This window comes from Zalophus californianus, chromosome 16 (assembly GCF_009762305.2).
Source record: "Zalophus californianus isolate mZalCal1 chromosome 16, mZalCal1.pri.v2, whole genome shotgun sequence".
In the NCBI taxonomy this organism is placed as follows: Eukaryota; Metazoa; Chordata; class Mammalia; order Carnivora; family Otariidae; genus Zalophus; species Zalophus californianus.
This window is the reverse complement of record NC_045610.1, coordinates 43,435,547-43,571,142: the sequence shown is the minus strand read 5'-3', so window position 1 is coordinate 43,571,142 and position 135,596 is coordinate 43,435,547. Positions and strand designations below refer to the sequence as shown.

Here is a 135,596-nt window from a genome sequence, read left to right as displayed (position 1 = left end):
AGGGGCATTCATGGAAGACCTGATGAATACCAGGCATTGGGCCTGTGGGAGGGTCTCCTCTACTTTGATCGTCATGGTAACACACTGTGGTTGGTGTTATTAGACGCTTTTTTTTTTTTTTTTTAACAGAGGGGGAGACCCGGGCTCAGAGAGTGACTCATCCAAGGTCAAGAAAATGTCAGAGCAGAGAAAGGAACCCCACGTCTGGGGGCCTAGCTCCCCTGGCCGTTTTCCCTGTAGCAGAGACAGCTAGCTCTCGAAGACCCCCCTCCTGGCCAGCCAGCTGACCCACCGGCCACTGTAATGAAAGCCAAGACCTTGGGCAAGCTGCGAAATCTCTTTACTCATTATCCAATGATGATTTATGGTGGGCCAACAGTGTACCAGGCACCAGAATTGGTAGAATAGAATTCTCTAATTCGATTACATTGGAATTAGAGCCAGGCCTGCCTGGGAAGAGCTGACAGCCTACAGTGGGTGGCGTGAGGGGAGGTTCTGTGTGCCAGAGGGTTAGTTAGTGAAGAAACTAACCTTAAACCCACTTCTGAGGGGCGTCTGGGTGGCTCAGTCGGTTAAGCATCCAACTCTTGATTTCCGCTCCATTCATGATCTCAGGGTCATGATCTCAAGGTCGTGGGATGGAGGCCCCCCTCCTTAAGGCCCACAAGTCCCGCATCAGGCTCCCTGCTCAGGCGGGAGTATGCTTCTCCCTCTCACTCTGCCCCTCCCACCCCCCCCATGCACACGCTTTCTCTCTCTAAAATAAATAAATAAATCTTTTTTTTTTTTTTTTTAAAGATTGGGCGCCTGGGTGGCTCAGTTGGTTAAGCGACTGCCTTCGGCTCAGGTCATGATCCTGGAGTCCCGGAATCGAGTCCCACGTCGGGCTCCCTGCTCAGCGGGGAGTCTGCTTCTCCCTCTGACCCTCCCCTCTCTCATGTGCTCTCTCTCTCATTCTCTCTCTCAAATAAATAAATAAAATCTTTAAAAAAATAAAAAATAAAGATTTATTTACTCATTTATGTGAAAGAGAGAGAGCACGAGCAGGGAGAGGAGCAGTGGGGAAGGAGAAGCAGACTCCCTGCTCAGCAGGGAGCCCAATGCGGGGCTCTATCCCAGGACCCTAAGATCATGACCTGAGCTGAAGGCAGACACTTAATGAACTGGGCCACCCAGGTGCCCCAATAAATAAATAAATCTTAAAAAACAAACAAACAAAAAAAAAACCCACTCCTGAAATTTGTGGGTCAAGGGCCAGAAATCAACTAGAGCCCACTTACAATTCATCTAAATTTTTTTTAATTTTTATTGTTATGTTAATCACCATACATGACATCATTAGTTCTTGATGTAGTGTTCCATGATTCATTGTTTGTGCATAACACCCAGTGCTCCACGCAGAACGTGCCCTCCTTAATACCCATCACCGGGCTAACCCATCCCCCCACCCCCCTCCCCTCTAGAAACCTCAGTTTGTTTTTCAGAGTCCATCATCTCTCATGGTTCGTCTCCCCCTCCGACTTACTCCCCTTCATTCTTCCCCTCCTGCTATCTTCTTCTTTTTCTTTTTTCTTAACATATGTTGCATTATTTGTTTCAGAAGTACAGATCTGTGATTCAACAGTCTTGCACAATTCACAGCGCTCACCATAGCACATACCCTCCCCAATGTCTATCACCCAGCCACCCCATCCCTCCCACCCCCCACCACTCAGCAACACTCAGTTTGTTTCCTGAGATTAAGAATTCCTCATATCAGTGAGGTCATATGATACATGTCTTTCTCTGATTGACTTATTTCACTCAGCATAACACCCTCCAGTTCCATCCACGTCGTTGCAAATGGCAAGATCTCATTCCTTTTGATGGCTGCATAATATTCCATTGTGTGTATATATACCACTTCTTCTTTATCCATTCATCTGTCGATGGACATCTTGGCTCTTTCCACAGTTTGGCTCTTGTGGACATTGCTGCTATGAACGTTGGGGTGCACGTACCCCTTCGGATCCCTACATTTGTATCTTTGGGGTAAATACCCAGTAGTGCAATTGCTGGATCGTATGGTAGCTCTATTTTCAACTGTTTGAGGAACCTCCATACTGTTTTCCAGAGTGGCTGCACCAGCTTGCATTCCCACCAACAGTGTAGGAGGGTTCCCCTTTCTCCACATCCCCACCAACATCTGTCGTTTCCTGACTTGTTCATTTTAGCCATTCTGACGGGTGTGAGGTGGTATCTCATGGAGGTTTTGATTTGGATTTCCCTGATGCCGAGCGATGTTGAGCACTTTTTCATGTGTCTGTTGGCCATTTGGATGTCTTCTTTGGAAAAATGTCTGTTCATGTCTTCTGCCCATTTCTTGATTGGATTATTTGTTCTTTGGGTGTTGAGTTTGATAAGTTCTTTATAGGTTTTGGATACTAGCCCTTTATCTGATATGTCATTTGCAAATATTTTCTCCCATTCCGTCGGTTGTCTTTTGGTTTTGTGGACTGTTTCTTTTGCTGTGCAAAAGCTTTTTATCTTGATGAAATCCCAATAGTTCATTTTTGCCCTGGCTTCCTGTGCCTTTGGTGATGTTTCTAGGAAGAAGTTGCTGCGGCTGAGGTCGAAGAGGTTGCTACCTGTGTTCTCCTTTAGGATTTGGATGGACTCCTGTCTCACGTTTAGGTCTTTCAACCATTTGGAGTCTATTTTTGTGTGTGGTGTAAGGAAATGGTCCAGTTTCATTCTTCTGCATGTGGCTGTCCAATTTTCCCAACACCATTTGTTGAAGAGACTTTCTTTTTTCCACTGGACATTCTTTCCTGCTTTGTCAAAGATAAGTTGACCATAGAGTTCAGGGTCCATTTCTGGGCTCTCAATTCTGTTCCATTGATCTATGTGTCTGTTTTTGTGCCAGTACCATACTGTCTTGATGATGACAGCTTTGTAATAGAGCTGGAAGTCCGGAATTGTGATGCCGCCAGCTTTGCTTTTCTTTTTCAATATTCCTCTGGCTATTCGGGGTCTCTTCTGGTTCCATACAAATTTTAGGATGATTTGTTCCATTTCTTTGAAAAAAGTGGATGGTATTTTGATGGGGATTGCATTGAATGTGTAGATTGCTCTAGGTAGCATTGACATCTTCACAATGTTGGTTCTTCCAATCCATGAGCATGGAACGTTTTTCCATTTCTTTGTGTCTTCTTCAATTTCTTTCATGAGTATTTTATAGTTTTCTGAGTACAGATCCTTTGCCTCTTTGGTTAAATTTATTCCTAGGTATCTTATGGTTTTGGGTGCAATTGTAAATGGGATCGACTCCTTAATTTCTCTCTCTTCTGTCTTGTTGTTGGTGTATAGGAATGCCACTGATTTCTGTGCATTGATTTTATATCCTGCTACTTGACTGAATTCCTGTATGAGTTCTAGCAGCTTTGGGGTGGAGTCTTTTGGGTTTTCCACATAAAGTATCATATCATCTGCAAAGAGTGAGAGTTTGACTTCCTCTTTGCCGATTTGGATGCCTTTGATTTCTTTTTGTTGTCTGATTGCTGTGGCTAGGACTTCTTTTTTTTTTTTTTTTAAGATTTTATTTATTTATTCATGAGAGACAGAGAGAGGCAGAGGGAGAAGCAGGCTCCCAAGCAGCAGGGAGCCCAATGTGGGACTCGATCCCAGGATTCTGGGATCATGACCTGAGCCGAAGGTAGACGCTTAACCATCTGAGCCACCCAGGCGCCCTTGGCTAGGACTTCTAATACCATGTTGAATAGCAGTGGTGATAGTGGACATCCCTGCCGTGTTCCTGACCTTAGGGGAAAAGCTCTCAGTTTTTCCCCATTGAGAATGATATTGGCTGTAGGTTTTTCATAGATGGCTTTTATGATATTGAGGTATGTACCCTCTGTCCCTATACTCTGAAGAGTTTTGATCAAGAAAGGATGCTGTACTTTGTCAAATGCTTTTTCTGCATCTATTGAGAGGATCATATGATTCTTGCTCTTTCTTTTGTTAACGTATTGTATCATGTTGATTGATTTGCGGATGTTGAACCAGCTTTGCAGCCCAGGGATAAATCCCACTTGGTCATGGTGAATAATCCTTTTAATGTACTGTTGGACCCTATTGGCTAGTATTTTGGTGAGAATTTTTCATCCATGTTCATCAAGGATATTCGTCTGTAGTTCTCCTTTTTGATGGGGTCTTTGTCTGGTTTTGGGATCAAGGTAATAGTGGCCTCATAAAATGAGTTTGGAAGTTTTCCTTCCATTTCTATTTTTTGGAACAGTTTCAGGAGAATGGGTATTAATTCTTCTTTAAATGTCTGATAGAATTCCCCCGGGAAGCCATCTGGCCCTGGGGTTTTGTTTGTTGGAAGATTTTTGATGACTGCTTCAATTTCCTTAGTGGTTATAGGTCTGTTCAGGTTTTCTATTTCTTCCCGGTTCAATTTTGGTAGTTGATACATCTCTAGGAATGCACCCATTTCTTCCAGGTTATCTAATTCATCTAAATATTTAAAAGTTATAAACCAAGCCAACACAACAAATAAATAAATCTTATCTTCTTTTTTTTTTTTAAGATTTTATTTATTTATTTATTTATTTATTTTGACAGAGAGAGAGACACAGCGAGAGAGGGAACACAAGCAGGGGGAGTGGGAGAGGGGGAAGCAGGCTTCCTGTGGAGCAGGGAGTCAGATGCGGGCCTCGATCCCAGGACCTTGGGACCATGTCCTGAGCCGAAGGCAGATGCGTAACGACTGAGCCACCCAGGTGCCCCAATAAATCTTATCTTCTTACTCTAGTAAGAAGAATATACCCGAGGACCTGAAAACCCAGGTTCAAATAAAAAATTCTAGGACTGGGGCTCCTGGCTGGCTCAGTCAGTGGAGCATGCGACTCTTGATCTAGGGGTCACGAGTTCGAGTCCTGTGTTGGGGATGGGGCCTACTTTAAAAAAAAAAAACATTCTAGGACTATGCACTGGAACGTGACAGTTCAGGGAGAGTGCCCCCTTCCCTTCCCACCCCAGGCTCTGTCCTGCATGAAGAAGAGCTAGTCACGCGCGCGCGCACGCACCCACAGGGCCACATATCAAGCCCCACCCACACCCCCTTAAACAGAGCCCTTACCCACCTATACACACCAACTGTATGGTCTGCCCTTAGAAGAATAAACCTGGGACATAGCCTGTGCAAGCCCTGCAAACAGGGCTTGGGGCACTCTGGGCAGGGAACCCCAAGACCCCAGGTACATAAGGCATGGTCAAGTTCTGTGCTCTCTCAAAATGGTAGCCTCTAGCCACATACAACTACTTAAATTTTTATTTAAATTATTTAAAATTAAATAAAATTTTAGGGGCGCCTGGGTGGCTCAGTTGTTAAGTGTCTGCCTTCAGCTCAGGTCATGATCCCGGGGTCCTGGGATCGAGCCCCACACTGGCCCCTCTGCTCAGCGGGAAGCCTGCTTCTCCCTCTCCCACTCCCCCTGCTTGTGTTCCCTCTCTCGCTGTGTCTCTCTCCGTCAAATAAAGAAATAAAATCTTTAAAAAAAATAAATAAAATTTTAAAAGTCAGTTCCGGGACGCCTGGGTGGCTCAGTCAGTTGGGTGTCTGCCTTCGGCTCAGGTCATGATACCCAGGGTCCTGGGATCGAGTCCCACATCGGGCTCCCTGCTCAGCGGGGCGCCTGCTTCTCCCTCTGCCTGCCACTCCCCCTGCTTGTGCTCTCCCTCTCTCTCTGACAAATAAATAAATAATTTTTTAAAGATTTTATTTATTTATTTGACAGAGAGAGACACAGCAAGAGAGGGAACACAAGCAGGGGGAGTGGGAGAGGGAGAAGCAGGCTTCCCCGCGGAGCAGGGAGCCCGACGTGAGGCTCGATCCCAGGACCCTGGGATCAGGACCTGAGCCGAAGGCAGACACTTAATGACTGAGCCACCCAGGCGCCCCATAAATAAATAATCTTAAAAAAAGATAAAAAGTCAGTTCCTAAGTAACAGTGAGCCACATTCCAAGTGCTCAATAGCCACATGTGGCTAGTGGCTACCATATTGGACAGTGCAGACAGAGAACATTTCCATTATCACAGAAAATGCCACTGGACAGCGCTGGTCTAGAAGGTGAAGCAATGCTTCCAGTGGGCTCCTCACCTTCTGGGGAGGGATACAGCTGGAGGAAGCCAGAGCTGGACCCCTCTTTCCCAGATGTAAAGGGAGAACTGCCAGAGGATGTCAGGAAGTCTTCACAGAGAGGGTGACATTAGAGCATTGGACCAAAGTAGTGGGAGGGGATAGAAAAAGGGTGGTGAATGGCCATCCAGAGAGAGAAAGCATGTGCAAAAGTCCAGTGGCAATGATCTGTTGGGAGAAACACAACAGATTGGGTATGACTGGAATGCAGGGCGTGGACCTGGAAGGGGGAGGATGGGAGTCTGGAAGGATCCACCGCCAAGCCTCTCAAGGTGCGGGGGCCAAGCTAATGTTATGAGACTCAAGCCTGGTAGTTGATGGGATCAGGTGGAGCCGGAGAGACAGGACCAGCTGGGCACATCAGAAAGAGATGGTAAAACTGAAGACCAGTTGCAGCCTTAAAAACAAAACAACAGACCAGGAGAGAGAAGCAGAGGAGAGGGAAGGGAGCTATCTTTTAGAGGAAAGATATGGCTTTGATGTAAGGGTGAAAAATAGCTCATGCTTGGAGCGCAGGTGACAGAGAGCAGGTGAGTCACAATAGGGCACAGGGACAATGTTATAGATTAGAAGAGAAGTAAACAGTTCCATTTGGGATTCTTAGAAGCTGAAAGGCATCCACAGGGCCAGTCCAGACAGGAGAGTGGAGATTCAGGGCTGCACTACTAAGTGGGTGAAGAAAAAAATGGATGTGGAAGCCACTAGAAGGCTGAGCTCTGGGGCACCTGGGTGGCTTAGTGGGTTAGGCGTCTGACTCTTGATCTCAGCTCAGGTCTTGATCTCAGGGTCGTGAGTTCAAGCCCCTCCACGCTGGGTGTGGAGTCTACTTTTAAAAAAAGAAGAAGAAGAAGGCTGAGCTCTCCCACGGAGGTAAACAAGTCTGGAGACCCATCTGTGGGTCACAACTGGGAGGGTGCCTCCCCTGAGGTTTCAGGAGGCCACAAGAAAAACCAGGACCTGCAGATTTCCCCAGATAAACTGCCTTCTGCAGAGCCGACTCCCAGAGCACCCAGCAGGCACCAGCTAGCATTCTGTCATTTGCTGGTAAGGGAGGCTGGGTGGAGACTGAGGAAGCTCAGCTCCGGGAGGTTTCAGGGAGGAAGGAGAGTGAGTCCCAGGCCCTGTGAGGCAGTCAAGAGGGTAAGGACAATAAGATGTTGGACAAGTAGGATGTTCCTAGTGGCCTTCAAAAAGAATAATGCTTTCAACAGGAGCTGCTGAATTTCAAAGGCGAAGTTTGGAGGCAGGAGGGAGAGAAGGGGAGAAAAAGAGGCAGAGCCTAAGCCTATCATCAACAGAAAGAAAACACACATATAATTAATAGTGTCATTCTTAACCTGTGTTGAGAATCTGATTGGAGTTTTTACAGATAACTCCAGGGGTTAGTCCTTAGAGATTCAGGAGTTCCATAAACCCCTTAAGGTGGAGACCCTCATCCCCAAGAACATAATATTGCTTATGTAGTATTTCCAACAAGGACATGTGGCCTGAATCTACACATAAGGAAACACCAGACAAACCCAAACTGAGGAGCACTCAATTAAAAGAAACGGGGCGGCGGGGGGGGGGGGAGCTCTACTCTGAAAAATTGTGAAAGATGGAAAAAAAATAAGGAATTTCTCCAGACTGAAGAAGTTTAAAGAAATGTAATATGTGATCCTAGTCTGGATCCTACACTAAATGCTCTAAGGGACCCTTATTGAATCAATTGATCACATTGGAATATGGACAGTAGATTAGTTACAAGTATATATCAATGTTAAATTTCCCAAAATTGAAAAGTCTACTGTGGTTGTGCAAGAGAATGCCCTTGTTCTTAGGAAATAGCGGCTGAAGTACTTATGAGCAAATGAGCATAATGGTGGCCACTCTCAGTTCAGGAGGGAAAAAAAATACACACACACACACACACACACAGTGACAGAGGAAGAAAATAGGACGAAATTTTAACAACTGGTGATGGTATATGGATATTTTGGTATATGGTATATTTTAGCAACTGGGTAAGTGGTATGTGGAGGATCTTTGTATAGTTCTTGCAACTCTCCTGTAAGCTTGAAATTTTTCCAAATAAAAAGTTAAACACACACACACACACACACACACACACACAAAACAAAAAAAAAACAAAAAGAAAACCTCTACCCAGACCAGGCGCTCTGAAGTTAGGGACATTTATCCTGCTCTTCCCCAGCGCTGGCCCTGGATTGGCCCAGGGCAGACCCTCGGTCGGGGTCCTGGGTCTACAGGGCAGAATTAGGGGCACAGGTGGTGACTGGAAGAGCCGAGGCCGCTGCTTGGGGACATTCCTCGCCCCCGACATTTTCTGACCTGACAGCTGAGGCAGCCGAGGCCCCAAGCCCGAGTGACTCACCCGCTGGGCTCCCGGGGCGGAGGGGGAGCCCCGCCCCGCGCGGAGGGCCCCGGCCAGCAGGTGCCGCTGTTGAGCCAGCTCCGGCAGACCCTGCAGAGGCTCAGCCGGGCCCCGGAGATGGTGAGCCCACGGGGTGTCTTCCAGAGCTCGGCCCACCGGGGTCTGTAAGCAGCCTCGCTCGTCCTTGCCGGGGGTCTAACTTCCCACTCCCAGGCTTCAGCTTCCCCGCACCCCCTCCGCCACCGTGGATGCCCCAAAACGACTCCCTAGGATGACGCCTGGTGGAGGAAGGGAGGGGCTAAGGAGGAAGAGGCTTCAGTCCTTGGCCCTAGAGTCTGAGTAGCAAATTCATCTTCCCTCTTCTCTGCCCCATCCTTTCTTCTTTCTACCCCTCCCCCACCCGTTCACTCCCTCCTCCTCCTCCTCCCCCTCCTCCCCCTCTTCCTCCTCCCCCTCCTCCCACTCTGGAGCAGCCCCAGGCTTTCAAAACAAACACACCCCTCCCTGACCCATCCCCAGCTTGCCTGGGCCTTTCTCAAGAAGTAGTTGCTGCTAGACTCCAGTTCCTTCTGCAGGTCGGGGAATCTGGATGGAGATAGCTAGGGAGGGGGTAACAGGGTGCTGAGGAGGGTAGGGAGAGGCCCTGTGGTGTTTTTTCTTCCTGGGTAGAAAGGAGTTGCTCTCCCGCTGCCTGGCTGGCTCAGTTGGAGGAGACTGTGACTCTTGATCTCAGGGTCTTAAGTTGGAGCCCCACATGGGATGTAGAGATTACTAAAATAAATTTTAAAACAAGGAAGAAAGAGTGGGAAGGAGGGAGGGAGGAAGGAAGGAAGGAAGGGAGGGAGGGAGGGAGGGACGGAGGGAGGGAGGGAGGGAGTTGCTCTCACACAGCCCCCCTACAGTAGAATGGGATGCGCTGGGGAGGTGGGGTTGGGGGGAGTCTTCCCTGCCTGGGATGGTGGAGCTGGCCCTTTACTCCAGTTCTCTCCTGGCCTTCCCAGACTCAGGATGAAAGGGGCCTACAGAGTCATTTTGTCCATCCCCCTGGTTCCAGGAAGGACCATAACTGTGTGAAACTCTCCCAATCCTCCATGTTCACTAACTTCTTCAACAACCCTCCACTGAACACCAGCTTTGTGCAAGGTACCAGGAGCTTTCCCTGATGCCACACCTTAAATCCTCACTAGGACCCCTGGAGATGGGCACTGTTCGTCTAAGCTGACTTGTCCAATGATCCAGTTCAATGCAGTGCTCCGCTGTGGCTCCTTCTGACTCACCCAGTGGGACCGACCTCCTTTAGCTCTGGGGCCACCACTGTACCTCGCACAGTGTAGTTATAGCATGTGCCTCACCAGCTTCCAGGGATGTGTTTTTGTGGGTCCCCCCCACCCCTACCAGACAGGACTCCAGACCACAGCGGCTGGAGACAGTGAAGCCTGGGGGCCCTGCTCTAGCCTTCGCTGGGCAGCCTTGAGGAAGTTTCTTAACTTCTTCAAGATCAGTTTTCTAATTTGTAAAACAGAGTTAATGGCAATACCTTCCTCATGGGTGGGATCTGATGGGAAAATAAGAAGAGATCTATAAAGTGCCTAGTAGAGGTTTAACTTTAAAAAGAGAAGCCCTGGGGCACATGGGTGGCCCATTCGGTTGAGCATCTGGCTCTTGATTTCAGCTCAGGTCATGATCTCAGGGTCATGGGATCGAGCCCAACATCAGGCTCTGTGCTCAGCAGGGAGTCTGCTTGAGATTCTCTCTCTCCCCCTCCCTCTGCCCCCCACTGCACTCTCTCTCTCCGTCAAATGATAAATAAATAAACCTTAAGAAAAAGAAAGAAAGAAAGAAAGAAAGAAAGAAAGAAAAAGGAAGGAAGGAAGGAAGGAAGAAAGAAAGAAAGAAAGAAAGAAAGAAAGAAAGAAAGAAAGAAAGAAAGAAGAAAGAAAGAAAGAAAGAAAGCCCATCCCCACCAGAATGGATGATGGATGTGGAGCAAAGGAACTCTCATAGGCAATTGGTAGAAAAGTTTAGCAGTTCCTGTTACAGCTGAATATATGCATTCAGTACCACCTGACAGTTTCACTCCTAGATATACGACCAAGAGGAACTTGTGCATGTGTACATCAAAAGACACGGAAAATAATTTTCATAGCAGCACTAATCATGATAACCCCAAACTGGAAACAACCCAAATGTCCAGTAGCAACAGCAGAATGAATTAATACACTTTAGTAAATTCATGCAATGGAATACTATACAGCGATGGAAAATAATGAGCTACTCCTACTCATAACAACACAGATATACCTCAGAGACACAATATTGAGGGAAAGAAATCAAGCAAAAGAGAGGTACACATAGCACCTTTATTTTCATACAAAGTGCCAACCAGCCAACTGATCTATGTTAGAAGTCGGGATAGAGGGTACTCTTGGTGATTAAAAATGAGGTTTAGGGAGTTCTGGAAGCTGATAGTGTTCTGGTTCTTTTTTTTTTTAATTTTTTTAATGATTTTATTTATTTGAGAGAGAGAGAGAGCACATGAGAGGGGGGAGGGTCAGAGGGAGAAGCAGACTCCCTGCTGAGCAGGGAGCCTGACACGGGACTCGATCCCGGGACCCCAGGATCATGACCTGAGCCGAAAGCAGTCGCTCAACCAACTGAGCCACCCAGGTGCCCTGATAGTGTTCTGGTTCTTTCTTGGGTGTGGTTACACAGATGTTTCGACTTTGTAAAAATTTATTAGGCTGTACACTTATGATTTATGCACTTGTATTAAATGTTATACTTCAATAAAAGGTTTACACTAATGTAAAAAAAGACAAATGAATTGAATGACTTGTATCACATAAATCTTAAAGTGTTTTTGACAAAAAGCAAGTGATTAAAATATTTGGGTTGTATGATTCATAGAAATTTTATTTATTTACTTTTTAAATGTTTTTAGGGGGGTGCCTGGGTGTCTCAATTGGTTAAGTGTCTCCTTCAGCTCAGGTCATGATCTTAGGGTCCTGGGATGGAGCCCTGAGCTGGGCTCCCTGCTCAGCAGGGGTCTGCTTCTCCCTCTCCCTCTGCCCCTTCCCCCCCCCAGTGCTCGTGCTCTCTCTCTCATTCTCTCTCTCTCTCAAATAAACAAATAAAACCTTTTTTAAAAAATAAACAAATGTTTTTAGGTTATCCTTATGCCCAACATGGGGTTCAAATTCACGACCCCAAGATCAAGAGTCATACACTCCACCGACTAAGCCAGCTAGGTGCCCCCACAGAAATTTTAAAAAGTGCCTACCACTACAGGGGTGCCTGGCTGACTCAGTCTGTACAGCATGCAACTCTTGATCTCAAGGTTGTGAGTTCGAGCCCCACATTGGGTGTAGAGGTTACTAAAAAAAAATAAATAAATAAACTTACCAAACAAAACTACTTAACCACTACATATTATTTAAGCATACATCCCTAGGGAGTACAAAGAGCAGACATACAGGGGGATGATAAATACCAAATGCAGAACAGAGGTACCATTTTAGTGGGAGAGAGGGGTTTGAAATAAGCACGAGGGACATCACATGTTTTTCTAGTTTTCTTAAACCAGGTGGTTCTTATCACAGCTATTCATTTTATTATTCTTATTACTTTATACTTTTCTGATTGCCTGACATATTTATAGTTAAAAATACTTCTCAGGGCACCTGGGTGGCTGAGTCAGTTTAGCATCCAACTCTTGATTTCAGCTCAGGTCACAACCTCAGGGTAATGACGCCGAGCCCCGCGTCGGGCTCCACGCTGAGCGTGGAACCTACTTAGGATTCTCTCCCTCTCTCTCTCTCTAAAAAATAAATAAAAAATAATAAAAAACAAAAATACTCCTCAGTGTTTAAAAAAAAAAAAAGCAGGAAAAGGAAGAAATTATGTCTGATTTATCTTTGTCTTTCCAGCGCCAGCCTTGGTGAGCCTTGGTGCTCAATAAATGTTTGGTGAAGGTCACTGGGCCTGTAAAAGCCTCAGAGCCAGGGTTCATGTCAAGTCTTCCCACACCAAATCCCAAGCCCAGGGCCCGCCCCGCCCCACCCCTCCCCACCCTGCCACAAGTTGGGGGGCACCTGTGGAGGGGCAGCAACAGAGGAGCCCCCAGCCTTACTCAGCACTCTGTGTATCTGAACTGAATTACAGGGAACAGAGAAGCAAGGCACAAAACGACTTCATTAATCAGCGCTGTGCAAATTCAGAATCCAGTAGCCTAAATTTCTATGAATCACCCTGCCAAAATCTGTTCATAACCTGCTCTTTACCTGAAACCTTTTAAGACGTATCTGTATGATTGCTTGATGCTTTCATCTTTTTTTATATTAGCACACTTGTCCTCTCCGTGGGACAGAAAAGGGGGCTTTGTAAGGTTTGGTTAAAACAGGATTGTGGAGCACATCTGGCTGGGGCAAGAGAATAAACAAACAGCCTTCAGCACATGAATTCTTTGCAAGCAAAGAGATGCTACTAATTGCAGAGGCAGTCTCTCTGTTTGTTAGGCCCTGTGTGGAATGCAGCCTCCAACAACAGCACTTCTCACCACTCAAAACCCACCCAAGCATGCCCAGCCCCGAGAGGGGCTTCTAGGAATGCAAAACGATGGGCTGCCAGGGTAGCAGTAAGCAGACTTAACAGCATAGCAAGCACACGGGCAGGGGCTTGAAGGCTTGGAGGGTTGTTTTTAAGGAAGAGAAATAGGTCCAATCCTACGGGAGGCTGATTATTCACTTCCCTCCAACCAGAGCGAATAGTTTAAAGGGTTTCAAATGACACTGATGTGGCTGAAGCTGCCAGAAGCCCATCCGGTCATCCGTGGCATCATCACACACCTGTCTACACAGGAGATCTTCACCTTTACTGATCGGCATTAAGAAGCGAGGTCTCTGCTTGCCAGCATGGATGAAGGCAGTGGCATCCTGCACTTTACGTAGGAAAATGATGATTCTCTTCAAAAACATTCCCATTCCGACTGTCTTCTTGCCACCCGCAGCTCCCCACCCCCACAAGGCAGGATGAAATCAATTCAACAGCTATTCATTCACTCATTTAACCAATTTAATACTTGATAAAAAAAAAATTTGTGCCAGCCATTGTGTCAGATGCTGGGGTGGCAAAGATGATTAATAGGGTCCCTACCCTTAGGATCTCAGAGTCATGCTAACAAATAATTAGGATTCCGTGTGATTAGGACAATGATAGAGGGAAATTCAAAACGGAGGTCCCCAAGGAGGGCAGGGATGGCTGCTTATCTACCTCCCCAAGCTCCCCAACCCTCCTCCCCAACTTGCCAGCCAGGCCCAACATCCACTTCCTGAACTCATTCCTCTGAGCCCCTGCCCTGCTGTTCTCTCTGCTACTGATGTCCTTTCCCACCCACAGCTGACTCTAGCCCCTGATTTCTACCCCAAGATTCAGCTCCAAGGGATAAGCTCCAAATTCAGGTGGGTGTTTCATTTGGAAGAATTCCATCAGGGAGGAAAACCCTAGGGATCATTTTTTTTTTTTTAAGATTTTATTTATTTTTCAACAGAGAGAGAGAGACAGCGAGAGAGGGAACACAAGCAGGGGGAGTGGGAGAGGGAGAAGCAGGCTTCCCTCTGAAGCGGGGAGCCCGATGCGGGACTCGATCCCAGGACCCCGGGATCATGACCCGAGCTGAAGGCAGACACTTAACGACTGAGCCACCCAGGCGCCCCCCTAGGGATCATTTTTAATGTTGCATTTCCTGAGCAGGGCAGGGGTTCCTTCTCTCATTCTATATGCCTTTCTGTGTCTGAATTATTTCGGCATAATTTACTTGCAAAAGAGACCCAGTTCAAGCTACACCTCCACCTTTAATCCCCACCTCCTGGTACGTTTCCTTGTCAAGAATCAAGCTCAGAAATTCCTTACTGTCAGTCAAAAGCAACTCTGTGTTTCTAAAGATGCATGGAAATGATTGTCACCAATCTATGATCCTGGGTGCACGCCCCCAGGGGGCAGAATGCAATTGAGGAGTGATAAGACGCTAGGGTTTCAACAGTAATAGTAATGTCGCTATTTCTTAAACCGGGTGGTGGGTACATGGGTGTTTGTTTTATGTCTAAAATATTGTAGGTAGGGGCGCCTGGGTGGCTCAGTTCGTTGAGTGTCTGCCTTCAGCTCAGGTCATGATCCCGGGATCCTGGGATCGAGCCCCGCATCGGGCTCCCTGTTCCTTGGGAAGCCTGCTTCTCCCTCTCCCACTCCCCCTGCTTGTGTTCCTGCTCTCGCTGTGTCTCTCTTGTCAAATGAATAAATACAATCTTCAAAAAAAAATAAATTCAATTAAATATTGTATGTAACAAATAAAACATTTGAAAAAGCAACTTTGTCCAGAGTGCGAGGGAACAGGAGGGAAGGGGAAGAGAGAAGGAACTTCACAGGAGTTAGATAATGAAGAGCAAAGAGGTGGCTCTCTGCTATAGGCGTGAAGGGCACACGAGCAATCGGGCTTGACTTGCTGGCAGAGAGCAGAGAGGCGCAAAAAAGGTATGAGGCCATGTCTCACTGTAGAGAACCATATGGTGGTGGCGGAGAGCATGGAAGCAGAAGCTGGACCATCTAGGTTCAAATCCCAGGACAATCTCTTATTAGCCTCACGGCATTGGCAACTTACTTCAATTCCCTCATCCTGAAAAATGTTTGTGGGGATCAAATGAGATGAAGTGTGTGAGGTCACACTGGTTGGTATCCAGCGAGGGCTGAATTTGATTGTTAACCTGTGTTATTACTTGTTAGTTGTGTGACCCTGAACAAGTCACCTCAGTTCTCCAAGACTTGGTCTTCCCATCCATGAAATGGGAATCTCATGATGTCGCCCAAATAAACTCATGTGAAAGGAAGTGGCTTGAACACTCCAGAGTGCTTTGTGAACAAGAGTTAGAATTAAGGGGCGCCTAGGTGACTCAGTCAGTTAAGGGTCCGACTCGATTTCTGCTCCAGTCATGATCTCAGGGTGGTGGGATCCAGCCCCGTGTGGGGCTCCATGCTCAGCTGGGAGTCTGCTGGAAATTCTCTCTCCCTCTGCCCCTCCCCCTGCTCTCTCTCTCTCTCTCTCTCTCAAATAAATAAATAAATAAATACATCTTTTTTTTTTTTTAAGAGTTAGAATTAAATAAGAAGCTATAGGTGGGGAGATCACCCAGCTGGCTCGGTGTAACGCACAGGACTTTTTTTTAGATTTTATTTATTTATTTGACACAGAGAGAGAGAGAGCTGGTGAGAGAGAGAGAAAGAGCGAGAACAAGCAGGGGGAACGGCAGGCAGAGGAAGAGGAAGAAGCAGGCTCCCTGCCCGATGCAGGACTCGATCCCAGGACCCTGGGATCATGACCCGAGCCAAAGGCAGATGCTTAACCGAATGAGCCACCCAGGCACACCCGCACAGGACTCTTGATCTCTGGGTTGTGAGTTCAAGCCCCACACTGGGTGTGGAGCCTACTTTAAAAAATAAGGGGGGGAGGGGCGCCTGGGTGGCTCAGATGGTTAAGCGTCTGCCTTTGGCTCAGGTCATGATCCCAGGGTCCTGGGATCGAGTCCCACATCGGGCTCCCTGCTCGGCGGGGAGCCTGCCTCTCCCTCTGCCTCTGCCTCTCTTTCTCTCTCTCTGACTCTCATGAATAAATAAAACATTAAAAAAAATTTAAAAATAAATAAATAAAAAGTAAGGGGGGAAGAAGATGCTATAGGTAAAACAAGAAAGGATAAGGTACATGAGGACGGAGATTATGTCTATCCAGCTTCCTGTGACATCCCCAGTTCCTGGCACAGTGCTGGGCACAGCATGGACACCCAGAGTTATGGACAGAATCGAGTCCCCCCACCCACAAAAAAGGTATATTGAAATCCTGATCTCCAATACCTTAGAATATAACCTTTTTTGGAACTAGGGTCTTTGCATAGGTAATCAGGTTGAAAGGAGGTAATTAGGGTGTCCTTATATTTTAGTTTATATGCTGCTGAAGCGAGCACTAAGGTGTCCTCATACAAAGGGGAAATTTGGACACAGACAGACACACAGAGATTGGAGTGATGCGGCTGCAAACCAAGACTACAGACTGCCATGCCAGCAAGCCACCAGAAGCTAAGGAGAGGCAAGGAAGGCTTCTTGCCCTGAAGGTTTCGGAGGGAGCACGGCCCTGCCCACACCACAATTCCAGTCTTCCAGCCTCCAGAACCATGAGAAAATACATTTCCGTTGTTCCAAATCAGTGCATGGTGCTCTGTTCCCAAGGCCCTAGAAGCCCAAACACGTGGTGAGTATCTGTCAGATGAACAAATAGTGCTGTTGGTGCTTCCAGGGAGACCCACCATCCCGTTGCCGGCAAAGAAGGGTGTGGTGTCCAGGCAGGCAATGGAGAAGGCACCTGTCCCTTCTGTGTGTGGCTGGGGAGCAGCTGTGGGCAGAATAAGGCAGGATTTGAACCCGGAGCAGAGTCTGTGCTCTTCATTTCCACCCCGGAGAAGCCCAGCTGACTCTAGAGAACCCTCCCAGCCCAAGCCTCCAAGTGGCCTCGTCCCACCCTCCCTCCACTCTGGGTGAGCAAGAAGAGATGGGGTGAGGGATAATCAAAAAGGCACTAAAAAGGGAAGCGAGGATAGCATTTGATTCTGAAACTCCCGGCAAACGCACAGGGCGCTGGTTCACAGATGGATGCCAGTAGCAGGAGGCCTGGGTGAACCCCCGGTCCGGAGGCCCCCCTGCCCAGATGGGACAGAAGTCATTATCATACACACACACTGTGGGTGGTTTTGCTGCTGCGGCCGTGAGGCAACAGATCTTTGCTAGGCAAGATTTCAAAATCTGACTGCTGGAGGGGCCCTCAGTATGTTTTCTGCTCTTACCTCATAAGCCCTGGCACATCCATGGAGGCCAGGAATCTCTGGAGAGATTGGTAGAAATGCATCCTTCCTCTTTTCTTTTTTCTTTTTTTTAAGACTATTTTTTTTTTTTTTGAGAGAGAGAGAGCACGTGTGGGAGGGACAACGAGAGGAAGAGACAATCTCAAGTGGACTCCGTGCTGAGCGTGGATCCTGACACGGGGCTCCATCTCACAACCTTGACCTTGAGATCACAACCCTGAGATCACGACCTGAGCCAAAACCAAGAGTTGGACGTTTAACCCACTGCACCACCCAGGCGCCCCATACCTCCTTCCTCTTTAATCTGAGCTCTGCCCACCCCCATGCCTTCCAAGTCTCCCCAAACACCCTGACTCCTTGTCTGGCATCTGTATACTGGAAGTCATGACATCTAGGAGTCCTCCTAGGGATGTGGGCAAATGAGAGGCACCCCACACATGGGACGTGTGGTCACAGACAGCTGGGCAGAGAGAACATTTGGAGTTCTTAGAACTGCAGTTCTCAGCCCTGGCTGCACAGAGAAGCCCCACTCCACCCCCGCCCCCGGAGAGCCTTAAAAACTCTGATGCCTGGACAGCATCCCCAGACGGATTATATCAGAATTCCTGGGGGCTGGCACCCAGACTTCGGAACTTTAAAATGTTTTCCCAGGTGATTCCGATAGGCAGTCAAGTTGAGGAGCAATACTTTGTTGGACAAAGGAGCTCTGCAAGGAGAGGGAAGCTGGACTCCAGCTGGATGGGAAGCAGCAGGGAAGCAATCATCTCAAAAGGCTTCTAGAAAAGAAGAATGGTGGTTGCCAGGGGCTGGGGGTGGTTGGGGTGGGTAGTTATTGTTGAGTGGATACAGAGTCGCGGTTTGGGCACATGAAAAGAAAAAAGTTCTGGAAATGGATGGTGGGTTATGGTTGCAAAACAACATTAATGTACTTAATGCCACTGAACTACACCCTTAAAATAGTTAAAGAATACAAGAGACAGAATCACAGATTTAGAAAGGTATTTAATCCAGCCTCAGGATCGGTGTTGATTAGGTGACATCTAGAAATCTCTTGAAGATACCTACATGTATGTCAATATCTGCACACATATCCGTATCTTTGCAGGTAGTTAGATGATAGGTAGATAGATAGAGACATACTTTGGGGGAAAAAAAGATATACTTTGGGGAGGGGATCTGGACAAGCTGCTTTTTTTTTTTTTTAAAGATTTCATTTATTTATTTGACAGAGAGAGACACAGCGAGAGAGGGAACACAAGCAGGGGGAGTGGGAGAGGGAGAAGCAGGCTTTCCACCGCCCAGTAGGGAGCCCTTTGCGGGGCTCAATCCCAGGACCCTGAGATCATGACCTGAGCTGAAGGCAGTCGCTTAACAGCTGAGCCACCCAGGCGCCCCCAGGACAAGCTGCTTTTAAAATGTACTCTAAAAAAAAAAAAAAAAAAAAAAAAAGTCTAAGGATATCCAGGGATCTTTAGTAAAAAGAGGGTAATGGGAGAGAACAGAGCTATCAGATATTAAAGCATATTACGCAGCATAATAATTTTTTTAAAGATTTCATCTGTTTATTTGAGAGAGAGAGAATGAGCAGTGGGGAGGGGCAGAGGGAGAGGGAGAAGCAGGCTCCCCACTGAGCAGGGAGCCCAATGGGACTCCATCCCAGCACGTGGAGATCATGACCTGAGCCGAAGGCAAACGCTTAACCGACTGAGCCACCCAGGTGCCCCACAGCATAATAATTTTTTAAGTGTGATTGGTTTATCAGTAAATGAGATGGAGGGGTGCATGGGTGACTCAGTGGGTCCAATGTCCGACTCTTGATTTCAGCTCAGGTCATGATCTCAGGGTCCTGAATCGAGCTTGAGCTGGGCTCCGAGCTCAGCAGAGAGTCAGTTTGGGATTCTCTCTCTCTCCCTCTCCCTCTGCCCCTCCCCTCCCAGCACCGGTGCATGCGTGCTCTCTCTCTCTCGCTCTCGCTCTCCAACAAATAAGTATTTTTTAAAAATGAGATGGAGAACTAGTAGAACAGAAAACTCACAAACGCACATGTGAAAGTAGTTTCCAATAAACGTGGAATTTCAAATGGTGGTGAAAAAAAATTTTCAAGGGTGTTAGGACCACACTTGTGTAGCCATTTGTGGGGGAAGGGAGAGGCCCCCAGCACCTGGAGCCCGGGGGAGGGGGGCAGGAGAGGCAGCTGAAGAGCACTGCCTGGGGAGGTCAGGAGGCTAGAGTTGTTCAGGGGGTGGATTCTGGGAGAGGGATGAGTCCCGGGAGACATCTGGGGAGATGCCTGTGCCTACAAATACAGCTGATGGGAATTACGAGTGAGGACAGTTGGGCCAGGGGCCCAGAGGAGAAAGATCCTCTTTTTCAAAGGCCCAAGGGGAGGGCGACTGGGTGGCTCAGTTGGTTAAGTGACTGCCTTTGGCTCAGGTCATGATCCTGGAGTCCCGGGATCGAGTCCCACATCGGGCTCCCTGCTCGGCAGGGAGTCTGCTTCTCCCTCTGACCCTCTTCCCTCTCGTGCTCTCTCTCTCTCATTCTCTCTCTCTCAAATAAATAAATAAATAAAATCTTTAAAAAAAAAAAAAAGGCCCAAGGGGGTGCACAACTGAGGCTGGATTGTGAAGCAAAGGGAGGGGGGCGTCCAGCCAGAAGGACAGTGGGGCCTGGGGACCCAGTGGGAAGAGAGGGAGCAGGCCAGGCCAGCAGCCACAGGGCTCAGTTCCAGGCATGGAGGTGCGGACCTGTGACCAGGTCCTCACACTGTGGTAAAGGAGTTTGAGTGGCTGACAGGGCATGTATGGGCCTAAGGAGAGCCCCAGGGAGGCGGGAGGAAGGTGAAAGGAGTAAAAGCCTGGGGAATTATGGGCCCCGTGGAGACCCTTCTCCCTTCCTTGTCTCTGGAATGACAGGCTGTGGCAGGGTGGGCTCTTGGATGCCCCATGTGGCTCATAATGACTCTCCCTCACAACTTAGCCTCCCCGGGAACTTCCTCTCAGAGCCCCTGCAGTTAAGGACAAAGCAGGACAGGGCACCCATCCTGGTCATCACGAGGCAGAAGGCAGCAGGTGCCTTGAGGGCTGATCTGGGCAGCCCAGCTTGGATGGGGTCCAGAGGGGATCTCTGGGGCAGGTGGGCTCTGGAACGTCCGCACCCACAGGCGGCCGGGACACCGCAGCCAACCGGGAACCAGCTGCTCACCCTGTCCCACGGCCAGGCAAGGCCTGTGCAGTCCCTCCCTTCCCTGGGTCCACAAAGGCCCTTCTGTCTGGGGGCAGGGGCAGACATTCAGCCGTGGAGACGCGGGTGAACTGAGTTCCAGGTTTAGGCAGCAATGATATCTTATCTGGGGGAGAGGAAGACATGCTTCCCACCCATACCTGCCCTAAGGGCTCAAGGTCCAGGCAGCCCCTTAACTTAGCCCCCACAAAACTGTCATCCTCGGGAGGCCAGTAGTGAAGGCAAGGAGGAAATGCTCTCCAAAAGATAAGGGAAGGGGGTGGCCAGAGGAACTCCCAAGAACCCCCTAGGAATGGAGTGCTTCGCTTCTTGATTGCGCAATACCCTGCAAGTAGTAAAATTTATGGCCGCTTCCATCTGAGAGCATTCCCACACCACTAGCACTTTGCTAAACCTTAACTTACTTTATCTCTTTGAAGACAGGAGAGCACAGTGGTCAACGGCTCAAACACAACCAGACAGAACTGGGCGCTAGCTTTTCAACCTCTCCGAGCCAAAGATGCCTCATCTCACGCATCTGAGCCCAAACCCCCCAGTATGAATCACACCGTCCCTGACACCCACCTGCACTGCCTGGACCCGGCAGGGAGGAGCCAAGAGGATCAAGGAGGTGTTCTGTTTTTCAGGCCAGGCAGCATATTCCCAGACACAGCCCCCTGGCCAGGGATAGGCCCTGGAGGGCCCGGGATCCTGGACTGGCCTGAGGCATCCCCCCAACCCCCATGCCATTGAACAAAGGAGAGGAGGCCCCTGAGTTAGAAGCAGAACTGGGATGGATCACAGGTCTCAAGCCTCCGGGCACAGGGCTCCCTCTACAACAGGCCCTCAGGTCCTCTCAGGTCATTTCAGATCCAGGCCCCAGGAGACCAGTCTTTCCCTCTTGGCTTTACCACCAGGATATCCAGAGTAAGTAAATCCATAGACAGAAGGCAGATTGGTGGTGCCTGGGCTAGAGACAGGTGGGAGTGGGGAGTAAGTAACTAACTGCTTCATGGGGACAGGGGTTTCCTTTTGGGGTGATAACGTCGGAACTAGATAGAGGTGGTGGTTGCACACGTCGTGAAGGTACTAAATGCCACTGAATTGTTCCCTTTAAAATGGTTAATTTTCTGTTATGTGAATTTCACCTCAATTACAAATAAGGGTAGCCAGGGACGCCTGGGTGGCTCAGTCGGTTAAGCATCTGCCTTCAGCTCAGGTGGTGATCCCAGGGTCCTGGGACTGAGTCCCACATCAGGCTCCCTGCTCAGTGGGGAGTCTGCTTCTCCCTCACACTCTCCCCCTGTGCTCTCGCCCTCTCTCTCTCAAATAAATAAATGAAATCTTTAAGAAAAAAAATAAAAAGAAAGAAGTGTACCTGGAGAGAGATTAAAGGAGGAAGAGGGCAAATGCCAAGGGGGGGCAGGAAGGTGAAGGAGGGCTGAGGTATGGGGGGGCATTGCAGAAACAGGGTGGCTTGAGGTGGGGGAACAATAAGAGGGAGGGTGGTCCAGAGGATACAGCCAGTTCAGGCAGCAGAGTTTGAGCCTTGGACTTGGGGAGCCAACTGCCTGTGGGGGAAGGGGGAGAACCAGGGAGGGAGACTTTGAGCTGTTTGCTTCCTCTGAGTTTAGACTGGAAGCTAAATCTGGGGGAGGGGGCAAGGACCTCATCTTTTTAGCTGTTTTTAATTTTCAGAGCAGAGCTTCATCACAGGTAGATGGTTCTTTTAAAAACCCTGGTGCCAATGGAATGATATCGAACATGTTAAGCAGCAGGAAGATTATCCACCGCCCACATCAGAGAAGTGAGGATGGCCCTGGGCTGAGTGTGTGTGTCACTCAGGGCAGCAGGGGGGCTGCCTGACTTCCTGGGGCCCAGAGGCCCTGCCCATCACCCCCTGCACGCCCAGCGTCCTGAGAGGCCAGCACCCACCGGGGTCTGGGGTGGGGGAAGGGATTGGGTGAGCACCATGGGCTCCTTTGTCAGACCCAGGAAGGAGAGTGGGGGCAGCTACAGGAAGTAGGAGGGTGAGGAGTTCCCTCCGGAATCTATCCCCCCACTTCCCTCCCCTGCGCTTGCACAGCTCCTGCACATGCTCAGTGTGCCCATGAATTGGGTTGGCTGGGGGAGGGCATCGACTGGCACCCCCACTTAAAGGGCCAGTGCCATCCTTGCTTACACCCAACAGGAGCAGTGGGAACTGGCCACCCTCTTCCCTCATACTGATCCCTTCACCTCAGACCCCCTTCTTCACTTCCTGCAGACTCCTCCTGTCCCCCCCCCCCCCCCCGACACAGGAGTTTCCACCTGGGGTGGAGGGAGTCCTTGATGGGGAAGAAAGGAGGATGTGGGTGGGCGAGGGTACACAGGCAGGGTTGGTAGGAAGCTTCACTCCTGTGAAATATCTGCCTCTGTGGGCCTCCCTCTCCTGGCCCAGGTGACCAAGAAGATCCTGGAGGGCGCCTGGGTGGCTCAGTTGGTTAAGCGACTGCCTTCAGCTCAGGTCATGATCCTGGAGTCCTGGGATCGAGTCCCGCATCAGGCTCCCTGCTCAGCGGGGAGTCTGCTTCTCCCTCCGACCCTCTTCCCTCTCATGCTCTCTATCTCTCATTCTCTCTCTCTCAAATAAATAAATAAAATCTTAGGAAGAAAAAAAAAAGAAGATCCTGGAAAGCCAATGGGCATGAGGAAAGGAAGACACTGAACATTTGCTCTAGAAAAGCCTGGAGGGGAAAGGGGAATGTGTCTAAGCCCAGCTTTCCCCAGCTGAGGGGGTGTGTATGGGGTGGGGGCTGAGCAGGGGGTTGCTGTAAAGTTGGAGCTCTGTCACTGTGGTGGGGCAGGGAGAAGCCCAGGCCTCGGGGCCCGGCAGCCAGAGAGGGGGAAAGGCGAGAGGCAGGAGGAATCCACAGCTGGCCACCACCTGGAGCCGAGCTGCCCCTCCCCAGTACTGCCAGAGACACTCCAGCTCAGCCCTGGGGCTCCTGGGCACTGAGGTCAGGAAACCAGATGGGGGGAGGAGGTGACAGACTCTTCTTCACCGGCCCCTCTCGGTGAGGACACTTTCCTCGCTCACACTGTTCTCCTTTTGTTTTCTTCTTGCCCCATCCTGTCTTCCACCAGCCTTGGGAAAATAAACCCACCTTGATGTGGCCCTGACCAAGAGCCTGTGAGTGAGGGAGTGAGTGTGTGTGTGTGTGTGTGTGTGTGTGTGTGTGTGTGTGTGTGTGTGTGTGTGTGTGTGTGTGTGTGTGTGTGTGTGTGTGTGTGTGTGTAGGGGGTGGGGAGGGCCAGCGGTCAGCTTTCCTCTCTCCAGGCTCCTCGGCTTATCCTCACCTGTCCCCTCCCCGGCCCCTCCCCCTGTATGTAGCTCTGGCCTACTCAGGGACGCGCTGGCCCAAGCCGCCTCCAGGACACACGCCCAGCACCTCTCCCTCACACCACACCCCTCCCCCAACACGCCAGCAACCCTCTCTGGAATCTTCTCTCCACTCCTAGTCACACACACACTGCCCCGGGTAAACAACCTTCTCCAACCAGGCCCAGCCCTCTCCCTCTGGGCTCCCTGGCTCCCTGGCTCCCTGCTGAGGAATGCAGCAGCTGGGAGGCTGACTGGGGCTGCCTGGGGCTGCCTGCGCCTTGCCCAGGGGTCTTTGGATCCCTGGCTGGCACCCCACAGGGGAAGGCAGGCGAGGAATTCTGGAAAGCCACTCTCTCTCTGAGCCTTGGATTTCCCATCTGTAAAGTGGGGACAATCATTCCTCTGGCCTTTCCTGAGCTGTTCGGGATCAAAGAGAAGGAGGCTAAAATCTTTGGCAGAACCCCGCCCCCACCCCCGTCCCCACCCCCACCCCCACCAGGGACAGGAGAGTCTGCTCTTTCTGAAAACCATCCCTTCCTAGAATCTGTTCTCGCCTTGCTTCCTCGTTGAAGGCACTGGCGAGGCCTGGGTGTGGCAGGGCAGAAATGAAAGTTGTCCGGGCAACACACAGGGCTCGTCAACGTTTCCATCCCAGCGGCTCAGAGGCCTGATCCCTTCTCTTGTCCAATGTGGCCTGTCAAGATGAGCCTTCCCGGAATGGAAGCTAGGCCAGGCCAGGCCTCCGCCCCTCCCTGTGCGCGGTGGCAGAGCAACCCGGGCTCATTGGTGAGGTGGCTAACTTCGCTCTCCAGCGCCCCCCTGAACTCAGCAACCAGCAAGGACTCTGGAAGGGCGACGGAAGTGAGACCAGGGTCTGGGGAAGGGTGGTTCTGAGGGAGGGTTTGCGGGAGCTCAGTTCAGAGCCCAATACTGGGGCGCCTGGGGGCGGGGTCCGCATCATCCCAGCTAACTCGGCCTCCAGTCTTCCAGACAGGTGAGGGCTCACCTTAGTGGGGACGGAGCACACAGGTGGTTCGGCGAAGGAGCAGGAGGTACAGATGCACAGTGGGCGCCAGGGAAGCCAGGCCATCAGCTCTGCTGAGGACTGATCTGCTGCCCACCCTCGCCTCTTGGGCTTTTTTTTCCATTAGGAGAAAACTTCCCTTGGGGCGCCTGGGTGGCTCAGCCGACTAAGTGTCCCACTTGTGATTTTGGCTCAGGTCAGGATCTCAGGGTTGTGGGAGCCAGCCCTGCATTCAGGTCCCCGCTCAGCGTGGAGTCTGCTTTTCCCTCTCCCTCTGCCCTGCCTACTCACGCGTGTGCGCGCACTCTCTCAAATAAATAAAACCTTAGAGAGAGAGAGAGAGAACTTCCCTTGAGTGCTTACTTGTAAGCGCCCTTCCAGGAGGTTAGGGGGCAAAAGTGATGACTAACCTCCGACCCAACCTTACTGGCTTCCAGGTACAGGGATGGGGGGGGAGGGGGAACTGTCAAGGACAAGGAGACACAAGCCGTCCAGACCTCATCCGGCACTATGGGGGGAGGACAGGGAGAATGCAGGGAGCCTGGGAACAAACCCTGAAGGAACCCCACCTGATATCATGCCCTGTCTCCTCCAGGGACACCCCCAGCCCCTCACAGCAATCTGGCATCTGAAGTCAAGTTCTGGCCGAACCCGGTGGTTCCTGAGCCCCACCCCACCCCCGCCTCTTCCTCTATAAAACTTTCAGGGCAGCCTGATTGTTCCCGGACACACAGAGCGGAATTCAGGCATCCTGGAGGCCTTGGTGGTTTTCCCAATAATGAGGTCTGCGGGCTTCCCAGGCTTGGGGCAGGGCAAGGGCTGGGACCCCAGTCCCAAACCTCTCTGGGACACATATGCTCTGATTCTCAGAGCAGCCCTAGTGAAATCAATCCTAGCCAGTCCCATTTGAGCTCATGAATATCATTTAATTTCTTTGTGAAAAATAAGACATCAAAGAACAAATTAGGGAAATGACGAGGTGGAAGGCTGAACCTACTTTCCCAGTTCTCAGGGGGCACAGGGGTGCTGGCAGTGGTTTTCATCTGTCACCTGCCTCCCCGAGCGGCAGCCGGCCTGAGCGCGTGATGAAATGGGACCTGGTCCTCGGGGCATCCTGGCTGAGGGGTCGGGTCCCCCTTAGGGGCCGCCGCCTCGGTTCCACAGGGCGTTCTCCTGCCGCAAGGCGCTGGTTCTCGGTCCGGAGCCTCTCGACCTCAGCGGTCAGCTCCTCCGCCCGGCGGCGGGGCTGCCGGCCGGCGCACCCCCGCAGCTGCTGCAGCCTCCGGGTCTCCTCCTCGGCCTGCGACAGCCGCCTCTCCAGGTCCAGGTAGTCCCGACCCAGCTCCCGCTTGCTGCGGCCCTGCAGGCTCTCCGTGTGGTAGCGCTCGTAGGCCTCGGAGAAATCCGTCTGCTGGAACTCGCCGTGAGCCCGGCAGCGCCCGTCGCCCTCCGGGCTGGAGCCCGGGGGGGGGGGGGGGTAGGCCCCGTGGGGCACCTCCAGGTTGGGCTCCTCAGGGGCGCGGCCGTTCATCAGAAACTGGGTGGTGTTGTAGGGCGCCACGGGCTGGCCTTTGACATCTCCTCGCGGACCCGGGAGGCCCTCCGGCCCTGCCTCTCATCCCGCCGCTGCTTCTCGGCCCAGCTCAGCTCCAGGTAGGGCCGCCGGTGGCGTTTGCGCTTGGAAGGCCTCCTGCGGGGCTTCCTCCGGCCCAATGGGGCTTCGGCAGAGCTGCCCCCTGGGCTCTGGGTCCGGGAGCCCCTACCAGCCCAGGCCACTGCCAGCCCCAGTCGGATCTTCTTCCTCTGAGGGGCACTCTCTCGGGGGTGTCAGGGGCAGGGAACTACCAGGGTCGGGAGACTGGGGGCTGTTTGGGGGCTCCCAGGAGCACCACGGGTCTAAACAGAGAGGACAAGTTAGAGTGAATCACAACCAGCCTGTCCCTGGTGCTGGAACCCTTCTGCAACCAGCGGGCCCGAGGCTGACCTTCCCACAGTTGACACAGGGTCCCTCTCTAGCCTCTCACCCTCTGCCACTATTTGTTGGTTTATGGGCTCCTGTCTGCCGCCCGCGCCCCCACCCCGCAACGCTTCCCAAGTAAACTCATGAAAACAGCAGGAATTCTGCCCATGTATTTCACTTCAGAATTTCAGTGCCTCCAACAGTCGCTGTCCTGTGCCTTGCAGAGCACGCATGCAATAAATACTGTTTGGATGAAGGCGGAGAAAAAGGAGACAGGATGGGAAGTGGCTCCTGCTGTGTTTGCTTAATCAGCCCTCTTCCTAGAAAGATTGTCTTTCCCACAGAGTTGCCTTCATGGGTAAGCAACCTCAGAGCCCCTCACCCCCACTCTGTTCGGAAAGGCCCCACGCTTTGCTTTATGCTCTGCTGTTCTTGTCTTGAACTTCTAAACAATTTTTGAATAAAGAACACTTTGCACCGAGGCCTACAAATTATGTTGCTGATCTTGCTTCCAGCTATTTGCATAGCTGACTCCTTAGGGCTTGGTGCCAATGTCACCTCTTCAGAGGCCCCCCCAACCCTTTCTAAAGATCCCCCCATCTCCCTGTCCCAGTGACACCATCACTGTGTGACCCATTTAACATCCCACAGAGCATCTACCACAATACCATTTACCATCTGTCTTCTTCCTATAAGAATGTGTCTGTCTGGTCCACCACTATGTCCCTCTGTATGGCCCAAGGTACGTGCTCAATAAGCAGGCTAAATGACATAAAGCCCATACGAGAGGGGGATTCAAAAGACACCGGGACCAAAAAAACCCAAACAGACAGACGTTGAGACATAAGACGCTCCTTTCTGTTGGTCTAGAGTCGAGAAGATGGAGTGTATTTATTCCAGGCAGAAGTTGGTATCCCTCTTTGACATGAGCAGCAGGAAAGAGGCCCTTGCTAGGGAGAGGAAGGGTGAACCTCCAGTCTGCAGCTGAGAGCATTCTAGAACTTATCTAAGAGGTGGAAAGGATTCTGTCAAGACAGTGTGTGTGCAGAGCATCTGTTTATCTCCGTCGTGGTAAGGGTGGGAGCACTCAGTGTGGGGGATGGGGAATGAATTGCTCTATGTCTGTGGTTTGGGGAATTCTAATAATAACCGCTACCATTGGCATGCTGCTTTACAAGGCACACCACGGTTCAGAGACACCCGGGCACATGTCCGTACACTGGCGGTGTATGCAGCCCTATGGGAGCTGGAGGCGTGTTGTGTGTGTTTTGGAGGCCCTGAGGTTCTCGTCTTCATCTGGGATGGGGTATGTCAGAGTGTGTACAGAGTATGTGTGTATGTTTGTTTGTTGTGTTGTACTGTTACTTCACCGGCAGGGAGATCGTCAATCGGGAACAGGCCTTGTCTCCACCAGTGTCTTGAGCCAACTGAGACAGAGCTTCTGCCCCACCCCAGAAGAGGCGAGGCCCCTGGCAGTGCCGAGACAAGGCGGCTTGTGTGTGCACAATCATTAACCTGCCCCCAGCCCTCAGCGCGTGTCCCCTCATGATCCTTCCCCTCACCCAAACCATCCCTGCCCCTCAGCCCCACATGCCGCCTCCCTCCTGAAGTCTTGTCCCTTTACCACCATTCCCACTACTGCAGATAAGCAGTGTGATCTGGGTGAGTCATCTGCCCTCTCTGAACTTCTAACCCTGACATGTCATGAACTCCAAATTAAACAACTCCAGAAAACACTGGAAGTGGCTAGGTAGGGTGGGTTAGAGGAGCTGGGTCCCCTCCTCACCTTCAGGGACTTGTCAACTCGGGGAGAATAGGCAATGTGGGTGCAGCAAGAGAGAGCATGGGCAGAGGAAGTCTGGGTTCCTGTTGCCAGATCAGAAGGTGACGTTTCCTGAGAGCCTGACACAATGTCTCTCCCTCTCTCCTGGATGCTATGTGAACCCCAACCCCCATCCTAAATTATGAACCAACTGCTCAAACTCTTTTCCCTGTGTCAGACTTGGTTCTCAGCCTTGACAAAATGCAAGGCAGGGTTCTGGTGTCAGAAGGCCCTAAGTTTAAACGGTGGATCTTTTGTTTGCTGACTGCATGAATCTAGAAAAGGCATTTCAGCTCTGATAACCTGAGCTTCTTTGAAAGGGAAACAGTAATTCATACCTTGAAGGGCTTCTAGGATTTCAGGAGATAGCACAGATTTGGCATCCTGGCATAGGGACTCGGTTAGACATACTGGTTTTCCAGATCTGCCAACACACCTGCGACAAGCGGCCAGGATCCCAGTTAGCAGGATCCATGTCTGGGCACTCAGGTGGTTGGGAAGGTGGGGCTTACCTTGGCCTCCTCCAGGGCTGCTGGTGACTCTGTATTACAGTTGGTCTGGTTCGGAGTAGCCACCTTCTTCTGCTCCAGATCTTTCAGCAGATGCTTCTAACTAATGACACCGGCCTTAAATAACAGAGAGCTAAGTCTTAAAGGGGAGTTTTCAGGAAGACTGGCTGCCCAGGAATTTTTCAGCAACAGCCATTTTGAGCATCAGACCTGCACATCGTCATTATCAAACGAAGGTGCTGAAGCCTCCACACCCTGGTTTTCATACCTCCAGCCAGCAAGGGGCCATCCTCCCAGTCCTGTCCCAGGTCAAGGCTTACATCCTAGGCTGTCCTTCTGGAAGTCACTGAGGCCCAGGCTGGCAGCTAGGAAGCTAGTCCTGAGCTTTGTTCCCCCAGCAACCAAAGGGGGAAAGGTCTTGGCCCAGGGGGGCGAAGATACAGCAGTGACCTAGAGAGGCTGGCGGTGGAGTGGGTCAGCAGCTGGAACAAGAAAACATGGAGCAGGCTTTCCAAGGGGTCCTTTCCTCGCTGCCTCCAGAGGCCCCAGTCGTGACAGCACCCCACCCCCACCCCCCTCAGGCTGGGCTCCCAAACTCAGCACCTCGAGAAACAGATGTGGCCAGGCTGAAGCCTTATCATCTCCTGGGCCTGGCCCGCCTCCCCCTCTCCTTCCTCTCAGGACGGGAAACAGAGGAAAGGGGAAGAAGTGTTCACACTACGTGCAGCTGAAAGGGTAGCCCAACTGGAATAAGGATGGATTCCTTGGAAGAGGGGAGGTGGTCCAAGAAAGGAGATTTTGCAAAGGTGGAACTGACCTCTTTGCTGTCAAGGACTATGCACACGACTATATCTGTGTGTCTTTCTGTGCGACCGACCGCCTGTCTGTGCAGTTCCCAAGGCCTCAGCCCTACCTCTTGCTGCAGTTACAGCAGCTCTGGTCAAGCCGCTCAGGCACTAAGGTCGGGGGTGGCGGGGGCGGGGGGGCGGGTTGGAAACAACCTGGCAGCGCGGCGCCTGCTGGGGATTGTAGTTCTTCTAGTTTGGAAAGCCGGGTGAAGATCCTGTCACGTCTACAGTCAGACCGAGAACTCCAAAACCCATCTGCCCTTGCGCGAGTGGCGGCCCGCGCTCACCGATGCCTTCTTTGACTGGTCAAACTGCCTGCCAATATTTTCACTTTCGTCAACGATTAGCTGTGCGGAAGCACAACAGAACCCGCCTTCCGAGATCAATTGAAGAGTTCATTGATGGCGTTAATCTTTACGGGTCAGAAAATAGATCCGGCCGAGGGGGGCGGGGCTGTGGGTGCGGAGGGATCCTCGGCCCTAGAGAAAGGCGACGAGAAGGATCGGTGGCCGCCGCCGCCATTTTGGGCTGGGAGGAGGCAGCGGAGGGACTCGCTGCGCAGTGAGAGCACCCCATGGGGGGTGGTCCGGGCGCGGGGAGAGGCCGGGCCGAGTGGGCTGCCTGAAGTGGTAGCGCCGGGAGACGGCGGGGAGTGGGACCGGGGGCCGGGGGGGTGAAGGTTGCAGTCTTCCCGGCCGGGCCCGGTCCTCAAACCGTCCCGGCAGCCCCGCAGCTTCGCCTCTCACAGAGGGCGGGGTTTTGGGCAATTACCGCGTGTTCCCCGAGACCCCAGTTGGGGAGAGACTGGGTGAAACGACTCCCTTCTGCCCTTTTCACGGGGGGCGCAGATCCTGAGGCCGAGCTTTGCCAACTTCTTTCCCCACCCCCATGCGGCCTGGGTATGGCGGCGGGGCCCAGCGTTGCGGGGCCCCAGCTTTGACGGGCGAGGTGGGGGCGACGCCAGATTCCAAAGACTGGCGCCGCGGGGGAGGGCGGAGGTCCCAGCTCTGGCCGCGCGTCCTTCTGGCGTGGCAGGCAGCTGGAGGCCCCGAGGGCGGAGAGCCGGGTGAACCCACCATCTTCCCCCATACAGCAAAGCCATCCCGCGGCCCGGGCTTCGAGAAGGAACAGCCTTCTTCCTACAGTAGCAACCACTAATTCCCCCGGAACTAGGTAGATAAGTGGCTCGTGGAAACCTTCACGAACCCAGTGCCTGGAAATCTCTGAGTGCTCTTGGCCTCAAGATTTCTTTCCAGCCCCGATTCTCGGAACGACCTGACCTTGCACGTCCCCAGCCAGTTTGGGAAACTCCAAAAACGTGCTGTTGCACTTCTCTTGAAAGTTTACACCAAAGAGGGGTTGAGTTTTTGCCCTTTACAGGGTTGGGGGACACAAAATAACCGAGTGGCCATGGCTCTGGGAATAAAGGTGGAGTGGCCCATTTCGGATGCTTCAGGAACATCTGCTTGCGTTTTGAAATCTGAGCCATGACTTTTACCAAAACTTTTGGAGAAATGGCTGCCCTCCTAGGGGGAAAAAAAAAGGAACTAATTCCAACGTAATCTTTGTAAGACCACAGATTCTTTCCAGTTTAAAGAACGTTTCTCCCACAAACTAAACAAAATGGGGAGTATTTTGCTACTGGTGCATTGTTACTAGGGAACCTCTATTTTGAATTCCCAAGCAATTGAAAAATCACTTCTGTGGATCCCAGATGCTACCAAGATAGAAATTGCAGTTTTGAGCTACTTCATATTTGTAGCGTTTGGGAGGGGTGGGGGAGACCTGCTTTCAAAAAAATAAACACTCAACCTTATATTACAGCTATAGCAGTTTAAGGATTGAAGTTTGATGTGAAATTATTTTCTTGAATTACAGATTAAGCCTCCTTGTTTTCTACCGCTCAAAATCAACTTCAGAGATTTACATACAGTTCAGGGATATCTTAATTATTTTGTTGCTAAAATGTCAGTTAAAATTATGCTTAGGTAGACTCTAAAGTATGAGAGTGACTGTGTAGTCAACTTTACCTTTGAGGGTACCTTGTGATGAATCTCATTGCCAGTCACACTTGGTCACATCATTCCTGCGCCTTTGGCTTTATTAGCAAGAACCTTGAAAGCTTTTTGAGAACCGAAGCCGCCCTCCTATTAATTTTTTTTTAAAGTTGTAAATGACAATTCCATAGCCTTATCTCTATTCTCCCCCTCCTCTCCAGATGTTCTCAGAAAAACTCTTTTTAACAACTGGATTGCGAAAATATGATCGCTTGACTCGATTTCTTAAGCCAAAATTTGAAACACTAAATGCAGTACACTTGATTCATACTGTAGGTTGACTTTTGGCTTAAGTCCTGTCAATTTTACACTGTTCTTCAGATCAAGAGAAGATGGGAGTTAGGAGAAGCTAACATTAACTTGGTAGGAGTTAAGTTAAATAGTCTTAGGAGCTGAAAGGGGCTTTAAAGGTTATCCTTGTGGTTCTTCTGTCAGTTTAATGGAGGAGGATCCCAGACTCTTGTGATTCATCCTCCATTGTGAAGTAATGTAGTTAAACCTTTGGGTGCTACTAGGTGGAGAATACTGTGCCAGATGCAGAAATGTGTTACTCATTTATAAAGATGAAAGGTTACCATCTTTAAGGTTGAACCACAAGCTTTTCCATTCCTTGATAAGGAAAGCTGGGAATAAACCCAGTTTATAAATGCTCTCTTGGTTATCTTCTGAGCAAAACACAGGACTGGAAGTTAGGAACTCCCAAGTTCTATTTCTTTGTGTGCTACCACTGACTTGATTGGCTTGGCCAGGGGCCAAATCCTGAAGATGAGTCCAAACTGGTCATTTTGTTGCTGAGTCTATTGTTCATCTAATGTTCAACCAGACCTTCAACTTCCTCCTCAGCTATCCCCTTTCAGATGAGTTCCTTCGGCGTTTATGACAAAGTCTACAAACCCTATATGCCTCAGTTTCCTGATTTGAAAATAATGCCATTGCTACCTCCCATATACCTTGAGGATTGACTACTCTTTAGTAAACATTTATTTACCAAAATACCAAAATTTTGTTATTTGGGAATCTAGAACTTCTGCTTCAGAGGTTATTTGGGGCATTTGAGAGGCCTGCCTTACTGAAATGTGGCCTTGGTTGCCCTTGGCAGCACAAAGGGTGGCCATCCAACTAGGCTGAACAAGGGTCAGTTTCTTAGGGTACCAAGCAGTTGTTGCTAGGAAGTCCTGGATATTTGACCCTGAGGGCCAACTCCTGGGGCCTGGTGGCTCTGTGAGAGCAGGATTCATCCACGGGTAGGATTGATTCTTTGCAGCAGTCCTCTTCAGGATGAAGATCCTTGCTTCTGATTTGATTTCCATAATAACCATTTTTTTAAATTGTGTTTATCTCTCACCATCTTTTTCTTTAATTTTCTCCTTTTAAATTGCTCACATGTTTGCCGTTTTAAGTACACTCTTAGGAGCAACTAGAGAGGAAGGTAGAACTAACCTCTTAGACATTCCTTTCCATCCTCCAGTTCGGTTTCCTGCCTTTGCCTAACAGTTGTGCTGGAGTTACCCAGGTCTGCAGAATGCTGTGTTTAAAACAGGCTTCAGACTTCAAATTAATCTCCTGACCCTCTGGAGGCTAGCGCAAGTTCTACTGAGTATCTCACAAGAGCAGTGATGCTATCATTTTCTCAACTATACTTGTGCATGGGGCACTCGAGTTCCCACATTTTCCTTCAGGAATAACCTTTTTGCTCACTGCAAACCCAGGGCTTTTTAACACTTCGCACAGTCAGTGGATGTGTGAAATGGAATATGAAGAATGAGAGTATGATTTCCTTCTGAATTTTTGCTCTTGAAAAAACTTTTAAGCCAAATGTAAGTGCTCTTGGTGCTTTGTTGAGAGATCACGCTAGCAATTTCAAGAAACTTACCAACAGTTTCCTATAGCAGCTCAACCATTTGAAAGAATTTTGTTGGTGTGCAGAGGTTTATTAGTAAACTACTAGGATTGTTCCTGCCCTTGACCTTGTTGATAACATCATTTGTCATAGTTGAACCACCTCTAAGTAAAACCCAAGAAAAAGTTTATTCAGGAGGATTTGTGAGAGCTCAAGTATTGATCTGTCTAAACTCAGCCTTTCTTTTTTTACAAGAAGGAGAATGAGGTGGTAAGCTTTCCAGTATTCAAAGACAACTGGGTCAAGATTGAAATCTTTGCCTCCTAGACTGTATATTCTGTCCCATTTGGAAAGTATGACTGTTACCTTTGGTCAGCAGATCCCACTGTGTTCAGGGCCTGAATTTGACATTTTCTTTACTTTAAAAAATTACTTTTCATTTTTAGCATCAACTATCCACACCTTATGTGAGAAATAATAGTAAAGTGGAATTTTATCCCAATGTTCTTGTCATATTTGAAAAATAATTTCAAAAAACAAACCTCACAAACTCAAGTGTACTTAGGTACAAGTACTGTCTCAGCTCTAACCAATTTTGCCATCACAGTGATGTGAATATTTGTTGCTAGCTGTTCTGGGTGTAAGTGGCCAGGGAGAATCCCGTGGTGCATTACCTGATGTTTAACTAAATGTAGCCAGCTCTTGATTTTCTGAAGGTAAACTGTTCAGTTGTGGTTTTGTTTTTTGGGTTTTTTCCCCCCTATGGATTCCCTCTTGAATTTTTTTTTTCTATAACTTTTGAAGTCATTAGGGTAAAATATATTTATTTACATTTTCCCAAGCAAAGGATTTTAATTTTACTCTGGATGAAGGGAAAATTAAAATACCAATCAAATGGGCAACTGCTTTGGTCTTAAAAAGAAACAGTAAAGGGGCTGGCTGAGTTGGTGGAGCTGGTGACTTGATCTCGGGGTTGTGGGTTTGAGCCCCACATTGGGCATGGAGATTACTGAAAAAAAAAAAAAAGAAGAAAAAACAATAATAGTTATATCAATGGTAGCTTACTTTTGTATAACACATTTTCATGCTATCTTGTTTAATGCTGATAGCCGTTTTGTAAAGTTGGCACAGCCCCATTTTGGTGATGAAGGATGAGGCTCAGTTGTTTCCAGAGTTACACTGCTAGTAGTATATGTTAAAGATAGGACTAGGACCCTGGTTTTTTGACTCCTAAACTAGGCTAATTTTTATGTTTTCTCTCTTTAGAGTTACCCAGTCCATTTATTTTATTTGACAGAGCACACAAGCAGGGGGAGTGGGAGGGAGAGGGAGAAGCAGGCTCCCCATGGAGCATCCCGGGACCCTGAGATCATGACCTGAGGCAGACACTTGACTGAGCCACCCAGGAGCCCCCACTGGTCTATTTTTCCTGAATTAAACCAATTTGGACCTCCCTGGTCTTCCCCCAAACTGAGATCTAAAGGTCCCTATCTCCCAGGGGCCACTTTATATTCTAGGCTAGCCCCCCAAAAGTTTTCCTTGCTCAGAGGAGGATTAAGCTTTCCAACCATCTGTCTCAAAGTTTAGGAAGCACTTTGCCCTGGCTGGATACCCAGGTGCCCTATGATGAGAAAGGGAACAAACAAATTGCCCATGTGTAAACATGGTCTTTTGAGCAGCTCAGTTAAAATGTCTGGCAGAGAGGACTTTAGTGAAAGGCTAGAGATCCTCAAGTGATTTGAAGATCATTTGTTATCACAGCCCACCCCCCATTAATGTAAGTAATTCAGTCTTTTTCTCTGTCCTGAGAGCGGTGTACTACTCAAGTGTTTTAATGTAGAAAGTATTGATAGAAAACTGAAATTTCACACAAACCTCATCATTCTAAGAACATAAATGCAATACATACTATAAAGTGCCTTTGGAAACAAAGTTCAGATAGTTGCATATCTCAAGGTAAATCAAAGTCATTTGTGAGTAAATTAACTATTTGTGTATTTTTAAAGACTAAACTGAATTTGTCTTCTAAGAGTAAAACATACTTTTTTTCTGATGATAAATGTACTTCTAGAGTGTTCCTAAGACTGATAGTGGGGGAAACAAGATCATTAACATAAATCCATCTTACTTAAGTTCTACAATCAGAGGTTATCACTGCTGCATCCTGTAGTGCAGTCAAAATGAGGTTTCTCTGCATATAAAGCCAGAGGGCAGTGTTGCTGCCATTCCACCAAGCAGCCCTGTTTCTGGGACTACTGCATGACGTCATAGCAGAAGGAGAATTAAAAACACGAAGAAAACTATTTCAAAATAGACATTTAATGTAATTTTTATTTTTTTTAATTTTTTATTTGACAGAGACAGAGAGGGAACACAAGCAGGGGGAGTGGGAGAAGGAGAAGCAGGCCTCCCACTGAGCAGGGAGGCCGGTGCGATGCGAGGCTTGATCCCAGGACCCTAGGATCATGACCTGAGCCGAAGGCAGACACTTAATGACTGAGCCACCCAGGCTCCCCTTAATGTAATTTTTAGGCCGAAAGAAAAACGGATCATACATTGTCTTCAGTGGACCATCTGCCAGAGTAGGACCAGTTTAGTACAGCTCTGAAGGCCCTGAGTCAGTTCTTGACCAGCATAATTCCCCTTGGTTCATTGATTTGTGAATGCTTATGCATCATAAGGTGCATTTCACTCTTGGGAGTTCCTGCCACCTCTGCTGTTCCATTTAGATACAAAAGCAAACTTTCCAATGGGAGTTTTGTGTGTCTCCCTCCCCCCGCCCCCCGCCTTTTCCTGCAGAGGTTTTTAACCTTCAAGGAGTTTGACAGTCTCATGGTTCTCTTGAACTGTGTTCCCAGAAAAATGTACATATAACACAAGTCTACTTCATGGGGTTCATGAATCCCAGGGCCCCCTCTGGATTCTAAGGCCCCAAGTTAAGGAACCCCTGTATTAATGATTTGAGCAGTGCATTTGCCCTAGGGAAACACTGACACAGGGCAGGTGGAGATGGGCTGGATTAACCATGATGTGGAAGGAATAATTTTTTTTTTTAAGGAGATATGTTTATTAAATACACCGCAAGGGAATGGCAGGCAGGACAGCAAAGAAGAGATTGTCTGCCAACAATCATCATTTCTTACTATTTGATTTGGGGGTGGAAATTAATTCCCAGGGTCTCCCTGCATTTTCAAGAACAGAACTATTCCAGAGCCTAAGCCCCTCTTAGGAGAGTGAGACTAGCGGCTGTACAGGGAATGACTGTACAGGGTTCCCACTCGGCCCATAAGGACTTAATTTAGCTCCTCTTCCAGAAGCTTTATATTTGATTTGCAGTAAGGGACCGGGGGGGATTTCTAATTTTGGTTTGACCCTCATGAAAAGGTGGAGAGCTCCTTTTTTTTTTTTTTTTTTTTTTTAGTATAGGGAGCACCTAAGTATTAGATAATTAGGGTAAGTCCTTGGAATGCCCCAAGCAACCATTTCCTCTATAAATCCAATATTCCCTACCTCTAAATGTCTTAATAAAGAACAGCCACAAAGTTTATCCAACCATTGCTTGCACTAAAAAAGCAGGGGGTTTACCAAGAGCCTTTTTCAGACATCCAGGAACTTCTTCCAGCCTTATTGGGGAAGTGGAGGAATCACTAAAAACCTATTTGTAGGAATGAAATGAGACTGTCAATTGTCTAACCTAACAAACTGCCAAATTAGGTTTACAGTTTTGTTAATAGACTTTCAAATGGCTGTTGAGAAGCAGAATTAAATTTTAAGCTTCTGATTGTAGCCACTTTCTGCTCCCCAAACACCCAACACTGGTTTCTTTCTCCAGCATCAAAAAAGAAAACCAAGGCACTAGAAAGCGAGCACACTTAGGTATTGAAGATAATTAAACTTTATATTTTGCCTGAACTGTATATTTAGCACACTAAAACCCATTCAAGGGAAAAATCAGCAAATTGAAAATTGTCCCATTAAAGATTGTTTTTTGCAAACTGACAATGATTTCTTTACCCCCCCAATGCAATAAATCAGCACTATTTTGAATTAGCTCTAGAAATCACACTGAAACTATGTTACATTTACAAATATTAAATTTATTATACCTAGAATGAATTTAATGGTTCTCAGATTTGGCCACCTTATAGCTCCGTTTAAGGAGGGGATTTTTTAACAGAAAAATGCATTATAACTTGGTCAAGTTACTTACACGTTAAAAAAAAAAAAACTTCTAAAAAGAAAACAAGAAAAGCAACCCTTCAGTTTCACATAATTAAAGAACAGGAGAAAAGCACGCAAGCTACATCATAGCTAAATTTACCAAACCAACCAAAGCCGGGGGGATTTTCTCTTCTGATTATTGTCATAAAAAGGTCCACTGTCTTATATACACATGTGTATAATGTTACATTCCATCACTGTAAAAAGTCCCCTTTGCCCCCTCCCCCCAAAAAGTTTCAGTCTAGTCTCCAAACTTGGACAGCGGCGCTCGCTCCTGCTGCCGGTGCAGTTCGTTCTCCGTCAGCAGCTGGAGGTTCTCGGCGCGCAGCCGGTCCAGCTCCAGCTCCAGCTCCCGCACACGCGCGTCGTCGCCGCCCAGCCGCTTGCTTTCCAGCCGCAGCCGGTTATTCTCGTCCTCCATGCGCGAGAGGCACTTCTCCAGCTCCAAGTACTCCTTGATGAGCTCCTGCTTGCTCATGTTCTGCAGACTCTCCGCGTGGTACCGCTCGTAGGTCTCCGAGAAGTCCCGCTGCAGAAACTCGCTGCCGTCTCCTCCCATCCCGTCGCTGCCCCCATCCTCCTCGCCCGCTTCTTCCATGAAGTCCTCATCGCTGGTGTCGTCGGATTTGGCAGCGGCCCGCTTGGGGTAGAGACCGGTTTTGAGATCCGGCTCCTCCTGGTCGTGATCATCCATGAGGAACTGCGTGGTGTTATAGGGTGCGACAGGCTGGCCCTTGGCGAACATCTCAGCTCGAATCCTTGAAGCTCGCAGGCTCTGTTTTTCGTCGAACTTTTTCTTCTCCTCCCAAGTCAGCTTGTAGTACGGTTTCCAATGCCGCTTCTTCTTGGAGGGGCGTCTCCTATGTTTTTTCTTGCCCAGCTGTCTCTGCTGCTGTCCCCACGCCTCCTCGCCCCCTGCAGCAGGAGCCCCCAACTTGTTGGCCTCGGAATCATGACATGGCTGTGCGAGAGGCTCGGCCTCGGGCCTCGGTTCCCCCCCAGCCCCCGGCGGGGGGGCTCCGCCAGCGGACAAGTCGTCCCCATTCTGGCCCTTCTTGCCTGCTTGCGGGCAGCTAGGTTCTGGACAGACGGGGTTCTGAAGGGGAGGCGGCTGCGGCTCCAAGCTCCCTTCCCCCTCCTGCCCCGGACGGCCACCCGACTGGGGGGACGCTCTCGATTGCCACCTACTGTCCTCCTCGGGCACCCGCTCCTCCGCGCCTGGGGGGCGATCGGGGTTCCGCTCATCATGAACAGCAACAGCACCTGTACAGTTGCTAGTTTGAGGCTGGTGCTGGTATTCTGACAAGAGTGGCTCGGCCATGGCTAATAGAGTCCTCTTCTCGAAGTTTGAAAAATTTTGGCTGTAAGTCCTTAATGAAAAAAGAGGTTTTTCTTTGCTTTTAAAAAATGTCCAGCAGAGTCCTCTTCGGTCTGTAATTCCTGCAGTGACGCCTTTAGCAGGTCCTTCTGTAAACAAACTCCAATTGCAACTTGGGAGAGCTCAAGTCAGTAAAGGGTTAAGTGCCCACAGCGCGGCCAGATAGCGGGTCCAAGGGGATGCAGCAGCAGTAACAGTACGTAATGTGCAAAGGAGGTGGACCTCAAGCCTCCCCGCAGAGCGCCCCCACGATCGAGGAGTTGGTGGGAAAAGGAGATGAGGTTAAAGTCCAACGGGTTAAACCCAGCCCCGAAGGGGTTAAAACTACCCGATGACGCTGCCTCCGAGGGGCCGAATCCACAAAGGGTTAAATCCCCTGCCGCAGAGCCCACAAGGGGTTAAAGTCCCAGAGCCACCTCCTCCCACTTCCACGGGTGTCGCTCCAACCCGAGCTCCCAGTTCCCTAGGCCCGGCCGGAGCCTCAGCCGAGGACAGACAAACTCATCTCCCCTTTGGCTCGATGCTCGGCTCAGCTCAGATCTCCACCGCCTCCTCCTCTTTTCCTCCCTCCCTCCTCCCCCTTCCGACAGCAACTCTTCCGCCTCCTCCCCCAACTTCCCCTCCCAACCTGCCTCTCCACCTGCCAACTTCCAACTGCTGCCTCCCAGCCCTCTGCGCCCCTTTTATATAGAAGTCTGTCCGCCCCGCCCATGCGCATGCGTAACGGAGTCCCCGTCTCAGGAAGCTGGGAGTCGTAGTTTCCATCCCTCAGGCCCGCCGTCCTCGCGCGCCGTGCGACGTAGCCAATCCCAGAACGCGTAGGGGGCGACTTCCAGGCCGCCTCCTTCCATTGCATAGCCCTCGCTGGAGAAACGTGAGTGACCATTGGCCAGGAGTCACACGTCTCGCCGAAGAAGGAAAGCCAATCGCAGAGAAGATGGGGCGGGCTTTGGACCATACCATTCTGCTTCAGGAATACGAGAAGATTCGATGGCCTCTGAGGGCCTACACAGAATATTTTTATTAAAAGGTGCGTTGTAAAGGGTATTATCGTCTTCTGTCCTCAGCGGAAGGGTTCCGAAGGTCATAAGCATTTGTTAGCTAAAGCAAAAATGGTTTATTCCTAAAAAGTAGTCCCTACAGTGTAAAAGAGGATTAAAGCCTATAAAGAGAGATGTTGGCCTATGGCTAATAACTCTCGATTCTTAAGATTACAGGAATGGCTGCAAGGTGTGTGTGGTTAATGCCTGGGACTGATATTTGCGGAAGGATATTGTGAACATATTTTGAAAAAACGAAAAGCGTATGAAGAAGTAAACAAATGAAAAATAAAAAGTGCCGCCTTAAAGGGACAGTGTGACTGCATTAGTGCAGCAACCCCGGACTAGGCCTTGGAGGATGAGAAGGCAGGTTCGAGTCCCGGGTGACTTCCACCCTCGGATTGGCCTTGGGACCGCTGGACGAAAGTGGCCGAGCCCCGGTCCAGGCCTAGTCTTTCAGGGCCGCGGCTGCCCCAGGACCAGTGCAAAACGGTGGGCCGGTGGGCCGTGACCGAGCCTCTCGCCCGGGCGGGGATCCGGGAAGCGCGGGGTGTGCACCTGGGGCTCCCGGGAGACCCGGGGTGGGAAGGCCTCGTCCCCGGGCCTCAGCTTCTGTCGAAGAAAATGGCCTCCTGGGGCCGACCGGGAGCCTTTCCTGAGCTGAGACAAGGCAGTCCGGGCCAACTGAGGGACCTCTTTGTGGGGAGGTGGGAGAGAAGGTTCAGAATTAATCCTGAGTTTAAATAATCAACCAATCTCTCCATCCATAGAAGCTCTGCTCATTAGTGGGCGCTGGGCAGCACTGGGAGGGAACGGAGCCAAAGAAAGAGGACGTCTTGCCCAGAAATGGGGGCAGGGGGATGCTGGCCCAGGACCTTGGGGGTAGACTCATGGGGGAGGGAAGGTGACACAGTCTCCTTGAGAAAATTCTCCAGATTCCAAGCTCCAGCCCAGAGGACAGGGCCGTGGAGTAGCCTAAACTCTCCGCTGTAATCATTTCTGCCTAAAATCTCAGTGTAATAACAGCCTCCCCCTCTGGCCACACATCCGTGACCCATTCTTACTATTTCTTTCTTAATAGCAACATTTTACATCCCGGCCTCTTTCTAACATACAACATTTTTTTACACACAATCATTTGACCCCACCACAGCCCGGTGAGTTAGACAGGGTAGGAATGATTGTCTCCATTTTAGAGATAAGAAATCTCTGAGACTCCGAGAAATGAAGTGACTTGTCCAAGGTCACATGACAACTAAGTGGCAATTCCTGCTAGAACGAAGGTCTTTTTGACTCTCGTGTCATTTTTCTTTCACAAAATTCTCTTTTGCTCAAGAACTTTGGATTTAGTTCCTTTCTATTTCCAACAGCCTCAGCCTAATTAAAGCCCTCGTTTCTTCATTTAGCGAACATTTGTTAGGAAGGAACAATGATGAATAAAATGTCATCCGTGCTGCACATGGACAGTGTGGAGAGGCCGTTAAACCACTGTGAGTCAAAACGACAAATGAAGAAAATCCTGGCTAGGGGCCTGTGAGCCAAGCTGCTCAGGAGTTAGGAATTAGGGACAGGATTCGTGGGGGACATGTCTCCTTGGCGCTCTCGGGAGGATGAAGGGTTTTGAGGCCCAGTAGCATGAAGAAGGACGTTCTTTAAAGAGCAAGCGTCATGTCCAAAGAAAGGACTTGTCTGGGAACTCAGGAATGGTTCCATGGGGAGGTGGTGATGGGCACGCCCCAAGGGAGAAGCAAGAGTGCCTCTGGGGCACATCCACCTGTTTTGAAATTGACCACTCCAGTCCCTGGGCTTCTGAGAAAAGCCTGCCCTTCTTTGTGCTCCTTCATCAGTCATGCAGGAGACTCCTCTGTGAGCAAGAGCTCCCCCTCACATGGACAGTTCCCTGAGGAAAAGAGGTTTTGCAGAGAACTTGAATGGGAGTCAGAGATCTCTTTATTGTTACCACATTTTCAGACTCCAGAGGACTCCTGGGTACCCTCATTCAGGGGGATTGAAAGGTAACAGCTGAGCCCAGCCACCCTTAGTTTGTTGGACAGGACTCATTTGTCATGTGTGGGGAGCGGAGGGCAGAGTGATAGGTTGTGGAATTCTAGAATTCTGTCAAACAAGAGGCCGGGCACCTTGATATTAGCTGAGTTTTAAGCCATTGCCAGGCATTTTACATGTCCTGGGCATTTAAAACCCAGGACTGGGAATGCCTGGGTGGCTCAGTTGGTTAAGCGTCTGCCTTCGACCCAGATCCCTCAGTCACGATCCCGGGGTCCTGGGATCGAGCCCCACATCGGGCTTCTGGCTCAGTGAGGAGCCTGCTTCTCCCTTTACCTCTACCTGCTGCTCCCCCTGCTTGTGCTCTCTCACAAATAAATAAAATCTTAAAAAACAAAACAAAACCAAAAAACCCACGACTGCCTTATGATGAGCTCTTCATCCTTATTTTACAAACAAGGCAGCCCAGGTTCAGAGCAGTTACGAAGCTTGCCCAAGTCCCACAGCTAGTTGTGTGCCCATCCCTGCATCCCCAGCATCGCTTGGGTCCCACTCCTGCTGGGGTCCAGCTTTAACACAAGGGTTTATTCAGTCTCTCTGCCTGCGCCCCTGGGCTGGATCAGAGAGCACCAGGGCCTGTGTGTCTGCCCTCCCCACCTCGAGAGAAGGACTGACGGAGTGACTTGAGGCTTCCAGTGGTTCGAATCATAGCCAGCCTCGGGTCAAGGCTCGGGGCGGATAGAGGGAACTCAAGAGGAGTTTAAGGGTCTCCAAGAAGGGGCCTTCAGAACTGCCTTTTCCTCACCGAGGGCAGGAAGGTCCTGGAGCCCAGGCGGTGGCAGCTGCAGGGGCTCAAGGCTGCTGTGGCCCTCGGCAGTTGGGGCTCCCGGCCAGTGGCCTCTCGCGCTAAAACTAGGGAGGCGCTCGGAGTGGCGAGTTCCCCACCGAATACGGGCCACTGCTGGAGCCAGAGGGGCCCGGGGCGAAGGGGTAGGAGGCGCGACAGGGCTGTCGCTGACCAGAGGGAGACCAAGGCCGCCAGGCGGTGGGAAAAAGAAGTTCGGAGTCCGAGCAGCCGGCGGCGCCCGCAGCTCTGTGCCCACGCGGGCGCTCTGCCCACCCCGACGGGGGCTCCCTGCGTCCGGCCCCGCCCCCACTCCTCAGGGCGGGGCGGGGACTAGGCTCCCGCTGGGTCTTGGCCTTCCAGAAAGTTCCCTGGGAAAGCCCGAACGCGGAGGTCACGCCAGCTGTGGAGGGGGAAGCGGGCGGTGGGCACTTCCGGGGCCGCGGGGGCCCCCGGGGCCCCATCCCTGCGGCCTGCGCTCGACACAACGAGCGGCCGCCTTTCTCTCCGGGGGGTGACCCGGCCTCCGCCCGTGCCCCGCGAGCTTCCTCTCCTCCCCGCGCCCCCCCCGCGCCGGCTCGCAGGGCCTCCCCTCCGACGGGGCGGGGGGTGGGGCCGAGGCGCGGCCCCACCCCCCGGCGACAGCGGAGGGCCCCCCGCGCCCCTCCCTCGGCCGCCCCCCCCGCCCCCGGCCCCGGGCCCCGGGCCCCTGTGCCCGCCGCTCCTGCTCTGGGAGGAGGGAAAACCGCCGGCCTCTCGGGACGGTCCTCGGGGGCGCTGGGGGAGGGGCAGGGAAGAGGCTTGTGCCTTGCGCGCCCGGACCCGGCTTCCCGCCTCACTCCGTGGGGACCCAAACGGCAGAAGATTAAGGTCTTATTTTATTTAGTGAAACATTCATTCGTAAGCGAATCTTCCGTGAAGACGTCCTGAGTGTGTGCGTGCAGGGGGAGGGAGGCCAGCAAAATGCAGCTCACTCCCCTCCCCCCAACTCGGCCGGGCCTCCGGGCCTCCCTCCCTCAGCCTCTCAGCCAATCATTCTTCCAGGCCCCAGCCCAAGTCCCAACTTGCCCAAGAGCTGGCCCTCCACCCGGAGAGGCTGGGGTGGGAGAAGAGTCAGGTGACCCAGAGGGAGGGGAGGGCAGAGGCTGAGACCCGGCAGCCCCGCCCCCGAGTCACGGCCAACCCAGAACCCGGGACGTGCACCACTCCTACACCCTCACCAGGCAGCCTCGATGTTTGGGTAGGAGGGGGAGAAGGCGTCCGAGTGAAGTCGCGGGGAAGGATGGGCTCTTAAACGCCCCCCCAATAAGGGAGCGGTGCAAAGACAAACACTGAGTCGTGGGGGGACGCAGTTAATGCTGTTCTTCTCCTAAACCCTGGGAAGGCTCAGGGCACAGCAGGACCAGGGGGCTCATAGCCACCTTAGTTGGCTGCAGAGACCCCTCCACTGAGCGTCACCTCTTCTGGGTCCGAAACTGTCGGAAGAGCCACTGGACGATGAAGGGCCACAGGAGGAAGAAGAGCACCGTGGGACCCGAGAGCCTGAGGGGCCATGGCCGGGCACTGGGCGGGGTCCTCTGCTGCCAAGAGGGAGGGAGTCAGGGGCCAGCCCAGGCTTCAGCACAGACTGGGCCCTCCTGAGGAACCTGCTTCCAGAAGTAAGCGGGAGCTTCGTCTGGGGGAGCTGCCTCCCTAAGAATGTAAGAACTGGGGCAGAGAAGGCCCTACATCCAAATCTGCACCACTAGAAGGGAAGGGACCCTGGGGTTCCCAGTGTGTCCCTAACAGCTGACCTCCAGTTCCCTCCCACATCCTCCTCCCAGGACAATCCCAGGTGCCAAGGGAGACTGGAGGGGCTGCCTGGTGGAGAGACTGGCTTCTAGGCTGTCTCTTCTTGGCCACAAATCAGTGGCCTGTTGGTGTGGCTTGAACACCCAATATTATAAAGGATGTGCCACATACTTCAAATGGTGCTCAGATTTTCGTTTCCAAATATCATTCTTTGCTAAAAGGAGCCCGGGCTCCTTGGAGAAGTGGCTAATTCCAGGTCTGGAGCAGGGAAGGTAGAGGTGAATGTGGGACATCTTGTACCAGAAAGCAAGGAAACTTTTAAAGATTAATGAGGTCATGTTATGAGAACATAGGACCCAGCTTGAAAGGGTCTCCATTGACCAAAATTGTGACAGTGTAAGCATCACAAAGAATTAATTTCAGTTGATTGAAATACTGAATTTTAAAATCCATTAGTCCATAATGATACTCAAACTTGGAAATTTGTCACTATTGAGGTAGCTGTTAAATCAACTCCTTACTTTAAAATAGGTAATTAAAGAGAAAGAATTAAGCCTTTATTCCGCCTTTCCATAAGGCACTGTACTTCAGGGAACTCCTAGATGACACGCTACAGAAAAGTGACACCTAATATATGGTAAAGGAATAATAGAAATTAAAAATCAACATTTTTTCCAAATAAATTATTGATCCAGGCAAGGATTATCCATCAATTGTCAAAAATCAGGTGGCCAGTGGGGTTAATGGGGGAGCTGGACACTCCCTGGCTCCAACAGTGATGGGATCCGACTGTCACCCCTTCATCTATGCTGGTGGTCCATGTAAGAATCATTTATGGTGGGACAGCCAGATGTGTCCCCTGATGTGAAGAACATCACATCTGACATAATCTGGTCATGTAAACTAGCCACGAGGATGTAATCAGAAAGACCCAAAAAGGAACATTCTACAGGACCACTGCACTGGCTCAGTCCTGGTGAGTAAGCAGCAAGGAAGAAGAGCTGGTCTGGATGAAAGGAGTCTTAAAGGACAGAGGACCCAAACGCAGCACGTTTTGACTGGACAAAGAAGCTGGCGAAGGCGATTTCAGGACAACTGGGGAGATTTCAGTTTGGATTGGGTGTTTGATAATATGAAGGACTTGTGGGTGCTAAAATGTTGTCGTTTGGGCTAGGTAGTAGAATGTTCTTATTTTTAGAGATGGAAAACCAGCTATTTCGGGGAGGAGTCTTTAAAATCTTCAGCATGTAAAATTAGCTAAAGGTCAAATAAATAAGTAAATAAAGCCTCGAAGGGGTGGGCGTTGAAAGGTGAATCTGAGGAAATCCCTGCCACCCACATTGTCAAGGGGGTCAGGGGCCACCCAAGCGATCCCCCATATCCAGCAATTCAGCCGTCTCCTGCCCCATCACCCCAGGCTTCTCAAGAACAGCCATTCAGAGTCAGTGGTGAGTCCCAGCTTCGGAGGGAGACAGACCTGGGGCCACTTCCAGCTCCATCACTGGATGGTGATAATAATAATAGTAACAATGGAGCCCATTGGAGAAGGCCTTCCTGGGGTGGGGGGGCATTATCTTATCTAATCCTCACAGCAGCTCTGTGAGGTTCCTCTGGGCTGAATTACCTAGCCTCAGAGAGCCTTGGTTTCCCCTTTGTAAAAGGGAAACGAAAAGCAAACCTAGTTCATCCGTTGTGTGGATTAAATGAGATCATGTAAATTCTGTGTTTGGCACTCAGCGGGAGCTCCGGGAAGGGTGGCTGTGAGCCATGCTGCAGGAGCTCAGGAGCCCAGGTGTAAGGGACAAGCAGATCTAGGAGAGGGGAGAGAGTAAGGGGTGCAAGGGCTGAATTGTTTGGGAGCAAACCCTAAATCTGGGAAGAGAAGTCCTCACGAAGGGGCAACAGGGACCCCCAGCCCCAGTGCAAAGAGCAGGCACATCCTGGCCTTTCCAGACTGTTGGACTTAGCCCTCACGCTCAGTTTCTCTTCCAGCAGAGGGGGGTAAGAGCAGGAAAGGAGGGCCCTTCCCACTCTCCCTTCAGTCCCCCCCGACTGTCGTGCCCGGGACATACACGAATCACACCATTCTCTGCAGAAATCAGAGATGTGGGCAGGTGGGGAGTTAGGACAAAAAGACGGAAGTGGCTCCATGAGGGGCCTGGAGTAGAGACCCATGGCGTTCTGCCTCAATCTCGCCCTGGGCCTTGGGGGCAGCTCACCTGCTTGGGGAGGCCGGGCATGCTCTCTAGGCTCCGCAGTCTCCCCTGGACATCCCGCATGCTCTCTTGCAGTGCCCGAACTGTCCCCACCAGCCACGTGTCCAATTCCTGGGGCCCCAGTGCGCTGCCCTCTGCTGAGCACAGACACAAGGGAGGGGGCTCAGGAGGCAACTCAGCTAGGGACAGGGTGGTGGCAGGCTGGGGCGGGTCTGGGGAAAAGTAATAGTAGAGTGCAATCCCTTGTAAAGTGTGCGCTTTATAAAGTCCATTCGAGTGGCTGAGTAACAGGCTGCCACGGGTTTGAATCCCAGCATTGCCACTTAGCTGTGTGACTTGGGGTAAGTGAGAAACTTCTTTGAGCCTCATTTTGTCATCTGAAAATTAGGGGAAGAGGTCACTGCCTTTACAGGGCTGCTCAATGACCTACTTACTCAGAGGAATAAAGGAGATAATATTTATGAAAGTGCCCCTTAAAGGACATGGCACGCTGGAAGTTCTAGAAGGAGACAGGACAGAAATCAGTGTCCTTTGACAGTCTCACATGGGAAGCCTACAGAGAGGGGGCCGGGCAGGGACTTTGCCCATCCAGGCTGGTGACTGGCTGTCTGGCAAGTGCCCAGTGCCAGACTTTGACCTCCGCCCCAAGAGGGCAGTCAGGGGAAAGCCTGGGGCACACCAGAACCAGAGGGAATGGCAGAAGCGGGTGAAGGGTCGGGCAAGGGCTCACCTTTCTCTGCAGGGAGCATGGAGCTGTTTCTGGTGTCAGGCTCTCCTCCAGGGGCTCCCTTCTGCTCTGTCCAAACCTGCTGAGATGAGGCACAGGTCCAAGGGTGGGGGTAGGGCAGCAAGGGCCCAGTGGAGTGGGGAACGCAGGGAATGAGGGGTAGTCTCACCAGCTCAGGTTCCAGTTGCTCCAGGGAATCACAGAAAACCTCGGAGTCCAGGTCCCTAGGTGGCTGGGACTCTAGGCAAGGGGAGAGGTAACATTAGTGACAGAGGGAGGCTATGGAAGAAGGAGAGGGGTGTGCAATGGGACAGAGGCACCTGCTCAGGGGGCACTGGAGACACTGCCACAGGAGGCAGAGACGGGTCCCAGGAGTGAGGTCCTAGGACTGGAATCCCAGAACCTGCCCCCCGGCCTTTGCAAGCACAGCAGGTCTCACTATCTGTGAGCATGAGGCGTGGCATCCAGCCTTCTCCCCTTACCCACCCCACCGGAAGCCGCCCACCCACCCCTGCTCTGGGTTTGGCTCTCTGCCCCTCCGGCCCAGGCACTGACCTGGACTTGGGGGTGCTGGTTCCCTGGGGAGGCAGGGAGGCTCTGGGGCAGCCCCAACATCTCCATTCAGTACCTGCTCTCTCCAACCTGCTGAGACATGGCACCCAGAGGTGGGGCTGAGAAGAGGCTGGTGCCTCCCAGTGAGATCAACCCCTGCTCCCCATCAGCTATGAGCTCTGCCTGAGACCCACGCCATCAGGGGCACTGGGTGGAGTCCCTTACAGGGACATCACCCGGAGCCCTCTGCCCCCAAATCCCCCCTCCAACTGAGCAGCCCCCTCTGCCTGGACCTAAGAAAATTCACTCAGCACTTGTGGAGCTCACAGCCTGGGGGCCTGACCTGTGACCCTTCTCAGGAAGGTTTCCGGGGGCCTCGGCATATCGGGGATCACCTGGTACAAGGGCTCGAAGTAAGCAAACATGTTCTCTGCCACCTCGCCCAGGGGCACTGTGTCGATCACCTGTGGGGGAGGGGCTCTGGTGGGTAGGGGCCTGCCCCTCCTACCACTGTCCCGCTGTCCCCCCTTGAACCAGGTCCCCTCCACCCTGTGCCCAGTCAGGGACCAGAGACAGGCAGGGCTGGGGAGAGAGCATGAAGGTGGTAATTCCTACAGGTGTGTCAGTGTGCAGGAAACGTAATGGGGGTCAGCCCTGGAAGGGCAGACGACAGGGCACCTAGCTGACACCTTGGGGACAGAAAGAAGCCTGCAGCCTCTCCCTACCTTCTGTGCCACCAGCTTCATCTCAGTGATGTAGGCAGACATGGCCTCCTCCCTGCTCATCTTGCCCAGGCTGTTCCAGGCATCCCTGGGGGGCAGAGAGCTGTGAGAGGCTGGTTGACGGCTGAGGCTTGTTTGCCCGGCCGGTAGGGAGCTCACCACTTGTATCGTCCGATTGGGTCCCAGAACCCAGGCCGGGGGACGAGGCAGGGTCCCATGGTAGCTTGCTTGTAGTAGCTGTAGAATCTCAGCATCTCTTCATAGGAGGGGCGGTAAGAGCCTGGGCAGAGGGGTGGGAGTGGAAGGCAGAGCATCATCCCCAGGGAGATGGGATGACCCACCCTTGTAATGGGTAGAGATGGAGAGGGCTCCGACCCAGCTGGACAGGGGCAGGAGGCAGACGAGATCCCCAGGGCAGCCCAGGCAGGGACTTATCTGCGTCAACTGCAGGGATCAGAGGCAGACCCCAATCTTCTTGACCCCCAAATGCAGGTCCCCGTGCCCTCACCATTCTTAGGCAGGTTCTGAATGACACTGACTGCGGCCTGGAACTGTTTCTGGCAGTCTGGTTCTGGGCTTTCATTCTCGGTACCCATACCCAGCGGCTCCGAGCCCTGGGGACCCACTTTTGAGCGACTCTGCAAGAACAAGCCTCCGTGTGAGTAGACTCTGCAAGAACAAGCCTCCGTGGACCTCCACGGTCCACCCCGACACACACCTCCGTAAACCACTGATCCACTTTCCAAGGAGCAAACTAAGCTCTATACCTGAGTGAGATACCCCGAGAGGTCAGAAGCTGCGGCTGAGAAGACTCCTTTTCCAACCCCAGGGGAGCGTGGGTGGGGCCCGGGTGGGCGGAGAGGACCCCGGTGGGTGGGTGGAGGCAGGTGCCAAGGGTCGCTGTCCCTCCCTCTCTAGATGCACATCTCCAACTCCTAAACAGGAGAATGGGCAAGCCAAGAGGAGTCAGGGCGGGGCCGATAGTCTCCCACCCTGGTCCCCCACCCTCTCTGCCCTGGGGTCCCCTACCCCAGCCGCTCGGCCATCAGGCACTCACCCTGCAGCGCCCACTACCCAGACTTAGGTGCTCTGTCGCCACTAGCCGGAGGCTTCCGACTGACCTCCGGGCCCAATCTGACCGGGATGTGGACGCCGGGGCGGGGGGGGGAATTTAAGCCAATGAGAGAGCCCGTTTCAGCTTCTTCTATACCTCAGCCACTCAGCGCGGTCCTTTCAAGATAATGCAAATAGTTTAGCAGTGCGTCTCCCAATCAGTCGAGGCGGATCCGCCGGCCGGCTCCCCGACCTTGTGGGGGCCAGAGGCGGGAGGAAGCGCCACCTGGTGGACATAGTGAAACGACGCGGAGTCCTCGCGCCCCCTGGTGGAAGCCCGCGTCTGGCAGCCGAACCCAGGTCCTGCAGAACCGAGCGACTCAACTCCGTTCCTCAGACCCTTCTAGGCGCTGGGGATAAAAAAAAAAAAAAGGGAGTCATGCCCTGGAGGAAGGGGGGGTTCTGGAGGGGTTCTGGAGGAGGGGCACTGGAGCTGAGTTTTGGAACACGTTAAGGGTAAGCCAGGAGAAGAATGAGGAAGGTCATTCCTGGAGGAAGGAGTTGCAGGATCAAAAATACAGAAAGAATATCCCGAGAGGGGTGAGGACCCAAACCAGTAGGTCGAACCTCTCGGTCGAGGATATTTGAAAGTGGGCTAGAGCACGTAGGTGGCAAATCTAGGTCCTCAGGAATTAAGCTTTCTCTTTGAGATGCCACGCTCTTGGCCGCCGGCGAGGGGCGATGTGCGCCCGGCTCTTCGCACCCAACCTAGGGCAGTTGCTAACCCTAACAGGGTTAGTGTCCTGCCATCCCACGCTTCAAGCACAGATAGTCTGATGGTTTCACATAGAGTAAGTGAACACATGAGACGGTCACCAGGACCCACACACGACGTCCACCCACAGGCTGATGTCCCGGACATCTACACAGGATGCGACGGCCTTCCCGGGGCAATCGAACGCCCGCTGGGGCGCCAACCCAGCCAAGCCTCGAACCCAGAACCGAGTTCAGCCGGGTACTCTAGACTTAGTGCCACCCCATCTTCCCCAGCTTTGAGACTTCTGCCACTGAAGGGCCTGCAACTGGCCTGGCTCGGAGAGGGTTAATCCTATGACGTCACAGCAAAGGCTTCCTACCCCCACCCATCCCTCCCCCCTCCCCCAACCCTCCACTTTGCGCTGCCCTCCCGCCTGGCTCAGCTCTCGGGGTTCTCTCGGCTTTCCAGGCCGGCCCGAGGACCCTTGGCCCAGCACGAGCCGCCCCGCAGACTCAGTCCCCTGTCTGGCTCCCTTCTGAGGCCTCACGCCAGGCCAGGGAAGGGAAAGATGGAGAGGGGTCCTGAGTCCGCCTCGAGTCAGGATCCAGAGAACGGAGTGTCTGTGGCAGAGGACAATCCTTGCCCCTCCGCCGGCCCCCCACCCCCCGAATAGAGGCTCGGGTCACCGGTGGGGCCGGGAGCCGAGGACCGCTTGGAGAACCGGGAGGCGGACTCGCGAGCGGCGGACGGACGCGGAGACTCGGGGGGGGGGGGGGACGCGAGCCGGCCCCCTTCCCTTCCCACACCTCGCGGAGGACACACCTCCCGGCCTGGGGTCCCCTCCGCCCCCCGCTCTCTGCCACCGCCTCGCACCTCCCCCGGCGCCGTCCTCGGCCCCGCCCCCCCGTCCCTCCTTCTCCCGACCTTGTCCCTCCCTCTCTCCCAGCTCCCGACACCACCTCTCCCCTACTCCCTCCCCGCGCCGCTAAGTTTCTCCGCTCGGGACCGCGCGCAGAGCCGGGGCCGGGCCGAAGCGGCGTCCCAGCTGCCTTGGCCCCGCGCGCAGACCCCCGGCCCGGCCCCGGCCCCCACCGAGCCATGCTGTGCGGCCGCTGGAGGAGCTGCCGCCGCCGGCCCGAGGAGCCCCCGGTGCCGGCCCAGGTCGCGACGCCGGTCGCTCTCGCGCCCCCGGACGGCGGCAGCAAGAGGCCCGGGCTGCGGGCGCTGAAGAAGATGGGTCAGTGACCGACGGGGGCGTGCGGGGTGGGCGCGGACTGCCCCGGGGGGCCGCCTGGGACGGCGGGGGTGTGCGGGCGAGCCGTCGTGGGCTTCCCGGGCTGCGAGGGTCGGAATGCCAGCACCGTACCGTCTTGGGGGGGTCGCAGCTTCGGTCACCCGACGTTCCGGGGCCGAGCGAGGCGCGCCGGTGGCCTTCGCTTCCCACCAGGAGGCGCCCGCCGGGCGTGCTGGAGTGGGAGTTTGGGCGCCGGGCGAGGATCGGGGTCCCGGAGTACCTGGTGCATAGAGTGGGGGAGACAGTCTGGGGGTGTCCCTCACCCGCCTCCCCAGCACCCTGTGCCTTCCAGGGTCCGCGGGCGCCCCCGGGGCATCCTGGGTTCTTGGCCGCCCTTAGCGGGGCAGGGGAACTGGGGAAGAGGCCGGCCTCTCAAGCCAGCCCTCCAGCCCTGCAGCCCCCACAGGGGTTGCAGCAGCCACGCGGCACTGGTAGGACTGGTCGAACTGGTGAGAATACTGTCCTTGGAGTCAGAAAGGCAGAGTCTCAGGTTTGGGGGAAGTGACTGCAGGGAAGGAATGTACAGTGTGGCTCATTAGGCATCTCCCAGAGTCCGGCTGCATTGGGTGGTTACAGAGGTGGCATCACCCAGTCTTCCTCACTCTCCTGAGAGGTACCTGGTATAATTCCCATTTCACAGATGAGGAAACTGACTCAGAGAAGTCGAAGAATTTGTCAGTGGCCACCCAGCTAGTTAAGGGCAAGGGCTGAAATGGAGGCTGTGCGCAGCCACACTGCCGAAGGGACCGCTCAGAGCCTGGGCAAAGTGTGGCCAACTGGGAGTGGGGAATGTGTGCGAGTGTTGTAGAAAACGCACAGTGAAACTGAAATGGTGTGTTCGAACTGCTGTTGGTAAATAGTTAATGATGGAGAGGTGGGTGTGGGGCTGGGGGAACAGGGCAGGGTTGCCCAGGAGACCAGTGTGGATCTTGGGGCAGAATTCAGGGGACCGATTGCCAGTCTTGCCTTCTCTTTGTCACTGCCCCCCACCTTGTTCTTACTTCTACCTCCTGTCACTCATGCGATCTGAATTGACTGAGCTCTACGTTCTGAGCACTGAACCTGGCACTCTCCTTAGAGAGACATAAGACACATGATCTCTGCCTTACCCTCCAATCATTCATGCATTCGGCAGACATCTATTGAGTGCCTATAGTATGCTCTGTCCTGGGATTCAGCAACAAATAAGACAGACACAGTTCTGGCCCTTTAGAGAGTGGAGGCATCAGCAAGGAGGTCAGACATTGAGGCAAAGAAACCACACTAGGAAGGGAGGGGACAAATTAGTTGCTGGGGAGCCGGCGAGGGCCCTGCCTGCACCCCAGAGCCAGAGGGAGACTGGAGCGAGGCGTGGGGGAGAGGCAGGTGGGGGCCAGATCCTCAAGGCCTCTCCTTATAGAGTTATGGATTTGCCCTGGGGGCAGCAGGAGCCCCAGAAGGTCTCAGGCAGGAGGAGGGAGGCAGGGCTCAGGCAGAGTAGAAGCACATTGGATGAAGGCAGGGGTGAATCAAAGAGAACCATGGGAGGGAGGCTGAGGACGAAGGCAGGGGTGAATCAAAGAGAACCATGGGAAGGAGACTGAGGAATCGGTTGGTCAAGCTATGGTGGGGCTCAGACTTGGGCTGGAGCAACCGAGTTGCATTCTAGAACCACCTGGGAGGTGGACTGGGCTGGACTCTGCAGTTGGTGGGATCTGAAAGGTGTCTCTGGTGGGTGGCAGTGTCATTCTCTGGGTCTTGGGGAGAGGGGGATGGCTGTGGGGAGTTGAGGTGCCACCGAGACATCCGGGGCTGGTCACCGAGACATCCAGGGCTGGTCACCGAGACATCCGGGGCTGGTGTGGGGCCAGAGAAGCAGAAGCAGAGGTGGCGGATGCTGTGGGAGGGCTGGGGTGCTGCCCCCCCATACCCACCTGCTTCTTCATTCCACACACGTTTGCTTAGCCCTGTCATGTGTCGTGGCACTGTGCCAAGGGCTAGGGCCACGGAGATGAATATCACAGTACTTTGCCCTCGGGGAGCACACAGTTTAGTAGCAGGAGATACTCGCAGACAGGTAATTACAGCTGAGCCCAGGACTCAGCCTCACGGCATGAGTAATGCTGCACGGGGGCATCCCATCCTAGTGACATTGTCAGGACCTGTGTGGGTGGCAGAATGTCACCCGGGCTGTCCTCCCTTCCCACCGCTGCCCTGTCCTGCTGAGTGACTGCCGAGAAAGGAATGTCCAGTTTCTGGGGAATACCCCTTCCCCAGGCCTCACTGACTCCAGGAACAGGGTGGAGACACAATCCAGGTGTCCTGGGGCCCTGCCTGTCAGGCCATCAAGGCCAGGCCCACCACCCAGGGAGCTCCCACCGCCACAGCAGCCGTGGCTCCTCCCCAGATGGCTCTCAGGGCTGCCCCCTGTCACGGTCATGGCCACACCCCTTAGGCTAACAGACAACAGATTTTATTTCAGGTCAAGAGACTAGAGCAGGGAGTGGCTTGGAGGTCAAAGGCTCAGAGGGGCCAAAGGGAAAGAAAGGGCTTTTTGTGTCATCTTGAGGGGGAACTGGGATGATGCAAAGGAGGGAGGAACACCACCTCCTACCCCCCCCCCCCCCCCCCCCCCGGGGTTGCAGGCTTAGCTGTCCCCAGGAAGCCAGGGAATAGCTGGAGAGAGCTGGAGCTCAGGGAGCACCTGTGGAGCCAGACGGAGTGCTGAGCTTGCTGAGCTTGCTGAGCTTGCGTCTGGCGGGAACCTACTTAATCCTCGGCACCCCGGAGGAGAAGGTGCTGCTGCAGGCCTCACAGGGCAGATCAGCTGGCGGGGGTGAAGTCTCCAGCCCGAGGCCCACATGGCTAAGGAGGCAGCCGCCAAAGCCTAGGTTTCAAGGTTGGCTCTTTATTGCCAGAATTAATGAATACTAATTAACACCTTTATAACACTGAGCGAGGGCTTTTCACCTATTAACTCCTTTAATGCTCACAATTGTATGAGCTATGTGGTACCATAAGCCTCATCTTACAAATGAGAAACTGAGATTCGGAGAAGTTCAACGCTGGGAAGGAGCTGAGAGAGGATTTGAACCCAGGCGTCTGGCCCCAGGTCCAAACTCCTATCACAATGAGGGAGTGAGTGATCTGTGCCTGGACATGGCCCGCTACTCCTCTCCCCAACAGAGGCCCTGCCAGCCCCCAGACGTGTCCTCATAGGCTTACCACATAAAATACAGGATGCCCCGTTAAACGTGAGTTTCAAATAAACAACAGATCATTTGGGACAAACTCATACTAAAACATTACTTGTTGTTTATCCGAAATGTGAATTTAACTGGGCATCCCGAATTTTATCTGACAGCCCTATCTCCCCAGAGCCCCTGTCTGTGCCCGCGCCCCTCATGCTCCGCCCTTGCCGCTAATCCTCCCAGTGAGCAGAGCTCTGAGTGGGCAGAATCCCGTTCCCTCTCTTTCCCGGCCCGCACGCATCCACCAAGTGCCACGGGGGCCAGAGGGCTCTCCCTATGGCCTGCCCAGGATGTCTCCTGGAGGGTGAGTGGGGCTGCCGTGTGTGGAGTTGGCAGGTGGGGGTCCTGGCAGGTGCCTGGCCTGGTGGGAGGGAGAGTTGGGCGGCCGTGCTGGCTAAGCCGGGGCATGCCAGGCAGGACTAGGGGGCTGGCCCCGTCATGCCGTGTGGCCTCCCTCCCCTCTCCTCCTTCTTCGGCTCTGGGGAAGCCCCCTCCTACGACCTCTGCCCCCCAGATCGGCTTTCATGCCTGTTCTGGCCCTGCCCGGAAGGGTGCCGCCACCGTCGGTGGCACTGTGTCTGGCCAGGGACAGGGGAGGCACCGCCTGCCTTTTCTGACTGTGTTGACTCTCCCAGGAATGTTATGGACTCTGGCGCTGAGCTCCACTGGTCCCTGGCGCTGGGTGTGGCAGCCAGTCCCGGCGGGGGGACAGCCTTTGTACCTGAAGAGCTGGGGCTGCCTGCTGGCCAGAGAATTAGGCTGGGAAGGGGTCTGGGACCCCTCACCATCGTGTGTTCCCTCCCAGAAGCATTAGGAAAAGCTTCTCTTCCTCTCCTCCCCCACTTGGCATGAAGCTGTATGCTGTTGCTATTCGCTGCATTCTCACATTCCTGCTGGAGCCCCGGGTGCCCTTCCTGAGTGTGCAGAGCACGCGCACACACCAGCGCACACACCCTATATGCACACACACCCCCCTACACACCCCCCTTGCTCGAGGCCTACCACTTTCACGCCCTGCTGCCTACGTATTACCCCTCTTGTCTACACTCGCTGTATCCCCATAGCACACCCTCACCCCCACCGATGGCCAGCTCTGGCCTCTGCCCACCACCGCACGGCCACGGCCCCTGCGTCCTTCCTGGGCTTGGGTGACCCACACTATTGTGGGCGCACACAGCTTGCCCTCTCATAATTCCAGTGGCCCGTCTACGAAAACGGGCCGGGGGTGGGGGGTGGGTGGGTTGAGGATCAGGGATGGACCTGGCCTCCCCATGGCCCTTCCGGGTCTGCCACTGAAAACAGCCTCCTGCCCCCGGCCTTGGCCACTGACACAGAACTGCTCAGGCCTCAGACCACACACAGACCAAACCGCCCAGGCTGAAGGTGATAGTCGGGAAACCGGGCTGTCCATTCCTCACCTCCCCCTGGCCCGTCTCTGGGGGCTGAGATAAGCAGTTGGCCCAGAGAAGGTGTCTGAGCCCCAGCTGACAACACTGAACTGGGCTGAAGAAGGGCGCAGCTGGAGACCATGAGACTGGGGAGGACAGATGTGCGGGAGTACCTGCGCCCCCTCCTCCCCCCTCCCCCGGCCCCTGCCTCACTTTATTATGATTTGGTGAGTGCCCACTGCGGGCGGGCCCTAAACTGAGCGCACCTGCGCGTTAGCTCATTCGAGGTTAAGGCACCCCCAACTCTCAATGCATTCTGGATCCACCACCTACAGACTCGGGACCCTGGGTACGTTAGCTGCTCTGTACCTCTTGAATAGCTTTACTGAGACATGAGTTCACATATCATACAGTTCACCCATTTAAAGCATACAGTGGTTTCTGGCCTATTACGTTACCAATTTTTTAAGTCGTGGTAAAAAATATATATATATCATAAAATTGACCATTTTCACCATTTAGAAGTGGCTAATTGAGTGGCATTAATTACACGCACAGTGTTAGGCATTCATATTGTTGTGCTAGTTCCAAAACTTTTCCATTACCCTAAACAAACAAAAACCCCTCTGTAGCCATTAACCAGTAATTTCCCCCTTCCTCCCTTCCCGTAGGCCCTGGTAACTTCTAATTATATTCTGTCCCTGAATTTTTTTTATTGAGGTGTATGGGACATATAATTGGTCCCGATGAATTTGACTATAGACACCGCATATAAATGGAATCATACAATTATCTATCCTTTTATGACTGGCTTATTTCACGTAGCATAATGCTGTCAAGGTTCATCCATGTAGACTAGACCAGATGTCCCTCCTCTTTACGGCTGAATAATATTCCACGGTATGTCTGTACCCGCTTTTGCTTCTCCATTCATCTGTTGATGGACATTTGGGTGGTTTCTATCTTTTGCCTATTGTTCATCATTTTTACTGCTGCTGTTTCATGATTGTTCCCCCTCTGTTCAGTCAAGGTGGCCATGGCACTGGCCCAGCCCAGCTCCACGTTCAAGGCTGGGATGTTTAGATAGATAACCCACTGGAAGCACAGGAGGCAGGAAACTTGTACACCTGCTCCAAGCAGGTAGGAATGAGGTTGAGGAAGCATCTGTGGGTTTGGGCCCTGGCAGGACCTATAAATGTTGACTGGGTGCCTGGGCAGAGAGCCAGGTGCCTCCCAGCACCACTGCCTAAGGCCTGGGCCCTCCTCCTGGCCTCACCCCCTTACCTCTGTTGATCCTGCCCTTCCTGTCTGGAGCCACAATCCCTTCGCTACCCCAGGGCTCAGAAGCTGAAGCAATGGGGAAATAGTGTCACCTGCCCAGGCAGGGACTCAGCACCTGGCTCAGCCTGGCATTGAACTCTGGCTTTTCCAATGGATACGTGTTTGGGAGGCAATGTGGTCCGAGAAGCAGGGAGATCCAGAGGCCAGTGCCAGCTGGGCGGGCAGACTGGGATGTCACCCTTTCCCCCAACAGGCTCCTGGGGAGCTGAGGATGAGGGCCAGGGGCAGGGGCCCCCTCAACATGGGAACCTATTCCAGCGGAGGGCTGATCAGAAGTTCAGGCTCCCTGTCTCGATGTCCTGTTTGCAGAATCCTCTGGACAAAGCAGGCCCTCGGTGACTCACCTCCATTTCCGGCCTTAGTCATTCACTAGCCCCCCTTCTCCCCGCACCCTCCCCAACTATGGGCTTGGCATCTGAGGGCTGGCAGGGTCAGGGGAGGTGGCCCCAGGCTCTGCCTGGTTGTCACGGGAACAGGGAGTTCCTTTCCCACAGCTGAGGAGGTAGAGGAGGGCTGTGCTCAGTTGTGGCCGCACTACAGGTTTCCCAAATGTCCTGCCCCCCAACCCATTGCTTCTCAGGCTGAGGAAATTCAGAAGTTGCCCAGATGTGAGTGCGGAGGGCTGAGGGTCTGGTGAGTCTCTTGGCCTGGTGTGTGCCACGTTCTAGCTCTTTGTCTGGAAAGAGGAGGGTTCCACCTCCCCTTCCTAGCTAGGGGGCACTGAATGGGCACTGACCCAGGAGGCCGGTCTGAATCCTGAGAGACCCTTTGGAGCCATTAAAGCCACAGGCTAGCCTCCAGGGGGACCATAGGCTCCTCTGGATGGCAGGTTTCTCCTCCTGGCCCTGAGGCCCTGATTTTCAATCACAGTCACCCTCAAAGTCACAGGGGAGATTTTTAAACATCGATACCCAAGTCCCAACCCACACCTGCCAGACAAGAACGTCTGTGCTGTGATCGGAATCACTCCTCCAGGTGATTCCAATCACAGCCTGGGTTCAGAAACCCTGACCCCCAAGGAAAGGACAGATAAGGTAGCGCTGGGGGTAGAATGCACTTAGTTCCCGAGTTGTCGGTACATCTGCCGACATGGCTCGTCCTCCCCTTTCAGAAAACCCTGGCTGTGAACCTGGCTCTGGGATGAGCACTGAGGTGTGGATATAAGACTTTGTCCCTGTCCTCGGGTTTATTAAAGTTTGCTGAAATTACAATTTGGGTGGGATGTTTTAGTTAAATTAAAAAGTGCTGTTGGTGATCAGGGAGGGAGAATGCCCATTTGAGGACAAATCAAGGAAGGCTTCCTGGAGGAGATGGTGTGTGAGCTGGTCCTTGAAGGAGTCCTGTGTGAGGAAGAGAGACAAGAAGGATCCTACAAAGGCCCCCAGAGAGAGTGAGAGAAGGCCCAGGGACTTCGGCTTGGTTTCAGAGGTCAGAGTTCACAACAAACGGGCCTTGGGGCCCCAAAGGCCTAACGTCAAACCCAGTACTGGGGGCTTGTTAAAATAAAGGGAGGAAGAGACACCCACTGTCCTGTTTCATTTGGCTCACACAGTGGTGTTTTAGGGGGTTTTTGTTTCAATTTGATTTAGTTGCCAACGTTGAAAAGTCCGGAGGCTTCACATACAACTCCAGCTTCCTGTTCTCTGGAAACTCTGGGCCCTCATCCACTCCTAGCTGCCCTCCTTCCAAAGGGCATGGACCCTCCAGTTTGCCGGGTTCCCACTCTTTCTGGCTCGTAAACCTTTGGTACTGACCTGTAACTCGACAAACGAGAGCAGGACGTGGCACCCCCAGGATGGGCGGGGTCTTCCCTGAAGTTCCGACTTTGCCGCGGGTGCTCCTGCCGGCTTCACTGCGTGCATGGCGAACACAGGGCCCAGAGCAGTCACGGGTTCCTGTCACCAAGGCTGTGTAACTCAGAAGTGCCAGGGTTGGGATTTGCCTCCCCGGGCCCCTGAATTTAAATTCTGCACCACCCCCACCCCCACCACGACAGCAAGGACAAGGGACAGAGTTCAGTGTAGTGGCCACGGGTAAATGTGCTGGAGCCTGACCTCCAGGGTTTGAAGCCTGCTTCCACCACTTTGTAGCCATTGGCATTCTGGCAAGTTCCTTAAGCTTCTCTGTACTCGTTTTCTCGTGTGTGAATTCATGAGTAGGGCCTGGCATGCGGTAGATGTTTTGTGAGCATTTCTTCTCACTGAGGAAGGTGGACACTGCGGAGAGCACAGGTGGGGTGAGGTGGGATTGTGACAATGGCCGGGCACGGGGGCGGGCTCAGTGTCACCGGAGACCTCGCTTTCAGCGGGACACAAAGAGGACACCTGGACATCAGCCCCCGGCTGGCCTTGGCAGGGCTGGTCCTGCAGTCCTTGGCCTGTGACCCTGGAGCCCAAGTGGCCTCTGCTGTCCTCCCTTGTCTTGGGGAACGCAGAGGCGAGGAGCTTGGATTGCAGCAAGAGAGATTTAGGTTAGATAGTGAGATACCTTCTTGATGTCAGGGTTTCGCCTCAAGGGAAAAGGCTGTTGGTGGCAGACTCTGGTCTTGAAGTCTGAAGACCGGGATGGAAGGGAGTGGCAGAGGGTGACCTTTAGGGAGGCCCAAGTCCCAGGCGCCACCTGAGGGACTGCTTTGCTCTAAGGGTCTCTGGAGGCAGTTGCTTGACAGAGACAGGAGGTACTGGTGCTCCCCCCCCACCAGGGGGGCTTGGGTGGTACACACCAAGCGTGGCCTTGGGGGGCTCAGGAGCCTAAGGCCAAATCCAGTACTGGGGACGTGTTACGCTCTAGGAGAGGACGAGTGGCCGGTGAGGGCTCGCAAGGCTGGGAGGAGGGTGGAGGGAGCGAGGGGCAAGGCCTGGGCACCCCCCCACGCCCTCCGGCCTCTGCCCCCCCGCCCCCGCAGGCCTGACGGAGGATGAGGACGTGCGCGCCATGCTGCGGGGCTCCCGGCTCTGCAAGATCCGCTCGCGGACGTGGCACAAGGAGCGGCTGTACCGGCTACAGGAGGACGGCCTGAGCGTGTGGTTCCAGCGGCGCATCCCGCGCGCGCCGTCGCAGCACATCTGTGAGCCGGGGCGGCGGGCGCGGGGCGGGCTGTGGGGACAGCGGCCCCGGGGACAGCGGCCCTGACCCGGCCGCGCGTGCCCCGTCCCTCCCCCGCCCCTCCCTGCAGTCTTCGTGCAGCACATCGAGGCCGTCCGCGAGGGCCACCAGTCCGAGGGCCTGCGGCGCTTCGGGGGCGCCTTCCCGCCGGCGCGCTGCCTCACCATCGCCTTCAAGGGCCGCCGCAAGAACTTGGACTTGGCGGCGGCCACGGCCGAGGAGGCGCAGCGCTGGGTGCGCGGCCTGGCCAAGCTGCGCGCGCGCCTCGACGCCATGAGCCAGCGCGAGCGCCTCGACCAATATCCTGCCCGGGTGCTAGGGTGGCAGGGAGAGAGGACCCGTCCCCTGGGACCCGCGGGCGGAGCCAGAGCCCCTGGTCTTCAGAACAGAGGGTGACCACGCGGCCTCCGGTCCCTGGGGAGCCCAGTCTCGGCCCCGTGGAGGCCGCGGGCAGAGGGGAAGTACAGCCCCTAGACCCAGGCGGCGGGGGCGTCCCTGGCAGTCACCTGTGTGGGGTGGGGGGGCGGCGGTGCCCAGGCTGTCGCTGGTATTTCCTGAGCGCCCACACCTGGATCCACGCCTACCTGCACCGGGCTGACTCGGACCAGGACAGTAAGATGAGCTTCAAGGAGATCAAGAGCCTGCTCAGAATGGTCAACGTGGACATGAATGACATGTATGCCTACCGCCTCTTCAAGGTGGGCACCTGCCCCCACTCCCACCTCTGAGGCACCCGCGTCCCGCGCCCCCAGCCTTTGTGCACAGAGCGGCCTCTCCCTGCGGAGAGGCCACATCTGGGCCTAGTTGGCCTTTTGCACTCCCCTGAGGGCGCTGGGCCAGGATGGGCGTGCTGGCCTGGGACTTCTTTCCTCATCCTCAGGCAGAGCCCAGGGATGGGGAGGACCCCCCCGCAGCCCCAGAGTGAGCAGCAAAGCTGTGACCGTGCAGGGCTTACACGTGGGCGTGCAGGCAGGAGTCGGCTCCCGGGCTCCCGTGCACTCCCTCCTCCACTATGACACACGGGGCGCCTCCCCTCTTGACCGGATACACCCCACACGTGGGAGCACTGACGGGGGTGCACGGGGGTGAACTCGGCATCGGCGGCTGGGCCAGAGCACACGGCAGACGCCCGTGTGGGTGGTGACTGACCCACCTGAGACACGGCAAGACGCGGGAGCCATGGCGCCGGTCCACCTGGGCCCACAGCTCCACGGGATTCAGTTATTTGTGGCTCACTGACCCTGGGTGTGGATTTGGGGACGGAAGGACGGCCCTGCACACACACAGGAGGAGGGATTATGGCCGGTCCCGCCCCCGGGGTCACTGCTTTTCCTCCCATATCTTGATTTTGGAGGGTAGATCATGGTGCAGGGGGACAGGCACTAAAGCCAAGAGACCTTCCTTAGAATCCCAGCCCTGCAGCGTACCAGCTGTGTGAGCTTGTGTGACACCCAGATCCTCCTCGCTAGCACCCAGTTTTTCTGCCTGGGGGCTGGGGGACCCCCGGCTGCCCGGCATGGTCGATGACGGATCCGTCGGTGCGGACCGGCTTTCCCAGGGTGTGCTCCCCCTCTGAGCTGCCCCGCGCCCTGCCTTCCAGGAGTGCGACCACTCCAACAATGAGCGGCTGGAGGGGGCTGAGATTGAGGAGTTTCTGCGGCGGTTGCTGAAACGGCCTGAGCTGGAGGACATCTTCCATCAGTACTCGGGCGAGGACCGTGTGCTGAGCGCCCCGGAGCTGCTGGAGTTCCTGAAGGACCAGGGCGAGGATACCGCCACCCTGGCCCATGCCCAGAAGCTCATCCACACCTATGAGCTCAACGAGACAGGTCGGGGTCTGATAGACGGGTTAGGGTCAACACGGCCCTGTCTCAGCATCTGACAGGTCCGGGGGCTTCTAGCTAAGTGGGCTCTACGATTATTGGCTGTGGGGGCCATCTTGGGCAGGTTACCTTGCCTCTCGGAGACTCAGCCGCCACATCTGTGACATGGATTTAGTAGTGCACCTGCCTCATAGGGTTTGGCTGAAGATTAAATGGCATGACTTATGGGGGCGCCTGGCTGGCTCAGGTGATAGAGCGTGCGATTCTTGATCTTGGGGTCATGAGTTCGAACCCCACGTTGGGTGTAGAGATTATTTTAAACAAACTAAATGGCGGGGCGCCTGGGTGGCTCAGTTGTTAAGCGTCTGCCTTCGGCTCAGGTCATGATCCTGGAGTCCCAGGATCGAGCCCCCAATGGGGCTCCCTGCTCGGCAGGAAGCCTGCTTCTCCCTCTCCCACGCCCCCTGCTTGTGTTCCCTCTCTCGCTGTCTCTCTGTCAAATAAATAAATAAAATCTTAAAAAAAAAAAAAGCCTAAATGGCCTAACTTATGTAGAGTCCAGTCAGTAGCTAGGTGCTCATTATTACTAAGCTGAGTGAGCTTTGGGGGCCTGTGGGGCCAGACATGGGGATCCTCCCGGTGGCCTGACACTCTCTTCTGCCTGTCCTGCAGCCAAGCAGCATGAGCTGATGACACTGGATGGCTTCATGATGTACCTGTTGTCACCCGAAGGGGCTGCTCTGGACCCGGCCCACACATGCGTGTTCCAGGACATGGACCAGCCCCTCTCCCACTACTTCATCTCCTCCTCACACAACACCTATCTGACCGACTCTCAGATCGGGGGGCTCAGCAGCACCGAGGCCTATGTCAGGTACCCTAGCGGGGGATGGTTGGGGTGAACACATCTGGGAACCCAGCTTGGGAATGCCATGGGGCTCAAATCTTACTGTGGGCTTTATGAGCGGGGTGGGGCAGCAACCTGGCTCAGCCTGGCCATTGCTCTGTTCCGGGGCTCCCGCATGACCCCTCCGCCACCCATCTGTCTATCCGCAGGGCTTTTGCCCAGGGATGTCGCTGTGTGGAGCTGGACTGCTGGGAGGGGCCAGGAGGGGAACCCATCATCTATCACGGCCACACCCTCACTTCCAAGATCCTCTTCCGAGACGTGGTCCAGACCGTGCGCGACCACGCCTTCACTGTGAGCTCCCAGGACCCCCATGCCCAGCCCCAGAGCCTCCCCAGTGACCCCAGCGTCCTCTGTCCTTCCAGAAGAAACCGCCCTGCCCAGAGAATCGCTCACTCACCAAGTGCTGCTGGGACAACTGGCCAAAGGGGTAGAAGAAAGCTGAGTGAGAGGCTCCCTTCCTCTACCCTGATGTTTAGTAATTGCAGTAAAATCACAAAATGTCCAGAAGAAAACCTTGCGGGTAGGGAAGGACATTTTAATCATGACTCCCAAGGAGAAAGCCATGAAAGAGAAGTCTGCATAAAATTGCGACTTCTGTCAAGCTATACGCAAATCTTACCCTCAAAAATTGGTGGGCTTGGGGGCACCAGGCTGGCTCAGTCAGGAGAGTGTGCGACTCTTGATCTTGGAGTCGTGAGTTCGAGCCCCACACTGGGTGTAGAGATTACTAAAAAAAAAATAAATAAATAAGCTTTTTTTTTAAAGATTTTATTTATTTATTCATGAGAGACAGAGAGAGAGAGGCAGAGGGAGAAGCAGGCTCCCAAGGAGTAGGGAGCCTGATGCGGGACTCGATCCCAGGACCCCGGGATCATGACCTGAGCCGAAGGCAGACGCTTAACCATCTGAGCCACCCAGGCGCCCTAAATAAATAAACTTTAAAAAATTATGGGCTGGGGGGAGTGTGTAACATAAACAACATGGCCAATGTCATTAACATATAAAGGGCATTTATACAACAAAACCACTCCTGCAGCTGCCCTCAGCTTCCCAGACATTCCACCCTTTCCCTGAGACCCCAGATCTGACCTCTGTCCCCCCAAAAACACACTGGCCCCGTTCCACCTACTCAGCCCCCCCAGAATGCCTTTGCCTGCCTGTCCTGAAGGGGGTTGGGGGCCAGGTGTAATGGGGGTCCTGGGAGGGGGAGGGGGAGGTGGCTCTGAGTTGCTGCCCCTCCCCCCCAGCTGTCGCCATACCCTGTCATCCTGTCCCTGGAGAACCACTGTGGGCTGGAGCAGCAGGCTGTCATGGCCCACCACCTTCGCACCATCCTGGGAGACGCGCTGGTGACAGAAGCGCTGGATGCCCAGAACCTGGAAGAACTGCCATCCCCAGAGGTAATGAATGCCCCCGGACTCTCAGCCCGGGTGGGGGAGGACCCGGCTGTGGTCCACCATCCACCCCCGCGATGCCACCTCCGCAGGTCGAGACCCCACACCTCTCTCTGCCTCAACCTCCCCGAGTTCCTCTGACATCTGCCACCCCACGGTCTCGTCACTCTCCTACCCGCCAGTCTTGACTAGACCCACCCTGCCCTATTCAGGGCCTTCCGTGCCCCCCCCACCCCACTTCGCTGCCCTGCCTAGAGAGTCCCTGCAACCTCAGCCACGGCCACCTCCGAGGCCTAGAGTGGCGCGTGCTCTCTACCTGAAGCTCCCTTCCCAGCCGAGCGCGCCACCTGCTTGGAATTTTCGCTCAGCGTAAACAACCCCTTCCTGTGATCTGAGGAAATTCCCTAGCTCTCTGGCCTGGGGTGGTTCTTCCTCCCAAACGCCAGAACATTTTATCTGCCTCCTCGGGACATTTGTGTTTTTCCGGCTCCTTGAAAAAACTCTCCTCCTACTCTCAATCCAAATATGCAGAGAATGGTGATTCACCTGTGTGTGTGTGTGTGTGTGTGTGTGTGTGTGTGTGTGTGTGTGTGTGTGATTTGATTTTTTTATTAGCATGAAACAAACACGGTTAAAAAAAATCGAGCTGTACAAAAGTGTATACAATGAAAAGCGGTTTTTGTTTGCCCTCGTTCTATTTCACAGGAAGTAACCATCTTTAAGTTTCTTGTGCGTCTTTCCAGAATTTTCCCGTGCGTCTATACCTAAGTGCAGAACTGTCCTCTCTTTCAAATGTTACACAAGGAAGCTCATGGGATTACATGTTCTACAGTCACTTTTGTCACGGGAGATCTTTTGGGAAGCGGGCTCCTTCTCTTCCTGTCCCGAGCTGTGTCATTCATTGGAAAGGCTACCGTGTCGTATTCTTGTCAGGAGGGACCTCCCTCGCCAGTCCCCCTGTTGGTGGCTCTGTGTGTTGTTTCCCATTTTTTCCTGCTAGAAGCATCCCTCATCTTGGCGTGGCCTTTCCTGCGCCCCCGGGTCAGCCCCTCACGTAGCGGTGGTTGTGTGACTGATGGGCGAGAGGGCATAATCTCTCCACGTGGGGTCCCTACAGCAGCTGAAGGGCCGGGTCCTGGTGAAGGGGAAGAAGCTGTCAGCCGCTCGCGGCGAGGATGGTCGAATGCTGTCCGACCAGGAGGAGGAAGAGGAAGAGGAAGAAGAGGAGGCGGAGGCTGCAGAACAGAGGCGGCGGGTGAGTGGGACGGCGGGCGCCCGGCTGGGGCAGGGAGCAGCTGCTTGGGGAGGGGAGGGGGAGCCAGGAGGACAGAGGCGCAGGAGCCGGTAGACCCCCTCTGAGGCTCATCTCCCAGGCCAAGCAGATCTCCCCCGAGCTGTCGGCCCTGGCCGTGTACTGCTGTGCCACCCGCCTGCAGACCCTGCGCCCCAACCGGGTGCCGCCCCAGCCCTGCCAGGTCAGCTCCCTCAACGAGCGCAAGGCCAAGAAGCTCATCCGAGAGGCAGGTAGGAGCTGGGACATCGGTTGTCTGGGGGCCGGAGGCGCTGTGGAGGCCGGCAGGCTCCTGGTGGCGCGGGGTGGGGGGGTGGCAGTCCTGAAGTTGGTCTGGAAAGGAGACTTAAGAGGACTTCAGGGCCAGTGAGGGGGTCAGGAGGTCCCCAGTTCGGGGCTCAGGGAATGAGCGCCTGGCACCTGCCCGGCACCGGGCCGGCATGGGTGGAAGGAAGAGGGTCCAGGGAGGAGGGAGGCTGCTGCCTGCCTTCGCCGGACTCAAGCCTAGTGACAGGGCCAGACATGGGTGGGAGTGCCGGTGCAGGGTGACCAGGGGGCTGTGGCAGGGACAGGGGGAGCCGGGCAGAGGGCGTGAGGTTAGGGAAGGACTCTGGAGCAGGGGAGGCGTGCCGGGACCCCAGACCAAAGGATGGGGTGGAAGGGGCCAGGTGAAGAAGGGGAGGGGCTTCCAGGCTGGAGGAGCAGGTTGGACGAAGGCCTGGAGGACCCACAGCGCTGCTGGAGGAGTGCATGGGGGAGGCGGGATTAGAGCCGGATGTCAGCCTGGGGCCCCGTGTTCCAGGCATTGAGGTGGGGGCAGGATGCGGGGGGTTGGGGCTGGGGTGCAGGGCCAGGGTGTGGAAGGGGGTCCTTGGCCCTCTCTGGGCTTCAGTAGCCTTGTCTGGGAGGTCCTCTCAGCCCTGGGGTAGGCGGACCTGGGGCCGCGGGAGTTCAGCCTCTGTTCCCAGCTTGTCCCTGCAGCTGGGACAGAGGGAGTTACAGGCCCTGGCACTGCGTGAGGGGCCATCAGAGTCCTGCCCCAACTCTCCCTCAGGGAACAGCTTCGTCAGGCACAATGCCCGCCACCTGACCCGCGTCTACCCACTGGGGCTGCGGATGAACTCGGCCAACTACAGCCCCCAGGAGATGTGGAACTCAGGTTGTCAGCTGGGTGAGTGGGGGCAGCAGTAGGGACCGGGGGGCAGGGCGCTGCCGTGGGGGGCGGCCTCCAGGGAGCCATGAGAGCCCCGGGCAGGGGTGGGGCCAGACAGCTTTCCAGAAGGTGGAAAGAGGTGTTTTCTTGGTCATGACAATGATTAAAATAATGGTCAGGAAATTAGGTGGGAAAACAAATCAGACTCATTTCTTCCTGACAGTGTAAAAGTCTCACATTTTTTATGAAGACAAAAGTTCAAAATCTCTACTCCCATGTGCCCCCCGACACACACACACACACACACACACACACACACACACACACACACACACACACACACACACACACACACACACACACACACACACACACACACACACACACACACACACACACACACACACACCCTGGCAGTCCCACGGAATCAACAGACAGGAGTGGGCTCTGGAGGGATGCTGAGCCCCAACAAAGGAGCAAAGGAGGGGAATACGGTCCCCTTGAGCGCAGATATGGAGACCGCAGGCTTCCTCGGACGCCACTCTGGCCTGGGCCTATGCCCAGCCCCACCCTATACCAGGGATAAAGTGTAGGTGACAATGGGGGCTGGGTCCCTTGGCTGCCGTGATGCACCCCCTAAGCCCCGGTGGGGGTGGGCAGTGAGACCCCGAAACGGAGCGGTGAGAGGAGGGACACTAAGAGCCCCTGCCCTGACCCCGCTATGTCCACAGTGGCCTTGAACTTCCAGACACCAGGCTACGAGATGGACCTCAATGCCGGGCGCTTTCTCGTCAACGGGCGGTGCGGCTACATCCTGAAGCCCGCCCGCCTGCGGCAGCCCGACACAACCTTTGACCCCGAGTGCCCTGGACCCCCCAGAACTACTCTCACCATCCAGGTCAGCAGCCTGGACCAGGCCGTACCCCGGGGTCACAGCTAGCTCCGGAGGGGTCCTAGCCGGCAGGGCGCCAGCCTTTGGTTCCAGACGGTGGCGGCCTGGGGACGGCTTGGGGTGAGGGCAGTCTGACTCTCGCTCCTCATGCGGGCAGGGTCCGGGTGAGTGCTGAGGGCAAGGGGCTTCCTGCCCTAACCGAGGGGACAGGCAGCCGCGGGCCCGAGCAGGGGCCAGAGCGAAGCTCCCCTTCGTCCCCTGCAGGTGCTGACGGCGCAGCAGCTGCCCAAGCTGAACACTGAGAAGCCAAACTCCATCGTGGACCCCCTGGTGCGTGTTGAGATCCATGGGGTGCCCGCAGACTGTGCTCGAAAGGAGACCAACTACGTGCTCAACAACGGTGGGTGGGCGTGCTGGTGGCAGGAGCGTGGGCCTGGGGGCCGGCTGGCTCCTGACTCATGCCTCCGCCCTAGGCTTCAACCCCCGCTGGGGGCAGACCCTGCAGTTCCAGTTGCGGGCTCCAGAGCTGGTGCTGGTCCGGTTCGTGGTGGAAGATTACGACACCACCTCCCCCAATGACTTTGTGGGCCAGTTTACACTGCCTCTCAGCAGCCTGAAGCAAGGTTGGCGGGGACGGAGAGGGATGGGGGGGGGTCTGGGCCTCCAAGACCCTATTCACCTGGGCTTTGCGTGTCCTCCGAGAGCTTGCCCTGAGCCCAGGGGTGGGAGGTGGTTTGCGCCCCCGCGGTCCTGGCCCTGCTGGCTGGCGGGGGGGGGGGGGGGGGGGGCAGAGAGCCTGACACGTGGCTACGCTCCCCACAGGGTACCGCCACATCCACCTGCTTTCCAAGGACGGGGCCTCACTGTCGCCAGCCACGCTCTTCGTCCACATCCACATCCAGCGCTTCTGAGGGCAGGACTGACCCATGCCGGGGTTCCTCGGGTGCCAGTGTGCATCCCGTGGCAGAGGCCGTCTCCTCCTCTGGAGTGGAAGGGTGGAGGGGTGGAGGGAGGCCCAGGCCCTCCAGCCTGCTCGCTTTGCCCACTCCACTCTGGTCTCAACGGGGTGCTGGGGGCTGCTTTGGTCCCTCCTAAGAACAGGCCATTGCTCTTCTCCCTATGACCCTGGAGCCTTGAGATGCCCCCAGTGCCTCCGATTCTTGGCCTACTCCCTCGTGGCTCATGAAGAGCCAGGCCTGTTGCTGCCAGATTTGGGGAGAACATGTGAGCCTTCAGCTCTTCTCTGCCCCCCAGGGGGGCCCATCCCAGCCTCCTTCCCCCAAAGTAGTCCAGCCCCCTCCTTGCCTCCACCCCACCCCAGGCATTAGCCACCCCCCAAGGCCCTCCCCTCTCCAGGCTTTCCTGGGCTCCTCCCTGCTGCTCTTGAACTTGAGCTCCCTTTCCGAGGAAGCCTGGGAGTAGATTTTAACTTGTGTCATAGAAGGGCCCGGGGAGAGGACAGTAAAACAAAACTATCGATTTTAAAAGATAAAGAAGCCAGTTTATTTTACTACTGCCGTACCGGAGCACTTCTGGGAGCCGGTGGGGGTGGGACGGGCAGAGGAGAGGCCCCAGCTCAAAATAGCCTGTCCCCTCCTCTTGGCTTAGACTTGCTTCCAGCACCATGAGACTGTGGGGACACCAAGTCACAAGCTCCCCCTGCCCCCTCACCATGAAGGGCCTTGAATGGGGAGGGAGCAGGTGGCCGGGGGGGGGGGCGGTGTGGGCTTCTGCCAGGAAGAACTGTTATGTCCTAAAAGGGGACAGCGTCAGGACTCTGAGGGACCTCACACAGACCCCCGCTTTCTGGGTTCAGCTGCATTCAAGGCCCCCGTGTGTTCAGTAGATGAGTCCAAGACTTGGGGCTCTCCTTCCACCAGGGATAAAGGCCTGGAAACGAGGCTGCCTGGAGCAGCTGGGAGAGTGTGCCGAGACACCAGAGGGCAGAGTCCAGAGAAGACCTGCCAGAAGGGAGACTTTCCGGGCTTCAGTGTGGAGCCCTGGCATTTTGGGTTCCATCAGGCAAAAGCACAAACACTGAACCAGCGCAGAGCTTGAGGACAGTTTCCGGCTTGGGAATGGCACCCGGGCTAGGGCTTGAATGGGCCCCACGGAACCCAGGGCCGGGCCATCTCACCCTCCTGCAACCCACGACCCGATGCAGGACGTGAGCGCCTCCCCCTGCTCTCCGCACCTGCTGAGAGTGGCGTTTGGTTCTGATGAATCCGTGTGTCTCAAGGAGGATGCTCACACTCTGAAGGGGCTCGGAAGCCTCCTGATGCAGGAACCGCAAAGGCCGGGGCCAGGCAGCCCGACACCTGGTTCTCAGGGCCGTCAGGAGGCCGGGCAGCCAGACCGCAGGCCTGAAGAGGGAGGCCCTGAGGAGGGAGGCACGGCAAGGCCGAGTCCAGTTACGGGGGGACACAGAGCAGCAGTTCGAGTCGTCCCAGCCCCACAGGGCCAGCTCTGCTCGGGGCCCGGGTGAGGGTCCCGTGTCAGGTGAGCGCTGGAGCCCTGGCTGAGCGCCCCCAACCCCATCCTGCTTCTCTTCTCTGGTTTGGTAAAGCACGAGGAAGTGTTTCCTGCTAGGGTGAGAGCCCCAACGCTGGGAAGTGGGCCTTGGAAGGGCAAGTCTGCAGTGCAGGAAAACGGGTGGTGGAAGGTGGAGGCAAAGAAGTCACTTGTAACTGCAGAGGTCCCACCCACAAGGCTGTGTTCTCAGCCCAAATCTAAGGCTGGGGATGAAGACCTGAGCCTTCAGGGGCTAGAGTGATTGGCGGGCGAGGGGAGAGACAAAGGGGCTGGTTTAGGAGGGGCCTCACAGATGATCCTGGGGGGACGTCCTGTGTCCTCAGGCTGCAGCCCAGTTCCCTGGAAAGGGGCTCCCTCGGAGGCACCAGCCATGGGGTGCCCGAAAGCAGCACGGGGTCGGGGAATGGATGAGAAGCTCCAGAGGAAGAGAACGGGGCGGGTGAATGCAAAGTCTAAATGCAGTTACTGGGGCCCTTCCTTGGAGACCCGGTTCGGTAGGTGTGCAGTGGGGCCTGGTGACCAGCAGTGTTCAAAAGCACCCCCTCGGGCCCAACAGGACCAGCGGGGAGATGGGGCATGTGGACGGGCGGGACGTGGCAGCGCCTGGGCGCTCCCTCAGAGAGGCCGCAGGTGCCCCGCACCGAGGGGTGCTCGCTCCCGGCCGCCGAAGCCCGGGACTGGCGCCACTGCCAAGGTGCCCTGCTGTTGGCCCGGGGCCCGGTGGCTCCTCTCACACGGAGTGAACCTGGGTCAGCCCCGACCCCTCGCCCCGGGATGGGAGAAATTAGGGGAAAAGTGCCAATTCTGCCCTGAAGAGAGAACCTTGCCAAAGGACAGTACTCCAAAGCTGCCTCCACGGAACGCGCACCCTTGCGGGGGCCCTGCTGCCCTCGGAGAGGGTGCTCCAGCCCAGGCCAGGGAACCCCGTTGATGCCTCTGCCACCTGCTGACCCGAGGAATGAGAGGGCTGGGAGATTTGGTTCAGCTGCTTCCTTTATTAGAAACAAGTGAGATGTAACCGGTGGGACTACAATGCATTTGGTACCTCCTCCCCGATCCGGGAAATGGATGCCCCTCCCACGGCCCCCGCGAAAAGCCCAGACAAAAGGGAAGCCTCCCCCTTCTCTGTTCCCAGGTTCGGCACACCTTGCCGGCAGTATCTTTGAATTTAATTGAATGAGACTGTCCCGCACAAGCTCCCAGGGGGATAGCCCGTTGGCAGGCCTGCCTTCACTTTGCAGTACGGCGAAACCAAAGACGACCTGCATCTCCTCTGGTTCGGGGGCAGGCGGGCCAGGCCACAAGAAGGCTGCCGCCTGGGTGGGTAGGCACTGGCCGAGGATGTGCTCGTTCCCCTCCCCTGGACTGACAGTCAGGTCCTTACCCTCTCCCAGATGGCAGCATCGTGAAGCTACCCAGACCTCTGGGCCGTCCTTTCAGCTGGTTAAATGCTGGTCATCTTTGGGCAAAGAATTCAGACCACAGGGACCCCCACACCTGGGCTTCAGTGAGCCAGCAAGGAAGGGGATCAATGGCAGTTAGATGAGAGTTGCAGGCAAGGCCTGAATTTCCCATAAACTGGGTGTTGAGGTGGCTTGGTGTGGGCCAGCCTCCAAAACAGACATCAGCATCTTTGAAAGTAGGCATGGGGGTGGGGGAGCCCTAGGTACACCTCCACCCAGAGCTGAGGCCTCCTTTCTACCCAGCTCTTTCCCCACAAGAGATCAGAGGCCGTGGGAATGTGCCAAGGGGTCAAATGTAGAGTCAATCCAAAGGCAGGAAGTAAACGTCTGGAAACGTGGAGTCCAAAAACCCAGTGGTGCCAGCAAGGAGTACTGGTGGCAGAGGGTGAGGGCCGTGCCGGGGAGGCCCTCCAACCACAGCTGCCTGAGGCAGGTCCCAGGTGAAGAACTTGGGAGGCCCCAGGGTCGGTCCCTTGTTTGGTTCACGCCAGCCATGGCTCCACCATCCGGCGGGGCTCCTTGTGGGGAGGCCCTGAACCCCGAGCAATGGTTCTCTCTGAGCTCTCTGACCTGAAGTCCTGGCAAAGGTGGAGTGAAGAACCTGGGAACTGTTTGGACAAAAAAGAGACTAAGAGCAGGCACCAAGCTGACTCCTGCAGACCGGCGAGGCAGTGCTGAGGGCTGGGCAGGATCCCTACCGTGACACAATAGCAGAGTCCAGGGAGCAGGCCACACGGTCTTGGAGGGAGACACGGGGGCCTTTCCGGGAGATCTGTTTCTTCTAGAGCAGCCACAGACTCACAGTTTCCATCCTGTGACGTGGGTCAACCGAGGCAAAGCTCACTCCAGGGACTGTGGTGCACCCCCAATCTCAGCAACGGCTTGGCCCGTACCTGGCCCAGAGCTGACCAAGCCAAGGACAGGAAGCCTTTCCAAGTTCCAGGTCCTGCCCAAGGTAGGAAAGTCGGGCACTTTGTTCTTTGATATCCTCAGATGCATGCACAGGGTAAGCTGCTCTGGGAGTTTGGGGTGTTGGGTGTCTGTGAGGCTGTAAAGGCAAGCCCCTGTCTCTCCGACTCCTCCCGTCTGTAGAACGCAGTGCACATCTTGCTAAGAACAGCAGCTTCTTTGGTCTGGGTATCTTGGAGTCAAGGAGTCAAAGGCAGCCACAATCGCTGGGGCATGCAGTTTGCAGCACGGGGACAATGGGGAGAAGGGAGGCCCCTAGCGGCTGCTGATGAGAATGCAGGACAGTGGAGTCGCGGGCTCCAGCAGCGGTCTACAGAGTCCAGCCCAAGCACAGGTCCCTCCAGCTCTGGGGACTCTGCACATTTAGCCTCTGGCAAACCCGAAGCCCAAAACTCCGCTCTGTTAGCCTGCAGAGCAGGGCTTCAGTCAGTGGGAACTGGCCAAACCTGGCCTCCTGGCTAAGGCTTCCTCCCCCTGCAGGCAGGTTTTGGAAAGCAGCCAGGAAACCCGCTCACACACACGCCCCACTCTCCCTCCGTTTACCTTCTCCTCGAGCAAAGTTCCATATGAGCTGGCACGGCGCTTTCTGACAATTCCACAGCCCAATCCTCCCCAAGCTACCTGGCTTGAGCACAGCGGAGAAAGGCCTACACGGACAGCCACGGGACCTGAGGCTCCATCACTTTTGGGGAGACTGACAGCATCATTAACCATCACCAACCACCACCACAAAAATCCACAAAACATCATCAGCAAAAATCAGACTCACACCACGGCGACACGCGATCATTTCTGCCATCAAATCCAGATCAGTGTCTGGCCACCGCTCCTCGCTACCACTTGCAGGCTGCGCATCTTTGAAAGGAGCACAAGAGATGGCTAATGGATCGGAAGGCACAGGCCAAGGGCTGGCGGCTGAAGGGGTTTGGGTATGGTCCCCACGCCATCCTTGACCAGCCACCCTAGGGCTATCAGGGCGCTGGCTCTTGGCTCTCAGACGAGCTCAGCAGGGATTGCACTGGTAGGGTCTCCACAATGTGGTCCCAGATGCTACAAGGAGGTCAAAAGTCCCCTTCAAACTGCCAGTCACCCCAGGCAGTGGAAAATCAATGTCATGTGGGACTCATCCCTCTAAGGTTGGTAACAACAGCTGGCTAAAGAGCCCTTTAAAATCAGTTGGCAGGATGACTTCCCACAGGGAGCAGGGCGAGGATGGAAGAAGGGACCCAAAGATGGTCCCCACTGGCCAGTGACAGAATGCGGAAAAGGCCTGGTCCCTGCAGGACAGCCTGGCTAGGGTCGGCCCATCTAGGACTTCACCTGCGGTTCTGCGAGCTCTGGGCCTGCCCTCCACTTTTCCCTGCCTTCTCAAAGCTAATCATTCCAGCCCATCCAGAAGGGGGATGGAGAAGATCCCCCACATCCTCTTTCTCCGGCTCCCCCAAGAAAAGTCAATGCCCGCTTTCAGAACAAAACAATTCACTGGACCAATGTGTTTGTCTGCCACTGTCCTTGGATTCTAATTCTGAGGAATGACCTGGATTCAGTTTTTCATTAGAGACTGAACATCCTTGTACATTTGGAACATGAAAGATATTTAAAATATTTATATATATATATAATATATATATATACTTTTATTATTCACCCGTTAACTCCATAATATGCCAATCACGAGCTAGTTTTCAGCAGTTACATTCCCTTGATCACGGCTGCAGAAGGATGTGATTAATTGGAAAACAGGGAGACCAGAGACACGGCCGGAGGTGACAATGCGCAGCCTACGCCATTGCAATACAATTGTCAAGTTCAGTGGCGGTTTGGTAAAGCCGGTTCAGTTCTGTTCCCTTTGCCAGGGATTCTCACGTTTGTGAAAATTGGACCAACAAGTGGTGGGGTTCCATTTCCTGGTTTGACTTCTCAGTGGCTTTATCCAGAATCTCACTGGCAACTGATTACTGTAACACCAGCCCAACCTAGGAGAGCCAACGGGGAGAGGCGGAGTTGAGCTGACAGTTGGCCCGAGTCTGTCCCCCTCCCCTCTCCCTCCACCGCCCCCCCCCCGCCACTTCAGAAGTCCCACAGGACTGAGCCTGCACAGGGCCACTGGGCTGTGGGAGCGGGCTCACTCGACCTCTACAAGGGGCTTCCTACATCCATCAGATCCTTCAAGAAAACAACCGCCAGCAACCTGAGCATCGCTAGTCCCAAGGCCTCTCTCCAGCTCGTCTGTCACTTATTCTGTAAATCCTGATGATACCACAGCCTGGAGCTGCCCTCTGGAGCTGACAGAGGAAGGGCTGAGGATCACGCTGGGCTGAGGGCAGGAGCCCAGCAGAGGAAACCCCGCAGATCCTTAGACTAGAACCTTTCTGGCCAAGGGCGGGCATCTGGACTTGCAGTTCCCTGAGGCGGTCCCCAGTGCCCTGCTGAGGTGGCTCACCTCGTGGGGAAAGAAGTCGGAGACAAGCTTCCTGCTTTTGGGTGGCTCTGGGGCCTGTTCCCTCTGCCACCCTCACACCAGCTGCTGAAGGGGAATGCGGACCCCTGCCACTGCTGGGGCTCAGACCCGTGGCCCCATTCTCTGCTGGGGACACGAACCCCCTGAGCCCAGCTGCACTCGCACGGACATACCTTCTCTGCTCCCATGCTGGGGCATTTCCAATTGTAAAGGTAATACTGCAGGTTGCCGTCCCCTATGCCAAACTTGAGCTTCTCCAGGAAGGTTTTGTTCTCCATGAGATCCAGTGCATTGAACACGTCGAACCCTTTCTGCGGGGCAGCGGGGAGAAACAGGGACAGGTGAAGAGGGGGAAAGCTGCCTTGCCCTCATGCCTGGTTCTATCACATCCCAGCCTACGGCGCAGGCAGCCGGGAGAACACTCTCCCTTCGGAAGCCCCGGCTGCATCCGCGTTAGATCCAAGCTCCAGTCAGCACCTCTCTCCAGGGGTGGTTCTCATGCCTCTCCGAACGCCACCCCACCTGGCCTCTAGTGGCCCACCGAGTGCATCCGTGTGTCCTCAGTGTCCAGGTCACTGCTCCTGTGGCTCCAGGTTAGGCCTCCCCAAAACACTGGTCACTGGCACGGTCTTCTCTGGAGACCAAGCCCCGAAGCACCTCCTCTGAGAAGCTGGCTCCCATCAGCGGCTTGCGTCTGTGCTGCCCCTTCACTCCCTGACACCCCAGCTACTTGGCCTCTGCTGTGTACCCTGCGCCTGTACGGCAGCTGATACGCTGCTCTCAGACCGTGACAGACACTTCCTAAAGCTCACCCAGGTGACCAGAAGGTCTTGCAGGGCACAGGATGACCTGGCCACCATCCGGCCGGCCCATGCGGACTCGCGTCAGTTCGGGCAGGACCCACGACGAAGGGCTGACTGACGCCGACCTCTTCGGGGGTCAGAGAGGCCTGGGCCCCACCCCCCATGCCCTACAGTCAGCCGCTCCAGTGACTCACCACGACAGAGACCAATCTCCCCATTCCCACGCTGGGGAAGTCGTAAGGAGAACCCCTTTACTCCCGGAGCAGGCCTGGCTATTCAGGCTCCTTGGCAGCGCCGCCCGTGAGAACGAAACTCACTGAAATAAACCAGGAGTTCAGTGCCTTCACTTCACGTGGATGCTCCCTGCTCCCTCCTAGCTTTAGGCTGCTGGCTGAGAAGTGCTGGGCCCCTTCCTATGCGGAGCGGGAGGCCGAGGAGGGCTGGAAGCCTCGGCGCACAGGCAGCTGGGCTCCCTGCTGCCCCCGCTGCCCCCACTGCCCCGTCCCCACGCATCTCCGGACCCTCCGGTCTGCTCCTCACCATTTTGGCGAGAACAAGGGCATCGCTCATGAGGTCTAGAAGAGGGGTCTGGGTGTGGACGTTGTAGAAAGAATAAGCAGCCTTTAGACTCTTGTGGGTCGGATGGTTCATGATGGTGGAGGGAAGCGTATAAAAGCTCAGGAAGTCTGTCACCTCACCATTTGCGTTCTGCGGGGAAAACAACACTAGGAGGCAATGTCGCGCACGCACGGGGACCCTGCCATCTGGGAGCGGCATGTTTCCTACTGCCCCACCACCACCCCCAGCAGCTCTGTCCCCCGAGATGACTGGGTACACACCGAAACAGGGCGTGCAGGCAGGAGAGAAGGCACTGGCCCAGGGCACTTGAGGACAGAGCCAGGAGGAGAATCCAGGCCAGACTGCGGGCTGACCCTGCCGAGCCCCCTCCCTGCGCCTCGTCGGGGGCTCCTTGCAGCTCACATCCCCGCAGACTGCCACTGACCCCTGGCTGGCACTACCACAAGCACGGCAGGCGGGGCTCAGAGGCTTACCCGAGGAAGAGGAGCCCAGTTCTCTCTACTCCTAGTCCCCCCACCCCGGGGACTGCGGGTAGGGGCAGAGGCAAGAAGGGCTCATGCCAAGTCCAGAGGGTATCCTGTTAGCAAGTACAACTTCCTGTCTGCAGGGAGGATCGAGGAAGGAGGGTCCAGGAAGTCTAGGGGGCCAACACTGCCATCAGTCGGGTCTTCGGTCCCCGAGCATGGGGAACCTAGCCACTGGAAGAGAATGCCTCTCAGGGGCCCAGGACACCCCTCCCCACTCACCTCCACCACGAAAGTGTCGATGATATTCTCCTGGGGGTAAAACCAGTGCTCCACCTCCTCCTGGCTCATGACTGGTGTGAGGTGAAACTGCTTCAGGTACCTGGTGAGGAGCTGGTGCACTACTGGAATGTCCTTTTTTTCCATTGGTCGCAGCCCAGCTGTCTTGGGCGTCTGGAAGGCGGACAGACGAGACGGTATCAGGTGTGCTGAGCATGAGCCTCTTGACTCCCTCTCAAGTCCTGAGGGCACCGGAAACTCGACACTGTCTCCCTTCCTACCCCAACCCTGGAGGCATCCACCCTGGGCAGTGGCCACCCTGGGCAGTGGTCTCTCACTCTTGGTCCCCACGCACTCAGGCGCGAGTCCTGCCTCGTCAGTGTCTTCGGCCCTCTCCCTCCTAGTGAAGGCCACCCTCTCTGGCTGAGGCTATTGCTGCAATCTCTTATCCACGTGGCCCAGGCCACCGCAAGAAAACACAACCCAGAGCACCCCTCCCTTGCTCTAAACTCCCTAACACGGAGCAGAAGACCTTCCACGCTCTGGACCAGCTGGCAGCTCTGACTGTCCTTTCTGTCCCTCTAGCCTAGCAGGTCTCAACGGGGGTGACCCTGAGAATATGACTATACTCCGGGACATCTTCGGTTGTCACAACTAGAAGGGGTGCTATCGACATCTAACGGGTAGAAGCCAAAGAAACTACCAAACGTCTTATAATGAACAAGACAGTCCCCATGACAGAATTACCCAGCCCCAAATGTTAACGGTGCCATGAGGGAGCAAAACCCTCATGGATGTGCTGGGGTGGGCCCAGGCCCAGGCTACTCGTCGACCTGGCAAAGCCCTTCTTGGCTCCTCTCCTCCGAACCCCCACTACCTTGTCCCACCGAGCTGTGGCTGATCTCCCATGCTGGTCTCTCTCCTCTAGACTAGGAGAGCCCTTCACAGACCAGCTCCTTGCCTAGGCATGTTGGAACTCCCAGGCCCAGCAGAGTCTACACCCGAGGCCCACTCTGTCTGTGTGCTCAGACCCTGCCACACCAGTCTGCCTCCAGCCGGGCCTGCTGCATGTTAAATTCTGAAGAAAAGCACCAAACTCCTGGGACTTCATCTTAAACCAGGATCCCACCCCACAGCTGCTTTTTCTTAAGAAAGGCTTCAGTGGAATGAACCCATGTGATGCTCTGGAGTAAATCCTGGGGCTGACAGAACATCCCCAAAGGCTCAAGACACAAAGGCGGGGTCAGCCGAATCTGAAAGCAGGGTGGAGTTACAGTTTATATACCTCAGTCACTGTGTGATTCAACTGCTTCCCTGTGTAGAAACTGCTTTTAAAAGAGCCGTTCCAGGACCACAGCCACCCAAATTCCTCCCTAAGCCTGATGTCTCCAGGGAATACTTACTGACCTCATTTCTACATGGCAGCAGCTCCCACAAGGACACCTCGAATCCTGCACTGAAAGGGGCTCTCACCCACAGGCGGGGAGATCCAGAGACATTCCTCTGGGCTACGACACTGCTTTAAGAATGCTACCTGTCTAGAACTCAGGACAAATCTGTCTTTACAACAGGAGGAGACACCCATCACAGCCCCCCCCAAATCTGTTTTTTGGGGCAGTATCTAACTGTCACAGTCTCTCAAAACAGGACACGGCTGACCCGGACCCAGTGCTGGACCAGCCCGACCCCAGGGTGATTAAGCCAGTCTGGTGGCTGACGAAGGCAAGCGGGCACCAGTAACTGCGCTGACCCTGGAAGCTCTGCGGGAGGACAAGCGACTTTCAGGTCATTAGGATCCTGAGACCAGGCGCAAGTGGAGAATGAGGAACAGCATTTCTTTCTCTGGAAAATTAGATAAACTGAGGCCCAGAACAGAAAACCAGCTCACTCCAGGCTGCCTACTCCTTCACCGGCCAAATCTGGACTGGGGGACTGGGATTAGAAACCTGGGCGCCCCTCACAGGCTGGCGTCACCCCTCCTTTCCCCAACCGAGGCCTGGCAGATGCTCTGTAGCTTATTTACATGGGCTCTGGGTGGTGTTGCGGCTCAGTGAGCAGGTTTATCTATTTATGCCCCGCCTGGGCTGCAGTCACAAAGAAGAGGTGTTCTCTGAGCTCATCAACAGATGACACGGAAGCTAGCCCAGGTGCAGATGCAAGAGAACTGAGAAAGTCAAAATAAAATAAAATCCTTGCTATAGACAGCAGAGACAACAGAGACAGAAAGTCGAGGGGTTAGGAAACTCTGAGTTGGGTCACTTTTCTGATGCCCCCGCCCTGCCCAAGCTTGATGCGTTCCTGCTGAGGGCCCAGCTCTCAGCCAATCCCGCCCCCCGCCCATCGCCCCCACAGCGCCACTGGCCTCTGGCAGTCGGTAGAGCTTCATGGTACGCTGCATGGTCATGTTTCTGCTCAGGTGGGAGAACTTCACTTCAATGAGCTTCCGTGGGTTTAGGGACCGATGCCAGTACCTGTGGGGGACACAAATGTCCTGTCCTCAGAGGATTCTGACAAGTCCCGCTGAGAGCGAAGGCATGGAGCTCTCCAGATGGCCAGCAGGTGGCGGGAGAGACACGCCAGGCCCCAGGAGCGCCAGTGCCGGTGGTGGGCTCTCCAATGGTCCCCCAGTAAATGCAGGGCTGCCACAGCTCTTCCCGAATTTTCTATTTTTCTTTCCCAAATTCTAAAAGCCAAGTCCACGAAAAGACTTGTAGTTCTCAGAATGTGCACCCTCGTCCTCCCTCCCCCACTGCACGTGCCTGGTGTTTCACTTCTGACATTCTCGAGGCAGAGACTGTTCAGTTCCTTCAAACAACTTTCTGAGGCAGAGGCGGTCCCTGGTCACCCAGGTGTCAAACACGTTCTCTTTGGCCCACAGAATATTCAAAATAAAATTGAGCCAACCACTTAAAACTCTTAGACATTTACCATCAAAACCCAGATTTGGGCTGGTCCTTAAAAACTACCACAAAACCCCAGCGGAATGACCTCCCATTTCCAAAAGGCAGGAATCAGTGGGAGCGGAGGGTGGCTGACCCCTCTGGACAGGGCACCCACTCTCCAGTCTGTTCCTACAAACTCCCCCTTCACTCTTCCGTGCTCCCCCCCGCCCCGGCTCCTGTGGGCAGCCACCAGCCATCTCGTCAGACAGGAGAGAAGCAGGATGCTCTCGGGCATGCAACGACTGAGGGCCAGAGCTGCGACTCAGCACACAAGCTCCCGGCAAGAGCAGGCACACCAGGACTTCAAGCGCCCCGCAAGAGATCTCTACCTGCAGGTGCCCACAGGCTTTGGTAATACCACCCCGGCAGTGTAAACAGCTTGGAAAATGCCCTCCAGGTGAACTCGCCGGGTTATCTCCCGGATCAAGACCGGAGCCACCCTCTTGGAGCGCAGCTTCTTGTGGACACACAGGAAGTTGATCTCCACCATCTTCTTCTCTCTGGAGAGAAAGGAAAAACCCCCCAGTACCCAGCTTTTACCGGGGAAGGTAATCCCTTCAAGACCCAGGAGCCACCACGTAGGGAGGGGGGCCTTCAGTTGAGGCTTGCGTTCTGCCGCCACCTGCAGCCAGCAGCTGGTACTTGGGGTCCCCCCGGGCCCGCTGCACCAGGCAAGGAACCCACTCCTTTCAGCCAGACCCCACGTTCAAAAGTAGGTGAGACTCAAGCCAACTCCTTTATTTGGCAGCATCACCAGGATCTGCCTGGTGAATCCCCACCAGCAGGATGGGGGAGTCCCACCTGCACCTGGCAGGGTACCTCAGACTAAGTCAAGGGCTATCCTGGAATTTCAAGGGTTCTGACTCCCACAAGAATCCCAGGCCTATAAGCCCAGAAGACTGTGGCGGATGGCTCTGATGTTTCCAGGGAAAATGAAGAGCAGAGCTCAGAGGCCCCACGACTGTTCGGATGTGCAGTCACACTGGCTTGGGCCCACTTATGAAGCTGCTCAAGTGCACAACCGTGTGACAGGTGTTATAAGTGCAAACACGGGGCCCCTGTGCAGGTAGCATACTGGCCCTGACGGTGGACCCCATCCAGCCCAGATCGCGAACAAGAGAACCAGCAGCAACTCTGAGCAAAAGAGACGGTTCCTGTCATGAATTTCTATTCCCAGGACCTGAGTTCCTTCCCTTCACCTTTTCTTTCGTGAAGGTATGTGCATCTTTTCTACCCTGCTACCAGACCAAGGAGGATGGCAGCGATGTGGGGAGTGGCGCTGGTGCTTACGTGTCATAGATGTGGATGTTCGCCGGGATGGCACTGATGAACCCAACCAGTTTCCGACTCGAGACCACTCGAACCCCACAGTGCCACTGGGGGAGCCAGCCAGGTGGTCGGAGAGCCCTAGAAGAGAGACAGTAACCACTGACCGGCGCACCGGGCAGACAGCTTGCGCACCATAGCCGAGTCTGTTCTCACCTCCTGCTCCACCTCCCTGGAGGTTAAGAGCTAATTCTTCTCTTTAGGGCTAAGCCCTCCCGGACACACATGGGGTCGAGCCAGAGCCCCTTCCTGCTGCTCAGCCCACCTCGCCTACTCACCCACCCAATTCAAGGCTGTCATACTGAGGACTCTGCAACCGATCGAATTTCTTTGTGCTTGCTCACTTTGCTAGCTTAAGCCAGATGACCGGCTCAGCGTCCAAGGGGTCCCATGGTTGTGAATCGATCATGGAGCCCCGGGAGCTCTGGTTTCCCCCCGCCCTCCGGGCACCTTCATCCCCTCTTTCTGCCTGCCCAGTCTTCCCTTTCAGGCAGTCCCTCTCCAGTTCAGCCTCATTGCCTCTACATTCCTGGATACTCAACATGCGCTGGGATGCTGGAGGGCTCAGCCAAGAAGGGCCATTTTCAGATAACCAAGCACATTCAGGAACTGGACAGAGAATGACTCTTCTTTCTTTTGAAATTTCCTCCCGCCTTCCCTTCTTACACCAAGTCACCATATAACACATGATCTCTTCTTCTGGGGACCGATGCCGTCAAGGCCTCCCTCACCCAGTCATTCCACCTTAAGTAAGATTTCGATTCTTAGCTCCCCTGGAAACAACTTTCCTTCAGGTGTGGGAACTCAAAATGGACACCCTAATTTGCCATTCGAAGGCTGGTTCTTAGCAGGGATGAGAAAGTGGGCCCACCCCACGCCCCGCCCGAGCCGCCAGGAAGGCCTCGTGGCTCACCAGAGCAGGAAGTCCGGGGAGTAGTCGAACCGGAACATATTGTCGTCGTCCTCCACATAGTTCTCATTCAGGAGGCCGTAGAGCTCTTTCAGCTGCAGAGACGCAAGCAGCTGCTTCAGAGCCACCGGCCATGGGCGGGAGAGGCAACCCCACCTCCCTGCAGCTCTAAGCTTTCCAGAAGGACAAGGCAAACTATGAAAAACCATGTTTCATCTCATAAATCCTTTTCGCTACGGGCATGGCAGGGACTCTTTTGGAACAAAGCACCCTAGTGGTACGAGGAAACCGAGCCACCGAGAGGCAGAGCGGCAGACTTCAGTACATACAGTGGCAGAGCAAGAATGTCATCCAACTAACCAGCCGCTCCATCGTTAAGACAGGGAACAAATGAACAGATGAACAAGACAAACAAATGCATGGCAGAAAGATATCGCCTTGGGGAGCTACAGAGCTTAACTCTCAATCTGCCTGAGAAGCCAGGTGCTATTTAATGCGGCATCTTGGGCGGCACCTGGCTGGCTCGGTTGGTGAAGCATGTGACTCTTGATCTTGGGTTGGTGAGTTTGAGCCCCACAATGGGCAAAGAGATGACTTAAAAAGTAAAATCTTTTTTTTTTTTTTTTAAGATTTTATTTATCTGACAGAGAGAGAGAGAATGAGAGAGTGAGAGAGGGAACACAAGCAGGGGGAGTGGGAGAGGGAGAAGAAGCAGGCTTCCCACGGAGCCGGATGCGGGGCTTGGTCATGACCTGAGCTGAAGGCAGACGCTCAACGACTGAGCCACCCAGATGCCCCCAAAAATAAAATCTTAAAAAAAAAAAAAGTGGCATCTTGGGCAGGCCTCAGAGGCCAAAAGATAGGGAGCCAAGGTGGGGTATGTGTGTGTCTGCTCCAACCTGCTTGGATCAGCTCTCAAGAGAGTCCTTAAGGAAGGCCTGGGTAGCGTCTGTCTCCATATGATGGCAGGGCTCACTGAAAGTGGCACCCAACCGCACTGCGGCCTGCCCAGGCCTACTCACCACACCACGGTCCCCCAGGTCCAAGGCATCCCAGGTGAAGCCCTGGGGCAGGGTGTAGGGCTCCTGGCGGATGTTGTCTTTGTCAGGCTCCACGGGCCCATGGGTGTTCACCACTTCTCCTGGAAGAAGAGCAGAGCTGTGAGCCTCACCCTCTGTCTCGGCACAGGGGTGGGGTGGGGTGGCGTGGGGGTGGGGAAGAGGGAGGGAAGGGGCTCAGCTCCAACATCGACCACAGCAAATTCCTCCTGTCCCTAGGAGCCCTCCGTCTGAAGAACACTCTGTGCTTGGCAACTGCAGACCATCTCTCCAGCTACCCTGAGTCCCCAACTGAGAGCGAACTCGTAGCAAAGCCTCAGAACAATCACTAAGATCCAAGGTAGCTGGTTTTTTGGAAATTCTTTTAAATGTCCCTTTGGTTACTAAATGGCAAACATTCATCTTGACTAATTTGGCTTCCTGCCTCCCGGCTGGTATAAAAACAACCGTCATGGTCCTGGCCCAGGCCCATCAACCTGGATGGATTTATAAGGAGTTGCAACAAGGCTGCTTTTGTGTCAACAGCAACAACAATGTACTGGGCCCATTGCTGAACCAGATGATGCCATCAAGGCGCCAGGCTCAATCCCGGCCCGGCCAGCCTTGGCTTTCAGCAATGTGGGCCAGTTAACCGCTGCTGCCAACTTGGTTCCTCGGTGCTTACGGAGTCCTACAAGCGTCTTTAGCCTAAATCACTGAATCTACATGATGCTGCCGGGAAGTTACCCTCTGACACAATATCTCCACCCTGGACAGACGCCCCTCCTCTATGGAGTGCGTGGACAGTGCTCGGGGGCACTCAGATGATACAGCCCTAATGCCCTCGCACAGCCAAACTGGACTCATGTGATACATGTGAACAAATCGATCACTTAATTGTGGCCCTTGGAATGATGTGGTTTCCACAGTTCAGAGCTTGTTCACATTCACACTTGTAAGAACGCAATGTTTAGTACATTTTGAAAACTGCCTTTGAAAGGGACCCACTCAGTACACTGCTTTGCTCCCAGCATCAGGCTCTGTACACACTCGGCACTCAATTCAGGCTTTTACTGACTTGCAGACCCGTGGCCCAAACACGTCATTCTAATGTGTTAAAGGCAGAGGTAACAGATCCATGGGGCAGGTGTAATGGAAGAGACCACCTCAGGCTATGAGCTGAGGACAACACCGTTAGGACTGACCATCCCACTCTCTCTCACTCAGGACATGTACCAAGAACCAACCTGCACCAGGCATTGTGCACAAGCATACAGCGGGGAAAAGACAGGGTCCTGTCCCCACAAGATGGACCATCTTCTGGGGAAGTATTTAATAAGTACTAGGGGTCACAAACTGGAAAATGCAGGCAACAATGGGGACACATAGCAAGGAAGCAACCGGCCACCTCCAATTAACCACTTGGCTTCCCAGGAAGTTTGCTTGGGAAAGAGGTTGTATTTTTCTTCCCTAGTTTAGAAACCAGCCTTTTGATTTATTCATAAAATAGCCCTTATGAATTAATTTAATGTCAATCAATCTACTTCCAATCCACTGCCATGTGAAATGTTTAGAGCCTACAAAGCCAAGAGGGCTGGCTAGACCCTTGGAAAGTTCCAAGGATCTCCCTGCTAGTCTTGTGGAGGTGCTGGTCAGTTCCCTGCCTTGTACTGAACTTATACCTTTTCCAAAATACATTTAACCTCCTCCTTCTTATTTTTTCCTAAATGATCTCCATGGGCAAGATACTGGTAGTCTTCCCCACTATACTACAATCATCTCAAGGCTGAATCTTTTTCCTTAGGCTGGTTACTAGGCCCTCCATGCAAGGAGCATTTCCATTCACTCCTTCACCACGTGTTCATGGAAGCCCAGAGCGCAGGAGTTCTGGGGCGGGAGCTGGTGAATGGGATGGCACATCCCTCATCATCATGGGCACCCAAAAGACAGGTGGGCAGGCACCTGCTCCCCAGCAGGATGAGGGCCCCTGACCTCATGATAAGCCAGCTCTCCTACGTCATCTCAAGGCTGTTTGATATCTGCAAGACACAGCTGACAAAGCAGAGTTCCAGGACACAACGAAAAAACTGACACCACTTTCAACAAGTTCACAGTCTGGGGTGCCAACGGAGCTGAGGAGCGGCCCTAGGCTCCTGCACTGTCCTCCGGTCAGCGCCCAGCATCACCACTTCTGCCTGCGCGGAGAGGGTCTTCACCTTCACAGGGTTCTTGAGCGCCTCGCCTCCTGCTGCGCAGATGTGGGAGACTGCCACAGACAATGGTGCGGGTACAGCCAATGATCACTAGGCTACCTGGACCCAGTAACCGAGTAAAGATGCTGGGAACTTTAAAAACCCTGGACTTTAAGAGGGTTTCATTCTGTACACTCTCCCCCCAAAAATTCTCTCCTCCTTCCAACATCAAAGATCCAAAACAACGCACCACAGCAACTGTGAACGACTTGGAAGCAAAGAATGTGAGATCTGGAAGACTTTAAAGCAAACGGAGAGGACAAGGAAGAGAGTGAGAGTGGGGAGGCTTCCCAGAAAAACCACGTACAAGTCTGAGCTCTCCCTTGGGGAGCAGTTACTTGTACAAACGAATCTAAGAGTGGCAAAATTCCAAACCACGGAGGGGATCAAAAGTTTATCTGGGAACAGAACTGTGCATATATTTGGGAACACAGAACTGTCACTGTCACACAGCCTAAAACAGCTGCTGTTCAGAAGGCCCTTCGATGGCGACTTTAGGACTGTAAACTTCTAAAAAATTCCAGGTCTCTTCAGTGGAATACAACCGAATCACACCTCTCCCAACAAGGTGGGGAGTAAACAGGACACTTGACAGGCTTCATGGCCACCGGTACCATCTCCCACCACTGGTAGGAAAAATCATGGCAAGAAGCTGTAAGTGGCACTGCTCCGAGGAGAACTAGGCTGGGGCCTCAGCCACGCGGACCAAATGAAGCCTCCAACGTGCTGCTCTCTGCCGGCTGCCTCACGAAAACAACGGAAGCCTTCCTCTGGGCCTGACCGCGGACCTGAAAGGCAGACTGGTCAGGTGCTCAGAGCAACAGCCCTCCCCCCAGGGCCCCACACCACACATGGCCCAGGAGGCACATCCAGAAGAAATACAGCTGAGCTCGTTCCACTTTCCCGAGGGCGTCGGGGCTCCTACAGCACCTGTGTGGCTTTCTCACAAACTTTCTGACAACAGAACTGGAGCACTCTGTACATTTACATAGAGTACCTGGACTGACGAGGAACAGAAGTCCATGGACCCCAATTCATCTCTATGAAGAATGGAGCTAAGTTACCCATTTGCAAATTCTTAATGAAAAATAAAATTGGACCAAAAACCCCAAAACCCATCTGAAAACTGGGCCAAGATGCCTGGCAGCACCACAAAATGCCTCACCAAGCATTTCACTTTGAGGGAGAGCGTGTTGCTCTCGACATTCTTCCTGCTCCTTGGCGGGGAGTGGTCAATGGGACTCATTCCTGGTAATGCCCTACTAACAGCATTACTGTGACCCAAAGCCTTGCTGGAGGGCTTAGCCAGTGGGCCTAGGACCTGGCTGACCTGGGCAGCCTGACAGACAAGGCAGATGGGTCGGGCCAGGGTTCTGGAATAGCGCCGGCTGCCGAATCACCACTCCTCACATCTAGGCAGTGCTTGCTTCTGGACTGTGACTGAGCTGTCCAAGAACTGCATCTGCTCTAGAGCAGTGTCTGAAACCTGCAAAGTGGACACAAATGCCCTCCAGGTTCCGATTCTACAGGTCTGAGGTGGGGCCTGAGAATTTGCATGTCTATAAGCTCTTAGGCAATGCCCACCCTGCTGGTCTGAGGACCACGCTTTGAGTAGTACTGCCCAATTATCACAGAGACCCCACCTCTGGAATAGATCATCTCTGTGGGCGTAACTGCTCCTCTCCCCTCTCCAGTCTTTGGCCCTGCCCTGCCCCCGCCCCCCGCAAACATTCTGGAAAAGACCAGTCACTTATGTTTGGTATCTGAACGCATGTCTTCTCAGCACACTTTCTCAGTCACAGAGAAAATAGGCATTGGGCCATCAATAGGTCCAGAATCATGGTGCAACCGCTCCAGAAATTTTCTGTCAACAGTGACATCTGAAGTTAGCCATCAACATTAGCTGTGGCTCAATCTCAGCAGGCATCTCTAACTCTACTATGTCGGTCTCTCTAAAATCCTTTGAGTTTTCCTGCTTGTCCCATCCCTTTAAGAGCTCAGTACAGCTTTTTTAAAGGGTGCCAAACAGACCTGCACAGGGCATTCCCGGGGTTGAGCCATCACTGTTAAGCAAAATGTCAAGTTACGTGTAGTTGGGAAGCATGCACTGGCTGAGAGACAAAGGGAAAGGGCTTGGGGGGGGGGGTGGCGCCTGGGTGTCTCAGTTGGTTAAGCATGTGCCTTTAGCTCAGGTGATGATCTCAGGGTCCTGGGATCAAGCCCCACATCGGGCTCCCTGCTCAGCAGGGAGTCTGCTGCTTCTTCTCCCTCTGCTCCTCCCCACTGCTTGTGCCCTCTCCCTCTCTCAAATAAATAAAGTAAAATCTTAAAAAAAAAAAGGGGGGGGGGAAGGGCTGGGGACTTAGCCCACCCCAGGGCCAGACATCTGCCCGATAAACAAGAAGGTCTCTCTACAAAATCTCTGTGGGAAGACAGACCCGTGGGCACACAACCCCACTCGGCCTGTTTTTCTTTGTAGATTTGTAGTAGATGATGATGGACTAAAGGAATCAGTACTTGTTCTCAGTATGTACTCCTGTGAAACAGTAAGGTCCCTGAGCATTAGTGTTTTCTATACAGCATTTTTAGGACCACCCTCTAAAAATAACCACCAAGGAACGCCAGGACTCTACCACCTTCCCCCTACAAATTCGGTGTGGCACCCGAAACACAGCTAAGACACATCCTTCCCCATCGCCTGGGGAAGAAAGCACATACATACCCAGTTTGGGGACAGGCTGCGTGTCCCAGAACTGGTAGCTTCGCTTGCTAGCCTCCTCCATGGTTTTGGCAGGCCCCTGACCCACTGAGAACAGTTCAATGGCCTTCTGTATTTCCTGGATCCTCTCGGCTGGCAAAGAGTTCATCTGGATGAGATAAAGTTGGGGAGAGAAAAGGCTCATTATGTTAATAAGCACTTTTGATTAATCACAAGTATAAGAGTTAAGGGGTGCAACTTAAGGAAGGGGTATGGTTCCTCCATCCCAAACCCAGAGGTCAGATGTCATATGACAACCAGAGAAAGAGCGGTTGGCGATGGGCTCTCTGAAGGGTGGGTGCTTCCTACGGGGTTTCTCCTTCTTAGCCTCATGATGTTTGGTTGCAAAAGGAATACATGCTCAGTGTAAAATTTCAAACAATGCAGAAATATATACTACATATAGAAAGTAAACACCCAGCAATCCCGCCCCTTAAATATAATCCTTATCATCAACAGTCTTAATTTAGGAGGTGTAGGGTGAGAAGAGGCAAAAATAATTTCAGACTTTTTTGCATGCAAGCTCCAAGCACACACACGCACAATTTTCAAAAAACTAGAATTGGTCATATGGTATTATTCTACATGCTGTTCTTCCTTAAACACTAAGTCTTAGGGATGCCTGGGTGGCTCGGTCGGTTAAGCGGCTGCCTTTGGCTCAGGGCAAGATCCCAGGGTCCTGGGATCAAGCCCCACATTGGGCTCCTTGCTCAGTGCCCTTGCCCTCTCCCTCTGCCTGACACTCCCCCTGCTTGTGCTCTTTCTCTGACAAATAAAATCTTAAAAAAATAAAAAACACTATGTCTTAGAGACCCTTCCATGTGGACACGCAGCCCTGCTCATCCGAACTGAGTCCACTTTGTGGACAGACCACAATATATTCAGCAAGTCCCTCGCTGATGGGCATTTTCGTGATTTTGTTCTTCAGCTTTACAAAAAATGCCATAATGAACTTTCTTGTACATCTCTTCTTGCTCACTGGGATATGTATTCCCGCCAGATAAAGTCTAAGAAAGAGATTTTCTGGGTCAAAGGATATGCACATTTGAAATTGTAATGGATATTGTCAATTTGCTCTCTAAAATGGGAATATCGATTAATAATCCAAAGAACACTGTGTTCATTTACTTAGTATGAGTTAATAACCCAGTGAGCACGTGTTTCTCCTGACCCTCATCATTAGATTTACCAAATCTTAAACTCTACTAATCTAGGAGGAAAAAAAATATTAATTTTTTTGTCAATTTATCTTTTCATATACTGATTGAACATGTATTTTTAATTGTGTAAACTGCCTACTCTTTTCATTATTTTAAATTGGCTGATTCAAATACTACAAATATTTTCCCAGTCTGTTATCTTTTTAACTTCTACAGAGATTATTTAAATTTGTCAATTTTTCTTTTATGACTTCCAGGTCTTATGTCAGGCTTACAATTATCTAAAAATACTCATAATTTCTCCTGGTATTTTTACTGTACCATTTTCTTAAATTTAGATTGAGAAGGACAGGGAGAACATAAACTAACATGTTTACATTGCTTATTCCTGGGAGGTAGGACAAGGGATTTTTTCTTCCTCTTGTTAAGTTTTTCCTAAATTCTTGACAATTGAACTGCACCCCTCTCACAAAGAGGGAAAGGGAGGCTATGTAAATGGTATTTTGTTAAATGTTTCTAATTCCAAAGTGAACCATTCTGACACACGCTAGAGCTCAAATACCTGTGAAGTCTTCCGAATACCCACCCCCAGACAAACTCATGAAACAAGTAAAAGTCTCTAAAGCCAAAGCATGGGCTTGGGCTAGAATCCCTGACCCAATGACCTGGCTGAGCCATTGCTCTCATCTTTAAATTATTTTTTTTTTAAGTAGGCTCTATGTCCAACGTGGGGCTCAAACTCTCAACTCCTAGATCAAAGTTGCATGCTCAGGGCCCTAGGTGGCTTAGTCGGTTAAGTGTCTGCCTTCAGCTCAGGTTATAATCCCGGAGTCCTGGGACTGAGTCCTGGGATTGAGTCCTGGGATCGAGCCCCAGGTTGAGCTCCCTGCTCAGCGGGGTATCTGCTTCTCCTTCTTCCTCTGCGCCTTCCCCTGCTTGTGTGCACACGTGCTCTCTCAAATAAATAAAATCTTAGAAAAAAAAAAAAAAGAGTTGCATGCTCTACCACCTGAGCCAGGTAGGCACCCCACTGCTCGCATCTTTAAAATGAAGAAGACCCCCTCCTCCCTGGTAGGGATGTTGAAGGTTTAGGATGGATTTAAATGAAGTGCCTGGCAAGAACCTGGCCGACATGGTGGTCAATAATGGTGTTTGATTTTATTTTTTTCCCTGTAGGGGATTTAATATTGAGAACAGTAAAAAAAGCACTTGAAGTCATTTCTCAACAAGGTAGGAGATTCAAGCTGGAGTACAACATTTGTGGCATAAAACAAAGTGTGGGTATACTGGAGTGAGACTGGATTTCTTGTGAGGCTTAGACACTGTGCTAGAGGTAATTCTGAGAGGGATTATATGTTCAAGCTTCTCCTGGGGTCTACTCTGAAGGGGGCAGCACTTAACCTGAAAGAAAAGGTTTTCTTTGTTAAATGTACAAAACAAACCAATCCCTCCCCATACTTCCGGGTTTCAGGTCAGTGTGTCAGTCTTAGGTCGTCTGGTCTAGGCCAGTGGTTCTCAGCTGTGGAGCTCAGCAGTGCACTCTGTGCGACCCGCGCGGTTTCCAGCGCAAGGACTACGGCAATCAGAGAATGCTTGCAATACATAAAGGGTGGCCTTAAAAAGAGCAGGCCTTTTCTTCTCCCCGTGGCGGGGACTCAAGTCAGAAAGGACGGAGAACCACTGCTCTAGGCGGCAGGGGCCGTCAAGCGGGATCGCTCTCAGGCGCCTCACACAGCACCACATGCAGCCCTGTACCTGTGTGTACTGAGGGGGCAACGTGCTCAGGAGACAGTGTCTAACCTGCTGTGGCTCTTAAGGTACCGAGAGCAGTCTCATCACCTAGGTCTAGGGCAGCAGAGGGCCGCAGAGGGGTCCAACTCCTCCATCTTGAAGTAATACCAGTGGAGATGGTCAATCTGAATTGTTCCTATACATTGACCCCCAAACTCTCTCCTCTGAAAAAGCAACTCTCAGTCACACGAAAACAGAGCCTCCTTGTTACCTTCACAGGCTGATCCTGGGCTGAATCTGTCTCACTGCCTTTCTCTTTCTTCTTTTTTTGTTTCTTTTTCTTCTTTTTGGCTCCAGTGTCATTGGCTGGACTCAAACCACTGTTAAGACAAAGTAAATACTGATGCAGGGTTTTTAAAAAATCATCTGTTTTGAGCTACACTGACAAAGAGCTTTCTGTGAAGCCCGATCTTCCTTGATCAGGCCTGTTGGCTTCAGAAGACGACTGGAGAATCCAGGCCCCAGAGGGGCATCTGGAGGACACCACCAAACGCGGCTCCCCTCACTCCCACCAGCTCGGGGGGGGTGAGAGTAGGGTGGGAGGGGGGCCTGTGCCAGAAATGTCCTATTTGTTTGGAAAGAACTTTTCAATTCTTGCTTTTATTTGATGTTTATTTTCTTCCGATTGCTAGAGTGCTGTAACCAAAGGCGAATGACAATTGGTAACAGGGCATTCCTACCACCACCACTTCCTTAGAGCCCTGAATTTAAAATGATGACAGCCCAAAGCAGTCTTTTTGGACACCCTTCCTCATCCCCACTCCCACTCTCCCAGTGCATCAGGTTTAGTGAAATTCCCCAGCTGGATCTAAAGCTCAAGGCAGTACTGCAAAGGGAGGAAGAAAGGAGGAAAAAGGCAGTTTCACATTGCCGCGATCTGTGTCCAAGCTAGTGAAACAGTTGTGAGCACTGCCGAAATCAAGCCTGCAGGACCTAGGGCGACTGTCAGCTGGCTCAGACCCGGTGATCGCCACAGGCAAAACCCAGTACCTGGGATCTGGGGAAAAGAACAGTGAAGCACCCACCCACTCCTGCCACAAAGCGACTACATGAAGCGTGCCTGTGAGCCCAGTAAAGGGGAGAGGCCCTCTGCATGACACACCCCACGAATGCAGCAAAAAACAGTCTCATAGCCACATCTGAACGTCTCCTACAGCCTTTTATTATGGTTTTCTGAGGTCTCTCAACATCTTTACTGAGACACCAATCATATTATACTGTGTTTCCTTCACATTTTCCATTCATTTGCTCCCTTTTCCCAATTCTTGTTGATTTCTGGGTTTCCTTTATTTTACCTTTGTATTGGGTTTCCTTTATTTTATTGATGAATTTTAAGGTTCACCTTGCAGCTTAGCTTTCCTAATTATGGCTGGACAGATGACCCTTGAACAACACAGGGGCTGGGGTGTTGACCCCCCCCAGTTGAAAATCTGCATACGACTTTTGACTCTCCCAAAATTAGCTATTAATAGCCTACTGTTGATGAGGCCTTACTGATAACATGCTAATTAACACAGATTTTCTAGTTGTATTATATACTATATTCTTCAAGTAAACTAAGCTAGAAACAATATTATCGAGAAAGCCTAAGGAAAATAACATTTATAGTGCTGTGTTGTTAAAAGTTCACACGTAAGTAGACCTGTGCAGCTCAAACCCATGCTGTTCAAGGGTCAACTACAGTTGGTTTCTGTCATGTCTAAACTGATTTTGGCATTGTTGGCCTGAAAGTAATGCCTAATGTTACTCTGCCATCTTCCCTGGAAATCTTCCATTACAAAGTCAAAATTAGTAGTCCCACCTGACAATACAGTGAACCCTAATCTGCAGGATCCGCTAAAAGTGCAGGGTTTTAGCTGTATATTCTAGATAACCAATTTTCAAAGAATTAAAATAGTATAAATAATGCATTTTCCATACCATTACGATAAATTCCATTTAAGCTTTATTTTATAATTCGCAAAGTATACCTGGCCTTAAAATGTCTTGGCGTGATTATGAATATTAATCATTCTCTCATAGCAAGTGGTACTGTGTAAGGGAGAAGGAATCTGCAGCCATGAGCTGCCATCTCCTGTGGGAGAGGTACCTATTCCTAGGCCTGGGAGGAGCGCTGGCATCCAGACTTCATGACCTTACACTTGGACTAAAGTTACCTCCAGCCCGTGCTGGATCTCCCTGACTTTGCCATCTTTCTGCAACATCGTAAGGTCCTGTCAGCTGTGGGACTCAACTCTGTGAAAAGGCTTTCCGTACTAGAAAGTGTGTCCCTCCCATGCTAGAAAGCCTACAGTGACAGCAGCCTCTTACCCGGGAAGGTATCATCAAGCCTAACTTTTCCGTAAGCCCATAACCCTCAGTTCCTGGCTAGCTCATTCACTCTTCCTTCGCCCCGCCCTGGAATAACTGCCTGCACCCAACGCAGGGAGACAGACTACGAAGTCAGGGAGATCCAGTAAAGGCTGGAGGTTACTTTAGTCCAAGTGCACCTCCTACGTATTATCTTAATGGGACACAGAAGGCATACCATGAAAGGAAGACCGATAACAATCAGAGGGGGAATAAGGTAAACTCCTTAAAACCAGATGCTCTGCAAAACCCCCAAGGCCATGGCAAAGTACAGGAACCAGGAAGTCATTTGGATGGCCTAAAGAAAATTTTTTCCACTTAGTAATTCAATGTTATCATCTACAGGCCTATTTGTAGCCTATAACAACTCTATGTGGTTTTTAAATTCCAGACATATTCTCACTTCAGTCTCAAGATTATATGGAGCATTATAAAATTTAAAAACTGGTTGATGTTAAGAAACAAAGCAGTGCCCCACCACTGATACAATGTACAAGCCCTTCACTTCAGCTTACGGAATGAGTTACGTGGTTCCTGTATATGAATTACCATAAAAAAATATTTTTAAAAAATTCTATGGATAGGGCACCTGGGTGGCTCAGTTGGTTAAGCGACTGCCTTCGGCTCAGGTCATGATCCTAGAGTCCCGGGATCGAGTCCCGCATCGGGCTCCCTGCTCAGCAGGGAGTCTGCTTCTCCCTCTCCCGCTCCCCCCTCTTGTGCTCTCTCTAGCTCTCAAATAAATAAATAAAATCTTTTAATAAAAAAAAAAATTCTATGGATAAAAGAAGGTGAAGGCAAAGAACTGCTGTGTATCAACCTTCTGGATACTTACTAAACACATTTTCACATAAGGAAAATAGAAGAAATTACTTTCTCCAACTTCAGAAATCTTCACAAGCAAATCACTAAGGAACTACCTTCCTGCCTTTCTCTCTCTTCAGTGGAAACACTTCTGAGCAGCCATCGGGGACCCCACTTTTGTGGGAGGATCTTAGACTGAACTCTTGTTCTCTTTTATGCATCATCAACACACGAGCCTGACAAACTCCAAGACCCACACTAAAGCCAGAGAGCGAATTTCATTTTCCTTGTACTGCCTTGAATTCGCACACGCAGCTACTGAGCAACAATCCTGTTTCAACTTGTACAGCAGGCACAGAGATAGATGAATAACAAAGGGAAGTTAAAAGAGTCGTTTTCAGGGAGCTGCCAGGTACTGAACTACGTCCACGAGAACACATGATGAGCTCACCATGGTCTTCCAGTCAGCAACCCAGATAGGAGGACCACTGACTCAGAGAAGAGATTTCTTTTTTCTTTTTTTCCGAAGATTTTATTTATTTGAGAGAGAGAGTGCGAGCACAAGTGGGGTGAGGGGAGGAGGGAGAAGCAGACTGGGTGCAGTCCTGGGTGTCTCTGGGTTTATGACCTGAGCGGAAGGCAGATGCGTAACCAACGGAGCCACCCAGGCGCCCCGAGAAGAGATTTCCAAAGAGCTCACTAGGGTTTAGTTTTCAAGGTGATTACAGTAATTTTAATTATTCAAAAGAAACCAAGCTCAGAAGCTTTGAGAGTAAGTCTTCAAGAAGCCTCCCAGGAAGCCGCCAACACCATTTCAAAGAAGAGCTTCAGTTTGGATTTAGGGAGAACCACACCAGAGGACCCCACTGAAGCACGCTAGACCTTCTCTAAGAATTCGCATCATTTTTAAAGGGACCTGAAGTCCACACCCAGCGGGTGGACATCCCAGGGTGTGTGGGGATTCTGCAAACTGAAATAGCAATCTCTTAGAGAGCACTCTAAGCCTGCCAGGCACCTTTACACACTCCAAAGAGATGGGCCAGAACCATGGAATACATAAAATCAAAGTCTGACTTTGGTTCATTTGGTTCCAAAATAATGAGCAAAGAATTAGTGAAACCTGCCTTCCTGGGGAAAAGGGGGCTCCCTACAATGGAAATGGACATAGGAGTTCACATAAAAGTTTTGAAGTTAACACTCTAAAGTTGATAAACTCAAGTCATTAATGACCAACCTAGCGAATATGGGACAAATTAGCAGAATGACAGAGCCAGGAACAGGGAAGACAAGCAATAAAAAAATGTCATTAAGGGGCGCCTGGGTGGCTCAGTCATTAAGCGTCTGCCTTCAGCTCAGGTCATGATCCCAGGGTCCTGGGATCGAGCCCCGCATGGGGCTCCCTGCTCAGTGGGGAGCCTGCTTCTTCCTCTCCCACTCTCCCTGCTTGTGTTCCCTCTCTCACTGTGGCTCTCTCTGTCAAATAAATAAATAAAATCTTTTAAAAAAATTACTTATAAAAATGTCATTAAAAAAATTTTTTTTATTTAAGTAGGCTCTATGTCCAACTTGGGGCTGGAACTCACGACCCCAAGATCAAGGGTCATGCTCTACTGACTGAACCAGCCAAGAGTCCCAAGAAATGTCCTTTTTTAAAATGAAGGCCAAGATATTCTAAGCTCAAACACAAAAATCCCATGGATGCTCTGGTAAAAAGTCAGGGCTCGGAGGAGGAGATAGAAAATGAGCCTCAGTGCTGATTTCTAGAAACAGAATGCAGTGCCAGGATGTGTGAGTGGGCGGGAAGGAAGGGCACGCTGACAGATGAGCAGCTCAAGCACAGAACTTCCAGATAACACGACAAGCAGGCAGGGTCCATAACACAGGCCTCCTCTCCATCCTACTGGGTAACAAAATCCACTCGAAAGGTACAGGATTGGGGAACAGAAAGCTGTTATTGTGGGGGAGTGCAAGCTCAGCCACCAGGGCCGGTAAGATCTCAGGGCCACCCAGCTTAACTTGCTGTTCACAGAAGAGGAAACCAAGGCCCAGACACGTGAGGCAAACTGGTCACCAACTAACCAACTGGTATCCAAGGACAAGCCTCCAATCTCTAAAGACACGGACCATTCCTTCCCAAACACCTCGGTCTTGTTTCTGTGGGAATTTATCTGAGACTCCTCCAAAGCCAAAAGACACTCTTCCATCACACAAGGCCTTAAAACAAATTTCTGTGTACCAGAGGAGCACGTACTAAAGGCAAGGAGGAGAGTGAGCCACGCTTTATCCAGAAAGCCTCCTGACTACCCTAGCTCTCACTGGTATCTGGCTAAGATTATGATCTCCCAAATGATTTAATACTTTACATAGAATAATGTGTTGCTTCCTACCTTCCCAGTAAGATTAAAAATTTCCTGAGCATAAGGACATCTGATACAGCTGTTTCCTAGAGCACCCCCAGCTGCGCCCAGTGCAGTTAAGAGTTCAACAAATAATGTGCTTGACTGACACTTTCCAGCATAATAGACTAAAATAAAACCCTGAAAAGCTGGAGCCCAAAAGAGGGTCAGCAAAACATCTCCAGGAACGTTTCCATAGGACAGCTGTGTTAATAGTCTACGAAAAGTGTGGAGGGGTGCCTGGGGGGCTCAGTCATTAAGCGTCTGCCTTCGGCTCAGGTCATGGTCCCAGGGTCCTGGGATCGAGCCCTGCATCGGGCTCCCTGCTCCTTGGGAGCCTGCTTCTCCCTCTCCCACTCCCCCTGCTTGTGTTCCCTCTCTCGCTGGTCTCTCTCTGTCAAATAAATAAATAAAATCTTAAAAAAAAAAAAAGAAAAGTGTTGAGATGCTGTGCTCTTTTGAGCCACTGGTTGAGATTTTAAATAATCAGCTTTCTTATTAAATTATCAACTTTCTTATACGCCATCTTCTCCCTCCTGAGGACCTGTCCTATTCCTATAAAAGTTAAAACAAAAAAGCTCCACTAAAACTATTTTAAATGGTTCCAGTGTCTTAAACACAGACCACAGGTTTAGTTTTGATTATGAGATCAGAGAAAAAAAAAAGTTCAGAAAATAAAATTCACAATTTCTGGTCACTTATTTTCTACCCCTATAAACTAGAAGTTAATTCTTTGGGCTAAAATTTAATATTTTCAGAGAAACCTATTAAACAAATCCTAGGCTCTAACATCCTTTTGATTCTACTTTTGGATATCAGGAAATCCTTCTGCATTTACTTATGCGGTGTGATATGTTCACCAATAATCCTACTGGTACTCAGAAGGCCCAACAAGGTGAATGCAGCGGCATACGAGGGTACCCGGGCAAAAACCACATGGTCAGACTCAGTCTCAAAAGCCTATCCTCTTACTGCTGTGACTGCAGGGTCACTTACAGCAGTACCCGATACTCCGCAGTCCCACCCATCAGTTATTTATATAAAAGACTGCGTGTGAATCCTAGATGATGGGAAACATAAAACAAACAAAAAAAAACAAAACCACTTTAGTACTGCCATCAAGGTACCCCAGAAGGCCTGTGAAGAGAACAGCAGGTTGTGGGAAGGAATTACAAAAATTGCTTTTACTGCCATCCTCTGCCCTTCCTGGGACAGTTGGTCAGAATTTTGAGGGTGAACAAGCCAGTTCCTGCCATGGAGAATAACTGGTTTGTTTTGTTGGTTTTTTTTTAGGGGTCACAAAAGCTCTGATATACTAAACTGTTTAGAATGGGATTGAGACAGAAATGTAAATTCCACATCCTCTGGGTTGCTTTGGCGAGCCACGCTGTAACCTGGCAACTCCAAGGTCAAATCAAATGCTGTTCAGAGACCATTTTCAGTAATTTTCTGAGCAACGACTCACTGCTGGCAGAAATTTCACACACTAGAATGACCTCTGCAAAAGATACTTGTCCATTCAGAAGAGTTTAAAGGGGTCAGCCATCTCCATCACCAACTGGCTCCCTAGTGTGGGAAAGTTCATGGGTTACTGAATGGATCCAAAGACAGGACTCAACACTGCTGCAGAGTCAGGAGGCAGAAATCAAGGCAGTAGGGAAAAGAAATCCAGCAAGTTCGGAATGGATCCTCCAGGGTGACAAAGGAAGAGGTAGAGATGAAAATCCCAAGCCTCACTACCAAAGACAAATCAGTCTTTTTAAGTGAAGTCTAGGAGATAATCCATGGAAAGGGCTTAGCACAGTGGCCAGCACGTAGTAATAGTAACAACAGATAACATTTATCAAACGCTTGACAACAGTGTAACCTCCTCAGCTGCCTCTCAAAGTCAGCAGCAGTAGAAAAAATTTCTAAGCAAGTACTGACCCTGTCAAAGAATTTTAGTTTAAGTTTGTTTGTTTGTTTGTTTGTTTTGGTGCTCTCAAAAGAGAACACCATGTTTTGTGTGCTTCAAATGCAACAATCCCTAGAGCACCTTCCTTGAGGAATCAGAAGAGAGGCTTGCAGGGTAGAGATTTTAGACAAAGTTACAGAGAAGAGCTGAAGGAGCTCCTCCTGAAGTGACTAAACCTACGGTCCCCAAATCTACGGACTCTGCAGGCAAAGGGTTAAGCGCAGACTTGGTAAAGCTGGGAAATTTTAGAGTGAGCACATTAGTTAGACAATGTGAAAAATCAGCAAAACTGGTGTGCCATGAGCAGCAGTCTCCCTGAAATAGGCTCTCATTTGCTTTTCATTTCTTCTGCTTTCCAGTCTCCTCTTTGAAGCAGCTCTTGATTACTTTCTTTTTTAACTGCAACTTAATTGGGAAATAAAATTAGAACACTTATTCGATATCAGTGATGAGGTTTCTCTTTTCATTTCTGCTTTGATCTAGTTTTGAAAAACCAAAAGCTGAAGGGAGAAATTAAGAAAAAGGGACGAAAAAGATTTCTTCTTTCCAAGAGCTAGATGTAGCTATAAGCCATCAAATAAATATGGAAAGAACCACTCTCAGAGAATCTGAAGAATAAAACAAAAGCAAGCAAGGCTGGCTTTACGGAATTTCCTTTCAAAAAGCCCTTTGTTTTCTCTTAAGTTTTTTCATAAGAGATAACAGCTCAGGACTAGTGAGGAAAACTGACAAGAACTCATCTTAACCTGTCCCCATGGAGTAAGAAAGCAGGATGGGAAAGAGACATCCTTATCAAAAGGATAGCTTACCTGCATCTCAGTGGTATCAGTGACATTGCAAAATAAACTCTAAAAGAATCCCAGGAACAAAATAATATAAATGTCCTTTTCTGTTTCAATCATTCAAATAAACTTTACTTGTTTGTCAACCCAAAACTAAAATCTACTGCCAGCTAATAAGGTTTATTCTTTAGTAACAATTCTTGGAAAGCCTTTCACTAAAAACAAATAAGCAAATTAAAGCATATAGATGAATGGTGAACTGCATGGGGATACAGCATTAAGACGATCTTAGTCTGGGGGGTGCCTGGGTGGCTTAGTAGGTTGAACGTCTCACTCTTGGTTTCAGCTCAGGTCATGATCTCACGGGTCCTGGGTTCAAGCCCCAAGTGGGGCTCTGCACTCAGTAGGAAGTCTGCTTGGAATTCTCTCTCTGCTTCTCCCCTAATTCCTGTGTGCACACACTCTCTCTCAAATAAATTATACCTGAAAAAAAAAATTATCGTAGTCTGACTCTTCTCTCAGTTGCTCAGGGTAACTTATCTCAGGCGAGTAACAGGGAAAAATGCTGCCTGCCTTTGTTGAGTAGATTTAAAAAAAAAAAAATAGCGTACAGAAAAACTATACAGATACAGACATAAAAAATACACACACACAAAACAAAACATATACATACACTGCGTGTATGCATATGCACATATGTGTGTTTCGATGTATTTGTGAAATCTATACTCATCAAATGTTTATTTAATTATGGTTCTTTCATTGGTGTAAAGTACTGTGAGCCCATCTTGAAAGGAAGGCCTAAGAGAGTAAGGGTGAGTTTGAACTATCATTAACTTTTGTTGCATATTGTACTTTAGACTCATTAGCATCAGATGGAGATGCTCCCCTTCAATTCTTACATCACTTTTGAAAACATTTTAAGTAATACTAAGATAAGAAAATTTCAAGAAGCCAAAAAAACAGTGGAAAACTTCCAGGACAAATTGGAGGATCCCCAATTTCTGTAGGTATTTCACAGGAAACTGTAGTAAGGCTCACAATGAGACTGACTTGGGGTAAGAAATTGTGTTTGTAAGAAAAATCCGACACTCTTCCCCTCAGTGAGGAGAAATTCCACCGACACTGAACTCTGAATTTTAACATTTGCCATTTGTTCATCCAGCAAATACTCACGAATGCCCATTAAGTGCCAGGCATCTCGAAGACATGGTCCCTCTACTCAGGCACCTTACAATCAGGTGAGGCAGGGACTGGACACACATTATTTAACTACTGTTATAAAAGCTACAAAAACGAGGTATGTGATAAGAGCACAAGCTGGGGAAAGGAGGACAGGGAAGATTTGAAGGAAGAACAGGAGCGAGGGGCCAGGCTGTATTCCCGAGGTTATCTCATTTAATCCCTACAACTGGAGGTTAAGTAACTTTCCCAAGGTTATAGGACAACTAAGTGTCAGAACCAGGCTTTGAACCCCATGAATGACCCCAAAATCCATGCTCTTTCCGTGCCACACTGCCTCTTCCAAAATCATTTCCTCTGACAATTAATGGGAAAATATTAACTCCACTTCAGATTCTTAGTGCCCGAAGTAGCCTGTCCTCCAAGCTAGGTCCTCTGTTTTTCACCTGCCACCTCCAAACTCATTTATACAGACCTCTAGATTTGGGATGCTAATAAATTTGTTCACCAGACCATATATAACCATGCACAACAACAATAACAACAAAACAAAAAGTTTTTTTTTTTTAAGGTTACCACTTTGTTGTACTATAAATAAAACACAGAACTTTCTGCCAAATAGTTTTGCAAAGTGATTCACAGATCATAGGAAATAAAACCAATTAAAGAGCTATAGACACTTGTAAGGGCAACAGTTTAGCAGAAAAAAATAAAAGCAACCACACACAGAGCAAAGAAAAAGCCTTACTTTCACTTCTGAAATGACTTTTGAATTCAACAGCTCTCATCTATAATTAGGATTTCTACTCAGGAGGGCTGCACTTTCCCTTCTTCCTGTTCCTATTTCCTCTTTAAAAGGCTCTTCCTTTCTTAGGAATCTCCAACTTCAAGGCTTTTGTTACATGACATCTATTGAGTTATAGCAAAAGAACACACAGTCTTATAAAACCAGATCTGACAAACTTCCTTTTTCTTTACATTCTTCTTGCGATTTTTTTTAACGCTGGTCAAAGAACATAAAAGCTAAATCTTTTAACCTAAGGATTCATCACAAGCAGATTATAAACTACTTAATTAATCCTTTGTTCTTCCATCTTTACAAGGCAGTGGATTTTTTTTTTTTTTTAAGTTTATCCAAAGATTTCAACCTTTTACCTTTACCTACAGGCTACTGCTAATACTACAAATGACTTCATGGCTATGAAAAGGGGACTACCACACATACACACACGCGCGCGCACAAAATCAGACCACCACAGACTCACCCAAAGTTATACGTCAAAAAGTCTCATAACTTTCCGTTAAAAAACATACACAGAAATATAGACAGGGACAGAGCTTCAGCACCAGTTACTGTAACAATATGAAGAAAGAAGAATGACAGGGTGTGGCTTACAAGAATGAAAACTGATTTGGAAACAGAACTCAACACTGAAACGCCTGATTAATTTCTTCTGCCCAAGTAACAAACAATCACTAGCAGGCAAGAGAAGTACAGGAGATGCAGTATTAAGCCCACTTCCAATCCCTGTCCAAGCTGCACCATCACGCAATTTCTTGAAGTTTTGAGGCTATTTCAACAAAGTAAACAGAGCAAAGATCCTAGAAGACCTAATTATATACTGTTCAGGAAACTTATAGATTATCTAGAACAACGGGCACTGTACACACCAAAACATTATCATACAGTAATTACACTCTAGGGTTTATAAGGTAAGTTTGTATTTTGAGATTCTCCTGTTAGTGATATTTTACAACATAATTATGGTTTGTACAACCTGATATATTTCCTCATTGAAAGTGAGCTGCAGCGAAATGTTTTATTATTCGTTTATTGCTAATCACGTTGTTCACACACCTCTATAAGTAACGTTCCCTTTGAACTGTACTGTTAGATTGACCCGTGTTGTGCCATCGAAAACCATCGTCCAACATGCTCTTTTCCCTGAACGCGGGAGAAGCACACGAGTGGAACATTACACAGAAGAACTTTTATATAATAAAAGTATTGAATGTCTCCGGCCCTTAATATACTGAGCACCCACCCTGCTAAATGACAAAGACAGCAACCAATCGCCAGGCAGGATCCCAATGTCTCAGCCAATTAGAATATGGGGGTGGGGTTACCCTAAGCTCCCGGTGACTTCCCCGCACCCCAGAGACCCAGGTTGTGGGAGACTGGACGGGAACTGGACTCCGAGGATATCGTTACCCCCGGCTGTAGCTGTTTTCCTCCTCGTTCTCGCAATCGCTGCAGTGCTCATGGCCGTTTCCGTTCCCTTCCATCATCTGCGGCAGCGGAGGTGCCGGCGGCTTCACTGCTGTCTCACTCTCGTCCGCCATCTTGAGTTGCGAGAGCCGGCCTCCGCGCCTCACTACATGGGGGGTTCCTATTGGACGAAAGGAACTTGCGATATAGTCTGGGTTTTGTAGTTTTTGTGTCGAAGGGAGCCGTAGTTAAAAACAGCTCATTCTGGCGAAACCGGAAGAACGTGGACTACAATACCCAGAAATCATAAAGGGAGGCTGTCCTGAATGGGGGGGGGGCCAGCACTACCCGGAAGTCCTGGGCGTTCAGCCGCATTTTGAGGCAAGAAGGGGCCCAAGGTTGGCGGGGCCGACGCTCCGCAACCGGGCGGCCGCGTGGCATGCTGGGAATTGTAGTTCGGTGCTTGCTTAGGGTTTCGGGATGAAGCGCCAAAATCCAAGGTTTGACCTCAGCCTGCCCTTGCCAGTGCCTCGGCCACAGGTGAGCCGTTATTGGCTACCGTTAAGGACCGTTACCATTACCGGGTAAGTAATGAGGCCTGAGGCCTGCGGGTGCTACCCACCAGGACCCCGAGTGCATCAGGCCTTTTTGGAGAGCCTTTGCTGTAAGAAGCCAGGTTGGCTCCTGGCCGCCTTTCCTGCCTGGGGACTCTAGGCGGCCCCGGGTCGTCGGGAGTTGGAGGCCTCTTGAGAGGCGGTGGGTTGTGGTGTGCAGAGGCACCGATCCTTAGCCGGGAGACCTGACTGCTCGGTCCGGCTTTGCCGCTTCTTGGTCTCCAGCTACAGGTCTCCACGAAACTCATACAGTGCACCTAGGATTCTCCACATCCGCTTTTTAAAAAGCACTTAAATGCCAGAGTCTGGGGTAAGGCTTTTCGTATATCTCATTTAATCCTCTCAACAAGCCGAGAAGATGCGTTGTATTATTATTTCCCTTTGGCACAGACTAAGAAACGTGGCCCAGATTGGGTGGTAAATCGGGCAGTCACAAAGCAAGTAAGTGGCAAAATCAGTGTACAAATTTGGATCTGTCGGCCCTTCGGCCCTCTGAGTTCTCTATCACTACAGAAGTCCCATTGTCTGCTTCATCTACCCAAGGAAATCAGTTATTAGAAAGTAATGGTGGCATCTTAACCTCATTTTAGCGTTGACTGAATGCTTCAGTCCCTTGGGTCTCACCCCTGTGTTTGAGTAATTGCACCTGAGGCATGAGGCCAGCGCCCGAAGACATGGTTCCCATTTCTAGAGATTTCCCATTCAGGTTGGACTGTGGGTGGTACGGCAAGGACATGTTCTTACCCTCAGAGAGTTCCATGGCCGAAAAAAGGAATGATCTTTGCCATTGGGAAACTCTCAACGTGGAAAGAGGGAGAAAGTGGGAAGAAACACTTCGCATCTGACTCAGGGAAACAAAACAAAAAAGAGCTAAATGTTGTCAATTAATTTTTCTCAGTGGCAAGCGCAGGAGTAAATATGATCTGAAACAGCAGATAACCCCCAATCATTTATATCTGATTTTAGAAGGGAAGGACACCCACTCAGATTGAGCACTGGTCACCCACATTCATCTCTCCAGGACCAAGAGTGCTGTCAATATGATGTCTTCTTTGCAGCTGCAGGCCAGAAGAAGATGTCAGAGATAATCAAAATAAAGCCTTACATGTGTTAGATGGATTTAATTTCTAAATGTTTCACTTGTTGTAGCTCATGTGACCTTGTAAAGTAGGTAGGGAAGGGGACTTGAAGATAATTGAGCTTGCAAAAAAACAAAACAAAACAAAACAAAACAAAAAAACACAAAGATACCTAGTAGCAGAACCAGAACCCACATCTGACATTCGAATTCCCAGCCCTGTATTTTCTTTTCTCCCAGAGGTTGAACAAAAGCTAATGAAACATGACCAGGGCAGAGTGATTATAGAGTCCACTGTGGAACCTGCCATTCTTGCAATTCAAAGCTTAGAAAGACACTGCCTTGTATTTTATTGCAAACTGAGCAGTTTTTGCTCAGTGGAGAGCCTTTCTGGGATGTAGACCGGCAATGTGACTGTCATGTCCAAGCTGAGAATGCAAGTACCAGTCCAAAGTTCTGGAATCCAGCACCTCTGAGAATTTCAGAGTTCAAAGGCACCTGAAAAGCACTTATTCCCCCCCTACCCCTTAGGCTCTTTCAAAAGGTAGAATGCTCACTTAGATTTTGTAGAATCCGTTATTTCTCTGTAATAAAATTTAAATGTTATGGTTTTAAAAAGAAATTGAGTATATGTGATACTTTTTAAAAATGACCACTGAAAACTGAATATTGCCACATGTGATTTTGGAATGTAAGTTTACCTTCAAGTTTATTGTCACATTGGGACAGAATAATCACCAAAAGCAGTACAGTGTAGGGTTTCCTAAATTGGGTCTGTGATAGTTTCTTGGGATTCCAAGAGTTCTCATATTTGTTCCTCCCCATCCCCCCACCCCGTAACAGAGAGCCTTCCACCTTCAGACAGTTCTCACTGGTTGAAGGTTGGCCAAGTTCTGCCTTAGGGAGTTACGTGGAAGCATATAATCCTGTGTCCCTCGATATAATTGTTACATATTCTTCAATTAATATCTGGTTCCCTAAAATTCTTTTTTCCAAGGTAGACATTCCCAGCTTCCTGAGTGCCTCATCACATTAAAATAGCAGGATTCTCCCATCTAGTTCTGGCTCTTTCTATCCTTCCCATTCTGGCTGAAGCGTTCTACAAAGGCAGTGAGGTACAGCAGAGCCCAAAGGGTGGCTGAGGAATGTGCCTGTGAAACTGCAGATTCTGGAGTTTACTTCTACTGTGGATACCTCTGTAACCCCTTCACAGTTATTACTGGAGACAGTAGAATATAGTGATTAAGAGAACACGCTTCAGAGTCTAACTCCCTGGGTTCTAAATTCTGGTTTTACCTCTGCCTGATGAGTGACCTTAGGCAAGTCACTTAACCTGTCTGAGCCTCAGTGTCCTTACTTAAAAAATGAGACAATGCAGGTAAAACAGTAAAGTGTCTGAGACAGTCAGTGCCTAATAAATTATTATTTCCCTTCCCAGGAAGTCAGCATTCCCTGTGATAATCAAAGAAAAACTTTCTCACGATGTCCATCACAGATCAAGGCCCTTGCTGTACTCCCAGCATGTCAGAGATCCATTTCTTCTAATGGGCCTAGGAAAGCATGAGCCAGGTTGTGGTTCATTTATTCAACACCTTGGAGCACTCACCACATGCCAGGCTCTATGGCAGGAACTAGAGAATGAGGGATAGAACAACACAGTTGTCCCCATGCTGGCTTCACTCTACACGTTGGTAGCTACACACACTGACCATTATGGTATACAGTGTGTGAGAGAGTGGGAACACCAGATGTAGCAGGACCCTGGAAGCACCCTTAGCCTGGGGAAAGAGGTTCTGGACAAAAAGATGGCTGAGCTGAGTTTTCAAAGGGGAACCAGACAAATGGGTGGGGGCTGGGGGAGTCCAGCTGCCTGAGAGTGGGGTGCTGTTGAGGTCCCGCAGCGAGAATTATATGAGCCTTTTGGAGGTTGAGACGAGAGAGGCAGGCAGGAGTCGACCAGGAGGGATATGGAGGCCATGCTGAGGGGGTTGGGCTTTATCCTGAAGACTACTGGAAGCTGCTGGAAAGGTTTTTAGCTGGGGAAAGAGATGACGAAATTCTTGTTGTTGAAAGATCATACTAGGCAGCAGCCTGGCTGTCCTAAGGAAGAGAGACTTTCTCCTCTGAAGAACAGGGGTAGTTTGCTCAGTTGTGAATAAGGGACAGGGAGATGGTCTTTGGCAGCTTCCTGTCTCCCCTGGAGCTCACTTTCAGGAAGGGTACCCTTCCTTCCTATGACAGCGCCTGACACATGGGTCTGGAACGCAGTGGGTCCAGCCTTCTGTGGCTTAAATCTGTGGAATTTAAGAGTGTGCCGGCCATTCCCTGCTAGAAGGCACTTACAGTAAAGTTGGGAAAACCAGGTGCAATTTGAAAAAATACACGGCCTGACTGGGTATGATTAAATGAGCTAGAGAGAGAAGCTAACTACAGTTCAGGGTGGGGCAGGGGGTGCAGATCTTTGGGGCAGCATTGTTAGAAAAGGCTTCCTGGGGGCGCCTGGGTGGCTCAGTCGTTAAGCGTCTGCCTTCGGCTCAGGTCATGATCCCGGGGTCCTGGGATCGAGCCCCACATCGGGCTCCCTGCTCCGCGGGAAGCCTGCTTCTCCCTCTCCCACTCCCCCTGCATGTGTTCCCTCTCTCGCTGTCTCTCTCTGTCAAATAAATAAAAAAAAAAAAAAAAAAAAAAAAGAAAGGGCTTCCTGAAGAAAGCAGACTTTGAACTTGGCCTTGGAGGCAACTTAAGTGCCGGATCCTCCATTATAATTTCTGGGGGCCATGTGGACCCACCCCTGAGCTGGAATCACAACTGCAATTTTACTTTTGTTTGTGTGGTTATACACTTTGCAACCATTTTCTCCCACAAGACCCTGTGTTCTGTGAAGGCAGAGAATATGTTGGATTTTCCTCACCTCTGTATCCTTTGGGCCAGCACAGAGTGGGCCCTCAATTAACATTTGTTGGATTACTTAATGTGTGAATGAATGAATGAATGAATGGTGAGAAAGAAGGGTTACAGGGAAAGGGCAGAGGCAGGAACACGCAGTATGGTGACCCATTGTGTTTGTATAGTGTTTATTGCTCACAAAATGTGCTAGCACACTGTTTCTTTGATCCCCACCATCAACTGTCTCTGACGCTGTGTAATGAGCAGGGCAGGTGTTGCTGCCCTTATTACAACGAGAACACAAGAAGTTCAATGATTAGTCTGAAGTTTCACTGCTACTTAATATGAATTCAGACTTGAACCTGGTGTCTTAACACAAAGTCTGGTGCAGTAACTAAATCACTTTCCTTCTTGGCTTTTCCCAAGGGAGAACATATGGTGAGACATATGGTGAGACACATGTCTAGCGGGGTGATTGGGGCCAGGTCACAGAAGGCCTTAAGTTTCAGAAGAAGTTTGGACTTTATCTTCCAGCTGGTGACAACCTATGGGAGGTTTTTTTTTTTTTTTTTGAGGCTGTTTAATAAAGGATAAATATTAATGGTATTTGTAAGGTATGGCATAAATTTAATTGCATATTAATATTTATCTAAAATAAACATACGGAAAGTAAATTTAATTTTAAGAACCAAGAGTCAAAGACCCAGGAGTCAAAGGAGTCATCTCTCTCGGACTTAGAGGGTTGTTCATCAAACAACTTGAAGCAGCACCGTATTCCATGTATCGTGCTTAATGCCAAGGACACAGGGGTGACTGAGATGCAGGTCACTGTCAGGATGAAATGAGACCGTGTAAGCAGCCAGAGCCAGTTTATTATTGCTATCCTGAGTAAAAGACGTTATGTGTTTGAGCCGAAAAAATCCTTGATGGCATCACCTCCAAACTGCCAAGGTAGAGCTTCAGTTCCAAGGACGTACCTGGGTCGAAGGCCCTGCAGCATCCTTCAGCCTTTCCTCTGGGATCATCCCAGCAGAGATGCAGAGCAGAGTTGCAGCTACTGTTGGTCCACCGGACCACAAAGACGCCTACTTAAAAGACAAGGCCCCTGCCTGTACACCAATGCTCACAATACCGTAAGGCAGTGTCTGGGAAAAGCAGGATCATCTGCAGGGGTTTCCTAACAATATACCCCAAGAAGAGCTTGATAATTTGAGAGAGGGGAAGGTATATTCCTCTCCCTGTCATTGCCATGGCAACCAGGGTTACTGATGGGAGTTGTGTATCCCTCTGATGTGTCAGGAGTAGGGAAAAGGTTGAGAACCACAAAGCTAGGTTATCTGTAAATTGTTTGATGCAAGAAGGAAACCGGGCCATTAGATCTGGCCTTATGGAATGGGAATTGGAATTGTTCTGCATGATCCCACAGATTAGAACTAGGGGAGATACTGTATTACCTAAGGAAAAACTTTCTTACTGTCAGGACTGGACTTCAAATTTGGACAGCATGAAGCTCTCTTGAAAAACAGTTCCCTGACATTGGGCATGGCCAAGATTAGACCCCAGAGGTGATGTAGAGGAGATTCAAACACTGGATTGGTGTTTGGACCAAAGGGGCCCTTTGATCATGAGATGCAAGCCTATTTATTGGGTGATAGCAGCCGGTGCTGTTGACATTAAGAGGAAAAGTTTCAGGGACTGGAGTGGTCAGAGAAAGATGTTGAAATATTTCATTCTTCAATGTATCAGATCCCTACTGTACTGGGCACTGTTCTAGGCACTGGGGATATTTGTGGTGAACATAGACAAGATTCCTACCTTAAAGGAAGCAGAAAGCAGAGGTCCAGTTTAGGGAAAGGAAGGTGGGTAATTAAGGACCACCTACTATATGTGAGACACCATTAGGTATTTTTATGTATTTCTAATGCTTCAACAAACAGCATAGTAGTGATTATCCCCACTTGAAGAGCGGAGACACGGTGAGGGGCTTAAGTGACTTGCTGGGCTTGCACGGACAGAACGAGCTCTACAGCCAGCTGACACTGTAAGACAGCAAACGGATTAACCTCTGAAAATCAGTTTCTTGTGTGAAATGGGGACAGTGGCAGTATCCACCTGTGAAAATTCAATGAGTGCTGCACTACAGAGTGCTCTTCGGACCTGGCGGGTTGGAGGCGCGCAGTTACGTGCCGTAGCTATTGCCAGGGGCTGCACACCTAGAGATGGCCAAGGCCTGAGCTTGAAGCTAGGACTTTCCGGGTCTTTTTTTTTTTTTTTCCCCTCGGCGTGGGAGGGCTCTGGCTCGGAGGGCGCAGCAAGCCCGCGGTGCCCACCATGCCCCGCGCGCTGGGACCGCGCGCCTTCCCCGCCCATCCTTTCCGCCGGCCGGACGTCCGGTCCGCGTGCGCGCGCTCGCGAGGCCCCGCCTGCCCGCCGGGAGCCAGTAAGCGCCGCTGAGATTGGGCGAGCGGCGGCGGCCCAGGCCGGGTCAGAGGCCTCGGGTACGTAGCGCGCCCCGCAGGCGGGCGGCAACGGCCGGACCCGGCGCGGGGGGGGGGGGGGGGGGGGGGGGGGGCGGCGCCCCGGGGCTGCTCTGTCCCAGGGGGCTGGGTCCCCGCCTGAGGCCCCGAGGCCCCGCGTCCCGGCGCCGGGCCCGGCTCTGGGCGCTTCGAACCCCGTCCGAGGCGCACCGGTTGTGCTGCGCGGTGGGGCGGGCAGTGCGCGCCTTGTTTTTTCAAACCTGGGCTACAATTTGTTGAGCACATACTGTGTAGCAGCCCCTTTGGCATCCATGGCCCATTGCCTTTACAGCAACCCTACTAAGCAGGTGTTATTTTCCTGTTATACAGCTGTGGAAACGGAGAGCGGTTTACAGCTAGAATTGTGGCAGAATGTGGTTTCAAACGCAGGTTCAGCCCAAAGTCCCAATGCTTCAGAACTTTGTGGTCAGGTCTATTTTATTTTTGTTTTTTGTTGTTTTTTTTTTAAAGGGAGAGAATTTTTTTTTTTTAAGATTTTATTTTTTTGACAGAGAGACAAAGCGAGAGGGGGAACACAAGCAGGGGGAGTGGGGGAGGGAGAAGCAGGTTTCTGCTGAGCTGGGAGCCCGATGCGGGGCTCGATCCCAACATCTGGGACCATGACCTGAGCTGAAGGCAGACGCTTAACTACTGAGCCACCCAGGCGCCCCTGACCTATTTTATTTTTGAATCCAGTGTCTGCCCTTTCCAGTCTTGTGAACTTGCGTGCCTTTCCGACTCCCAGTTTGCTCATGTGGAAAACGGGAATGATAACCTCTTAGGGTGGATTAAAACTGCTTCGCTGGGTACTGCTGTTTTGCTGAGTGATCATCTCAGACAAGGCTTTGCCTCCACTTTCCTTTTCCCCAGGAGGCTGGACTGGTTATAAAGTTTTAGGGAAGACCCCCGCCCCCCGCCCCCCACCAGGCCTGGGTGGCAGCATGAGATTCCCACTCATCCACTGGTAAAGAGGGCGGCCTGGCCCCATACTTTTCTTCCTTCCCGTTTCCCAAATGGAGACATCGGCACCTCTGTCCTTGAGTTTGCTTATGAAGTTTTATTTCTCCCTTAGTTATGGGAAAATTATCACCCAAATGAACCTTGACATTAAGTCCTAATTTTAAAGATGAGGAAACGGAAGCCTTTGAATAAAGGGTTTTTTTGGGGGGAGTTGGAGGGGGTGATAGCTGATTTTACCAGAATACATCAGATGGATTTGGCGGGGTGCCGACCTAGGTCTTGGGCAATGCTAGAGCTCTGATGGATAGAAAGTAGGCAGGCGGGTTGGGGTGGTTTTCTTTTCGCAGGGCCATAAATTCCCACAGATCCTCTTCTGTCTTGTGCAAGGTCTGAATCTGTCCTGAGTAATATGGTTAAAGGGTTCAGATCCTTTCTTGGTGCCTTGCCTTAGGAGAAAAGATTAGGGCTAGTAACTGAAGGCAAGCAAGCAGTGAAGTTTGGTTTGTTTTGAAAACTACCCACTGGCACGTTTTTAGATAGCTAAAAATTTTCTCTTGACGTTTTCAAAGGAGATGATTTCTGGTTAATTGTAAATATTAGACATTTTAAAAATGAAACTGTTAGGCATGTAAATCTGCAATGGAATCTCAATACCATAGTGATTTGATTTCCCTTATCCTTTGAAAAAAATAGACAAACCAGTTTAACGTTTGAAATTTTACATTGCTATTTTTCCTCCAACTTATATTTCTACCTAATTTCCTCCCCAGAATTTTCTTCTAGTATGATACATTTTATGCTTGAAAACCTTTGGTTTGTCATCCTACTTCTCTGCAACAAACAACAAAAAAGTTAAAACATTTTTGAAAATTGTCTTGGGGTTGTAATATTAAACTATTTTTCTTGGGTTGAGTTTTTATACTTGCAAAATGTACAATTGATCAAAACCTGGTTTTGATCAATTGTCAAACATAAGTTTTATTTGAAATGCTTCTCTTAATAAGCTAAGTGGAACTTTTTAAAGTTCCTCTGTGTGTATCGTGTATATTTGCTAGAATGAGCAGAACTTCTGTTTGTGGCCATAAGCACTGAAAAAGTTGGTTCATGTACATAAATACGTAGGACTTGAAGACATTTTGTTGTGGTAATATTACTCAGCTCTTTGAACACCCTCTGACTTATGGCCAAAAAAAATCACAGTGATCTGTCATTGAAATCAACTATTAATGACCTGCCAGCAGACAGTTCTTTTAGGTCCTCCTTGAACTTTATTGAAGGCAAAGATTTGGAAACCACCTGACTCAGCAGGAGCATTTGTTACGCAGTCACTGCAGGCAGGCACATCCTCAGCATGAATACTGTTGTTTCCAAGTGCCCCTTGGTGGTGCCAGGGGAATTTTGCACTAGGGACAGTGCACCTTAGTAAGATTTTGGCCTGGGTGGGTAGTTGTGCCTTTCTTTGAAACCTGGGAGATGGGGCAGGGTAAATGGAGACCTGGGAAAGGAGAGGATGCAGGCATGTTCCAAAGCTGGTCTGTTCCCATTGGTAGAGGCAGTGGGCATTGAGTGGGAAATGTATTCCTACTACACTGTGCCTTTGTGCCCCTTGGAAGATCTTCAAGTATGCCCCAGGTGTCCTGGAACTACCATGCAGAAATATCTAACTTCTTTCAACTTTCATTTCCTCACCTTTAGAATGGGCATAAACCAAAGAACTGACTTCACTGGGTGGTTGTTGTGATCAGATGGGATGAGGGATGTCCCTGGCACATAGTGCTCAAATGTGGGCAGCTACTCTTTTTTTTTTTTTTTTTAGATTTTATGTATTTATTCATGAGAGAGAGTGAGAGAGAGCGAGGGAGGGAAAAAGCAGAGGTGGAGCAGGAAGCCCTATGCAGGACTCGATCCCAGGACCCTGGGATCACGACCCGAGCCGAAGGCAGACACTTAACCGACTGAGCCACCCAGGCACCCCCACTCTTTTTTTTTTTTTTTAAGATTTTATTTATTTAGAAAGTGTGCAAGTGCACGTGCGAGTGGGGGTGCAGTGGGGAAGGGAGAGGAAGAGGGAAAGAGCCCCAAGCAGACTCTGTAGACTCAGCACTGAGCTGTAAGCACCCCCCCACACACACACACGGCTCCATCCCACGACCCTGAGACCATGGCCCCAGCTGAAACCAAGAGTCGGCTGGCCACTTAACCGACTGAGCCACCCAGGTGGGGCGGCTCCTCTTATATCCTGCCTGTTGGAAACCTCGCCTTCTCTGTCCCCGTTTCCTCATCTGTGAGTCCAAGATATTGTCAGCCCAGAAATGTAGGGATAGGAAGTGATGTGGAAAAGGTTTTGTTGTTTGCATGTTCTCTCTCTCTCTCTCTCAAATAAAATCTTTAAAAATAATAAAAAATAAAATAGTTAATGTTAAGTTCCTTCTTACCTATGAGCTGGACATTTTTCTGCGTGCTTTATGTATTCATTCAACAGATGTTTTTGAGGGCCTCCTACTTGTCAGGCCCTGTTTTCAGCACCTTGGATACAGTAGTGCTCAGATGCTGGGGAGAGGCAGATTACAACAGATGAACATGTGGATATGTAATACGTTGGTAGTGATAAGTTAGTAAGTGCTATGAAGAAAAGTGGAACCGTGAGGAGACTAGAGAGTGAAATGAGGGTGCTGTTTTATATATTCGGGACAGTCTCTGAAAGGGTGATGGTCAGGCAGAGGAGAGTGTAAGCCATGCAGCCCTCTGGGGGGAGAGCTTTCCATGTGGAAGGAACAGCATATCCACAGACCCAAGGTGGGAGCATGCTCGACATAGTCAAGGAGCAGCAAGGCGACCAGTGTGTCTGGAGGGCTGAGATCACGGGGGAGAGTGATAGGAGATGCTGGGAACAGAGATGGCTGCGTCCATCGTGAAGCCCCTGAAGGACCCTGTAAGGACTTGGCTCGTGCTCTACATGAGAGAGGAACCATTGGAGGATTTTGAGCAAAGGGATGAAATGACTGGACTTGCATTTTTAAGGGCTCACATTAGCTGCTATATCATGAGCAGACGGTTGGGGAGCAAAAGGCAGCAAGAAAATCGCTGAGGCGACTGCAGTAATCCAGGAGCAAGACAGTGGTAGAAGGACCCAGCAGTGTCCCCCTGGGTTGTGAAGGTAGCGCGGAGCACAGCCAGCAGGGGGCGCTAGTGGGCAGGATGAAGATTGTGCGCGAGGAGCCAGGAGGACACCAAAGTTTGTGGCCTGAGCAACTGAGAGGGTGGAGGATGCCCTTTGGGGAAGTGGGGTAGATTGCAATGACTGTGACATGTCACACACTGAGTTGGGGAAGAGGAGGTGGCCGTGACGTGTCACCTCATTCAATTCTTTTTTTTTTTTTTTAAGATTATTTATTTTGAGAGAGTGAGAATGAGAGAGAGAGAGTACGTGAGAGGGGGGAGGGCCAGAGGGAGAAGCAGGCTCCCTGCTGAGCGGGGAGCCCGATGCGGGACTCGATCCCGGGACTCCAGGATCATGACCTGAGCCGAAGGCAGTCGCCTAACCGACTGAGCCACCCAGGCGCCCCACCTCATTCAATTCTGACAAAACCCATGAGTCGTCGTTATTAATCACATTTTATACGCAAGGAACTAAGCCCACAATGCTGAAGTTGCCCAAGGCCACAGAGCTAGTTAAGGGACAGAGCTGAGATCCCATCTGAGGTCCCTGTGACTCTGAAGCCCCTGAGAGTTGGCATTCCCTGTGATCCTTCCTCTGGCTAAGCACCAGTATAGTATTTCAGTGCAAACAGCCTCCGCGGCCACCCATAAAAGCTCCCTGCACTGATGGGTTATGCTTGGAGAATGCTCGAGAAGAGTGACCTGTTCCCTCCCCTTCCCTTTGTATTGGCAGGGGAGAGGGGAGACAGGGACTTAACACCAGCACCTTCTCTTGGGGCTCCCTCCAGGTAATTGGCAGCTTGGAGGAGGTACTGACTTAATAGGCCTAGCAGATGACAACTTGGACTGAGGTTTAAACGGCAGCCTCTCCCCAATAATGAAAGATTTGGAGTGGGGAAACCATAGATAAAAATAGCACTTACTAGTTAACTGGAAAACAATATATTTTTTCAACCACTGGTTCCACGAGAAAATAATTGGGTCCCAAGGCAGGGAATGACTCGTTTTCATGAATGATTATATTGATCATTGGAGCAAAATGGATACATCCTCTTTGGAAAGAATTTGGAAGAAGTGTCTGGCAGGTCATGCATGCCTGGTGTGAAATCCTGGGAGGCTGCAGGAGGAGGAGGAAGGGAAGCTGCAAGCTAATGAGGGAGCCAGGTCCTGGCCCCCCCAGCACAGGCAGGTTGGGGCTGTTGATTGGGAGATGCAAAGCAACAGAACTTGCTTCCAAGTTGAGTCCTGAGCTCTCCCAAGGGAGGAAAGAAAGAGTGTCCATTCGGGTATCAGTTTCTTATTCTGCTTAACCCATGGGGTGTTTTGTTTGTTTCCCTTTTTTCCCCCAGGAGGGATATACTATCCTCAGGCAGCGTGTTCGCATGGAAAAGAGAGCAGGCTGGGAGGTTGGTTCCAGCCTCCTCCTTGCCACTGACAGGAGAATGTGACCCCAAGTATTTTCTCTCCCCTTCCCTAGTCATGGACTCATTCAGTTGTTCATTCTATAAAGAGCTTTCAAACACTTTCTCATAACTAATGGGGAGCATTGGTGAGTGCTTGGCATAAATGTATGCTAGGCACTTAGAATGAAACACTTTATATGTATGAACTCTTCTACCCTTCACAGTGACTCAGAGTAGGTGCCATTAGCTTCACAGATGAAGAAACCAAGTCAACAAAAGGTTAAGTAACTTGACCAGTAGCACTCACCTGGTACATGATGGATAGACATTGGGCACTAAGCTAGATGCCAGAGACAAAGGGTTGCAAATGACACAGCTCGTGGCCTCGTGGAGCTTATTTTATTTAACACGTCGAAAACAGTCAGGGAAGGAAAGAATGGCGCAGAGAGAGGCCAGGGACCTGATTTGAGTTGGGGGATGGACAGGGCTGCCCTGAGTGGAGCTGTGATGTGCCTTCTTGCTGCTTTCAGGCCCTCACTTAGACCTCCCTGGTCATGATTTAAGATGATGACCCCCAGGGCGCCGGGGTGGCTCAGTCAGTTAAGCGCCTGACTCTTTTTTTCAGCTCAGGTCATGATCTCGGGGCCATGAGATCAAGCCCTGCGTTGGGCTCTGCGCTCAGTGTGGAGTCTGCTTGAGATTCTCTGCCTCTCCCACTGCTCCTTCCCCCCCCCCCCCCGCTCATGCACATGCTCTAAGAAATAAATAAAATCTTAAAAAAAAGACATTGACCCCCATTGCTCTCGATATGCTCCCCACCTAACATCACCATACATATTGTGAGTTTATTGTTTCCACCCTCGCCCCACCCCCCTACCTCCCACAGTAGAGTGCAGGCTTTGCTTGGAGGGGGCAGGCACTCTTGTTTTGAGCAGGGCCTGGTGCCTGACTGGCTGAAGGAATGAATGCAGAATAAACCTAGGGGAGTTAGCTAGGAAGTGAGCGTGGTGGCAGGGGGAGCAGCGTAGTACATGGAGGCTCTGAGGTGGGAAAGAGCCTGAATATTCAGGGACAGAAAGCAGGCGTGCAAGGTTGGACCAGGTTCCTTGACTGGGGGGGTGGGGGGGCAGAGGGGTCGAAGGTGGGTAGGTTACATGGGGCCCAGAGGCTTCTGTGACAGGCTAGGAGGATAGGAGGAGAGGGAGGGAGGCAGTGAGGGTTTTAAGCAGGGGACTGACATGATCAGAAGTCCACTTGAAGCCCTGACCCTGGCCATTTTGGGAGAAGCCAGGCAGGGGCTGGAGGGTGGAGTCAAGGGGCCACTGGCCAGGTCTGGGTGCAGGGGATGGGACTTAGGTTTGTAGGGTGGGCCTAGTGGAGTCAGAGCTAGGACAGACAGCAAGGGGCAGCAGGGTTTTGTGTCTGGAGACCCATGGAGCCGCCTACTCTCATTTTTCCCTAAGAAACACCACCAGAAAAGATTCCAAGAGAGACTTTTTTTTAAAGATTAAAAGTAATCTCTACACCCAACGTGGGGCTCAAACTCACAACCCTGAGACCAAGAATTGCATGCTCCACTGACCAGTCCAGCCGGGCACCCCAAGACTGTTCTTCCTTGAGTGTTTTTTCTTCATCTTCTCTGGGCTGTTGGTGCCCAAGGCGTAAAAAATGAAAGGCAGTTTGGGGAAGCTCAACGAGAGGGACCCCCCCCCCCCAACCACCATTTACAGAGCACAGTGAAATTCGCTCCTCACTTCATGGACTGCAGACCCCACCTCTGTGACTCAGGTCCCAAGCCTTTTCTTTACACCCTGCTGTCTTTCCCCTGACAGGGAGAGTGAGGGAGAAGAAAGGATTTGGATGTGGCTCCCCTGGGATTGGAGGCCCGCCTTGGCTGATGCCGCCAGGCCTGGGATTATTTCCCGGAATCCAGCTTCCATTTCTCTTGTGCTGGGCATTTGCTTTTCTCTGTTACCATGGGACTCGGCGTCTCCTCCTCCTCCAGCCAAGCTGGCTCTGGGAACAGCTTTTAGTATTGAGGAGGAGGATTCCCGGGCCACCAGCAGTCTTGTCATTCATTGGTCTCCCAGGCGAACATCTCCGGACGGCTCTGCGAAGTGCCGCACTGCAAAAGGGAGGAAGAAAGCCCCAGTTAGCATCAGCCCCACGCTCACAGGTGTGGAGACTGAGGGTCAGACAGGGGCAGGCATTTGGGGGATCAGCTTTTTGTTATTTATGGAGCACTTGCCACCCTGAGCCAGGCTGGTGAGAATGCTCCCACTGTCACACAGTTTTATGGCAGAATGCAGAGAGACTGGGACCCAGGCTTCTTGACTTACAGTCTACAACCTTCCACTTTATTTTTATTACTTTTTTAAAGATTTTATTTCTTTATTTGACAGAGAGCGAGTACAAGCAGGGGGAGCAGCAGAAGCAGAGGGAGAAGCAGGCTCCCGGCCGAGCGGGGAGCCCGATGCGGGCCTCGATCCCAGGACCCTGGGATCATGACCTGAGCCGAAGGCAGACGCTCAGTGGACTAAGCCTCGCAGGCGCCCCTAACCTTCCATTTTAGCAGCGGTTTTGGTGCCACGCTGGCTGGGACAGTAGTATGGAGCCCGGGTCCTCTGGACCTTTCCTGACGTTTCATAGGGGATTCAGATCAGGGCCAGGTTTAGGAGTTGCTGTGAGGTGCCCACTGCCTGCACGCAAATGGCGGTGGGATGAGGGGAAACAAGGACTTCCGAGCCAGAGCAGCAGCGGGGTCAGGAGCACAGGTTACCCGAGGTGCTCACTGCTCCGTGGGTCTCCCTGGGAAGGAGCTGCCAGACAGGTCTAGGTGAGTCTTAGGGGCAGTTGGAACCTCAGCCGTCTTTGCCTCCTTGCTAAGCCTACAGGGGACATGGGCTCTGGCTCACTGCAGCTGCCCCCCTGGGCAGGTCCGTGAGCAGGCCTGGGAGTGGGTCCGTGCGAGCGTGCACACACCCCGGCCCAGGGTGAATAGCGTGTCATTACTCTGGCTCACCTGTGGCTGCTCTGTTCTTGGCTGCTTTCACGTGTTACTGTCTCTCCGTCCAGTTTTCCTGAGGGGCGGGACCTACGTTTTCCTTTGGTTACCCGAGAGGTCCCCGATGCGGCGCTGCAAGGCACAGAGGGGCTCAGTCCTCGGTTAGCGGAGGAATGAGTTGCGGACGGCTTGTTGGATGGGAACAGCTGTTATTTGTCCAGCCCCTTTCAGCCAGGGGCCCCCCACGGCCTCCCAGAGCATGTCCTCCTCCACCCCCTCGGCCTCCCTGACAGAAGCCAAGCAGCTGTTGGTCTGTTTCCACAGATGGTTGACCGAAGCACAGAGAACGGTAGACATTCATTAAGTTACCCCAAGAGTCTGGGGCAGAGCTGAGCCTGGAATTGACATCTGTGCTCTGGTTGTTGTCCGTAAGACCTCACCCCCTGTTCTGCAGAGGGCAAACACCAATATGATCCATCTAGAAATCATTTTTCTTTGGCTCGGAATTGATTTGCCTATAGCCACATTCACCGTCCTTATTCTCTCTTAGTCTAAGGATAAATTAATTTTTCATTCCCTGAGTATGTTAAGGCAGGAGTCTAGAGTCAGAGGTGGGAGCCCTGAATTCACGTCAGGCTCCAGTAATAGCTGTGGCCACGGGTACGTCCCTTCCTCTCTGGTCCTTAATCTGCTCACTGTCAATGAAGAGTTAAAGTCGATTCCAAGCCTGTGACTCAGCAGAGCTGCGCCATCGCCATCGCTAGAAATTCCCATTTGGCGTGTCCCGGGAGGGGTCCTGGTCCTGTGAACGGGCAGGAGCTGAGGTCACATGCTCTGCTGGGGCCCCGTCAGCCAAGTCTGGCGAAGTTGGGTGCCCAGGTGATAGTGGCTTGTTTTCAACAGCCAGGGGCCAGGGCCCGGGGCAGAATTGGCCCTTGCCCCTTCGGTCCACCACCGCCTCTTCTCAGGTTCCACTCCCATTCTTCCAGATCGGTCTTCTGCAGAGGAGAGGCAAGCTCACGGCTTTGGGGGGGGCGACAGGACAGAGCTGGGATTACAATGCTGTTGCTGGATTTTCCATCTCAAAGCTTCAGCTGAGTGAACAACAGATCTTTTTTGACAACTGAACCTTACCCTCAAGTCCTCTCTGTGTCAACTGGAGGGAGACCACCGGGGGGCGACTCCAGGCTCACAGAGATTGAGGGGAAATGCTTTGCAAATGGTTTAATAATTGAGTTAGGCCTCTCCATTTGGATGACGACTCTGGTGGGTATTCTCCTCTGTCCTCCCCTGGCTGCCCTGGGAGAACGAGCCTGGGCAGATTTAAACTTCTGGATTGGTCCTCCCCACCACCCACATTCGAGCAGCTGCCTCCCCCTGTCACTCGGTGTGTCCTCAGGGGAAGCAAACTCATTTCTGTATAAGCTCAAGCAAAGTGTAATTAGGACAGTAAATCTGCCGTTTTCCAAAAAAAAAAAAAAAAAGTCCCATGACAGATTTCAAGGTGCTAGAGAAGTGATTTGATGCTGAGGGAGGGATGGGAGAGACCTGGTCGTCAGTGTAATTTCTTCCAGCCTGGGAGCAAAGTCCGAGACATGGTAACCCTGTTTACTCCAGAAAATGCAACACGACTCGAAACAAGTCTTTTGTGAGATGGTCGGAGGCTGTGAGAACGGGGACCCAACCTCACGATCGCCTGTTTTAGTCTCCCGGCCTGGCGGTGTGACTTCAGCACCCGCCTTCCAACCCACGTCTCCGTCCTCACTTCCTCTCCTGGGCACTCCCCGTGGAAAAGGCAGTGTCCCGAGGGCTTCCGATGCGTTTTCTCATTCGGTCTGCAAACAGCCTTAGAAGATAGGTTCCGTCAGCCCCCTTTTACGGATGAGAACACCAAGGTCCCGAGGGACAGGCGACTTGTCCAGGGTCACACAGCATCGTGCATAGAGAAACGGGGTCTGCAGAGGCCCCTGCTCCTCAGTCTGAGCGAGCCGCACACCCCTGCACCAGCCCAGCGTTCCCTCCCACAGCCTGTCCTCCTTCCCTCACGTTCCTCCCCGGCAGGATCCACACTCCTCTAAACCTCAGGCCTCCTGGCCCCCGAGCCACCGCTTCCTCTGGGCTCCCCATCTGGGCCTCTTCTGCTTGAGGAGGGAGGATTCTTCCCGGTCTAGGCGAGCCACCCAGACAGTGCTGGTGCTGGGGGCAGTGGGCAGGCAAGACATTCTTCCCCATGAGCCTCAGTGTCCCCAGACTATAGAGTGGGGGCTCTGTGGGCATCTGGAAAGTGCCTTGGATTCACCACAGAGGGACAGGTGTCCCCTTCCTATGCGAAATTTGCCTGCAGCGGGGTACTGCTCTTCCAGAAAGCACTCTGCTTAACAGCACCTGACCTTGTTCTGCTTACTCAGCAGTTTGATTGCTAAATTTGTACTATGTTGGTTTGCCTTGTTTATGAATGTTTTCTAAAGACTACTGGAGGCCCGTCCGGAAAGAGTTTTCTATCTTAGGCTGGATCCAGAGTTCCCCAAGCTCAGAACTCCACTCTGCCTGGGCAGGCCGCATCTTCCCTTCCATTCCTTCGCCTCCCCCCACCCGCCCGACCCTGGGTCTTCAGGCCCAACACTCATCAGGCCTGCTGTCATCCCAGGCAGGTCCTTCTGGCATTCCTGGGGCGGGCCATCCCAACCAGCCACGCGTGCCCTACTCCAGTGATTCCTCGGCTCCTGGTTCAGCATTCTCACTGGCCTCCTCTTTCCTGGGAAGATGTTCCTGGTGGGCCTCACAGGGGGCATTGCCTCGGGCAAGAGCTCGGTGATCCAGGTGTTCCAGCAGCTGGGCTGTGCGGTGATTGATGTTGACGTCATCGCCCGCCACGGTGAGTTAGGGCGGGGCAGGTGATGGGACTGCGCAGCAGCTCCCCTGTACCCCTTTCTGCCATTGTGTCTCACCTTATTCTGAGTCCTTTCAAGGCCTCGGAGGAGGGGAAGGCTTTCCCGTCGGCCCTGGTCTGATTTCTTGCTCCCTGCCCCCCCCCTTCTCATCCCTCTCCTTCACCTCACCCTGTGACCCATTCAAGGGGTTCCAAGCGCTCTGCTCTTTTCTTCAGCTGCCTTCCCTCCTCATGTGGTTTTTGCTCCAACGGAAAGAGGCACCCGTGGGTTCCCCCATCATTTTGCCTCTAGTCACTTGGGGGCCTCTGGCTGGCCTGGAGGCTCTAGAGAGTGACCCAGCCCCCTCCTCATGCCACAGTTGTCCAGCCTGGATACCCTGCCCACCGGCGCATCGTGGAGGCCTTTGGCACTGAGGTTTTGCTGGAGAATGGTGACATCAATCGCAAGGTCCTGGGGGACCTGATCTTTAACCAGCCTGACCGGCGGCATCTGCTCAACACCATCACCCACCCTGAGATCCGCAAGGAAATGATGAAGGAGACCTTCAAGTATTTCCTCCGAGGTAAGACCCAGGACCTGGGACAGGGGTGAGGCAGAGCCCTCTTCTTCCAAGGCCGGGGCCCTCCTCCTCTGCAGAAAGGTTAGCCAGGGAGAAGGGGAGCTGGCTGGCCCAGCTGTGGAGTTCACACTGTTCTTTGCACACCCCCACGCAGAGCCTCGTGGCAGCCCCAGAGGAAAGGTGCACATGTCCCTCAGCATTTAAAGAGGTTGACAATTGAGTGAGAAGAGACACTTGAGGCTTTTGAGCCACGATCCCCAGGAAGTAAGTTGATTTTTCTAGCAGGGTTGGGAGTAGTAACAGCTGACAAATAGTGGAGTCTGGAGACCTGAGTTTCAGTCCTGGCCTTACAGCTTCTAGCTGCATGACTTTGTCAAGCGAGCCAGCCCCTCTGCATAGTGAGGCTAATAATGCCAACCTCGAGAAGCTATTCGGGGGACTGGGTCCACATCAGTGACTGTGGATCACCACGTGGTATAAACCATGGTCGAGTCAGATTTGGTGCTGGTCGGGCTAACTGGAAAGTAAGCTTGCAGACTGGGCACTGGGGAGGACCCAGAATGGCCAGGGCAGGTGCGGGGCAGGGGCAGGGAGAGGAGTCCTTACGTGGAGGATAGTCCTTTGGGGCAAGGGCTCAGTGGAGAGAGTTAGCCTGGCGTGTGCCGGCTGAAAGAAGGGACAGGGAAAAGCCGGGGTCTCTGCTCAGTTGGCAAGAACCTTCTGGAGGTTGGCAGCCTTTCCCAAGCTATAGCCCCAGCGCCAGCCCTGTTCTTAGGACGCTTTTGGGCCGGGGTGACCTGAGCAGGTGCAGGAGGGGGTCAGCCACCAGAGTGGAGAAGCAGAGGGCAGTGGCTTCAGACCAGGCGGGAGGCTGGCCTGGGGGCCCTGCAGATCTTCCCGCCAGCCTCAGGCATATGTGGCCACCAGCCCGGGCATCAGAATGGAAAGCCTGGCTGCTTGTCTCCCCATCATCAGTCACCATGCTGAGACTTTGTTCCTGGAGGGCATGGGGGAGCCTTCTAGGTTTTCTCGTGGCTTTTGCACTGTGATCCTGGCCTTATTTTATCCTCTCATGCATCAAGTTCTCACGTGGAGTGGGGAGCCTCTCCCCACCCCATCTTCCTCTGCCCTGCACCTTCCTTCAGAAGGAGAGGACTTGACAGCCGTCCACGGTGTTGACCTCCCCCCTCCCCCCCTTTCCCCTGCTCTGGCCAGGGAGAGGGGGGGCTCCAGGCATCCTTCCTGCTGGGCCAGCTTGTGCTGCACCTTAGGACCTTGCTGCAGACCTCCCTCCCTCTCTCCTCCCTCAAGGAGAGTCTCTGGACTCTTTCTGCCTTTGTCCTGCCTCCCGTGTCTGTGTGACGACCCCCTCCTGGCCCCCACCCAGGAGCGAAGCCTTCTGTCTTTCAGTCCTGCCCTTTTGCGTTCGCTCCCTGGCCAGTTGCAAGTACATCTGCAGGGCTTTGAGGCGGCGGCGGCTCTCCCCTTCTGAAATTAAGCAGCAGATAATGTCACCCGCTCCAAAGTTCTCCTGCTGTGTCATCCACCCAGCCTCCCTTCTCCCCAGCCACCACCACTTAAATAAAAGCCAGAAAGCTCTTTTCAGCTCGATAAGGTGAAAAATGGGAACGACAGCTGTGGCTTCCACAGTCCCAGTTTTTCCCTGATGAGTATAACAAATACAACTGTCAAAGTCGGTACAATCAAACGTCAGATAAGATCACCAGCTGTTGGGGAAGTCTCTGTGTAGGCAGACGGATGTCTTAATAGAGTCCAGATAGTTTGCAGAGCTTATCAAGCAGGAGGGATGTGACAGCTGAATAGCCCTTTGCCGGTGAACCGAAGAGCTGGCCACGAGCTCCCGAGAGGGGCCGACGAGAAAGGACAGTGTCGGGGCAGGGACGGGTGGGGGTGGAGCAGGAACGGGAGATAAGAGGCCCAGAGAGGGTCTGGTCTTGGCTTCTGTTCTGAGCTGGGAGGCGAGCAGGGGACCTGGAACTGTGGGTCCCCCCCTTCTTCCAGGGAACGGTAGTAATAATAACCCTCATTTACGGAGCACTTGGGAGTGTCTGGGGGAGGCGCTGGGAGTGGTTTACGAGCCTTCGCTCGTTTGATCCTTACCATCTTCCTGGGAGGGAGGTAGCCTTCGCTCACAGATGAGGTTTGTTCGGGGGCCCAAAGTCACATGGTGGGAAAGTGGGGGGGCCTCAAACCCAGGCGTGTCATCACAGCCCATTCTCCTAACCCCCTCGTTCAGCTGAAGGATTTTCTGGGGCTTCCCGAGCAGCAGATCCTGGGGAACGGGAACCACAGTGGCTCGGGTCGCCTGCCCTGTACCCTGTGCATGTGTCTGGCTCTGTGGTGGGAAGTGTTTGCGGTGGGATACCATTCAAGCGAGGCAGGCATCTCTGGGTGGAGGCGGTGCCCATCCCTTTCCCTCATGGCTCTGGGACCCCTGCCAGCTTTTTACACCTACACAAGAGATCCTGGCCCAAAGAGAACTAGGAGTGCGGAGCCCGCGGTATTTGGGGGTGGGCAGCCCCGGGACACCCCCGTCACCGTGGGTGAGGGTTCCGCCCTTGACTGGCCTTGGCTTGTATTGGAAGGGCCAGCCAGTGCCTTTTACCACACTGGAGTGACATATTTTCTTAGTCATAACCACCCACCACCTCCAGAGCAGCCCCTGCAGTCCTTGGCTGGAGGCCTGCCTCCAATGCAGAGAAGCCACCTCTTTCCTTCCGGGGCTCCTGCCGCCGCCCCCTGTATGAGTCTCTCGTGAAGAGTTGGTAGCGATGGCCATGGAGGACTCTTCTCCAGCAGGGAGCCACACTCTTGTTTTTGTTTTTTAGGGTTTTTTGGAGCCAGGATAAATGAAGGAGGGCAGAAAGGGCCCAGTTCCTCCTGGAAACTTCCCAGTCTCCTCCAACTCTGTGTCATTTCCTTGCTCGTGAATAACAACCCTTTAGGTTCAAGATCAAGGTGAACTCAACCCTTGGTGCCTGCTCTGCTCACCTCACCAGCTTCGCCTCCCATTGCGCGAGGCCTCCACAGCCAGAGCAGTAGAACCTCGCTGCTCCTGATGCTTTGCTGTCCCCCATTCCTGGAACCCCCACCTCCAGACCCTCATGTTCAAGTATCAGAAGCCCTACCTGCATTTCAAGGCCAGTACAAATGCCATCCCTCCTGCAAGGCCTTCCCTGATCATCTTCGGCAGAAGTGACTCTCTGCGGCATTCTGTTTTGAATGGTATTGGAGCCGGCTAGCGTTGAGGTTATGCCTATCCTCGCAGGATATCCCTTTGCTAGGGAGTTCTCGATGGTAGGGGCCAATGGCTCCAACTCTGTCCCCTAGCCGGACACACAGTGCTTAGTGTTTGCTTGCAGAATTGAACCATGGGCTTCCCGTCGTCTTCGCAGGATACCGCTATGTGATCCTGGACATCCCCCTGCTGTTTGAGACCAAGAAGCTGCTCAAGTACATGAAGCACACGGTGGTGGTGTACTGGTGAGTGTGTGTCATGGCCAGGCCTGACCAAGGCTGGAAACGTGGGCCCCCGGAGTAAAGCAGGTACCTGAGATATGGCCCACATCGCTTTGCCCTTTCCCCACGGGGTGACCAGGAGGCCCTGGGGGTTTGGGTGGCTGTGTCCAAAACCTATAGGAACGACTTCTGTGCCTGACCCAGACGTGCCCCAAGTAGTTGTGGGACGCGAAGGCCCCCAGGCATCTCTAGTTGCTTGGGAGGGGCTCCCCCTGCTGGCAATTGGGGGCACTTCAGCCCAGATGCCCCTGAGCTACCATGTTGTTAATCACGGGAGCCTTTTCCCTCCTTAAGCACTTCTCACCTTGCCAGACAGCTCCCACATTTATTATTACTTCACTCAATTTACCTTTCAGCATGAGGTGTTTAGGGCAGGAGCTGATCCTTCTGAATTACAGAAGAGAAACTCGAGGGGGGAGTTACTTGAGGGGGTGTCCAGGGTCCCCACTCCCACCCCCTGCAGCACCTAAGAATAGACAGTTGCCAGGAGGGAACTGTCAGAGTCCAACTAAGGAGGGAGCTTTGTTCTCAGAATCCCTCAGGACACAACACAAACCAGAATCCAGGTTTGGCAAACAGAGCCAGATCAAACTGTCAGAGAAAATGAGTCCCAGTCCCAGTGGGGGGAGAGAGTAGATGAGGCTGCAGGGTGTCTCTGCCTCCCAGAAACTTCCTGGATGCCACCCACAAGTACAGCAGACAGACACAGAGGTGGGCACTTGGCTGTGTGGGTATTTTGGGCACAGGCTGGCTCTCCAGAGACTGGTGCGTGGGAGGCTCCTAGCACCGCCGGAGGTGGGGCCTGGAGTGCTCATGCCCTAAGCTGCACCCTGCCCACCCTTCCCACCGAGGGCTGCCCTGGAAAGCCCAGTGTGAATCTGGTGAGCCTCCTGGAGGGACTCAGGTGCCCTCATACCTGCCCCCTCTGGCCCGTGTCTCCCATGGAAACCGTCAGCCTCTCTGGCTTCTGTACTCCCTGTCCGTGAAAGGCTATCAGCAGAGGCCAAGCACACTCCATGAAGACTTTGCCTTGGAGTCTTCATACAATTGGAACTTTGCACCAAAGGATCAGAAAAGGGGTTGAGGGGGAATCCTCTAGCAGAGGTGAGAACACTGGTTGTATCTGCAGTCCCAGATGACCCAGATGACCCCACACCTGCCCTGCCTTGCTGCATTTTCCTTCCGGCTTGGTCTGTTCACTAAGAGCAGAGAGCACTGTGGCTCCTGGCAAGTATGCTGGGTTCCATAAATGGGGCCTGTTCTGCAGGAGACCCTCCAGGCCCGCTCACCAACCGCAGGAGCCTTTACCGGCATCCCGGGTGCTGTTCACGCCCCGCTTTCAGGCTCGAGAGAGAGGCCAGAGACGTGTGAATGCGTGATTATTTGCTTTTCATAAAACGGATCTACACTGGACAAAACTAAAGATCCCCTCATGGATTCCTTTAACTATCAGACTATCCCTGGTGCATTTGAAATAATACGGGGCATTTACCAAAGTGTGATTATACCAAAATGGGATTATTCACATTTTTGAGAAATTTGCCAGTTGCAGAGTAAGTGTTTGGGTAAAAGTCCTATTCCCATAAATAGCATCAGTCCTTGAACATATGGGACTCTCTCTGGGCCCCAGAAAGGGCTGTGAGGGAGCTCTGCCTTCACATTCCAGGAAGCTCTGTGGCCTAGGCCACACGTTCTGAAGGCTGTGCCCTCACAGGTGGCTCTAAGCCACCTCCGTTCACTCAGATCTCCCTAGCCCCAGATTCACAGCATCCCTAAGCTTCAGTCCTTGTTCTTAGCCAGGCAGGGATTGGCCCCGTAACCTTGACAGGACGCTGTCCCCGTAACAAAGGAAATGAGAAGTCAACTTACTTTTCAAACGCCGGTATAGACGCCATCCTTCTACAAAGTCTTCTCTGACTGGCCAGCCAGAAATGATTTTCTGGAGCATTCTGTTCTGAACGGCATTAGAATTGACCAGTGTTCAGGTTGTGTCTGTCCTTGGAAGGTGTGTCTTCACACCCCAGGAGGCCCTCTGGTCTAGGCCACACCATCTTGTAGAGCTGGGAGAGCTCAGGCCTAGTGGCAAAGCAGACAGCCCCCAGATGGCAGAGCCCGCTGCCTCTCACTCCCCCTGAGGGGCTCGGGTAGCCACAGAGCTAGAGAGAGGTTAGAGATGACTGACTCCCTTCCAGAGGACAGCCTGGCAGCCTGCGCAGCCGAAGACAAGACAGTAAGTTTCCTGAGGAAGGACCTAGGTGGTAATATCAGAGTGGGCGAAAGACCTATTCTTTGGATTTCCTTTGGAGTCGGCAGACTGGGTGGTGTTTAGCTTACTGTGACGCTTTGTCCTGTCCCAAGGACCAGATCCAGCTCCCTGGCTCCAAGGGCAAGCACCTTGGGGCTGGCCGGTCCCTCCGTGTCTGTGGCATCTCGAAGGGCAGCCGCTGTCTTGGCTGTCAGTGTCCAGGGCGGGAGTGGGAAGGCAAGGAGAAGGGTGTGTGTGGTGGGTCAGGAAGCTGTTTTGGCCCAAGCCCCAGGGGAGCTATAGGAAGCAGCTGGTTTGCAGGCACAGGCCTTCCAGTAAAGGTCACCCATCCAGGGACTCAGGATGTAGCTGATGCCAGATGACCAGATCTTCCCAGCTTATAACTGGGAAGTCGCAGGCCTAGTGGCAAGGCAGAGAGACCTCAGAGGGCAGAGAACAGTGGCTGCAACCCCCCCTCCCCCCCGCTCCCGTTGATGCTGAGGGACTTCCGGAGCTCATGGTGCTACTAGGGTCCCCACAAAGCGTGCGATGAGGTGGGAGTAGCCTCCCTCCCTGGCCGTGGCCCCGAAGGAGATGTGGAAGAAGGGACTACCCGCCCACCCCCCCCCACCCCCAACCCTGCCATGACTTGCCCGTGGGAGGGAGGCCGGGGCCTGCGGTGCCTGAGCAGCCTCCCGGCCCGTCCGCAGTGACCGAGACACACAGCTGGCACGGCTGATGCAGCGGAACAGCCTGAACCGGGAGGACGCAGAGGCCCGGATCGAGGCCCAGCTGCCCCTGAAGGACAAGGCCCGCATGGCCCGCCATGTCCTAGACAACTCAGGGGAGTGGAGCAGCACCAGACGCCAGGTCATCCTCCTGCACGCCGAGCTGGAGCGCTCCCTGGAGTACCTGCCCCTGAGGCTCGGGGTCCTGACAGGTCTAGTGGGCCTTGCCAGCCTCCTCTACCTGCTCACCCACTACCTCCTGCCCTCCCCCTAGCCGGGCACTCCCGACGCGTGCAGCGCCAGGCCTTGGTCTCCTCAGAGGCTGAAGCAGGTAACAAATGCTTCCTGTTTCCTCCCAAGCCCATCAACACACACACACACACACACACACACACACACACACACACACTCTCTCTCTCTCTCTCTCTCTCTCTCTCTCTCTCTCTCTCTCTCTCTCTGACTCTGGGCTGAGCCCGGCACTGCCCCCCTGCTCCCCCAACCCTTTGGAGTGCATCCTGTCTGAGGCAGGGAAACCGCCTGTCAGTAAATACTCCTCCCCACCTTCCGAGGGCCCCTCCATCTGGACCCACCCACAGAATGGTGCCCGTGATGCGGCATGAAAGCCATGGTGGGAAACTGTTGTAAACTTCTTGGGGGTGCAGGCCAGGGACACAGTCTCTGTGTCCATCGACAGTGTTTAAAACTGGGAGTTTCCCTGGGCTTGAACCCTCTCCAGGCACATGCCCCATCATGACCAAAACCTGCATCCTGGACCAGGGAAATGATTGTGGACCAAGGGCTGCCACCTTCGGACAGGATTCTCCCCTAGGTTGAAGCCCTTGGCCAGGATGCAGTGAGGACTCCCTTGTTGGTAATGCTGTGGCGGGGCCTCGTGTGGGATGACCCACTGCCCCACCTTGGAGTCGGCAGACTGGGTGGTGTTTAGCTTACTGTGATGCTTTTTTAGCTTACTGAAATGCCACCTTGGCATTTCTCCGGCATTCCCCGTACCCACTCCCCACCTGCCACCAGGCCGCCTCCCACTCCGTGTCTTCCTTGCCCTGAACTCTTAGTAGGTCCACACGCATGAGGCTCTTTCCTGCCTCTGTGCCTTCGCCATGCTGTTCCCTCACCTAGAATACCTTTTATTTCTCTATAGCTGGATAACTACCGAGCACCATCTGGAACCCCAGGCTGGGTCGGGTGCTCTGGGATAGCCCCCTGCCCATCCCACCCTACCATGTTTTACTTTAATCCACAGAATTGTAATCAGCCAAAAGCTGGCTGGTCTCTTCTACTAGACTGTAAGCCTTTCGAGGGCTGGGACTGCGTCTTGTTTATCTCCATGTTCCTGGTGCAGAGCCTGACTCGCCATTGGTGCTTAATAAAATAAGGTGTGTTGATCTGAAATGCCCCGCACTGCCATTTCTCCCCTAGCACCGTGGACTGACTGAGGTTCCCAGACTTGGCCGATGCCATTTGGGGTTACACTTGGCCTCCTCCCACACTGAGGCCCAGGTCCCTCGCTTCCCCAGGCCCCAGAGGTTCAGTAGCCCTCTGATGTCTCCTGAGACCCCCAGAGGATTCCAGCTAGGCCCAGGTGTACCCTGTGGGAGGTGGGTGGAGGGGCTGGGGCAGCATCCCACTTACTCGCTCCATCTTCCTTCCCCAACCAGTTAGACCAGTGTTAGACTTCGGCTTTCTCTTGCCGCCGCTGGCAGACCTGCCAAGGTGCTGATCCTGCCCAGCAGCCTACTAAACGTGACAAACGCAACAAGGCTGTGGCGGCCATGTTTTGTGTCCCCTTTCCCAGAGCTGCTTGTGCCTCGGAGGCCAGCTCGTGAACACACTGCACACCCCCCCCCGGGGGGGGCAAAAAAAGGCTCTGCAAGGAGGTGTCCGGCTGCAGGTCAGGGGCCGGGGCAGGGTGGGAAAGCAGAAGGCTGCTGCCTCCTCGGGTTCCTGGGGCCTGGCCAGAGGAGGAAGAGGAGAGGCACGGACCCCTTACAGTGCCCTGTCAGCCCAGTCGGTGAGAAAACGACTCTTCACGAATGCCTGTGACCCTCTGGACAGGGTGCTGGAGGTGTAACCCCCTATGGGTGACATGACTCTGATTCCAGGCCCAGAGAGGTCGAGGGATCTGATGCAGGCCCCAGAGCCAGGCACCGGGCCCCAGCGGCTGTGCCCCTGAGCCTCGCCAGGAAGAGCCCTGGGATCGTAGTGGGGGGCCCAACCTCCTTAACGGGACCTCCTGACTGGTGTTTCTTTGATCAGGTTATAGCTTCATGATGCCTACGTCAAAGGACCTGGTAAGTGGAGGGCAGTGGAAGCCCTTTGCAAACTGTGAAGTTCGAAAGAATTATTTGCTCTCTTGCTGAAGTTGATGCAAAAATGTCAGAGGATAGCCAGACTGGCAGGTGTGCAGAAAAGGCGGGCCAGTCTTCCCGGTTGCCCTGGTCCTGCCTCACCTCCCATCTCCCCATCATGCCTCTCTCCTCTGGGCCTCCCTTTCCCAGGTTTTGGGGCCCTAGGCAGCCTTCTAGAAGGCCTACGGTAGGTGCCTGGCTGGCTCAGTCGGTGGAGCATGCCACGCTGGATCTCCAGGTCCAGTTGGAGCCCCACATTGGGCTTAGAGCTTACTTTAAAAAAAGAAAGAAAACGAAGAACGAGGCCTGCTTTCCCTGATGGGGCCCGACTTCACCGTTAGGCCACTCCTGCCGCCCGCCCCAGTCCCGAAACAGTGGGAGCCAGGCCACCGAGAGAGTCCAGCCCCGCGCCCGAGCGGGCGGCCTCCTCTCCGGCCGGCAGGTGGCAGCACCCGCCCGGGTTGGGGTTGGGCCTGCGCGGCGGGCGCTCGCGGAGCGGTCACTAACTTTCCCCGGGTCGCGCTGCGGCAACGCGGGCGCCTCAGATGCCCCGCCACGCGGCTGCGGCGGGAACGCGGACGCGCCGCCTGGCCCCGGGCGCTAATTAAAAAGCTGTGCGGCTCGCCGCGTCCTCTTTGCAGGAGCTGCGGGCCCCGCGTGCTCCTGGCGCCGCGGGGCGGAGGGATGTGTCCCCATCCCACCCTCGCGAGGGTGACCGGCCCGGGACCCTGGCCTCCTACCCTCCAGCCGCGCGCTCGGCCCCCGCGCTCCATTCCCGGATTTGGGGCCTTACCCACCCCCGCGGAGCAGCAGAGACACCTGCCACGGCCTCTCGGTGGGGGCAAAGGGGACAGGCAAGGCCCCTAAACCGCCCCCATCCCCAGGCCCGGGCTGGCCCTAGCATAACTAGCAGAGCTTTACAGTTTACCAAGCACTTTCACGCAGTCATCTCCTTGAAATCTGCCAACTCGGTGAAAGAGTGAAGGAAGCAGGGCTAGAATTTATGGTTGAGCCCCCGCGCCCAGGTAACCAACAGGCACAATTACCAAGCTTCTGGACTCCCCGGGACATGCCCCTCCCACTACCTGCACTGCCTCATTAATTTCACCCTGACTCTGTCTAGGAGTTGCTGTCAACTTCTTCAGATGGCCAGCCTCTTCCTTTCCTGGGGGAGGTTGAAGGAAGGGGCGGGGGAGGTTCGGGACTCTCCATAATGAGCCTCCTTGGCTAGAACCCGGATGGGAGAGGGACGGCCATGTCTGCTAAGTGCCCCCTAGTTCTCACAAAGGCACGTTAGTTCAGGAGAAACCAGTCCAAGGGGCAGGAGAGGGAATGGGGTGGCAGTGATGACCCGAGGAGGCCTTGGCGCCACATAGAGGCGGGCAGGGGAGACCCCCAGAGATGGCAGAAGAGGAGGAGCGCAATGCAAGGGGTGGGGAGGCACTTTGGGCCGCTCTCCCGCTCCTTTCCAAGAGAGGTGGTGGCTCCTCTGGCTCACCCACAGAGCTGAGGCTGCACCCATTGGGGGCCCAAAGAGCCTCCTCCCTTCGCTCCCCACCTGCCCCTCCCCATCACTCAGATTCCAATACAATTTCCAGCTAACCAGCATGTCGATAGAACAAGTCGGGCAGCCGGATTGCTGGCCAATTACAGGAAATCATTCTGCTCCACAGCTCAGCGCCCAGGGAGAGAAGGGAGGGAGGGAGGGAGGGATTGGAAGGGAGCTGGCGCCCAGCTTGCAGGCTGGAAAGCGGTCTGGCTTCAGCAGAGGAATACTGCAGCCCCTAGGAGGGACTGGAGTGGGAGAACAGGGGTGGATGGGGAGGCTTCTGAGGGTGGTCCAGCCGGGGCTCTTCCTCATCCTTACACTAAGCTCTGCATCCAGCTTCTCTGTAATAAAGACTGATGCTCCAAGCCGCAGAGAGAGAACTGGGGACTGAGGGCGCATGAGGAGGGTCCGGGAAGTGAGGCTTGGGGTAGAAGGGGGACAGAAGGGAGGGATGGTGAGACCAATCTCCCCTAGAGCCCTGTGGTTGGCAATGGGAATGGCACCCAGGTCTCCCTGGCCCAGAGGAGCACCGCAGAGCCATCTGAGGGCCTGGAAGTTGCGCACAGAGGGAGAGCCTGTGATTCCACACCCAGCCGTGAACCAAGGGGATCCTGGGAGGGCAGGAGAAGGGGCTTGAAGGGGAGGACGGGAGGAAAGGGGCTGCATCCTGCAGCTGAGTGGACCAGCAGCAGCCTCACTTGGTGAGGGGGTAAGTCTGGAAGCCACCCTTCTACCCCAGAAGGCGAGGCCTAGCGATGTGGGAGGCGACAGGGCTTCTTCCTCACTTACCTTCCCAGCCCCTCTGTCTTACTTACCGCCGGCCCTCCAGAAGCATCCACTCTGATGGAAAGACCCCAGCTCCCCTCCACTGTCAGTCCATCTGAATTTACCTCTACCCCCCACACTGACCTGGACGTCTCTTTGCCACCCCCACCTCCATCCCTCATCACATCTTTCCCAGAACTGTCTTAACCCCCCTCCCCCGGCTGCCCCACCCAGCAGACCCTGAGATCCCTCTGCTTTGAAACACCCAGTGATTGATTAGCAACCCTTCCCAGCCTCTAGGGTCCCTCCCCCAAAGAAATGAAGGACCACTGAGGGACAGAAACTTTCATGTGGACTAACTTGCCCAGGGGGTGACTATTGTTGCTCTGTTCCTCTTGAACCCCAAAAGGAGGCAGCTGTGACCCAAAGATCCTTTCCCTGCCCCAGGCTGTAGCCCCCTCCCTAGAACCCCTCCCCAATTCCGCAGCATCTCACTGCTCCTCCCAGTTCCAAACCCTCTCCTTCAGACCCCGCCAGGGGTGGGGCGTGGGTTGGATTCACCCTCAGCACTTAGGCCAACCCAAGGGTGGACAAATGGGCAGATATAGGAGAGGAGATGGACCTCGGAGTCCGGTGCACCAGGCACGCAGCGGCGCCCAGGAAAGACGCTGAGTGAATGCTGTTGAAGGGCAAGGCCATCATCAA

The 135,596-nt window shown here is 52.6% G+C and overlaps 6 protein-coding genes across 25 annotated transcripts; 2 read left to right on the top strand and 4 right to left on the bottom strand.

The window, feature by feature from the left end:
• Positions 1-25,979: 25,979 nt before the first annotated feature.
• HEXIM2 (HEXIM P-TEFb complex subunit 2) lies at positions 25,980-31,282 on the bottom strand. Its single transcript, XM_027624654.2, is given in 8 exon segments — positions 25,980-26,246; positions 26,248-26,639; positions 26,642-26,826; positions 26,828-26,921; positions 26,924-26,960; positions 29,359-29,454; positions 30,440-30,550; positions 31,088-31,282. Coding segments are annotated over 8 exon segments (1,155 nt in total). The 3' UTR covers positions 25,980-26,201.
• A 6,177-nt stretch (positions 31,283-37,459) lies between these two features.
• HEXIM1 (HEXIM P-TEFb complex subunit 1) lies at positions 37,460-40,363 on the bottom strand. Its single transcript, XM_027625769.2, has one exon. The coding sequence runs from the start codon at positions 39,640-39,642 to the stop codon at positions 38,563-38,565; it is 1,080 nt and encodes a 359-aa protein (XP_027481570.1). The 5' UTR covers positions 39,643-40,363; the 3' UTR covers positions 37,460-38,562.
• Positions 40,364-44,400: 4,037 nt separating this feature from the next.
• Positions 44,401-50,837, bottom strand: ACBD4 (acyl-CoA binding domain containing 4). Of its 13 annotated transcripts, none has more exons than XM_027568576.1 (11): positions 50,653-50,813; positions 50,363-50,530; positions 50,104-50,233; positions 49,755-49,875; positions 49,599-49,683; positions 49,217-49,268; positions 48,877-48,966; positions 48,491-48,561; positions 48,325-48,403; positions 47,598-47,731; positions 44,401-45,167 (listed from the first exon to the last, which is right to left on the bottom strand). In XM_027568576.1, the coding sequence occupies exons 3-11, from the start codon at positions 50,189-50,191 to the stop codon at positions 45,042-45,044; spliced, it is 846 nt and encodes a 281-aa protein (XP_027424377.1). In that variant the 5' UTR covers positions 50,192-50,233; positions 50,363-50,530; positions 50,653-50,813; the 3' UTR covers positions 44,401-45,041. The 13 variants fall into 13 exon arrangements, with proteins under 13 accessions (XP_027424377.1, XP_027424364.1, XP_027424363.1 ...); XM_027568562.1 differs by having other exon boundaries at positions 44,402-45,167; positions 49,217-49,337; positions 50,653-50,830; XM_027568568.1 differs by having other exon boundaries at positions 44,402-45,164; positions 49,217-49,337.
• A 1,444-nt stretch (positions 50,838-52,281) lies between these two features.
• PLCD3 (phospholipase C delta 3) lies at positions 52,282-70,724 on the top strand. Its single transcript, XM_027568034.2, has 15 exons — positions 52,282-52,642; positions 61,564-61,725; positions 61,834-62,062; positions 62,332-62,461; positions 63,364-63,592; positions 64,259-64,460; positions 64,643-64,787; positions 65,744-65,896; positions 67,008-67,145; positions 67,264-67,414; positions 68,236-68,352; positions 69,066-69,232; positions 69,491-69,626; positions 69,700-69,849; positions 70,049-70,724. The coding sequence occupies exons 1-15, from the start codon at positions 52,504-52,506 to the stop codon at positions 70,135-70,137; spliced, it is 2,337 nt and encodes a 778-aa protein (XP_027423835.1). The 5' UTR covers positions 52,282-52,503; the 3' UTR covers positions 70,138-70,724.
• Positions 70,725-72,733: 2,009 nt separating this feature from the next.
• Positions 72,734-104,793, bottom strand: NMT1 (N-myristoyltransferase 1). 2 transcript variants are annotated; one of them, XR_003525301.2, is made up of 13 exons: positions 104,632-104,793; positions 93,164-93,272; positions 89,966-90,110; positions 84,977-85,095; positions 83,958-84,049; positions 83,009-83,125; positions 82,048-82,218; positions 81,139-81,247; positions 78,780-78,950; positions 77,995-78,162; positions 76,825-76,962; positions 73,920-76,166; positions 72,734-73,829 (listed from the first exon to the last, which is right to left on the bottom strand). XR_003525301.2 is itself a non-coding variant. In XM_027625964.2 (12 exons), the coding sequence occupies exons 1-12, from the start codon at positions 104,760-104,762 to the stop codon at positions 76,146-76,148; spliced, it is 1,491 nt and encodes a 496-aa protein (XP_027481765.1). In that variant the 5' UTR covers positions 104,763-104,793; the 3' UTR covers positions 72,734-76,145. The 2 variants fall into 2 exon arrangements, 1 of the variants encoding a protein (XP_027481765.1); XM_027625964.2 differs by having other exon boundaries at positions 72,734-76,166.
• Positions 104,794-105,016: 223 nt separating this feature from the next.
• On the top strand, positions 105,017-131,615 carry DCAKD (dephospho-CoA kinase domain containing). 7 transcript variants are annotated; one of them, XR_003515359.1, is made up of 6 exons: positions 111,591-111,704; positions 122,896-123,123; positions 123,498-123,701; positions 127,115-127,202; positions 130,194-130,542; positions 131,473-131,615. XR_003515359.1 is itself a non-coding variant. In XM_027568106.2 (5 exons), the coding sequence occupies exons 2-5, from the start codon at positions 123,012-123,014 to the stop codon at positions 130,483-130,485; spliced, it is 696 nt and encodes a 231-aa protein (XP_027423907.1). In that variant the 5' UTR covers positions 105,017-105,212; the 3' UTR covers positions 130,486-131,615. The 7 variants fall into 7 exon arrangements, 6 of the variants coding, with proteins under 6 accessions (XP_027423907.1, XP_027423905.1, XP_027423902.1 ...); XM_027568106.2 differs by lacking the exon at positions 111,591-111,704 and adding an exon at positions 105,017-105,212 and having other exon boundaries at positions 123,012-123,123; positions 130,194-131,615; XM_027568104.2 differs by lacking the exon at positions 111,591-111,704 and adding an exon at positions 105,017-105,212 and having other exon boundaries at positions 122,900-123,123; positions 130,194-131,615.
• Positions 131,616-135,596: the final 3,981 nt, after the last annotated feature.

Coding starts and splice junctions, on each gene's coding strand:
- HEXIM1 (XM_027625769.2), bottom strand. CDS start 39,642: ATGGCCGAGCCACTCTTGTCAGAATACCAGCACCAGCCTCAAACTAGC.
- ACBD4 (XM_027568563.1), bottom strand. CDS start 50,191: ATGGGTACCGAGAATGAAAGCCCAGAACCAGACTGCCAGAAACAGTTC. Junction 49,684..49,754: donor CCAATCGGACGATACAAGTG/GTGAGCTCCCTA, acceptor TCTGCCCCCCAG/GGATGCCTGGAACAGCCTGG. Junction 48,967..49,216: donor CTTCCTGAGAAGGGTCACAG/GTCAGGCCCCCA, acceptor GCCATGTCTCAG/CAGGTTGGAGAGAGCAGGTA.
- PLCD3 (XM_027568034.2), top strand. CDS start 52,504: ATGCTGTGCGGCCGCTGGAGGAGCTGCCGCCGCCGGCCCGAGGAGCCC. Junction 67,146..67,263: donor CTGCAGAACAGAGGCGGCGG/GTGAGTGGGACG, acceptor CTCATCTCCCAG/GCCAAGCAGATCTCCCCCGA. Junction 69,627..69,699: donor CAACTACGTGCTCAACAACG/GTGGGTGGGCGT, acceptor CCTCCGCCCTAG/GCTTCAACCCCCGCTGGGGG.
- NMT1 (XM_027625964.2), bottom strand. CDS start 104,762: ATGGCGGACGAGAGTGAGACAGCAGTGAAGCCGCCGGCACCTCCGCTG. Junction 81,248..82,047: donor AAGCCTGTGGGCACCTGCAG/GTAGAGATCTCT, acceptor TGTCCCCCACAG/GTACTGGCATCGGTCCCTAA. Junction 78,163..78,779: donor TCGACACTTTCGTGGTGGAG/GTGAGTGGGGAG, acceptor TTTTCCCCGCAG/AACGCAAATGGTGAGGTGAC.
- DCAKD (XM_027568106.2), top strand. CDS start 123,012: ATGTTCCTGGTGGGCCTCACAGGGGGCATTGCCTCGGGCAAGAGCTCG. Junction 123,124..123,497: donor TGACGTCATCGCCCGCCACG/GTGAGTTAGGGC, acceptor CTCATGCCACAG/TTGTCCAGCCTGGATACCCT. Junction 127,203..130,193: donor CACACGGTGGTGGTGTACTG/GTGAGTGTGTGT, acceptor GCCCGTCCGCAG/TGACCGAGACACACAGCTGG.